Genomic DNA, 139,330 nt, shown 5'->3' with positions numbered 1-139,330 from the left:
GGACAACTTTGGTGTGGGGTCCATCCTTCGATATAAGGATTTTTTGCAGTGAGGTCCCTGCCCAAAGCCCGGGGCCCCTGGGCACATCCTTTTTCGATTTTCCCTGGGAAAGAAAACTCAGCAGTCCAGGTTCCTGATGTCAGTTTTAGGGCTCCCTTGGGTCTATCAGGGCAGCACAAGTTTGAGGTGGGGACAGCTTCGGTGTGGGGTGCATCCTTCGATATAAGGATTTTTTGCAGTCAGGGCCAGGGTACTCCGAGCACACCCTTTTTCCATTTTCCCTGGGAAAGAAAACTCAGCAGTCCAGGTTCCTGATGTCAGTTTGTAGGGCTCCCTTGGGTCTATCAGGGCAGCACAAGTTTGAGGTGGGGACAACTTCGGTGTGGGGTCCATCCTTCGATATAAGGATTTTTTGCAGTCAGGGCCAGGGGCCCAGGGACAGTGGCCCCTGGGCACATCCTTTTTCGATTTTCCCTGGGAAAGAAAACTCAGCAGTCCAGGTTCCTGATGTCAGTTTGTAGGGCTGCCTTGGGTCTATCAGGGCAGCACAAGTTTGAGGTGGGGACAACTTCGGTGTGGGGTCCATCCTTCGATATCAGGATTTTTTGCAGTCAGTTCCCAGCCCAGGGCCAGGGGCCCCTGGGCACATCCTTTTTCCATTTTCCCTGGGAAAGAAAACTCAGCAGTCCAGGTTCCTGATGTCAGTTTCTAGGGCTCCCTTGGGTCTATCAGGGCAGCAAAAGTTTGAGGTGGGGACAACTTCGGTCTGGGGTCCATCCTTCGATATAAGGATTTTTTACAATCAGGGCCAGGGGCCCCTGGTCACATCCTTTGGCCATTTTCCCTGGGAAAGAAAACTCAGCAGTCCAGGTTCCTGATGTCAGTTTGTAGGGCTGCCTTGGGTGTATCAGGGCAGCACAAGTTTGAGGTGGAGACAGCTTCGGTGTGGGGTGCATCCTTTGATATAAGGATTTTTTGCAGTCAGGGCCAGGGGACTCCGAGCACACCCTTTTTCCATTTTCCCTGGGAAAGAAAACTCAGCAGTCCAGGTTCCTGATGTCAGTTTGTAGGGCTGCCTTGGGTCTATCAGGGCAGCACAAGTTTGAGGTGGGGACCACTTCGGTGTGGGGTCCATCCTTCGATATAAGGATTTTTTGCAGTCAGGGCCAGGGGCCCCTGGGCACATCCTTTTTCCATTTTCCCTGGGAAAGAAAACTCAGCAGTCCAGGTTCCTGATGTCAGTTTGTAGGGCTGCCTTGGGTCTATCAGGGCAGCACAAGTTTGAGGTGGGGACAACTTCGGTGTGGGGTCCATCCTTCGATATAAGGATTTTTTCCAGTCAGGGCCAGGGGCCCAGGGCCAGGGGCCCCTGGGCACATCCTTTTTCCATTTTCCCTGGGAAAGAAAACTCAGCAGTCCAGGTTCCTGATGTCAGTTTTAGGGCTCCCTTGGGTCTATCAGGGCAGCACAAGTTTGAGGTGGGGACAGCTTCGGTGTGGGGTGCATCCTTCGATATAAGGATTTTTTGCAGTCAGGGCCAGGGGACTCCGAGCACATCCTTTTTCCATTTTCCCTGGGAAAGAAAACTCAGCAGTCCAGGTTCCTGATGTCAGTTTGTAGGGCTGCCTTGGGTCTATCAGGGCAGCACAAGTTTGAGGTGGGGACATCTTCGGTGTGGGGTCCATCCTTCGATATAAGGATTTTTTGCAGTCAGGGCCAGGGGCCCCCGGGTACACCCTTTGGCCATTTTCCCTGGGAAAGAAAACTCAGCAGTCCAGGTTCCTGATGTCAGTTTGTAGGGCTCCCTTGGGTCTATCAGGGCAGCACAAGTTTGAGGTGGGGACAACTTCGGTGTGGGGTCCATCCTTCGATATAAGGATTTTTTGCAGTCAGGGCCAGGGGCCCAGGGCCAGGGGCCCCTGGGCACATCCTTTTTCCATTTTCCCTGGGAAAGAAAACTCAGCAGTCCAGGTTCCTGATGTCAGTTTCTAGGGCTCCCTTGGGTCTATCAGGTCAGCAAAAGTTTGAGGTGGGGACAACTTCGGTGTGGGGTCCATCCTTCGATATAAGGATTTTTTACAATCAGGGCCAGGGGCCCCTGGGCACATCCTTTGGCCATTTTCCCTGGGAAAGAAAACTCAGCAGTCCAGGTTCCTGATGTCAGTTTGTAGGGCTGCCTTGGGTGTATCAGGGCAGCACAAGTTTGAGGTGGGGACAGCTTCGGTGTGGGGTGCATCCTTTGATATAAGGATTTTTTGCAGTCAGGGCCAGGGGACTCCGAGCACACCCTTTTTCCATTTTCCCTGGGAAAGAAAACTCAGCAGTCCAGGTTCCTGATGTCAGTTTGTAGGGCTGCCTTGGGTCTATCAGGGCAGCACAAGTTTGAGGTGGGGACAACTTCGGTGTGGGGTCCATCCTTCGATATAAGGATTTTTTGCAGTCAGGGCCAGGGGCCCCCGGGCATATCCATTGGCCATTTTCCCTGGGAAAGAAAACTCAGCAGTCCAGGTTCCTGATGTCAGTTTGTAGGGCTGCCTTGGGTCTATCAGGGCAGCACAAGTTTGAGGTGGGGACAACTTCGGTGTGGGGTCCATCCTTCGATATAAGGATTTTTTCCAGTCAGGGCCAGGGGCCCAGGGCCAGGGGCCCCTGGGCACATCCTTTTTCCATTTTCCCTGGGAAAGAAAACTCAGCAGTCCAGGTTCCTGATGTCAGTTTTAGGGCTCCCTTGGGTCTATCAGGGCAGCACAAGTTTGAGGTGGGGACAGCTTCGGTGTGGGGTGCATCCTTCGATATAAGGATTTTTTGCAGTCAGGGCCAGGGGACTCCGAGCACACCCTTTTTCCATTTTCCCTGGGAAAGAAAACTCAGCAGTCCAGGTTCCTGATGTCAGTTTGTAGGGCTGCCTTGGGTCTATCAGGGCAGCACAAGTTTGAGGTGGGGACATCTTCGGTGTGGGGTCCATCCTTCGATATAAGGATTTTTTGCAGTCAGGGCCAGGGGCCCCTGGGCACATCCTTTTTCCATTTTCCCTGGGAAAGAAAACTCAGCAGTCCAGGTTCCTGATGTCAGTTTGTAGGGCTCCCTTGGGTCTATCAGGGCAGCACAAGTTTGAGGTGGGGACGACCTCGGTGTGGGGTCCATCCATCGATATAAGGATTTTTTGCAGTCAGGGCCAGGGTCCCCTGGGCACATACTTTTTCCATTTTCCCTGGGAAAGAAAACTCAGCAGTCCAGGTTCCTGATGTCAGTTTGTAGGGCTCCCTTGGGTCTATCAGGGCAGCACAAGTTTGAGGTGGGGACAGCTTCGGTGTGGGGTCCATCCTTCGATATAAGGATTTTTTGCAGTCAGGGCCAGGGGCCTCCAGGCACATACATTTTCCATTTTCCCTGGGAAAGAAAACTCAGCAGTCCAGGTTCCTGATGTCAGTTTGTAGGGCTCCCTTGGGTCTATCAGGGCAGCACAAGTTTGAGGTGGGGACAACTTCGGTGTGGAATCCATCCTTCGATATAAGGATTTTTTGCAGTGAGGTCCCTGCCCAGGGCCAGGGGCCCCTGGGCACATCCTTTGGCCATTTTCCCTGGGAAAGAAAACTCAGCAGTCCAGGTTGCTGATGTCAGTTTGTAGGGCTCCCTTGGGTCTATCAGGGCAGCACAAGTTTGAGGTGGGGACAACTTCGGTGTGGGGTCCATCCTTCGATATAAGGATTTTTTGCAGTGAGGTCCCTGCCCAAAGCCCGGGGCCCCTGGGCACATCCTTTTTCGATTTTCCCTCGGAAAGAAAACACAGCAGTCCAGGTTCCTGATGTCAGTTTGTAGGGCTGCCTTGGGTCTTTCAGGGCAGCACAAGTTTGAGGTGGGGACAACTTCGGTGTGGAATCCATTCTTCAATATAAGGATTTTTTGCAGTGATGTCCCTGCCAGGGCTAGGGGCCCCCGGGCACATCCTTTGGCCATTTTCCCTGGGAAAGAAAACTCAGCAGTCCAGGTTCCTGATGTCAGTTTGTAGGGCTGCCTTGGGTGTATCAGGGCAGCACAAGTTTGAGGTGAGAACAGCTTCGGTGTGGCGTGCATCCTTTGATATAAGGATTTTTTGCAGTCAGGGCCAGGGGACTCCGGGCACATCCTTTTTCCATTTTCCCTGGGAAAGAAAACTCAGCAGTCCAGGTTCCTGATGTCAGTTTGTAGGGCTGCCTTGGGTCTATCAGGGCAGCACAAGTTTGAGGTGGGGACAACTTTGGTGTGGGGTCCATCCTTCGATATAAGGATTTTTTGCAGTCAGGGCCAGGGGCCCAGGGCCAGGGGCCCCTGGGCACATCCTTTTTCCATTTTCCCTGGGAAAGAAAACTCAGCAGTCCAGGTTCCTGATGTCAGTTTGTAGGGCTCCCTTGGGTCTATCAGGGCAGGACAAGTTCGAGGTGGGGACAACTTCGGTGTGGGGTGCATCCTTCGATATAAGGATTTTTTGCAGTCAGGGCCAGGGGCCCCCGGGCATATCCATTGGCCATTTTCCCTGGGAAAGAAAACTCAGCAGTCCAGGTTCCTGATGTCAGTTTCTAGGGCTCCCTTGGGTCTATCAGGGCAGCACAAGTTTGAGGTGGGGACGACCTCGGTGTGGGGTCCATCCATCGATATAAGGATTTTTTGCAGTCAGGGCCAGGGGCCCCTGGGGACATCCTTTTTCCATTTTCCCTGGGAAAGAAAACTCAGCAGTCCAGGTTCCTGATGTCAGTTTGTAGGGCTCCCTTGAGTCTATCAGGGCAGCACAAGTTTGAGGTGGGGACAACTTCGGTGTGGGGTCCATCCTTCGATATAAGGATTTTTGCAGTCAGGGCCAGGGGCCCAGGGCCAGGGGCCCCTGGGCACATCCTTTTTCCATTTTCCCTGGGAAAGAAAACTCAGCAGTCCAGGTTCCTGATGTCAGTTTGTAGGGCTCCCTTGGGTCTATCAGGGCAGCACAAGTTTGAGGTGGGGACAACTTTGGTGTGGGGTCCATCCTTCGATATAAGGATTTTTTGCAGTCAGGGCCAGGGGCCCCTAGGCACAACCTTTTTCCATTTTCCCTGGGAAAGAAAACTCAGCAGTCCAGGTTCCTGATGTCAGTTTGTAGGGCTCCCTTGGGTCTATCAGGGCAGCACAAGTTTGAGGTGGGGACAACTTTGGTGTGGGGTCCATCCTTCGATATAAGGATTTTTGCAGTCAGGGCCAGGGGCCCAGGGCCAGGGGCCCCTGGGCACATCCTTTTTCCATTTTCCCTGGGAAAGAAAACTCAGCAGTCCAGGTTCCTGATGTCAGTTTGTAGGGCTCCCTTGGGTGTATCAGGGCAGCACAAGTTTGAGGTGGGGACAACTTTGGTGTGGGGTCCATCCTTCGATATAAGGATTTTTTGCAGTCAGGGCCAGGGGCTCCCGGGCACATCCTTTTTCCATTTTCGCTGGGAAAGAAAACTCAGCAGTCCAGGTTCCTGATGTCAGTTTGTAGGGCTCCCTTGGGTCTATCAGGGCAGCACAAGTTTGAGGTGGGGACAACTTTGGTGTGGGGTCCATCCTTCGATATAAGGATTTTTTGCAGTCAGGGCCAGGGACCCAGGGCCAGGGGCCCCTGGGCACACCCTTTTTCCATTTTCCCTGGGAAAGAAAACTCAGCAGTCCAGGTTCCTGATGTCAGTTTGTAGGGCTCCCTTGGGTCTATCAGGGCAGCACAAGTTTGAGGTGGGGACAACTTTGGTGTGGGGTCCATCCTTCGATATAAGGATTTTTTGCAGTCAGGGCCAGGGGCCCCCAGGCACATCCTTTTTCCATTTTCGCTTGGAAAGAAAACTCAGCAGTCCAGGTTCCTGATGTCAGTTTGTAGGGCTCCCTTGGGTCTATCAGGGCAGCACAAGTTTGAGGTGGGGACAACTTCGGTGTGGGGTCCATCCTTCGATATAAGGATTTTTTGCAGTCAGGGCCAGGGGCCCCTGGGCACATCCTTTTTCCATTTTCCCTGGGAAAGAAAACTCAGCAGTCCAGGTTCCTGATGTCAGTTTGTAGGGCTCCCTTGGGTCTATCAGGGCAGCACAAGTTTGAGGTGGGGACAACTTTGGTGTGGGGTCCATCCTTCGATATAAGGATTTTTTGCAGTCAGGGCCAGGGGCCCAGGGCCAGGGGCCCCTGGGCACATCCTTTTTCCATTTTCCCTGGGAAAGAAAACTCAGCAGTCCAGGTTCCTGATGTCAGTTTGTAGGGCTCCCTTGGGTCTATCAGGGCAGCACAAGTTTGAGGTGGGGACAACTTCGGTGTGGGGTCCATCCTTCGATATAAGGATTTTTTGCAGTCAGGGCCAGGGGCCCCCGGGCACATCCTTTTTCCATTTTCGCTGGGAAAGAAAACTCAGCAGTCCAGGTTCCTGATGTCAGTTTGTAGGGCTCCCTTGGGTCTATCAGGGCAGCACAAGTTTGAGGTGGGGACAACTTCGGTGTGGGGTCCATCCTTCGATATAAGGATTTTTTGCAGTCAGGGCCAGGGGCCCCTGGGCACAACCTTTTTCCATTTTCCCTGGGAAAGAAAACTCAGCAGTCCAGGTTACTGATGTCAGTTTGTAGGGCTCCCTTGAGTCTATCAGGGCAGCACAAGTTTGAGGTGGGGACAACTCCGGTGTGGGGTCCATCCTTCGATATAAGGATTTTTGCAGTCAGGGCCAGGGGCCCAGGGCCAGGGGCCCCTGGGCACATCCTTTTTCCATTTTCCCTGGGAAAGAAAACTCAGCAGTCCAGGTTCCTGATGTCAGTTTGTAGGGCTCCCTTGGGTCTATCAGGGCAGCACAAGTTTGAGGTGGGGACAACTTCGGTGTGGGGTCCATCCTTCGATATAAGGATTTTTTGCAGTCAGGGCCAGGGGCCCCTGGGCACATCCTTTTTCCATTTTCCCTGGGAAAGAAAACTCAGCAGTCCAGGTTCCTGATGTCAGTTTGTAGGGCTCCCTTGGGTCTATCAGGGCAGCACAAGTTTGAGGTGGGGACAACTTCGGTGTGGGGTCCATCCTTCGATATAAGGATTTTTGCAGTCAGGGCCAGGGGCCCAGGCCCAGGGGCCCCTGGGCACATCCTTTTTCCATTTTCCCTGGGAAAGAAAACTCAGCAGTCCAGGTTCCTGATGTCAGTTTGTAGGGCTCCCTTGGGTCTATCAGGGCAGCACAAGTTTGAGGTGGGGACAACTTCGGTGTGGGGTCCATCCTTCGATATAAGGATTTTTTGCAGTCAGGGCCAGGGGCCCCTGGGCACATCCTTTTTCCATTTTCCCTGGGAAAGAAAACTCAGCAGTCCAGGTTCCTGATGTCAGTTTGTAGGGCTCCCTTGGGTCTATCAGGGCAGCACAAGTTTGAGGTGGGGACAACTTTGGTGTGGGGTCCATCCATCGATATAAGGATTTTTGCAGTCAGGGCCAGGGGCCCAGGGCCAGGGGCCCCTGGGCACATCCTTTTTCCATTTTCCCTGGGAAAGAAAACTCAGCAGTCCAGGTTCCTGATGTCAGTTTGTAGGGATCCCTTGGGTCTATCAGGGCAGCACAAGTTTGAGGTGGGGACAACTTCGGTGTGGGGTCCATCCTTCGATATAAGGATTTTTTGCAGTCAGGGCCAGAGACCCAGGGCCAGGGGCCCCTGGGCACATCCTTTTTCCATTTTCCCTGGGAAAGAAAACTCAGCAGTCCAGGTTCCTGATGTCAGTTTGTAGGGCTCCCTTGGGTCTATCAGGGCAGCACAAGTTTGAGGTGGGGACAACTTTGTTGTGGGGTCCATCCTTCGATATAAGGATTTTTTGCAGTCAGGGCCAGGTGCCCCCGGGCACATCCTTTTTCCATTTTCCCTGGGAAAGAAAACTCAGCAGTCCAGGTTCCTGATGTCAGTTTGTAGGGCTCCCTTGGGTCTATCAGGGCAGCACAAGTTTGAGGTGGGGACAACTTCGGTGTGGGGTCCATCCTTCGATATAAGGATTTTTTGCAGTCAGGGCCAGGGGCGCCTAGGGACATCCTTTTTCCATTTTCCCTGGGAAAGAAAACTCAGCAGTCCAGGTTCCTGATGTCAGTTTGTAGGGCTCCCTTGGGTCTATCAGGGCAGCACAAGTTTGAGGTGGGGACAACTTTGGTGTGGGGTCCATCCTTCGATATAAGGATTTTTTGCAGTCAGGGCCAGGGGCCCCCGGGCACATCCTTTTTCCATTTTCCCTTGGAAAGAAAACTCAGCAGTCCAGGTTCCTGATGTCAGTTTGTAGGGCTCCCTTGGGTCTATCAGGGCAGCACAAGTTTGAGGTGGGGACAGCTTTGGTGTGGGGTCCATCCTTCGATATAAGGATTTTTTGCAGTCAGGGCCAGGGGCCCCTGGGCACATCCTTTTTCCATTTTCCCTGGGAAAGAAAACTCAGCAGTCCAGGTTCCTGATGTCAGTTTGTAGGGCTGCCTTGGGTCTATCAGGGCAGCACAAGTTTGAGGTGGGGACAACTTCGGTGTGGGGTCCATCCTTCGATATAAGGATTTTTTCCAGTCAGGGCCAGGGGCCCCTGGGCACAACCTTTTTCCATTTTCCCTGGGAAAGAAAACTCAGCAGTCCAGGTTACTGATGTCAGTTTGTAGGGCTCCCTTGAGTCTATCAGGGCAGCACAAGTTTGAGGTGGGGACAACTCCGGTGTGGGGTCCATCCTTCGATATAAGGATTTTTGCAGTCAGGGCCAGGGGCCCAGGGCCAGGGGCCCCTGGGCACATCCTTTTTCCATTTTCCCTGGGAAAGAAAACTCAGCCGTCCAGGTTCCTGATGTCAGTTTGTAGGGCTCCCTTGGGTCTATCAGGGCAGCACAAGTTTGAGGTGGGGACAACTTCGGTGTGGGGTCCATCCTTCGATATAAGGATTTTTTGCAGTCAGGGCCAGGGGCCCCTGGGCACATCCTTTTTCCATTTTCCCTGGGAAAGAAAACTCAGCAGTCCAGGTTCCTGATGTCAGTTTGTAGGGCTCCCTTGGGTCTATCAGGGCAGCACAAGTTTGAGGTGGGGACAACTTTGGTGTGGGGTCCATCCTTCGATATAAGGATTTTTGCAGTCAGGGCCAGGGGCCCAGGCCCAGGGGCCCCTGGGCACATCCTTTTTCCATTTTCCCTGGGAAAGAAAACTCAGCAGTCCAGGTTCCTGATGTCAGTTTGTAGGGCTCCCTTGGGTCTATCAGGGCAGCACAAGTTTGAGGTGGGGACAACTTTGGTGTGGGGTCCATCCTTCGATATAAGGATTTTTTGCAGTCAGGGCCAGGGGCCCAGGGCCAGGGGCCCCTGGGCACATCCTTTTTCCATTTTCCCTGGGAAAGAAAACTCAGCAGTCCAGGTTCCTGATGTCAGTTTGTAGGGCTCCCTTGGGTCTATCAGGGCAGCACAAGTTTGAGGTGGGGACAACTTCGGTGTGGGGTCCATCCTTCGATATAAGGATTTTTTGCAGTCAGGGCCAGGGGCCCCCGGGCACATCCTTTTTCCATTTTCGCTGGGAAAGAAAACTCAGCAGTCCAGGTTCCTGATGTCAGTTTGTAGGGCTCCCTTGGGTCTATCAGGGCAGCACAAGTTTGAGGTGGGGACAACTTCGGTGTGGGGTCCATCCTTCGATATAAGGATTTTTTGCAGTCAGGGCCAGGGGCCCCTGGGCACAACCTTTTTCCATTTTCCCTGGGAAAGAAAACTCAGCAGTCCAGGTTACTGATGTCAGTTTGTAGGGCTCCCTTGAGTCTATCAGGGCAGCACAAGTTTGAGGTGGGGACAACTCCGGTGTGGGGTCCATCCTTCGATATAAGGATTTTTGCAGTCAGGGCCAGGGGCCCAGGGCCAGGGGCCCCTGGGCACATCCTTTTTCCATTTTCCCTGGGAAAGAAAACTCAGCAGTCCAGGTTCCTGATGTCAGTTTGTAGGGCTCCCTTGGGTCTATCAGGGCAGCACAAGTTTGAGGTGGGGACAACTTCGGTGTGGGGTCCATCCTTCGATATAAGGATTTTTTGCAGTCAGGGCCAGGGGCCCCTGGGCACATCCTTTTTCCATTTTCCCTGGGAAAGAAAACTCAGCAGTCCAGGTTCCTGATGTCAGTTTGTAGGGCTCCCTTGGGTCTATCAGGGCAGCACAAGTTTGAGGTGGGGACAACTTCGGTGTGGGGTCCATCCTTCGATATAAGGATTTTTGCAGTCAGGGCCAGGGGCCCAGGCCCAGGGGCCCCTGGGCACATCCTTTTTCCATTTTCCCTGGGAAAGAAAACTCAGCAGTCCAGGTTCCTGATGTCAGTTTGTAGGGCTCCCTTGGGTCTATCAGGGCAGCACAAGTTTGAGGTGGGGACAACTTCGGTGTGGGGTCCATCCTTCGATATAAGGATTTTTTGCAGTCAGGGCCAGGGGCCCCTGGGCACATCCTTTTTCCATTTTCCCTGGGAAAGAAAACTCAGCAGTCCAGGTTCCTGATGTCAGTTTGTAGGGCTCCCTTGGGTCTATCAGGGCAGCACAAGTTTGAGGTGGGGACAACTTTGGTGTGGGGTCCATCCATCGATATAAGGATTTTTGCAGTCAGGGCCAGGGGCCCAGGGCCAGGGGCCCCTGGGCACATCCTTTTTCCATTTTCCCTGGGAAAGAAAACTCAGCAGTCCAGGTTCCTGATGTCAGTTTGTAGGGCTCCCTTGGGTCTATCAGGGCAGCACAAGTTTGAGGTGGGGACAACTTTGGTGTGGGGTCCATCCTTCGATATAAGGATTTTTTGCAGTCAGGGCCAGGGGCCCCCAGGCACATCCTTTTTCCATTTTCGCTTGGAAAGAAAACTCAGCAGTCCAGGTTCCTGATGTCAGTTTGTAGGGCTCCCTTGGGTCTATCAGGGCAGCACAAGTTTGAGGTGGGGACAACTTCGGTGTGGGGTCCATCCTTCGATATAAGGATTTTTTGCAGTCAGGGCCAGGGGCCCCTGGGCACATCCTTTTTCCATTTTCCCTGGGAAAGAAAACTCAGCAGTCCAGGTTCCTGATGTCAGTTTGTAGGGCTCCCTTGGGTCTATCAGGGCAGCACAAGTTTGAGGTGGGGACAACTTTGGTGTGGGGTCCATCCTTCGATATAAGGATTTTTTGCAGTCAGGGCCAGGGGCCCAGGGCCAGGGGCCCCTGGGCACATCCTTTTTCCATTTTCCCTGGGAAAGAAAACTCAGCAGTCCAGGTTCCTGATGTCAGTTTGTAGGGCTCCCTTGGGTCTATCAGGGCAGCACAAGTTTGAGGTGGGGACAACTTCGGTGTGGGGTCCATCCTTCGATATAAGGATTTTTGCAGTCAGGGCCAGGGGCCCAGGGCCAGGGGCCCCTGGGCACATCCTTTTTCCATTTTCCCTGGGAAAGAAAACTCAGCAGTCCAGGTTCCTGATGTCAGTTTGTAGGGCTCCCTTGGGTCTATCAGGGCAGCACAAGTTTGAGGTGGGGACAACTTTGGTGTGGGGTCCATCCTTCGATATAAGGATTTTTTGCAGTCAGGGCCAGGGGCCCCTAGGCACAACCTTTTTCCATTTTCCCTGGGAAAGAAAACTCAGCAGTCCAGGTTCCTGATGTCAGTTTGTAGGGCTCCCTTGGGTCTATCAGGGCAGCACAAGTTTGAGGTGGGGACAACTTTGGTGTGGGGTCCATCCTTCGATATAAGGATTTTTGCAGTCAGGGCCAGGGGCCCAGGGCCAGGGGCCCCTGGGCACATCCTTTTTCCATTTTCCCTGGGAAAGAAAACTCAGCAGTCCAGGTTCCTGATGTCAGTTTGTAGGGCTCCCTTGGGTGTATCAGGGCAGCACAAGTTTGAGGTGGGGACAACTTTGGTGTGGGGTCCATCCTTCGATATAAGGATTTTTTGCAGTCAGGGCCAGGGGCTCCCGGGCACATCCTTTTTCCATTTTCGCTGGGAAAGAAAACTCAGCAGTCCAGGTTCCTGATGTCAGTTTGTAGGGCTCCCTTGGGTCTATCAGGGCAGCACAAGTTTGAGGTGGGGACAACTTTGGTGTGGGGTCCATCCTTCGATATAAGGATTTTTTGCAGTCAGGGCCAGGGACCCAGGGCCAGGGGCCCCTGGGCACACCCTTTTTCCATTTTCCCTGGGAAAGAAAACTCAGCAGTCCAGGTTCCTGATGTCAGTTTGTAGGGCTCCCTTGGGTCTATCAGGGCAGCACAAGTTTGAGGTGGGGACAACTTTGGTGTGGGGTCCATCCTTCGATATAAGGATTTTTTGCAGTCAGGGCCAGGGGCCCCCAGGCACATCCTTTTTCCATTTTCGCTTGGAAAGAAAACTCAGCAGTCCAGGTTCCTGATGTCAGTTTGTAGGGCTCCCTTGGGTCTATCAGGGCAGCACAAGTTTGAGGTGGGGACAACTTCGGTGTGGGGTCCATCCTTCGATATAAGGATTTTTTGCAGTCAGGGCCAGGGGCCCCTGGGCACATCCTTTTTCCATTTTCCCTGGGAAAGAAAACTCAGCAGTCCAGGTTCCTGATGTCAGTTTGTAGGGCTCCCTTGGGTCTATCAGGGCAGCACAAGTTTGAGGTGGGGACAACTTTGGTGTGGGGTCCATCCTTCGATATAAGGATTTTTTGCAGTCAGGGCCAGGGGCCCAGGGCCAGGGGCCCCTGGGCACATCCTTTTTCCATTTTCCCTGGGAAAGAAAACTCAGCAGTCCAGGTTCCTGATGTCAGTTTGTAGGGCTCCCTTGGGTCTATCAGGGCAGCACAAGTTTGAGGTGGGGACAACTTCGGTGTGGGGTCCATCCTTCGATATAAGGATTTTTTGCAGTCAGGGCCAGGGTCCCCCGGGCACATCCTTTTTCCATTTTCGCTGGGAAAGAAAACTCAGCAGTCCAGGTTCCTGATGTCAGTTTGTAGGGCTCCCTTGGGTCTATCAGGGCAGCACAAGTTTGAGGTGGGGACAACTTCGGTGTGGGGTCCATCCTTCGATATAAGGATTTTTTGCAGTCAGGGCCAGGGGCCCCTGGGCACAACCTTTTTCCATTTTCCCTGGGAAAGAAAACTCAGCAGTCCAGGTTACTGATGTCAGTTTGTAGGGCTCCCTTGAGTCTATCAGGGCAGCACAAGTTTGAGGTGGGGACAACTCCGGTGTGGGGTCCATCCTTCGATATAAGGATTTTTGCAGTCAGGGCCAGGGGCCCAGGGCCAGGGGCCCCTGGGCACATCCTTTTTCCATTTTCCCTGGGAAAGAAAACTCAGCAGTCCAGGTTCCTGATGTCAGTTTGTAGGGCTCCCTTGGGTCTATCAGGGCAGCACAAGTTTGAGGTGGGGACAACTTCGGTGTGGGGTCCATCCTTCGATATAAGGATTTTTTGCAGTCAGGGCCAGGGGCCCCTGGGCACATCCTTTTTCCATTTTCCCTGGGAAAGAAAACTCAGCAGTCCAGGTTCCTGATGTCAGTTTGTAGGGCTCCCTTGGGTCTATCAGGGCAGCACAAGTTTGAGGTGGGGACAACTTCGGTGTGGGGTCCATCCTTCGATATAAGGATTTTTGCAGTCAGGGCCAGGGGCCCAGGCCCAGGGGCCCCTGGGCACATCCTTTTTCCATTTTCCCTGGGAAAGAAAACTCAGCAGTCCAGGTTCCTGATGTCAGTTTGTAGGGCTCCCTTGGGTCTATCAGGGCAGCACAAGTTTGAGGTGGGGACAACTTCGGTGTGGGGTCCATCCTTCGATATAAGGATTTTTTGCAGTCAGGGCCAGGGGCCCCTGGGCACATCCTTTTTCCATTTTCCCTGGGAAAGAAAACTCAGCAGTCCAGGTTCCTGATGTCAGTTTGTAGGGCTCCCTTGGGTCTATCAGGGCAGCACAAGTTTGAGGTGGGGACAACTCCGGTGTGGGGTCCATCCATCGATATAAGGATTTTTGCAGTCAGGGCCAGGGGCCCAGGGCCAGGGGCCCCTGGGCACATCCTTTTTCCATTTTCCCTGGGAAAGAAAACTCAGCAGTCCAGGTTCCTGATGTCAGTTTGTAGGGATCCCTTGGGTCTATCAGGGCAGCACAAGTTTGAGGTGGGGACAACTTCGGTGTGGGGTCCATCCTTCGATATAAGGATTTTTTGCAGTCAGGGCCAGAGACCCAGGGCCAGGGGCCCCTGGGCACATCCTTTTTCCATTTTCCCTGGGAAAGAAAACTCAGCAGTCCAGGTTCCTGATGTCAGTTTGTAGGGCTCCCTTGGGTCTATCAGGGCAGCACAAGTTTGAGGTGGGGACAACTTTGTTGTGGGGTCCATCCTTCGATATAAGGATTTTTTGCAGTCAGGGCCAGGTGCCCCCGGGCACATCCTTTTTCCATTTTCCCTGGGAAAGAAAACTCAGCAGTCCAGGTTCCTGATGTCAGTTTGTAGGGCTCCCTTGGGTCTATCAGGGCAGCACAAGTTTGAGGTGGGGACAACTTCGGTGTGGGGTCCATCCTTCGATATAAGGATTTTTTGCAGTCAGGGCCAGGGGCGCCTAGGCACATCCTTTTTCCATTTTCCCTGGGAAAGAAAACTCAGCAGTCCAGGTTCCTGATGTCAGTTTGTAGGGCTCCCTTGGGTCTATCAGGGCAGCACAAGTTTGAGGTGGGGACAACTTTGGTGTGGGGTCCATCCTTCGATATAAGGATTTTTTGCAGTCAGGGCCAGGGGCCCCCGGGCACATCCTTTTTCCATTTTCCCTTGGAAAGAAAACTCAGCAGTCCAGGTTCCTGATGTCAGTTTGTAGGGCTCCCTTGGGTCTATCAGGGCAGCACAAGTTTGAGGTGGGGACAGCTTTGGTGTGGGGTCCATCCTTCGATATAAGGATTTTTTGCAGTCAGGGCCAGGGGCCCCTGGGCACATCCTTTTTCCATTTTCCCTGGGAAAGAAAACTCAGCAGTCCAGGTTCCTGATGTCAGTTTGTAGGGCTGCCTTGGGTCTATCAGGGCAGCACAAGTTTGAGGTGGGGACAACTTCGGTGTGGGGTCCATCCTTCGATATAAGGATTTTTTCCAGTCAGGGCCAGGGGCCCCTGGGCACAACCTTTTTCCATTTTCCCTGGGAAAGAAAACTCAGCAGTCCAGGTTACTGATGTCAGTTTGTAGGGCTCCCTTGAGTCTATCAGGGCAGCACAAGTTTGAGGTGGGGACAACTCCGGTGTGGGGTCCATCCTTCGATATAAGGATTTTTGCAGTCAGGGCCAGGGGCCCAGGGCCAGGGGCCCCTGGGCACATCCTTTTTCCATTTTCCCTGGGAAAGAAAACTCAGCCGTCCAGGTTCCTGATGTCAGTTTGTAGGGCTCCCTTGGGTCTATCAGGGCAGCACAAGTTTGAGGTGGGGACAACTTCGGTGTGGGGTCCATCCTTCGATATAAGGATTTTTTGCAGTCAGGGCCAGGGGCCCCTGGGCACATCCTTTTTCCATTTTCCCTGGGAAAGAAAACTCAGCAGTCCAGGTTCCTGATGTCAGTTTGTAGGGCTCCCTTGGGTCTATCAGGGCAGCACAAGTTTGAGGTGGGGACAACTTTGGTGTGGGGTCCATCCTTCGATATAAGGATTTTTGCAGTCAGGGCCAGGGGCCCAGGCCCAGGGGCCCCTGGGCACATCCTTTTTCCATTTTCCCTGGGAAAGAAAACTCAGCAGTCCAGGTTCCTGATGTCAGTTTGTAGGGCTCCCTTGGGTCTATCAGGGCAGCACAAGTTTGAGGTGGGGACAACTTTGGTGTGGGGTCCATCCTTCGATATAAGGATTTTTTGCAGTCAGGGCCAGGGGCCCAGGGCCAGGGGCCCCTGGGCACATCCTTTTTCCATTTTCCCTGGGAAAGAAAACTCAGCAGTCCAGGTTCCTGATGTCAGTTTGTAGGGCTCCCTTGGGTCTATCAGGGCAGCACAAGTTTGAGGTGGGGACAACTTCGGTGTGGGGTCCATCCTTCGATATAAGGATTTTTTGCAGTCAGGGCCAGGGGCCCCCGGGCACATCCTTTTTCCATTTTCGCTGGGAAAGAAAACTCAGCAGTCCAGGTTCCTGATGTCAGTTTGTAGGGCTCCCTTGGGTCTATCAGGGCAGCACAAGTTTGAGGTGGGGACAACTTCGGTGTGGGGTCCATCCTTCGATATAAGGATTTTTTGCAGTCAGGGCCAGGGGCCCCTGGGCACAACCTTTTTCCATTTTCCCTGGGAAAGAAAACTCAGCAGTCCAGGTTACTGATGTCAGTTTGTAGGGCTCCCTTGAGTCTATCAGGGCAGCACAAGTTTGAGGTGGGGACAACTCCGGTGTGGGGTCCATCCTTCGATATAAGGATTTTTGCAGTCAGGGCCAGGGGCCCAGGGCCAGGGGCCCCTGGGCACATCCTTTTTCCATTTTCCCTGGGAAAGAAAACTCAGCAGTCCAGGTTCCTGATGTCAGTTTGTAGGGCTCCCTTGGGTCTATCAGGGCAGCACAAGTTTGAGGTGGGGACAACTTCGGTGTGGGGTCCATCCTTCGATATAAGGATTTTTTGCAGTCAGGGCCAGGGGCCCCTGGGCACATCCTTTTTCCATTTTCCCTGGGAAAGAAAACTCAGCAGTCCAGGTTCCTGATGTCAGTTTGTAGGGCTCCCTTGGGTCTATCAGGGCAGCACAAGTTTGAGGTGGGGACAACTTCGGTGTGGGGTCCATCCTTCGATATAAGGATTTTTGCAGTCAGGGCCAGGGGCCCAGGCCCAGGGGCCCCTGGGCACATCCTTTTTCCATTTTCCCTGGGAAAGAAAACTCAGCAGTCCAGGTTCCTGATGTCAGTTTGTAGGGCTCCCTTGGGTCTATCAGGGCAGCACAAGTTTGAGGTGGGGACAACTTCGGTGTGGGGTCCATCCTTCGATATAAGGATTTTTTGCAGTCAGGGCCAGGGGCCCCTGGGCACATCCTTTTTCCATTTTCCCTGGGAAAGAAAACTCAGCAGTCCAGGTTCCTGATGTCAGTTTGTAGGGCTCCCTTGGGTCTATCAGGGCAGCACAAGTTTGAGGTGGGGACAACTTTGGTGTGGGGTCCATCCATCGATATAAGGATTTTTGCAGTCAGGGCCAGGGGCCCAGGGCCAGGGGCCCCTGGGCACATCCTTTTTCCATTTTCCCTGGGAAAGAAAACTCAGCAGTCCAGGTTCCTGATGTCAGTTTGTAGGGCTCCCTTGGGTCTATCAGGGCAGCACAAGTTTGAGGTGGGGACAACTTTGGTGTGGGGTCCATCCTTCGATATAAGGATTTTTTGCAGTCAGGGCCAGGGGCCCCCAGGCACATCCTTTTTCCATTTTCGCTTGGAAAGAAAACTCAGCAGTCCAGGTTCCTGATGTCAGTTTGTAGGGCTCCCTTGGGTCTATCAGGGCAGCACAAGTTTGAGGTGGGGACAACTTCGGTGTGGGGTCCATCCTTCGATATAAGGATTTTTTGCAGTCAGGGCCAGGGGCCCCTGGGCACATCCTTTTTCCATTTTCCCTGGGAAAGAAAACTCAGCAGTCCAGGTTCCTGATGTCAGTTTGTAGGGCTCCCTTGGGTCTATCAGGGCAGCACAAGTTTGAGGTGGGGACAACTTTGGTGTGGGGTCCATCCTTCGATATAAGGATTTTTTGCAGTCAGGGCCAGGGGCCCAGGGCCAGGGGCCCCTGGGCACATCCTTTTTCCATTTTCCCTGGGAAAGAAAACTCAGCAGTCCAGGTTCCTGATGTCAGTTTGTAGGGCTCCCTTGGGTCTATCAGGGCAGCACAAGTTTGAGGTGGGGACAACTTCGGTGTGGGGTCCATCCTTCGATATAAGGATTTTTTGCAGTCAGGGCCAGGGGCCCCCGGGCACATCCTTTTTCCATTTTCGCTGGGAAAGAAAACTCAGCAGTCCAGGTTCCTGATGTCAGTTTGTAGGGCTCCCTTGGGTCTATCAGGGCAGCACAAGTTTGAGGTGGGGACAACTTCGGTGTGGGGTCCATCCTTCGATATAAGGATTTTTTGCAGTCAGGGCCAGGGGCCCCTGGGCACAACCTTTTTCCATTTTCCCTGGGAAAGAAAACTCAGCAGTCCAGGTTACTGATGTCAGTTTGTAGGGCTCCCTTGAGTCTATCAGGGCAGCACAAGTTTGAGGTGGGGACAACTCCGGTGTGGGGTCCATCCTTCGATATAAGGATTTTTGCAGTCAGGGCCAGGGGCCCAGGGCCAGGGGCCCCTGGGCACATCCTTTTTCCATTTTCCCTGGGAAAGAAAACTCAGCAGTCCAGGTTCCTGATGTCAGTTTGTAGGGCTCCCTTGGGTCTATCAGGGCAGCACAAGTTTGAGGTGGGGACAACTTCGGTGTGGGGTCCATCCTTCGATATAAGGATTTTTTGCAGTCAGGGCCAGGGGCCCCTGGGCACATCCTTTTTCCATTTTCCCTGGGAAAGAAAACTCAGCAGTCCAGGTTCCTGATGTCAGTTTGTAGGGCTCCCTTGGGTCTATCAGGGCAGCACAAGTTTGAGGTGGGGACAACTTCGGTGTGGGGTCCATCCTTCGATATAAGGATTTTTGCAGTCAGGGCCAGGGGCCCAGGCCCAGGGGCCCCTGGGCACATCCTTTTTCCATTTTCCCTGGGAAAGAAAACTCAGCAGTCCAGGTTCCTGATGTCAGTTTGTAGGGCTCCCTTGGGTCTATCAGGGCAGCACAAGTTTGAGGTGGGGACAACTTCGGTGTGGGGTCCATCCTTCGATATAAGGATTTTTTGCAGTCAGGGCCAGGGGCCCCTGGGCACATCCTTTTTCCATTTTCCCTGGGAAAGAAAACTCAGCAGTCCAGGTTCCTGATGTCAGTTTGTAGGGCTCCCTTGGGTCTATCAGGGCAGCACAAGTTTGAGGTGGGGACAACTTTGGTGTGGGGTCCATCCATCGATATAAGGATTTTTGCAGTCAGGGCCAGGGGCCCAGGGCCAGGGGCCCCTGGGCACATCCTTTTTCCATTTTCCCTGGGAAAGAAAACTCAGCAGTCCAGGTTCCTGATGTCAGTTTGTAGGGCTCCCTTGGGTCTATCAGGGCAGCACAAGTTTGAGGTGGGGACAACTTTGGTGTGGGGTCCATCCTTCGATATAAGGATTTTTTGCAGTCAGGGCCAGGGGCCCCCAGGCACATCCTTTTTCCATTTTCGCTTGGAAAGAAAACTCAGCAGTCCAGGTTCCTGATGTCAGTTTGTAGGGCTCCCTTGGGTCTATCAGGGCAGCACAAGTTTGAGGTGGGGACAACTTCGGTGTGGGGTCCATCCTTCGATATAAGGATTTTTTGCAGTCAGGGCCAGGGGCCCCTGGGCACATCCTTTTTCCATTTTCCCTGGGAAAGAAAACTCAGCAGTCCAGGTTCCTGATGTCAGTTTGTAGGGCTCCCTTGGGTCTATCAGGGCAGCACAAGTTTGAGGTGGGGACAACTTTGGTGTGGGGTCCATCCTTCGATATAAGGATTTTTTGCAGTCAGGGCCAGGGGCCCAGGGCCAGGGGCCCCTGGGCACATCCTTTTTCCATTTTCCCTGGGAAAGAAAACTCAGCAGTCCAGGTTCCTGATGTCAGTTTGTAGGGCTCCCTTGGGTCTATCAGGGCAGCACAAGTTTGAGGTGGGGACAACTTCGGTGTGGGGTCCATCCTTCGATATAAGGATTTTTTGCAGTCAGGGCCAGGGGCCCCCGGGCACATCCTTTTTCCATTTTCGCTGGGAAAGAAAACTCAGCAGTCCAGGTTCCTGATGTCAGTTTGTAGGGCTCCCTTGGGTCTATCAGGGCAGCACAAGTTTGAGGTGGGGACAACTTCGGTGTGGGGTCCATCCTTCGATATAAGGATTTTTTGCAGTCAGGGCCAGGGGCCCCTGGGCACAACCTTTTTCCATTTTCCCTGGGAAAGAAAACTCAGCAGTCCAGGTTACTGATGTCAGTTTGTAGGGCTCCCTTGAGTCTATCAGGGCAGCACAAGTTTGAGGTGGGGACAACTCCGGTGTGGGGTCCATCCTTCGATATAAGGATTTTTGCAGTCAGGGCCAGGGGCCCAGGGCCAGGGGCCCCTGGGCACATCCTTTTTCCATTTTCCCTGGGAAAGAAAACTCAGCAGTCCAGGTTCCTGATGTCAGTTTGTAGGGCTCCCTTGGGTCTATCAGGGCAGCACAAGTTTGAGGTGGGGACAACTTCGGTGTGGGGTCCATCCTTCGATATAAGGATTTTTTGCAGTCAGGGCCAGGGGCCCCTGGGCACATCCTTTTTCCATTTTCCCTGGGAAAGAAAACTCAGCAGTCCAGGTTCCTGATGTCAGTTTGTAGGGCTCCCTTGGGTCTATCAGGGCAGCACAAGTTTGAGGTGGGGACAACTTCGGTGTGGGGTCCATCCTTCGATATAAGGATTTTTGCAGTCAGGGCCAGGGGCCCAGGCCCAGGGGCCCCTGGGCACATCCTTTTTCCATTTTCCCTGGGAAAGAAAACTCAGCAGTCCAGGTTCCTGATGTCAGTTTGTAGGGCTCCCTTGGGTCTATCAGGGCAGCACAAGTTTGAGGTGGGGACAACTTCGGTGTGGGGTCCATCCTTCGATATAAGGATTTTTTGCAGTCAGGGCCAGGGGCCCCTGGGCACATCCTTTTTCCATTTTCCCTGGGAAAGAAAACTCAGCAGTCCAGGTTCCTGATGTCAGTTTGTAGGGCTCCCTTGGGTCTATCAGGGCAGCACAAGTTTGAGGTGGGGACAACTTTGGTGTGGGGTCCATCCATCGATATAAGGATTTTTGCAGTCAGGGCCAGGGGCCCAGGGCCAGGGGCCCCTGGGCACATCCTTTTTCCATTTTCCCTGGGAAAGAAAACTCAGCAGTCCAGGTTCCTGATGTCAGTTTGTAGGGATCCCTTGGGTCTATCAGGGCAGCACAAGTTTGAGGTGGGGACAACTTCGGTGTGGGGTCCATCCTTCGATATAAGGATTTTTTGCAGTCAGGGCCAGAGACCCAGGGCCAGGGGCCCCTGGGCACATCCTTTTTCCATTTTCCCTGGGAAAGAAAACTCAGCAGTCCAGGTTCCTGATGTCAGTTTGTAGGGCTCCCTTGGGTCTATCAGGGCAGCACAAGTTTGAGGTGGGGACAACTTTGTTGTGGGGTCCATCCTTCGATATAAGGATTTTTTGCAGTCAGGGCCAGGTGCCCCCGGGCACATCCTTTTTCCATTTTCCCTGGGAAAGAAAACTCAGCAGTCCAGGTTCCTGATGTCAGTTTGTAGGGCTCCCTTGGGTCTATCAGGGCAGCACAAGTTTGAGGTGGGGACAACTTCGGTGTGGGGTCCATCCTTCGATATAAGGATTTTTTGCAGTCAGGGCCAGGGGCGCCTAGGCACATCCTTTTTCCATTTTCCCTGGGAAAGAAAACTCAGCAGTCCAGGTTCCTGATGTCAGTTTGTAGGGCTCCCTTGGGTCTATCAGGGCAGCACAAGTTTGAGGTGGGGACAACTTTGGTGTGGGGTCCATCCTTCGATATAAGGATTTTTTGCAGTCAGGGCCAGGGGCCCCCGGGCACATCCTTTTTCCATTTTCCCTTGGAAAGAAAACTCAGCAGTCCAGGTTCCTGATGTCAGTTTGTAGGGCTCCCTTGGGTCTATCAGGGCAGCACAAGTTTGAGGTGGGGACAGCTTTGGTGTGGGGTCCATCCTTCGATATAAGGATTTTTTGCAGTCAGGGCCAGGGGCCCCTGGGCACATCCTTTTTCCATTTTCCCTGGGAAAGAAAACTCAGCAGTCCAGGTTCCTGATGTCAGTTTGTAGGGCTGCCTTGGGTCTATCAGGGCAGCACAAGTTTGAGGTGGGGACAACTTCGGTGTGGGGTCCATCCTTCGATATAAGGATTTTTTCCACTCAGGGCCAGGGGCCCCTGGGCACAACCTTTTTCCATTTTCCCTGGGAAAGAAAACTCAGCAGTCCAGGTTACTGATGTCAGTTTGTAGGGCTCCCTTGAGTCTATCAGGGCAGCACAAGTTTGAGGTGGGGACAACTCCGGTGTGGGGTCCATCCTTCGATATAAGGATTTTTGCAGTCAGGGCCAGGGGCCCAGGGCCAGGGGCCCCTGGGCACATCCTTTTTCCATTTTCCCTGGGAAAGAAAACTCAGCCGTCCAGGTTCCTGATGTCAGTTTGTAGGGCTCCCTTGGGTCTATCAGGGCAGCACAAGTTTGAGGTGGGGACAACTTCGGTGTGGGGTCCATCCTTCGATATAAGGATTTTTTGCAGTCAGGGCCAGGGGCCCCTGGGCACATCCTTTTTCCATTTTCCCTGGGAAAGAAAACTCAGCAGTCCAGGTTCCTGATGTCAGTTTGTAGGGCTCCCTTGGGTCTATCAGGGCAGCACAAGTTTGAGGTGGGGACAACTTCGGTGTGGGGTCCATCCTTCGATATAAGGATTTTTGCAGTCAGGGCCAGGGGCCCAGGCCCAGGGGCCCCTGGGCACATCCTTTTTCCATTTTCCCTGGGAAAGAAAACTCAGCAGTCCAGGTTCCTGATGTCAGTTTGTAGGGCTCCCTTGGGTCTATCAGGGCAGCACAAGTTTGAGGTGGGGACAACTTTGGTGTGGGGTCCATCCTTCGATATAAGGATTTTTTGCAGTCAGGGCCAGGGGCCCAGGGCCAGGGGCCCCTGGGCACATCCTTTTTCCATTTTCCCTGGGAAAGAAAACTCAGCAGTCCAGGTTCCTGATGTCAGTTTGTAGGGCTCCCTTGGGTCTATCAGGGCAGCACAAGTTTGAGGTGGGGACAACTTCGGTGTGGGGTCCATCCTTCGATATAAGGATTTTTTGCAGTCAGGGCCAGGGGCCCCCGGGCACATCCTTTTTCCATTTTCGCTGGGAAAGAAAACTCAGCAGTCCAGGTTCCTGATGTCAGTTTGTAGGGCTCCCTTGGGTCTATCAGGGCAGCACAAGTTTGAGGTGGGGACAACTTCGGTGTGGGGTCCATCCTTCGATATAAGGATTTTTTGCAGTCAGGGCCAGGGGCCCCTGGGCACAACCTTTTTCCATTTTCCCTGGGAAAGAAAACTCAGCAGTCCAGGTTACTGATGTCAGTTTGTAGGGCTCCCTTGAGTCTATCAGGGCAGCACAAGTTTGAGGTGGGGACAACTCCGGTGTGGGGTCCATCCTTCGATATAAGGATTTTTGCAGTCAGGGCCAGGGGCCCAGGGCCAGGGGCCCCTGGGCACATCCTTTTTCCATTTTCCCTGGGAAAGAAAACTCAGCAGTCCAGGTTCCTGATGTCAGTTTGTAGGGCTCCCTTGGGTCTATCAGGGCAGCACAAGTTTGAGGTGGGGACAACTTCGGTGTGGGGTCCATCCTTCGATATAAGGATTTTTTGCAGTCAGGGCCAGGGGCCCCTGGGCACATCCTTTTTCCATTTTCCCTGGGAAAGAAAACTCAGCAGTCCAGGTTCCTGATGTCAGTTTGTAGGGCTCCCTTGGGTCTATCAGGGCAGCACAAGTTTGAGGTGGGGACAACTTCGGTGTGGGGTCCATCCTTCGATATAAGGATTTTTGCAGTCAGGGCCAGGGGCCCAGGCCCAGGGGCCCCTGGGCACATCCTTTTTCCATTTTCCCTGGGAAAGAAAACTCAGCAGTCCAGGTTCCTGATGTCAGTTTGTAGGGCTCCCTTGGGTCTATCAGGGCAGCACAAGTTTGAGGTGGGGACAACTTCGGTGTGGGGTCCATCCTTCGATATAAGGATTTTTTGCAGTCAGGGCCAGGGGCCCCTGGGCACATCCTTTTTCCATTTTCCCTGGGAAAGAAAACTCAGCAGTCCAGGTTCCTGATGTCAGTTTGTAGGGCTCCCTTGGGTCTATCAGGGCAGCACAAGTTTGAGGTGGGGACAACTTTGGTGTGGGGTCCATCCATCGATATAAGGATTTTTGCAGTCAGGGCCAGGGGCCCAGGGCCAGGGGCCCCTGGGCACATCCTTTTTCCATTTTCCCTGGGAAAGAAAACTCAGCAGTCCAGGTTCCTGATGTCAGTTTGTAGGGATCCCTTGGGTCTATCAGGGCAGCACAAGTTTGAGGTGGGGACAACTTCGGTGTGGGGTCCATCCTTCGATATAAGGATTTTTTGCAGTCAGGGCCAGAGACCCAGGGCCAGGGGCCCCTGGGCACATCCTTTTTCCATTTTCCCTGGGAAAGAAAACTCAGCAGTCCAGGTTCCTGATGTCAGTTTGTAGGGCTCCCTTGGGTCTATCAGGGCAGCACAAGTTTGAGGTGGGGACAACTTTGTTGTGGGGTCCATCCTTCGATATAAGGATTTTTTGCAGTCAGGGCCAGGTGCCCCCGGGCACATCCTTTTTCCATTTTCCCTGGGAAAGAAAACTCAGCAGTCCAGGTTCCTGATGTCAGTTTGTAGGGCTCCCTTGGGTCTATCAGGGCAGCACAAGTTTGAGGTGGGGACAACTTCGGTGTGGGGTCCATCCTTCGATATAAGGATTTTTTGCAGTCAGGGCCAGGGGCGCCTAGGCACATCCTTTTTCCATTTTCCCTGGGAAAGAAAACTCAGCAGTCCAGGTTCCTGATGTCAGTTTGTAGGGCTCCCTTGGGTCTATCAGGGCAGCACAAGTTTGAGGTGGGGACAACTTTGGTGTGGGGTCCATCCTTCGATATAAGGATTTTTTGCAGTCAGGGCCAGGGGCCCCTGGGCACATCCTTTTTCCATTTTCCCTGGGAAAGAAAACTCAGCAGTCCAGGTTACTGATGTCAGTTTGTAGGGCTCCCTTGAGTCTATCAGGGCAGCACAAGTTTGAGGTGGGGACAACTCCGGTGTGGGGTCCATCCTTCGATATAAGGATTTTTGCAGTCAGGGCCAGGGGCCCAGGGCCAGGGGCCCCTGGGCACATCCTTTTTCCATTTTCCCTGGGAAAGAAAACTCAGCAGTCCAGGTTCCTGATGTCAGTTTGTAGGGCTCCCTTGGGTCTATCAGGGCAGCACAAGTTTGAGGTGGGGACAACTTCGGTGTGGGGTCCATCCTTCGATATAAGGATTTTTTGCAGTCAGGGCCAGGGGCCCCTGGGCACATCCTTTTTCCATTTTCCCTGGGAAAGAAAACTCAGCAGTCCAGGTTCCTGATGTCAGTTTGTAGGGCTCCCTTGGGTCTATCAGGGCAGCACAAGTTTGAGGTGGGGACAACTTCGGTGTGGGGTCCATCCTTCGATATAAGGATTTTTGCAGTCAGGGCCAGGGGCCCAGGCCCAGGGGCCCCTGGGCACATCCTTTTTCCATTTTCCCTGGGAAAGAAAACTCAGCAGTCCAGGTTCCTGATGTCAGTTTGTAGGGCTCCCTTGGGTCTATCAGGGCAGCACAAGTTTGAGGTGGGGACAACTTCGGTGTGGGGTCCATCCTTCGATATAAGGATTTTTTGCAGTCAGGGCCAGGGGCGCCTAGGCACATCCTTTTTCCATTTTCCCTGGGAAAGAAAACTCAGCAGTCCAGGTTCCTGATGTCAGTTTGTAGGGCTCCCTTGGGTCTATCAGGGCAGGACAAGTTTGAGGTGGGGACAACTTTGGTGTGGGGTCCATCCATCGATATAAGGATTTTTGCAGTCAGGGCCAGGGGCCCAGGGCCAGGGGCCCCTGGGCACATCCTTTTTCCATTTTCCCTGGGAAAGAAAACTCAGCAGTCCAGGTTCCTGATGTCAGTTTGTAGGGATCCCTTGGGTCTATCAGGGCAGCACAAGTTTGAGGTGGGGACAACTTCGGTGTGGGGTCCATCCTTCGATATAAGGATTTTTTGCAGTCAGGGCCAGAGACCCAGGGCCAGGGGCCCCTGGGCACATCCTTTTTCCATTTTCCCTGGGAAAGAAAACTCAGCAGTCCAGGTTCCTGATGTCAGTTTGTAGGGATCCCTTGGGTCTATCAGGGCAGCACAAGTTTGAGGTGGGGACAACTTCGGTGTGGGGTCCATCCTTCGATATAAGGATTTTTTTGCAGTCAGGGCCAGAGACCCAGGGCCAGGGGCCCCTGGGCACATCCTTTTTCCATTTTCCCTGGGAAAGAAAACTCAGCAGTCCAGGTTCCTGATGTCAGTTTGTAGGGCTCCCTTGGGTCTATCAGGGCAGCACAAGTTTGAGGTGGGGACAACTTTGTTGTGGGGTCCATCCTTCGATATAAGGATTTTTTGCAGTCAGGGCCAGGTGCCCCCGGGCACATCCTTTTTCCATTTTCCCTGGGAAAGAAAACTCAGCAGTCCAGGTTCCTGATGTCAGTTTGTAGGGCTCCCTTGGGTCTATCAGGGCAGCACAAGTTTGAGGTGGGGACAACTTTGTTGTGGGGTCCATCCTTCGATATAAGGATTTTTTGCAGTCAGGGCCAGGTGCCCCTGGGCACATCCTTTTTCCATTTTCCCTGGGAAAGAAAACTCAGCAGTCCAGGTTCCTGATGTCAGTTTGTAGGGCTCCCTTGGGTCTATCAGGGCAGCACAAGTTTGAGGTGGGGACAACTTTGGTGTGGGGTCCATCCATCGATATAAGGATTTTTGCAGTCAGGGCCAGGGGCCCAGGGCCAGGGGCCCCTGGGCACATCCTTTTTCCATTTTCCCTGGGAAAGAAAACTCAGCAGTCCAGGTTCCTGATGTCAGTTTGTAGGGATCCCTTGGGTCTATCAGGGCAGCACAAGTTTGAGGTGGGGACAACTTCGGTGTGGGGTCCATCCTTCGATATAAGGATTTTTTGCAGTCAGGGCCAGAGACCCAGGGCCAGGGGCCCCTGGGCACATCCTTTTTCCATTTTCCCTGGGAAAGAAAACTCAGCAGTCCAGGTTCCTGATGTCAGTTTGTAGGGCTCCCTTGGGTCTATCAGGGCAGCACAAGTTTGAGGTGGGGACAACTTTGTTGTGGGGTCCATCCTTCGATATAAGGATTTTTTGCAGTCAGGGCCAGGTGCCCCCGGGCACATCCTTTTTCCATTTTCCCTGGGAAAGAAAACTCAGCAGTCCAGGTTCCTGATGTCAGTTTGTAGGGCTCCCTTGGGTCTATCAGGGCAGCACAAGTTTGAGGTGGGGACAACTTTGTTGTGGGGTCCATCCTTCGATATAAGGATTTTTTGCAGTCAGGGCCAGGTGCCCCCGGGCACATCCTTTTTCCATTTTCCCTGGGAAAGAAAACTCAGCAGTCCAGGTTCCTGATGTCAGTTTGTAGGGCTCCCTTGGGTCTATCAGGGCAGCACAAGTTTGAGGTGGGGACAACTTTGGTGTGGGGTCCATCCATCGATATAAGGATTTTTGCAGTCAGGGCCAGGGGCCCAGGGCCAGGGGCCCCTGGGCACATCCTTTTTCCATTTTCCCTGGGAAAGAAAACTCAGCAGTCCAGGTTCCTGATGTCAGTTTGTAGGGCTCCCTTGGGTCTATCAGGGCAGCACAAGTTTGAGGTGGGGACAACTTCGGTGTGGGGTCCATCCTTCGATATAAGGATTTTTTGCAGTCAGGGCCAGGGGCCCCCGGGCACATCCTTTTTCCATTTTCGCTGGGAAAGAAAACTCAGCAGTCCAGGTTCCTGATGTCAGTTTGTAGGGCTCCCTTGGGTCTATCAGGGCAGCACAAGTTTGAGGTGGGGACAACTTCGGTGTGGGGTCCATCCTTCGATATAAGGATTTTTTGCAGTCAGGGCCAGGGGCCCCTGGGCACAACCTTTTTCCATTTTCCCTGGGAAAGAAAACTCAGCAGTCCAGGTTACTGATGTCAGTTTGTAGGGCTCCCTTGAGTCTATCAGGGCAGCACAAGTTTGAGGTGGGGACAACTCCGGTGTGGGGTCCATCCTTCGATATAAGGATTTTTGCAGTCAGGGCCAGGGGCCCAGGGCCAGGGGCCCCTGGGCACATCCTTTTTCCATTTTCCCTGGGAAAGAAAACTCAGCAGTCCAGGTTCCTGATGTCAGTTTGTAGGGCTCCCTTGGGTCTATCAGGGCAGCACAAGTTTGAGGTGGGGACAACTTCGGTGTGGGGTCCATCCTTCGATATAAGGATTTTTTGCAGTCAGGGCCAGGGGCCCCTGGGCACATCCTTTTTCCATTTTCCCTGGGAAAGAAAACTCAGCAGTCCAGGTTCCTGATGTCAGTTTGTAGGGCTCCCTTGGGTCTATCAGGGCAGCACAAGTTTGAGGTGGGGACAACTTCGGTGTGGGGTCCATCCTTCGATATAAGGATTTTTGCAGTCAGGGCCAGGGGCCCAGGCCCAGGGGCCCCTGGGCACATCCTTTTTCCATTTTCCCTGGGAAAGAAAACTCAGCAGTCCAGGTTCCTGATGTCAGTTTGTAGGGCTCCCTTGGGTCTATCAGGGCAGCACAAGTTTGAGGTGGGGACAACTTCGGTGTGGGGTCCATCCTTCGATATAAGGATTTTTTGCAGTCAGGGCCAGGGGCCCCTGGGCACATCCTTTTTCCATTTTCCCTGGGAAAGAAAACTCAGCAGTCCAGGTTCCTGATGTCAGTTTGTAGGGCTCCCTTGGGTCTATCAGGGCAGCACAAGTTTGAGGTGGGGACAACTTTGGTGTGGGGTCCATCCATCGATATAAGGATTTTTGCAGTCAGGGCCAGGGGCCCAGGGCCAGGGGCCCCTGGGCACATCCTTTTTCCATTTTCCCTGGGAAAGAAAACTCAGCAGTCCAGGTTCCTGATGTCAGTTTGTAGGGATCCCTTGGGTCTATCAGGGCAGCACAAGTTTGAGGTGGGGACAACTTCGGTGTGGGGTCCATCCTTCGATATAAGGATTTTTTGCAGTCAGGGCCAGAGACCCAGGGCCAGGGGCCCCTGGGCACATCCTTTTTCCATTTTCCCTGGGAAAGAAAACTCAGCAGTCCAGGTTCCTGATGTCAGTTTGTAGGGCTCCCTTGGGTCTATCAGGGCAGCACAAGTTTGAGGTGGGGACAACTTTGTTGTGGGGTCCATCCTTCGATATAAGGATTTTTTGCAGTCAGGGCCAGGTGCCCCCGGGCACATCCTTTTTCCATTTTCCCTGGGAAAGAAAACTCAGCAGTCCAGGTTCCTGATGTCAGTTTGTAGGGCTCCCTTGGGTCTATCAGGGCAGCACAAGTTTGAGGTGGGGACAACTTCGGTGTGGGGTCCATCCTTCGATATAAGGATTTTTTGCAGTCAGGGCCAGGGGCGCCTAGGCACATCCTTTTTCCATTTTCCCTGGGAAAGAAAACTCAGCAGTCCAGGTTCCTGATGTCAGTTTGTAGGGCTCCCTTGGGTCTATCAGGGCAGCACAAGTTTGAGGTGGGGACAACTTTGGTGTGGGGTCCATCCTTCGATATAAGGATTTTTTGCAGTCAGGGCCAGGGGCCCCCGGGCACATCCTTTTTCCATTTTCCCTTGGAAAGAAAACTCAGCAGTCCAGGTTCCTGATGTCAGTTTGTAGGGCTCCCTTGGGTCTATCAGGGCAGCACAAGTTTGAGGTGGGGACAACTTCGGTGTGGGGTCCATCCTTCGATATAAGGATTTTTTGCAGTCAGGGCCAGGGGCCCCTGGGCACATCCTTTTTCCATTTTCCCTGGGAAAGAAAACTCAGCAGTCCAGGTTCCTGATGTCAGTTTGTAGGGCTCCCTTGGGTCTATCAGGGCAGCACAAGTTTGAGGTGGGGACAACTTCGGTGTGGGGTCCATCCTTCGATATAAGGATTTTTGCAGTCAGGGCCAGGGGCCCAGGCCCAGGGGCCCCTGGGCACATCCTTTTTCCATTTTCCCTGGGAAAGAAAACTCAGCAGTCCAGGTTCCTGATGTCAGTTTGTAGGGCTCCCTTGGGTCTATCAGGGCAGCACAAGTTTGAGGTGGGGACAACTTCGGTGTGGGGTCCATCCTTCAATATAAGGATTTTTTGCAGTCAGGGCCAGGGGCCCCTGGGCACATCCTTTTTCCATTTTCCCTGGGAAAGAAAACTCAGCAGTCCAGGTTCCTGATGTCAGTTTGTAGGGCTCCCTTGGGTCTATCAGGGCAGCACAAGTTTGAGGTGGGGACAACTTTGGTGTGGGGTCCATCCATCGATATAAGGATTTTTGCAGTCAGGGCCAGGGGCCCAGGGCCAGGGGCCCCTGGGCACATCCTTTTTCCATTTTCCCTGGGAAAGAAAACTCAGCAGTCCAGGTTCCTGATGTCAGTTTGTAGGGATCCCTTGGGTCTATCAGGGCAGCACAAGTTTGAGGTGGGGACAACTTCGGTGTGGGGTCCATCCTTCGATATAAGGATTTTTTGCAGTCAGGGCCAGAGACCCAGGGCCAGGGGCCCCTGGGCACATCCTTTTTCCATTTACCCTGGGAAAGAAAACTCAGCAGTCCAGGTTCCTGATGTCAGTTTGTAGGGCTCCCTTGGGTCTATCAGGGCAGCACAAGTTTGAGGTGGGGACAACTTTGTTGTGGGGTCCATCCTTCGATATAAGGATTTTTTGCAGTCAGGGCCAGATGCCCCCGGGCACATACTTTTTGTCATTTTCCCTGGGAAAGAAAACTCAGCAGTCCAGGTTCCTGATGTCAGTTTGTAGGGCTCCCTTGGGTCTATCAGGGCAGCACAAGTTTGAGGTGGGGACAACTTCGGTGTGGGGTCCATCCTTCGATATAAGGATTTTTTGCAGTCAGGGCCAGGGGCGCCTAGGCACATCCTTTTTCCATTTTCCCTGGGAAAGAAAACTCAGCAGTCCAGGTTCCTGATGTCAGTTTGTAGGGCTCCCTTGGGTCTATCAGGGCAGCACAAGTTTGAGGTGGGGACAACTTCGGTGTGGGGTCCATCCTTCGATATAAGGATTTTTTGCAGTCAGGGCCAGGTGCCCCCGGGCACATCCTTTTTCCATTTTCCCTGGGAAAGAAAACTCAGCAGTCCAGGTTCCTGATGTCAGTTTGTAGGGCTCCCTTGGGTCTATCAGGGCAGCACAAGTTTGAGGTGGGGACAACTTCGGTGTGGGGTCCATCCTTCGATATAAGGATTTTTTGCAGTCAGGGCCAGGGGCCCCTGGGCACATCCTTTTTCCATTTTCCCTGGGAAAGAAAACTCAGCAGTCCAGGTTCCTGATGTCAGTTTGTAGGGCTCCCTTGGGTCTATCAGGGCAGCACAAGTTTGAGGTGGGGACAGCTTTGGTGTGGGGTCCATCCTTCGATATAAGGATTTTTTGCAGTCAGGGCCAGGGGCCCCTGGGCACATCCTTTTTCCATTTTCCCTGGGAAAGAAAACTCAGCAGTCCAGGTTCCTGATGTCAGTTTTTAGGGCTCCCTTGGGTCTATCAGGGCAGCACAAGTTTGAGGTGGGGACAACTTCGGTGTGGGGTCCATCCTTCGATATAAGGATTTTTTGCAGTCAGGGCCAGGGGCCCAGGGCCAGGGGCCCCTGGGCACATCCTTTTTCCATTTTCGCTGGGAAAGAAAACTCAGCAGTCCAGGTTCCTGATGTCAGTTTGTAGGGCTCCCTTGGGTCTATCAGGGCAGCACAAGTTTGAGGTGGGGACAACTTTGGTGTGGGGTCCATCCTTCGATATAAGGATTTTTTGCAGTCAGGGCCAGGTGCCCCCGGGCACATCCTTTTTCCATTTTCCCTGGGAAAGAAAACTCAGCAGTCCAGGTTCCTGATGTCAGTTTGTAGGGCTCCCTTGGGTCTATCAGGGCAGCACAAGTTTGAGGTGGGGACAACTTCGGTGTGGGGTCCATCCTTCGATATAAGGATTTTTTGCAGTCAGGGCCAGGGGCCCCTGGGCACATCCTTTTTCCATTTTCCCTGGGAAAGAAAACTCAGCAGTCCAGGTTCCTGATGTCAGTTTGTAGGGCTCCCTTGAGTCTATCAGGGCAGCACAAGTTTGAGGTGGGGACAACTTCGGTGTGGGGTCCATCCTTCGATATAAGGATTTTTGCAGTCAGGGCCAGGGGCCCAGGGCCAGGGGCCCCTGGGCACATCCTTTTTCCATTTTCCCTGGGAAAGAAAACTCAGCAGTCCAGGTTCCTGATGTCAGTTTGTAGGGCTCCCTTGGGTCTATCAGGGCAGCACAAGTTTGAGGTGGGGACAACTTCGGTGTGGGGTCCATCCTTCGATATAAGGATTTTTTGCAGTCAGGGCCAGGGGCCCCTAGGCACAACCTTTTTCCATTTTCCCTGGGAAAGAAAACTCAGCAGTCCAGGTTCCTGATGTCAGTTTGTAGGGCTCCCTTGGGTCTATCAGGGCAGCACAAGTTTGAGGTGGGGACAACTTTGGTGTGGGGTCCATCCTTCGATATAAGGATTTTTTGCAGTCAGGGCCAGGGGCTCCCGGTCACATCCTTTTTCCATTTTCGCTTGGAAAGAAAACTCAGCAGTCCAGGTTCCTGATGTCAGTTTGTAGGGCTCCCTTGGGTCTATCAGGGCAGCACAAGTTTGAGGTGGGGACAACTTTGGTGTGGGGTCCATCCTTCGATATAAGGATTTTTTGCAGTCAGGGCCAGGGACCCAGGGCCAGGGGCCCCTGGGCACACCCTTTTTCCATTTTCCCTGGGAAAGAAAACTCAGCAGTCCAGGTTCCTGATGTCAGTTTGTAGGGCTCCCTTGGGTCTATCAGGGCAGCACAAGTTTGAGGTGGGGACAACTTTGGTGTGGGGTCCATCCTTCGATATAAGGATTTTTTGCAGTCAGGGCCAGGGGCCCCCAGGCACATCCTTTTTCCATTTTCGCTTGGAAAGAAAACTCAGCAGTCCAGGTTCCTGATGTCAGTTTGTAGGGCTCCCTTGGGTCTATCAGGGCAGCACAAGTTTGAGGTGGGGACAACTTCGGTGTGGGGTCCATCCTTCGATATAAGGATTTTTTGCAGTCAGGGCCAGGGGCCCCTGGGCACAACCTTTTTCCATTTTCCCTGGGAAAGAAAACTCAGCAGTCCAGGTTACTGATGTCAGTTTGTAGGGCTCCCTTGAGTCTATCAGGGCAGCACAAGTTTGAGGTGGGGACAATTTCGGTGTGGGGTCCATCCTTCGATATAAGGATTTTTGCAGTCAGGGCCAGGGGCCCAGGTCCAGGGGCCCCTGGGCACATCCTTTTTCCATTTTCCCTGGGAAAGAAAACTCAGCAGTCCAGGTTCCTGATGTCAGTTTGTAGGGCTCCCTTGGGTCTATCAGGGCAGCACAAGTTTGAGGTGGGGACAACTTCGGTGTGGGGTCCATCCTTCGATATAAGGATTTTTTGCAGTCAGGGCCAGGGGCCCCTGGGCACATCCTTTTTCCATTTTCCCTGGGAAAGAAAACTCAGCAGTCCAGGTTCCTGATGTCAGTTTGTAGGGCTGCCTTGGGTCTATCAGGGCAGCACAAGTTTGAGGTGGGGACAACTTCGGTGTGGGGTCCATCCTTCGATATAAGGATTTTTTGCAGTCAGGGCCAGGGACCCAGGGCCAGTGGCCCCCGGGCACATCCTTTTTCCATTTTCCCTGGGAAAGAAAACTCAGCAGTCCAGGTTCCTGATGTCAGTTTGTAGGGCTCCCTTGGGTCTATCAGGGCAGCACAAGTTTGAGGTGGGGACAACTTCGGTGTGGGGTCCATCCTTCGATATAAGGATTTTTTGCAGTCAGGGCCAGGGGCGCCTAGGCACATCCTTTTTCCATTTTCCCTGGGAAAGAAAACTCAGCAGTCCAGGTTCCTGATGTCAGTTTGTAGGGCTCCCTTGGGTCTATCAGGGCAGCACAAGTTTGAGGTGGGGACAACTTCGGTGTGGGGTCCATCCTTCGATATAAGGATTTTTTGCAGTCAGGGCCAGGGGCCCCCGGGCACATCCTTTTTCCATTTTCCCTTGGAAAGAAAACTCAGCAGTCCAGGTTCCTGATGTCAGTTTGTAGGGCTCCCTTGGGTCTATCAGGGCAGCACAAGTTTGAGGTGGGGACAGCTTTGGTGTGGGGTCCATCCTTCGATATAAGGATTTTTTGCAGTCAGGGCCAGGGGCCCCTGGGCACATCCTTTTTCCATTTTCCCTGGGAAAGAAAACTCAGCAGTCCAGGTTCCTGATGTCAGTTTGTAGGGCTGCCTTGGGTCTATCAGGGCAGCACAAGTTTGAGGTGGGGACAACTTCGGTGTGGGGTCCATCCTTCGATATAAGGATTTTTTGCAGTCAGGGCCAGGGGCCCCTGGGCACAACCTTTTTCCATTTTCCCTGGGAAAGAAAACTCAGCCGTCCAGGTTACTGATGTCAGTTTGTAGGGCTCCCTTGAGTCTATCAGGGCAGCACAAGTTTGAGGTGGGGACAACTCCGGTGTGGGGTCCATCCTTCGATATAAGGATTTTTTGCAGTCAGGGCCAGGGGCCCCTGGGCACATCCTTTTTCCATTTTCCCTGGGAAAGAAAACTCAGCAGTCCAGGTTCCTGATGTCAGTTTGTAGGGCTCCCTTGGGTCTATCAGGGCAGCACATGTTTGAGGTGGGGACAACTTCGGTGTGGGGTCCATCCTTCGATATAAGGATTTTTGCAGTCAGGGCCAGGGGCCCAGGCCCAGGGGCCCCTGGGCACATCCTTTTTCCATTTTCCCTGGGAAAGAAAACTCAGCAGTCCAGGTTCCTGATGTCAGTTTGTAGGGCTCCCTTGGGTCTATCAGGGCAGCACAAGTTTGAGGTGGGGACAACTTCGGTGTGGGGTCCATCCTTCAATATAAGGATTTTTTGCAGTCAGGGCCAGGGGCCCCTGGGCACATCCTTTTTCCATTTTCCCTGGGAAAGAAAACTCAGCAGTCCAGGTTCCTGATGTCAGTTTGTAGGGCTCCCTTGGGTCTATCAGGGCAGCACAAGTTTGAGGTGGGGACAACTTTGGTGTGGGGTCCATCCATCGATATAAGGATTTTTGCAGTCAGGGCCAGGGGCCCAGGGCCAGGGGCCCCTGGGCACATCCTTTTTCCATTTTCCCTGGGAAAGAAAACTCAGCAGTCCAGGTTCCTGATGTCAGTTTGTAGGGATCCCTTGGGTCTATCAGGGCAGCACAAGTTTGAGGTGGGGACAACTTCGGTGTGGGGTCCATCCTTCGATATAAGGATTTTTTGCAGTCAGGGCCAGAGACCCAGGGCCAGGGGCCCCTGGGCACATCCTTTTTCCATTTTCGCTGGGAAAGAAAACTCAGCAGTCCAGGTTCCTGATGTCAGTTTGTAGGGCTCCCTTGGGTCTATCAGGGCAGCACAAGTTTGAGGTGGGGACAACTTTGTTGTGGGGTCCATCCTTCGATATAAGGATTTTTTGCAGTCAGGGCCAGATGCCCCCGGGCACATCCTTTTTGTCATTTTCCCTGGGAAAGAAAACTCAGCAGTCCAGGTTCCTGATGTCAGTTTGTAGGGCTCCCTTGGGTCTATCAGGGCAGCACAAGTTTGAGGTGGGGACAACTTCGGTGTGGGGTCCATCCTTCGATATAAGGATTTTTTGCAGTCAGGGCCAGGGGCGCCTAGGCACATCCTTTTTCCATTTTCCCTGGGAAAGAAAACTCAGCAGTCCAGGTTCCTGATGTCAGTTTGTAGGGCTCCCTTGGGTCTATCAGGGCAGCACAAGTTTGAGGTGGGGACAACTTTGGTGTGGGGTCCATCCTTCGATATAAGGATTTTTTGCAGTCAGGGCCAGGGGCCCCCGGGCACATCCTTTTTCCATTTTTCCTTGGAAAGAAAACTCAGCAGTCCAGGTTCCTGATGTCAGTTTGTAGGGCTCCCTTGGGTCTATCAGGGCAGCACAAGTTTGAGGTGGGGACAGCTTTGGTGTGGGGTCCATCCTTCGATATAAGGATTTTTTGCAGTCAGGGCCAGGGGCCCCTGGGCACATCCTTTTTCCATTTTCCCTGGGAAAGAAAACTCAGCAGTCCAGGTTCCTGATGTCAGTTTGTAGGGCTCCCTTGGGTCTATCAGGGCAGCACAAGTTTGAGGTGGGGACAACTTCGGTGTGGGGTCCATCCTTCGATATAAGGATTTTTTGCAGTCAGGGCCAGGGGCCCAGGGCCAGGGGCCCCTGGGCACATCCTTTTTCCATTTTCCCTGGGAAAGAAAACTCAGCAGTCCAGGTTCCTGATGTCAGTTTGTAGGGCTCCCTTGGGTCTATCAGGGCAGCACAAGTTTGAGGTGGGGACAACTTTGGTGTGGGGTCCATCCTTCGATATAAGGATTTTTTGCAGTCAGGGCCAGGTGCCCCCGGGCACATCCTTTTTCCATTTTCCCTGGGAAAGAAAACTCAGCAGTCCAGGTTCCTGATGTCAGTTTGTAGGGCTCCCTTGGGTCTATCAGGGCAGCACAAGTTTGAGGTGGGGACAACTTCGGTGTGGGGTCCATCCTTCGATATAAGGATTTTTTGCAGTCAGGGCCAGGGGCCCCTGGGCACATCCTTTTTCCATTTTCCCTGGGAAAGAAAACTCAGCAGTCCAGGTTCCTGATGTCAGTTTGTAGGGCTCCCTTGGGTCTATCAGGGCAGCACAAGTTTGAGGTGGGGACAACTTCGGTGTGGGGTCCATCCTTCGATATAAGGATTTTTTGCAGTCAGGGCCAGGGGCCCAGGGCCAGGGGCCCCTGGGCACATCCTTTTTCCATTTTCGCTGGGAAAGAAAACTCAGCAGTCCAGGTTCCTGATGTCAGTTTGTAGGGCTCCCTTGGGTCTATCAGGGCAGCACAAGTTTGAGGTGGGGACAACTTCGGTGTGGGGTACATCCTTCGATATAAGGATTTTTTGCAGTCAGGGCCAGGGGCCCCTAGGCACAACCTTTTTCCATTTTCCCTGGGAAAGAAAACTCAGCAGTCCAGGTTCCTGATGTCAGTTTGTAGGGCTCCCTTGGGTCTATCAGGGCAGCACAAGTTTGAGGTGGGGACAACTTCGGTGTGGGGTCCATCCTTCGATATAAGGATTTTTTGCAGTCAGGGCCAGGGGCCCCTGGGCACAACCTTTTTCCATTTTCCCTGGGAAAGAAAACTCAGCAGTCCAGGTTACTGATGTCAGTTTGTAGGGCTCCCTTGAGTCTATCAGGGCAGCACAAGTTTGAGGTGGGGACAATTTCGGTGTGGGGTCCATCCTTCGATATAAGGATTTTTGCAGTCAGGGCCAGGGGCCCAGGTCCAGGGGCCCCTGGGCACATCCTTTTTCCATTTTCCCTGGGAAAGAAAACTCAGCAGTCCAGGTTCCTGATGTCAGTTTGTAGGGCTCCCTTGGGTCTATCAGGGCAGCACAAGTTTGAGGTGGGGACAACTTCGGTGTGGGGTCCATCCTTCGATATAAGGATTTTTTGCAGTCAGGGCCAGGGGCCCCTGGGCACATCCTTTTTCCATTTTCCCTGGGAAAGAAAACTCAGCAGTCCAGGTTCCTGATGTCAGTTTGTAGGGCTGCCTTGGGTCTATCAGGGCAGCACAAGTTTGAGGTGGGGACAACTTCGGTGTGGGGTCCATCCTTCGATATAAGGATTTTTTGCAGTCAGGGCCAGGGACCCAGGGCCAGGGGCCCCTGGGCACATCCTTTTTCCATTTTCCCTGGGAAAGAAAACTCAGCAGTCCAGGTTCCTGATGTCAGTTTGTAGGGCTCCCTTGAGTCTATCAGGGCAGCACAAGTTTGAGGTGGGGACAACTTCGGTGTGGGGTCCATCCTTCGATATAAGGATTTTTTGCAGTCAGGGCCAGGGGCCCCTGGGCACATCCTTTTTCCATTTTCCCTGGGAAAGAAAACTCAGCAGTCCAGGTTCCTGATGTCAGTTTGTAGGGCTGCCTTGGGTCTATCAGGGCAGCACAAGTTTGAGGTGGGGACAAATTTGGTGTGGGGTCCATCCTTCGATATAAGGATTTTTTGCAGTCAGGGCCAGGGACCCAGGGCCAGGGGCCCCTGGGCACATCCTTTTTCCATTTTCCCTGGGAAAGAAAACTCACCAGTCCAGGTTCCTGATGTCAGTTTGTAGGGCTCCCTTGGGTGTATCAGGGCAGCACAAGTTTGAGGTGGGGACAACTTCGGTGTGGGGTCCATCCTTCGATATAAGGATTTTTTGCAGTCAGGGCCAGGGGCCCCTGGGCACATCCTTTGGCCATTTTCCCTGGGAAAGAAAACTCAGCAGTCCAGGTTCCTGATGTCAGTTTGTAGGGCTCCCTTGAGTCTATCAGGGCAGCACAAGTTTGAGGTGGGGACAACTTTGGTGTGGGGTCCATCCTTCGATATAAGGATTTTTTGCAGTCAGGGCCAGGGGCCCCCGGGCACATCCTTTTTCCATTTTCGCTTGGAAAGAAAACTCAGCAGTCCAGGTTCCTGATGTCACTTTGTAGGGCTCCCTTGGGTCTATCAGGGCAGCACAAGTTTGAGGTGGGGACAGCTTTGGTGTGGGGTCCATCCTTCGATATAAGGATTTTTTGCAGTCAGGGCCAGGGGCCCCTGGGCACAACCTTTTTCCATTTTCCCTGGGAAAGAAAACTCAGCAGTCCAGGTTCCTGATGTCAGTTTGTAGGGCTCCCTTGGGTCTTTCAGGGCAGCACAAGTTTGAGGTGGGGACAACTTCGGTGTGGGGTCCATCCTTCGATATAAGGATTTTATGCAGTCAGGGCCAGGTGCCCCCGGGCACATCCTTTTTCCATTTTCGCTTGGAAAGAAAACTCAGCAGTCCAGGTTCCTGATGTCAGTTTGTAGGGCTCCCTTGGGTCTATCAGGGCAGCACAAGTTTGAGGTGGGGACAACTTTGGTGTGGGGTCCATCCTTCGATATAATGATTTTTTGCAGTCAGGGCCAGGGACCCAGGGCCAGGGGCCCCTGGGCACATCCTTTTTCCATTTTCCCTGGGAAAGAAAACTCACCAGTCCAGGTTCCTGATGTCAGTTTGTAGGGCTCCCTTGGGTCTATCAGGGCAGCACAAGTTTGAGGTGGGGACAACTTTGGTGTGGGGTCCATCCTTCGATATAAGGATTTTTTGCAGTCAGGGCCAGGGGCCCCTGGGCACATCCTTTGGGCATTTTCCCTGGGAAAGAAAACTCAGCAGTCCAGGTTCCTGATGTCAGTTTGTAGGGCTGCCTTGGGTCTATCAGGGCAGCACAAGTTTGAGGTGGGGACAACTTTGGTGTGGGGTCCATCCTTCGATATAAGGATTTTTTGCAGTCAGGGCCAGGGACCCATGGGCACATCCTTTGGCCATTTTCCCTGGGAAAGAAAACTCAGCAGTCCAGGTTCCTGATGTAAGTTTGTAGGGCTCCCTTGGGTCTATCAGGGCAGCACAAGTTTGAGGTGGGGACAACTTTGGTGTGGGGTCCATCCTTCGATATAAGGATTTTTTGCAGTCAGGGCCAGGGGCCCCCGGGCACATCCTTTTTCCATTTTTGCTTGGAAAGAAAACTCAGTAGTCCAGGTTCCTGATGTCAGTTTGTAGGGCTCCCTTGGGTCTATCAGGGCAGCACAAGTTTGAGGTGGGGACAACTTTGGTGTGGGGTCCATCCTTCGATATAAGGATTTTTGCAGTCAGGGCCAGGGGCCCAGGGCCAGGGGCCCCTGGGCACATCCTTTTTCCATTTTCCCTGGGAAAGAAAACTCAGCAGTCCAGGTTCCTGATGTCAGTTTGTAGGGCTCCCTTGGGTCTATCAGGGCAGCACAAGTTTGAGGTGTGGACAACTTCGGTGTGGGGTCCATCCTTCGATATATGGATTTTTGCAGTCAGGGCCAGGGGCCCCTGGGCACATCCTTTGGCCATTTTCGCTGGGAAAGAAAACTCAGCAGTCCAGGTTCCTGATGTCAGTTTGTAGGGCTCCCTTGGGTCTATCAGGGCAGCACAAGTTTGAGGTGGGGACAACTTTGGTGTGGGGTCCATCCTTCGATATAAGGATTTTTTGCAGTCAGGGCCAGGGGCCCAGGGCCAGGGGCCCCTGGGCACATCCTTTTTCCATTTTCCCTGGGAAATAAAACTCACCAGTCCAGGTTCCTGATGTCAGTTTGTAGGGCTCCCTTGGGTCTATCAGGGCAGCACAAGTTTGAGGTGGGGACAACTTTGGTGTGGGGTCCATCCTTCGATATAAGGATTTTTTGCAGTCAGGGCCAGGGGCCCCCGGGCACATCCTTTTTCTATTTTCGCTTGGAAAGAAAACTCAGCAGTCCAGGTTACAGATGTCAGTTTGTAGGGCTCCCTTGATCCTATCAGGGCAGCACAAGTTTGAGGTGGGGACAACTTCGGTGTGGGGTCCATCCTTTGATATAAGGATTTTTTGCAGTCAGGGCCAGGGGCCCCTAGGCACATCCTTTTTCCATTTTCCCTGGGAAAGAAAACTCAGCAGTCCAGGTTCCTGATGTCAGTTTGTAGGGCTCCCTTGGGTCTATCAGGGCAGCACAAGTTTGAGGTGGGGACAACTTCGGTGTGGGGTCCATCCTTCGATATAAGGATTTTTTGCAGTCAGGGCCAGGGGCCCCTGGGCACATCCTTTTTCCATTTTCCCTGGGAAAGAAAACTCAGCAGTCCAGGTTCCTGATGTCAGTTTGTAGGGCTCCCTTGGGTCTATCAGGGCAGCACAAGTTTGAGGTGGGGACAACTTCGGTGTGGGGTCCATCCTTCGATATAAGGATTTTTGCAGTCAGGGCCAGGGGCCCAGGCCCAGGGGCCCCTGGGCACATCCTTTTTCCATTTTCCCTGGGAAAGAAAACTCAGCAGTCCAGGTTCCTGATGTCAGTTTGTAGGGCTCCCTTGGGTCTATCAGGGCAGCACAAGTTTGAGGTGGGGACAACTTCGGTGTGGGGTCCATCCTTCGATATAAGGATTTTTTGCAGTCAGGGCCAGGGGCCCCTGGGCACATCCTTTTTCCATTTTCCCTGGGAAAGAAAACTCAGCAGTCCAGGTTCCTGATGTCAGTTTGTAGGGATCCCTTGGGTCTATCAGGGCAGCACAAGTTTGAGGTGGGGACAACTTTGGTGTGGGGTCCATCCTTCGATATAAGGATTTTTGCAGTCAGGGCCAGGGGCCCAGGGCCAGGGGCCCCTGGGCACATCCTTTTTCCATTTTCCCTGGGAAAGAAAACTCAGCAGTCCAGGTTCCTGATGTCAGTTTGTAGGGCTCCCTTGGGTCTATCAGGGCAGCACAAGTTTGAGGTGGGGACAACTTTGGTGTGGGGTCCATCCTTCGATATAAGGATTTTTTGCAGTCAGGGCCAGCGGCCCCTGGGCACATCCTTTTTCCATTTTCCCTGGGAAAGAAAACTCAGCAGTCCAGGTTCCTGATGTCAGTTTGTAGGGCTGCCTTGGGTCTATCAGGGCAGCACAAGTTTGAGGTGGGGACAACTTCGGTGTGGGGTCCATCCTTCGATATAAGGATTCTTTGCAGTCAGGGCCAGGGGCCCCTGGGCACATTCTTTTTCCATTTTCGCTGGGAAAGAAAACTCAGCAGTCCAGGTTCCTGATGTCAGTTTGTAGGGCTCCCTTGAGTCTATCAGGGCAGCACAAGTTTGAGGTGGGGACAACTGCGGTGTGGGGTCCATCCTTCGATATAAGGATTTTTGCAGTCAGGGCCAGGGGCCCAGGGCCAGGGGCCCCTGGGCACATCCTTTTTCCATTTTCCCTGGGAAAGAAAACTCAGCAGTCCAGGTTCCTGATGTCACTTTGTAGGGCTCCCTTGGGTCTATCAGGGCAGCACAAGTTTGAGGTGGGGACAACTTCGGTGTGGGGTCCATCCTTCGATATAAGGATTTTTTGCAGTCAGGGCCAGGGGCCCCTAGGCACAACCTTTTTCCATTTTCCCTGGGAAAGAAAACTCAGCAGTCCAGGTTCCTGATGTCAGTTTGTAGGGCTCCCTTGGGTCTATCAGGGCAGCACAAGTTTGAGGTGGGGACAACTTTGGTGTGGGGTCCATCCTTCGATATAAGGATTTTTGCAGTCAGGGCCAGGGGCCCAGGGCCAGGGGCCCCTGGGCACATCCTTTTTCCATTTTCCCTGGGAAAGAAAACTCAGCAGTCCAGGTTCCTGATGTCAGTTTGTAGGGCTCCCTTGGGTGTATCAGGGCAGCACAAGTTTGAGGTGGGGACAACTTTGGTGTGGGGTGCATCCTTCGATATAAGGATTTTTTGCAGTCAGGGCCAGGGGCTCCCGGTCACATCCTTTTTCCATTTTCGCTGGGAAAGAAAACTCAGCAGTCCAGGTTCCTGATGTCAGTTTGTAGGGCTCCCTTGGGTCTATCAGGGCAGCACAAGTTTGAGGTGGGGACAACTTCGGTGTGGGGTCCATCCTTCGATATAAGGATTTTTTGCAGTCAGGGCCAGGGGCCCCTGGGCACATCCTTTTTCCATTTTCCCTGGGAAAGAAAACTCAGCAGTCCAGGTTCCTGATGTCAGTTTGTAGGGCTCCCTTGGGTCTATCAGGGCAGCACAAGTTTGAGGTGGGGACAACTTCGGTGTGGGGTCCATCCTTCGATATAAGGATTTTTGCAGTCAGGGCCAGGGGCCCAGGCCCAGGGGCCCCTGGGCACATCCTTTTTCCATTTTCCCTGGGAAAGAAAACTCAGCAGTCCAGGTTCCTGATGTCAGTTTGTAGGGCTCCCTTGGGTCTATCAGGGCAGCACAAGTTTGAGGTGGGGACAACTTCGGTGTGGGGTCCATCCTTCGATATAAGGATTTTTTGCAGTCAGGGCCAGGGGCCCCTGGGCACATCCTTTTTCCATTTTCCCTGGGAAAGAAAACTCAGCAGTCCAGGTTCCTGATGTCAGTTTGTAGGGCTCCCTTGGGTCTATCAGGGCAGCACAAGTTTGAGGTGGGGACAACTTTGGTGTGGGGTCCATCCATCGATATAAGGATTTTTGCAGTCAGGGCCAGGGGCCCAGGGCCAGGGGCCCCTGGGCACATCCTTTTTCCATTTTCCCTGGGAAAGAAAACTCAGCAGTCCAGGTTCCTGATGTCAGTTTGTAGGGATCCCTTGGGTCTATCAGGGCAGCACAAGTTTGAGGTGGGGACAACTTCGGTGTGGGGTCCATCCTTCGATATAAGGATTTTTTGCAGTCAGGGCCAGAGACCCAGGGCCAGGGGCCCCTGGGCACATCCTTTTTCCATTTTCCCTGGGAAAGAAAACTCAGCAGTCCAGGTTCCTGATGTCAGTTTGTAGGGCTCCCTTGGGTCTATCAGGGCAGCACAAGTTTGAGGTGGGGACAACTTTGTTGTGGGCTCCATCCTTCGATATAAGGATTTTTTGCAGTCAGGGCCAGGTGCCCCCGGGCACATCCTTTTTCCATTTTCCCTGGGAAAGAAAACTCAGCAGTCCAGGTTCCTGATGTCAGTTTGTAGGGCTCCCTTGGGTCTATCAGGGCAGCACAAGTTTGAGGTGGGGACAACTTCGGTGTGGGGTCCATCCTTCGATATAAGGATTTTTTGCAGTCAGGGCCAGGGGCGCCTAGGCACATCCTTTTTCCATTTTCCCTGGGAAAGAAAACTCAGCAGTCCAGGTTCCTGATGTCAGTTTGTAGGGCTCCCTTGGGTCTATCAGGGCAGCACAAGTTTGAGGTGGGGACAACTTTGGTGTGGGGTCCATCCTTCGATATAAGGATTTTTTGCAGTCAGGGCCAGGGGCCCCTGGGCACATCCTTTTTCCATTTTCCCTGGGAAAGAAAACTCAGCAGTCCAGGTTACTGATGTCAGTTTGTAGGGCTCCCTTGAGTCTATCAGGGCAGCACAAGTTTGAGGTGGGGACAACTCCGGTGTGGGGTCCATCCTTCGATATAAGGATTTTTGCAGTCAGGGCCAGGGGCCCAGGGCCAGGGGCCCCTGGGCACATCCTTTTTCCATTTTCCCTGGGAAAGAAAACTCAGCAGTCCAGGTTCCTGATGTCAGTTTGTAGGGCTCCCTTGGGTCTATCAGGGCAGCACAAGTTTGAGGTGGGGACAACTTCGGTGTGGGGTCCATCCTTCGATATAAGGATTTTTTGCAGTCAGGGCCAGGGGCCCCTGGGCACATCCTTTTTCCATTTTCCCTGGGAAAGAAAACTCAGCAGTCCAGGTTCCTGATGTCAGTTTGTAGGGCTCCCTTGGGTCTATCAGGGCAGCACAAGTTTGAGGTGGGGACAACTTCGGTGTGGGGTCCATCCTTCGATATAAGGATTTTTGCAGTCAGGGCCAGGGGCCCAGGCCCAGGGGCCCCTGGGCACATCCTTTTTCCATTTTCCCTGGGAAAGAAAACTCAGCAGTCCAGGTTCCTGATGTCAGTTTGTAGGGCTCCCTTGGGTCTATCAGGGCAGCACAAGTTTGAGGTGGGGACAACTTCGGTGTGGGGTCCATCCTTCGATATAAGGATTTTTTGCAGTCAGGGCCAGGGGCGCCTAGGCACATCCTTTTTCCATTTTCCCTGGGAAAGAAAACTCAGCAGTCCAGGTTCCTGATGTCAGTTTGTAGGGCTCCCTTGGGTCTATCAGGGCAGCACAAGTTTGAGGTGGGGACAACTTTGGTGTGGGGTCCATCCATCGATATAAGGATTTTTGCAGTCAGGGCCAGGGGCCCAGGGCCAGGGGCCCCTGGGCACATCCTTTTTCCATTTTCCCTGGGAAAGAAAACTCAGCAGTCCAGGTTCCTGATGTCAGTTTGTAGGGATCCCTTGGGTCTATCAGGGCAGCACAAGTTTGAGGTGGGGACAACTTCGGTGTGGGGTCCATCCTTCGATATAAGGATTTTTTGCAGTCAGGGCCAGAGACCCAGGGCCAGGGGCCCCTGGGCACATCCTTTTTCCATTTTCCCTGGGAAAGAAAACTCAGCAGTCCAGGTTCCTGATGTCAGTTTGTAGGGCTCCCTTGGGTCTATCAGGGCAGCACAAGTTTGAGGTGGGGACAACTTTGTTGTGGGGTCCATCCTTCGATATAAGGATTTTTTGCAGTCAGGGCCAGGTGCCCCCGGGCACATCCTTTTTCCATTTTCCCTGGGAAAGAAAACTCAGCAGTCCAGGTTCCTGATGTCAGTTTGTAGGGCTCCCTTGGGTCTATCAGGGCAGCACAAGTTTGAGGTGGGGACAACTTTGTTGTGGGGTCCATCCTTCGATATAAGGATTTTTTGCAGTCAGGGCCAGGTGCCCCCGGGCACATCCTTTTTCCATTTTCCCTGGGAAAGAAAACTCAGCAGTCCAGGTTCCTGATGTCAGTTTGTAGGGCTCCCTTGGGTCTATCAGGGCAGCACAAGTTTGAGGTGGGGACAACTTTGGTGTGGGGTCCATCCATCGATATAAGGATTTTTGCAGTCAGGGCCAGGGGCCCAGGCCCAGGGGCCCCTGGGCACATCCTTTTTCCATTTTCCCTGGGAAAGAAAACTCAGCAGTCCAGGTTCCTGATGTCAGTTTGTAGGGCTCCCTTGGGTCTATCAGGGCAGCACAAGTTTGAGGTGGGGACAACTTCGGTGTGGGGTCCATCCTTCGATATAAGGATTTTTTGCAGTCAGGGCCAGGGGCGCCTAGGCACATCCTTTTTCCATTTTCCCTGGGAAAGAAAACTCAGCAGTCCAGGTTCCTGATGTCAGTTTGTAGGGCTCCCTTGGGTCTATCAGGGCAGGACAAGTTTGAGGTGGGGACAACTTTGGTGTGGGGTCCATCCATCGATATAAGGATTTTTGCAGTCAGGGCCAGGGGCCCAGGGCCAGGGGCCCCTGGGCACATCCTTTTTCCATTTTCCCTGGGAAAGAAAACTCAGCAGTCCAGGTTCCTGATGTCAGTTTGTAGGGATCCCTTGGGTCTATCAGGGCAGCACAAGTTTGAGGTGGGGACAACTTCGGTGTGGGGTCCATCCTTCGATATAAGGATTTTTTGCAGTCAGGGCCAGAGACCCAGGGCCAGGGGCCCCTGGGCACATCCTTTTTCCATTTTCCCTGGGAAAGAAAACTCAGCAGTCCAGGTTCCTGATGTCAGTTTGTAGGGATCCCTTGGGTCTATCAGGGCAGCACAAGTTTGAGGTGGGGACAACTTCGGTGTGGGGTCCATCCTTCGATATAAGGATTTTTTTGCAGTCAGGGCCAGAGACCCAGGGCCAGGGGCCCCTGGGCACATCCTTTTTCCATTTTCCCTGGGAAAGAAAACTCAGCAGTCCAGGTTCCTGATGTCAGTTTGTAGGGCTCCCTTGGGTCTATCAGGGCAGCACAAGTTTGAGGTGGGGACAACTTTGTTGTGGGGTCCATCCTTCGATATAAGGATTTTTTGCAGTCAGGGCCAGGTGCCCCCGGGCACATCCTTTTTCCATTTTCCCTGGGAAAGAAAACTCAGCAGTCCAGGTTCCTGATGTCAGTTTGTAGGGCTCCCTTGGGTCTATCAGGGCAGCACAAGTTTGAGGTGGGGACAACTTTGTTGTGGGGTCCATCCTTCGATATAAGGATTTTTTGCAGTCAGGGCCAGGTGCCCCTGGGCACATCCTTTTTCCATTTTCCCTGGGAAAGAAAACTCAGCAGTCCAGGTTCCTGATGTCAGTTTGTAGGGCTCCCTTGGGTCTATCAGGGCAGCACAAGTTTGAGGTGGGGACAACTTTGGTGTGGGGTCCATCCATCGATATAAGGATTTTTGCAGTCAGGGCCAGGGGCCCAGGGCCAGGGGCCCCTGGGCACATCCTTTTTCCATTTTCCCTGGGAAAGAAAACTCAGCAGTCCAGGTTCCTGATGTCAGTTTGTAGGGATCCCTTGGGTCTATCAGGGCAGCACAAGTTTGAGGTGGGGACAACTTCGGTGTGGGGTCCATCCTTCGATATAAGGATTTTTTGCAGTCAGGGCCAGAGACCCAGGGCCAGGGGCCCCTGGGCACATCCTTTTTCCATTTTCCCTGGGAAAGAAAACTCAGCAGTCCAGGTTCCTGATGTCAGTTTGTAGGGCTCCCTTGGGTCTATCAGGGCAGCACAAGTTTGAGGTGGGGACAACTTTGTTGTGGGGTCCATCCTTCGATATAAGGATTTTTTGCAGTCAGGGCCAGGTGCCCCCGGGCACATCCTTTTTCCATTTTCCCTGGGAAAGAAAACTCAGCAGTCCAGGTTCCTGATGTCAGTTTGTAGGGCTCCCTTGGGTCTATCAGGGCAGCACAAGTTTGAGGTGGGGACAACTTTGTTGTGGGGTCCATCCTTCGATATAAGGATTTTTTGCAGTCAGGGCCAGGTGCCCCCGGGCACATCCTTTTTCCATTTTCCCTGGGAAAGAAAACTCAGCAGTCCAGGTTCCTGATGTCAGTTTGTAGGGCTCCCTTGGGTCTATCAGGGCAGCACAAGTTTGAGGTGGGGACAACTTTGGTGTGGGGTCCATCCATCGATATAAGGATTTTTGCAGTCAGGGCCAGGGGCCCAGGGCCAGGGGCCCCTGGGCACATCCTTTTTCCATTTTCCCTGGGAAAGAAAACTCAGCAGTCCAGGTTCCTGATGTCAGTTTGTAGGGCTCCCTTGGGTCTATCAGGGCAGCACAAGTTTGAGGTGGGGACAACTTCGGTGTGGGGTCCATCCTTCGATATAAGGATTTTTTGCAGTCAGGGCCAGGGGCCCCCGGGCACATCCTTTTTCCATTTTCGCTGGGAAAGAAAACTCAGCAGTCCAGGTTCCTGATGTCAGTTTGTAGGGCTCCCTTGGGTCTATCAGGGCAGCACAAGTTTGAGGTGGGGACAACTTCGGTGTGGGGTCCATCCTTCGATATAAGGATTTTTTGCAGTCAGGGCCAGGGGCCCCTGGGCACAACCTTTTTCCATTTTCCCTGGGAAAGAAAACTCAGCAGTCCAGGTTACTGATGTCAGTTTGTAGGGCTCCCTTGAGTCTATCAGGGCAGCACAAGTTTGAGGTGGGGACAACTCCGGTGTGGGGTCCATCCTTCGATATAAGGATTTTTGCAGTCAGGGCCAGGGGCCCAGGGCCAGGGGCCCCTGGGCACATCCTTTTTCCATTTTCCCTGGGAAAGAAAACTCAGCAGTCCAGGTTCCTGATGTCAGTTTGTAGGGCTCCCTTGGGTCTATCAGGGCAGCACAAGTTTGAGGTGGGGACAACTTCGGTGTGGGGTCCATCCTTCGATATAAGGATTTTTTGCAGTCAGGGCCAGGGGCCCCTGGGCACATCCTTTTTCCATTTTCCCTGGGAAAGAAAACTCAGCAGTCCAGGTTCCTGATGTCAGTTTGTAGGGCTCCCTTGGGTCTATCAGGGCAGCACAAGTTTGAGGTGGGGACAACTTCGGTGTGGGGTCCATCCTTCGATATAAGGATTTTTGCAGTCAGGGCCAGGGGCCCAGGCCCAGGGGCCCCTGGGCACAACCTTTTTCCATTTTCCCTGGGAAAGAAAACTCAGCAGTCCAGGTTCCTGATGTCAGTTTGTAGGGCTCCCTTGGGTCTATCAGGGCAGCACAAGTTTGAGGTGGGGACAACTTCGGTGTGGGGTCCATCCTTCGATATAAGGATTTTTTGCAGTCAGGGCCAGGGGCCCCTGGGCACATCCTTTTTCCATTTTCCCTGGGAAAGAAAACTCAGCAGTCCAGGTTCCTGATGTCAGTTTGTAGGGCTCCCTTGGGTCTATCAGGGCAGCACAAGTTTGAGGTGGGGACAACTTTGGTGTGGGGTCCATCCATCGATATAAGGATTTTTGCAGTCAGGGCCAGGGGCCCAGGGCCAGGGGCCCCTGGGCACATCCTTTTTCCATTTTCCCTGGGAAAGAAAACTCAGCAGTCCAGGTTCCTGATGTCAGTTTGTAGGGATCCCTTGGGTCTATCAGGGCAGCACAAGTTTGAGGTGGGGACAACTTCGGTGTGGGGTCCATCCTTCGATATAAGGATTTTTTGCAGTCAGGGCCAGAGACCCAGGGCCAGGGGCCCCTGGGCACATCCTTTTTCCATTTTCGCTTGGAAAGAAAACTCAGCAGTCCAGGTTCCTGATGTCAGTTTGTAGGGCTCCCTTGGGTCTATCAGGGCAGCACAAGTTTGAGGTGGGGACAACTTTGTTGTGGGGTCCATCCTTCGATATAAGGATTTTTTGCAGTCAGGGCCAGGTGCCCCCGGGCACATCCTTTTTCCATTTTCCCTGGGAAAGAAAACTCAGCAGTCCAGGTTCCTGATGTCAGTTTGTAGGGCTCCCTTGGGTCTATCAGGGCAGCACAAGTTTGAGGTGGGGACAACTTCGGTGTGGGGTCCATCCTTCGATATAAGGATTTTTTGCAGTCAGGGCCAGGGGCGCCTAGGCACATCCTTTTTCCATTTTCCCTGGGAAAGAAAACTCAGCAGTCCAGGTTCCTGATGTCAGTTTGTAGGGCTCCCTTGGGTCTATCAGGGCAGCACAAGTTTGAGGTGGGGACAACTTTGGTGTGGGGTCCATCCTTCGATATAAGGATTTTTTGCAGTCAGGGCCAGGGGCCCCCGGGCACATCCTTTTTCCATTTTCCCTTGGAAAGAAAACTCAGCAGTCCAGGTTCCTGATGTCAGTTTGTAGGGCTCCCTTGGGTCTATCAGGGCAGCACAAGTTTGAGGTGGGGACAACTTCGGTGTGGGGTCCATCCTTCGATATAAGGATTTTTTGCAGTCAGGGCCAGGGGCCCCTGGGCACATCCTTTTTCCATTTTCCCTGGGAAAGAAAACTCAGCAGTCCAGGTTCCTGATGTCAGTTTGTAGGGCTCCCTTGGGTCTATCAGGGCAGCACAAGTTTGAGGTGGGGACAACTTCGGTGTGGGGTCCATCCTTCGATATAAGGATTTTTGCAGTCAGGGCCAGGGGCCCAGGCCCAGGGGCCCCTGGGCACATCCTTTTTCCATTTTCCCTGGGAAAGAAAACTCAGCAGTCCAGGTTCCTGATGTCAGTTTGTAGGGCTCCCTTGGGTCTATCAGGGCAGCACAAGTTTGAGGTGGGGACAACTTCGGTGTGGGGTCCATCCTTCAATATAAGGATTTTTTGCAGTCAGGGCCAGGGGCCCCTGGGCACATCCTTTTTCCATTTTCCCTGGGAAAGAAAACTCAGCAGTCCAGGTTCCTGATGTCAGTTTGTAGGGCTCCCTTGGGTCTATCAGGGCAGCACAAGTTTGAGGTGGGGACAACTTTGGTGTGGGGTCCATCCATCGATATAAGGATTTTTGCAGTCAGGGCCAGGGGCCCAGGGCCAGGGGCCCCTGGGCACATCCTTTTTCCATTTTCCCTGGGAAAGAAAACTCAGCAGTCCAGGTTCCTGATGTCAGTTTGTAGGGATCCCTTGGGTCTATCAGGGCAGCACAAGTTTGAGGTGGGGACAACTTCGGTGTGGGGTCCATCCTTCGATATAAGGATTTTTTGCAGTCAGGGCCAGAGACCCAGGGCCAGGGGCCCCTGGGCACATCCTTTTTCCATTTACCCTGGGAAAGAAAACTCAGCAGTCCAGGTTCCTGATGTCAGTTTGTAGGGCTCCCTTGGGTCTATCAGGGCAGCACAAGTTTGAGGTGGGGACAACTTTGTTGTGGGGTCCATCCTTCGATATAAGGATTTTTTGCAGTCAGGGCCAGATGCCCCCGGGCACATACTTTTTGTCATTTTCCCTGGGAAAGAAAACTCAGCAGTCCAGGTTCCTGATGTCAGTTTGTAGGGCTCCCTTGGGTCTATCAGGGCAGCACAAGTTTGAGGTGGGGACAACTTCGGTGTGGGGTCCATCCTTCGATATAAGGATTTTTTGCAGTCAGGGCCAGGGGCGCCTAGGCACATCCTTTTTCCATTTTCCCTGGGAAAGAAAACTCAGCAGTCCAGGTTCCTGATGTCAGTTTGTAGGGCTCCCTTGGGTCTATCAGGGCAGCACAAGTTTGAGGTGGGGACAACTTCGGTGTGGGGTCCATCCTTCGATATAAGGATTTTTTGCAGTCAGGGCCAGGTGCCCCCGGGCACATCCTTTTTCCATTTTCCCTGGGAAAGAAAACTCAGCAGTCCAGGTTCCTGATGTCAGTTTGTAGGGCTCCCTTGGGTCTATCAGGGCAGCACAAGTTTGAGGTGGGGACAACTTCGGTGTGGGGTCCATCCTTCGATATAAGGATTTTTTGCAGTCAGGGCCAGGGGCCCCTGGGCACATCCTTTTTCCATTTTCCCTGGGAAAGAAAACTCAGCAGTCCAGGTTCCTGATGTCAGTTTGTAGGGCTCCCTTGGGTCTATCAGGGCAGCACAAGTTTGAGGTGGGGACAGCTTTGGTGTGGGGTCCATCCTTCGATATAAGGATTTTTTGCAGTCAGGGCCAGGGGCCCCTGGGCACATCCTTTTTCCATTTTCCCTGGGAAAGAAAACTCAGCAGTCCAGGTTCCTGATGTCAGTTTTTAGGGCTCCCTTGGGTCTATCAGGGCAGCACAAGTTTGAGGTGGGGACAACTTCGGTGTGGGGTCCATCCTTCGATATAAGGATTTTTTGCAGTCAGGGCCAGGGGCCCAGGGCCAGGGGCCCCTGGGCACATCCTTTTTCCATTTTCGCTGGGAAAGAAAACTCAGCAGTCCAGGTTCCTGATGTCAGTTTGTAGGGCTCCCTTGGGTCTATCAGGGCAGCACAAGTTTGAGGTGGGGACAACTTTGGTGTGGGGTCCATCCTTCGATATAAGGATTTTTTGCAGTCAGGGCCAGGTGCCCCCGGGCACATCCTTTTTCCATTTTCCCTGGGAAAGAAAACTCAGCAGTCCAGGTTCCTGATGTCAGTTTGTAGGGCTCCCTTGGGTCTATCAGGGCAGCACAAGTTTGAGGTGGGGACAACTTCGGTGTGGGGTCCATCCTTCGATATAAGGATTTTTTGCAGTCAGGGCCAGGGGCCCCTGGGCACATCCTTTTTCCATTTTCCCTGGGAAAGAAAACTCAGCAGTCCAGGTTCCTGATGTCAGTTTGTAGGGCTCCCTTGAGTCTATCAGGGCAGCACAAGTTTGAGGTGGGGACAACTTCGGTGTGGGGTCCATCCTTCGATATAAGGATTTTTGCAGTCAGGGCCAGGGGCCCAGGGCCAGGGGCCCCTGGGCACATCCTTTTTCCATTTTCCCTGGGAAAGAAAACTCAGCAGTCCAGGTTCCTGATGTCAGTTTGTAGGGCTCCCTTGGGTCTATCAGGGCAGCACAAGTTTGAGGTGGGGACAACTTCGGTGTGGGGTCCATCCTTCGATATAAGGATTTTTTGCAGTCAGGGCCAGGGGCCCCTAGGCACAACCTTTTTCCATTTTCCCTGGGAAAGAAAACTCAGCAGTCCAGGTTCCTGATGTCAGTTTGTAGGGCTCCCTTGGGTCTATCAGGGCAGCACAAGTTTGAGGTGGGGACAACTTTGGTGTGGGGTCCATCCTTCGATATAAGGATTTTTTGCAGTCAGGGCCAGGGGCTCCCGGTCACATCCTTTTTCCATTTTCGCTTGGAAAGAAAACTCAGCAGTCCAGGTTCCTGATGTCAGTTTGTAGGGCTCCCTTGGGTCTATCAGGGCAGCACAAGTTTGAGGTGGGGACAACTTTGGTGTGGGGTCCATCCTTCGATATAAGGATTTTTTGCAGTCAGGGCCAGGGACCCAGGGCCAGGGGCCCCTGGGCACACCCTTTTTCCATTTTCCCTGGGAAAGAAAACTCAGCAGTCCAGGTTCCTGATGTCAGTTTGTAGGGCTCCCTTGGGTCTATCAGGGCAGCACAAGTTTGAGGTGGGGACAACTTTGGTGTGGGGTCCATCCTTCGATATAAGGATTTTTTGCAGTCAGGGCCAGGGGCCCCCAGGCACATCCTTTTTCCATTTTCGCTTGGAAAGAAAACTCAGCAGTCCAGGTTCCTGATGTCAGTTTGTAGGGCTCCCTTGGGTCTATCAGGGCAGCACAAGTTTGAGGTGGGGACAACTTCGGTGTGGGGTCCATCCTTCGATATAAGGATTTTTTGCAGTCAGGGCCAGGGGCCCCTGGGCACAACCTTTTTCCATTTTCCCTGGGAAAGAAAACTCAGCAGTCCAGGTTACTGATGTCAGTTTGTAGGGCTCCCTTGAGTCTATCAGGGCAGCACAAGTTTGAGGTGGGGACAATTTCGGTGTGGGGTCCATCCTTCGATATAAGGATTTTTGCAGTCAGGGCCAGGGGCCCAGGGCCAGGGGCCCCTGGGCACATCCTTTTTCCATTTTCCCTGGGAAAGAAAACTCAGCAGTCCAGGTTCCTGATGTCAGTTTGTAGGGCTCCCTTGGGTCTATCAGGGCAGCACAAGTTTGAGGTGGGGACAACTTCGGTGTGGGGTCCATCCTTCGATATAAGGATTTTTTGCAGTCAGGGCCAGGGGCCCCTGGGCACATCCTTTTTCCATTTTCCCTGGGAAAGAAAACTCAGCAGTCCAGGTTCCTGATGTCAGTTTGTAGGGCTGCCTTGGGTCTATCAGGGCAGCACAAGTTTGAGGTGGGGACAACTTCGGTGTGGGGTCCATCCTTCGATATAAGGATTTTTTGCAGTCAGGGCCAGGGACCCAGGGCCAGTGGCCCCCGGGCACATCCTTTTTCCATTTTCCCTGGGAAAGAAAACTCAGCAGTCCAGGTTCCTGATGTCAGTTTGTAGGGCTCCCTTGGGTCTATCAGGGCAGCACAAGTTTGAGGTGGGGACAACTTCGGTGTGGGGTCCATCCTTCGATATAAGGATTTTTTGCAGTCAGGGCCAGGGGCGCCTAGGCACATCCTTTTTCCATTTTCCCTGGGAAAGAAAACTCAGCAGTCCAGGTTCCTGATGTCAGTTTGTAGGGCTCCCTTGGGTCTATCAGGGCAGCACAAGTTTGAGGTGGGGACAACTTCGGTGTGGGGTCCATCCTTCGATATAAGGATTTTTTGCAGTCAGGGCCAGGGGCCCCCGGGCACATCCTTTTTCCATTTTCCCTTGGAAAGAAAACTCAGCAGTCCAGGTTCCTGATGTCAGTTTGTAGGGCTCCCTTGGGTCTATCAGGGCAGCACAAGTTTGAGGTGGGGACAGCTTTGGTGTGGGGTCCATCCTTCGATATAAGGATTTTTTGCAGTCAGGGCCAGGGGCCCCTGGGCACATCCTTTTTCCATTTTCCCTGGGAAAGAAAACTCAGCAGTCCAGGTTCCTGATGTCAGTTTGTAGGGCTGCCTTGGGTCTATCAGGGCAGCACAAGTTTGAGGTGGGGACAACTTCGGTGTGGGGTCCATCCTTCGATATAAGGATTTTTTGCAGTCAGGGCCAGGGGCCCCTGGGCACAACCTTTTTCCATTTTCCCTGGGAAAGAAAACTCAGCAGTCCAGGTTACTGATGTCAGTTTGTAGGGCTCCCTTGAGTCTATCAGGGCAGCACAAGTTTGAGGTGGGGACAACTCCGGTGTGGGGTCCATCCTTCGATATAAGGATTTTTGCAGTCAGGGCCAGGGGCCCAGGGCCAGGGGCCCCTGGGCACATCCTTTTTCCATTTTCCCTGGGAAAGAAAACTCAGCCGTCCAGGTTCCTGATGTCAGTTTGTAGGGCTCCCTTGGGTCTATCAGGGCAGCACAAGTTTGAGGTGGGGACAACTTCGGTGTGGGGTCCATCCTTCGATATAAGGATTTTTTGCAGTCAGGGCCAGGGGCCCCTGGGCACATCCTTTTTCCATTTTCCCTGGGAAAGAAAACTCAGCAGTCCAGGTTCCTGATGTCAGTTTGTAGGGCTCCCTTGGGTCTATCAGGGCAGCACATGTTTGAGGTGGGGACAACTTCGGTGTGGGGTCCATCCTTCGATATAAGGATTTTTGCAGTCAGGGCCAGGGGCCCAGGCCCAGGGGCCCCTGGGCACATCCTTTTTCCATTTTCCCTGGGAAAGAAAACTCAGCAGTCCAGGTTCCTGATGTCAGTTTGTAGGGCTCCCTTGGGTCTATCAGGGCAGCACAAGTTTGAGGTGGGGACAACTTCGGTGTGGGGTCCATCCTTCAATATAAGGATTTTTTGCAGTCAGGGCCAGGGGCCCCTGGGCACATCCTTTTTCCATTTTCCCTGGGAAAGAAAACTCAGCAGTCCAGGTTCCTGATGTCAGTTTGTAGGGCTCCCTTGGGTCTATCAGGGCAGCACAAGTTTGAGGTGGGGACAACTTTGGTGTGGGGTCCATCCATCGATATAAGGATTTTTGCAGTCAGGGCCAGGGGCCCAGGGCCAGGGGCCCCTGGGCACATCCTTTTTCCATTTTCCCTGGGAAAGAAAACTCAGCAGTCCAGGTTCCTGATGTCAGTTTGTAGGGATCCCTTGGGTCTATCAGGGCAGCACAAGTTTGAGGTGGGGACAACTTCGGTGTGGGGTCCATCCTTCGATATAAGGATTTTTTGCAGTCAGGGCCAGAGACCCAGGGCCAGGGGCCCCTGGGCACATCCTTTTTCCATTTTCGCTGGGAAAGAAAACTCAGCAGTCCAGGTTCCTGATGTCAGTTTGTAGGGCTCCCTTGGGTCTATCAGGGCAGCACAAGTTTGAGGTGGGGACAACTTTGTTGTGGGGTCCATCCTTCGATATAAGGATTTTTTGCAGTCAGGGCCAGATGCCCCCGGGCACATCCTTTTTGTCATTTTCCCTGGGAAAGAAAACTCAGCAGTCCAGGTTCCTGATGTCAGTTTGTAGGGCTCCCTTGGGTCTATCAGGGCAGCACAAGTTTGAGGTGGGGACAACTTCGGTGTGGGGTCCATCCTTCGATATAAGGATTTTTTGCAGTCAGGGCCAGGGGCGCCTAGGCACATCCTTTTTCCATTTTCCCTGGGAAAGAAAACTCAGCAGTCCAGGTTCCTGATGTCAGTTTGTAGGGCTCCCTTGGGTCTATCAGGGCAGCACAAGTTTGAGGTGGGGACAACTTTGGTGTGGGGTCCATCCTTCGATATAAGGATTTTTTGCAGTCAGGGCCAGGGGCCCCCGGGCACATCCTTTTTCCATTTTTCCTTGGAAAGAAAACTCAGCAGTCCAGGTTCCTGATGTCAGTTTGTAGGGCTCCCTTGGGTCTATCAGGGCAGCACAAGTTTGAGGTGGGGACAGCTTTGGTGTGGGGTCCATCCTTCGATATAAGGATTTTTTGCAGTCAGGGCCAGGGGCCCCTGGGCACATCCTTTTTCCATTTTCCCTGGGAAAGAAAACTCAGCAGTCCAGGTTCCTGATGTCAGTTTGTAGGGCTCCCTTGGGTCTATCAGGGCAGCACAAGTTTGAGGTGGGGACAACTTCGGTGTGGGGTCCATCCTTCGATATAAGGATTTTTTGCAGTCAGGGCCAGGGGCCCAGGGCCAGGGGCCCCTGGGCACATCCTTTTTCCATTTTCCCTGGGAAAGAAAACTCAGCAGTCCAGGTTCCTGATGTCAGTTTGTAGGGCTCCCTTGGGTCTATCAGGGCAGCACAAGTTTGAGGTGGGGACAACTTTGGTGTGGGGTCCATCCTTCGATATAAGGATTTTTTGCAGTCAGGGCCAGGTGCCCCCGGGCACATCCTTTTTCCATTTTCCCTGGGAAAGAAAACTCAGCAGTCCAGGTTCCTGATGTCAGTTTGTAGGGCTCCCTTGGGTCTATCAGGGCAGCACAAGTTTGAGGTGGGGACAACTTCGGTGTGGGGTCCATCCTTCGATATAAGGATTTTTTGCAGTCAGGGCCAGGGGCCCCTGGGCACATCCTTTTTCCATTTTCCCTGGGAAAGAAAACTCAGCAGTCCAGGTTCCTGATGTCAGTTTGTAGGGCTCCCTTGGGTCTATCAGGGCAGCACAAGTTTGAGGTGGGGACAACTTCGGTGTGGGGTCCATCCTTCGATATAAGGATTTTTTGCAGTCAGGGCCAGGGGCCCAGGGCCAGGGGCCCCTGGGCACATCCTTTTTCCATTTTCGCTGGGAAAGAAAACTCAGCAGTCCAGGTTCCTGATGTCAGTTTGTAGGGCTCCCTTGGGTCTATCAGGGCAGCACAAGTTTGAGGTGGGGACAACTTCGGTGTGGGGTACATCCTTCGATATAAGGATTTTTTGCAGTCAGGGCCAGGGGCCCCTAGGCACAACCTTTTTCCATTTTCCCTGGGAAAGAAAACTCAGCAGTCCAGGTTCCTGATGTCAGTTTGTAGGGCTCCCTTGGGTCTATCAGGGCAGCACAAGTTTGAGGTGGGGACAACTTCGGTGTGGGGTCCATCCTTCGATATAAGGATTTTTTGCAGTCAGGGCCAGGGGCCCCTGGGCACAACCTTTTTCCATTTTCCCTGGGAAAGAAAACTCAGCAGTCCAGGTTACTGATGTCAGTTTGTAGGGCTCCCTTGAGTCTATCAGGGCAGCACAAGTTTGAGGTGGGGACAATTTCGGTGTGGGGTCCATCCTTCGATATAAGGATTTTTGCAGTCAGGGCCAGGGGCCCAGGTCCAGGGGCCCCTGGGCACATCCTTTTTCCATTTTCCCTGGGAAAGAAAACTCAGCAGTCCAGGTTCCTGATGTCAGTTTGTAGGGCTCCCTTGGGTCTATCAGGGCAGCACAAGTTTGAGGTGGGGACAACTTCGGTGTGGGGTCCATCCTTCGATATAAGGATTTTTTGCAGTCAGGGCCAGGGGCCCCTGGGCACATCCTTTTTCCATTTTCCCTGGGAAAGAAAACTCAGCAGTCCAGGTTCCTGATGTCAGTTTGTAGGGCTGCCTTGGGTCTATCAGGGCAGCACAAGTTTGAGGTGGGGACAACTTCGGTGTGGGGTCCATCCTTCGATATAAGGATTTTTTGCAGTCAGGGCCAGGGACCCAGGGCCAGGGGCCCCTGGGCACATCCTTTTTCCATTTTCCCTGGGAAAGAAAACTCAGCAGTCCAGGTTCCTGATGTCAGTTTGTAGGGCTCCCTTGAGTCTATCAGGGCAGCACAAGTTTGAGGTGGGGACAACTTCGGTGTGGGGTCCATCCTTCGATATAAGGATTTTTTGCAGTCAGGGCCAGGGGCCCCTGGGCACATCCTTTTTCCATTTTCCCTGGGAAAGAAAACTCAGCAGTCCAGGTTCCTGATGTCAGTTTGTAGGGCTGCCTTGGGTCTATCAGGGCAGCACAAGTTTGAGGTGGGGACAAATTTGGTGTGAGGTCCATCCTTCGATATAAGGATTTTTTGCAGTCAGGGCCAGGGACCCAGGGCCAGGGGCCCCTGGGCACATCCTTTTTCCATTTTCCCTGGGAAAGAAAACTCACCAGTCCAGGTTCCTGATGTCAGTTTGTAGGGCTCCCTTGGGTGTATCAGGGCAGCACAAGTTTGAGGTGGGGACAACTTCGGTGTGGGGTCCATCCTTCGATATAAGGATTTTTTGCAGTCAGGGCCAGGGGCCCCTGGGCACATCCTTTGGCCATTTTCCCTGGGAAAGAAAACTCAGCAGTCCAGGTTCCTGATGTCAGTTTGTAGGGCTCCCTTGAGTCTATCAGGGCAGCACAAGTTTGAGGTGGGGACAACTTTGGTGTGGGGTCCATCCTTCGATATAAGGATTTTTTGCAGTCAGGGCCAGGGGCCCCCGGGCACATCCTTTTTCCATTTTCGCTTGGAAAGAAAACTCAGCAGTCCAGGTTCCTGATGTCACTTTGTAGGGCTCCCTTGGGTCTATCAGGGCAGCACAAGTTTGAGGTGGGGACAGCTTTGGTGTGGGGTCCATCCTTCGATATAAGGATTTTTTGCAGTCAGGGCCAGGGGCCCCTGGGCACAACCTTTTTCCATTTTCCCTGGGAAAGAAAACTCAGCAGTCCAGGTTCCTGATGTCAGTTTGTAGGGCTCCCTTGGGTCTTTCAGGGCAGCACAAGTTTGAGGTGGGGACAACTTCGGTGTGGGGTCCATCCTTCGATATAAGGATTTTATGCAGTCAGGGCCAGGTGCCCCCGGGCACATCCTTTTTCCATTTTCGCTTGGAAAGAAAACTCAGCAGTCCAGGTTCCTGATGTCAGTTTGTAGGGCTCCCTTGGGTCTATCAGGGCAGCACAAGTTTGAGGTGGGGACAACTTTGGTGTGGGGTCCATCCTTCGATATAATGATTTTTTGCAGTCAGGGCCAGGGACCCAGGGCCAGGGGCCCCTGGGCACATCCTTTTTCCATTTTCCCTGGGAAAGAAAACTCACCAGTCCAGGTTCCTGATGTCAGTTTGTAGGGCTCCCTTGGGTGTATCAGGGCAGCACAAGTTTGAGGTGGGGACAACTTTGGTGTGGGGTCCATCCTTCGATATAAGGATTTTTTGCAGTCAGGGCCAGGGGCCCCTGGGCACATCCTTTGGGCATTTTCCCTGGGAAAGAAAACTCAGCAGTCCAGGTTCCTGATGTCAGTTTGTAGGGCTGCCTTGGGTCTATCAGGGCAGCACAAGTTTGAGGTGGGGACAACTTTGGTGTGGGGTCCATCCTTCGATATAAGGATTTTTTGCAGTCAGGGCCAGGGACCCATGGGCACATCCTTTGGCCATTTTCCCTGGGAAAGAAAACTCAGCAGTCCAGGTTCCTGATGTAAGTTTGTAGGGCTCCCTTGGGTCTATCAGGGCAGCACAAGTTTGAGGTGGGGACAACTTTGGTGTGGGGTCCATCCTTCGATATAAGGATTTTTTGCAGTCAGGGCCAGGGGCCCCCGGGCACATCCTTTTTCCATTTTTGCTTGGAAAGAAAACTCAGTAGTCCAGGTTCCTGATGTCAGTTTGTAGGGCTCCCTTGGGTCTATCAGGGCAGCACAAGTTTGAGGTGGGGACAACTTTGGTGTGGGGTCCATCCTTCGATATAAGGATTTTTGCAGTCAGGGCCAGGGGCCCAGGGCCAGGGGCCCCTGGGCACATCCTTTTTCCATTTTCCCTGGGAAAGAAAACTCAGCAGTCCAGGTTCCTGATGTCAGTTTGTAGGGCTCCCTTGGGTCTATCAGGGCAGCACAAGTTTGAGGTGTGGACAACTTCGGTGTGGGGTCCATCCTTCGATATATGGATTTTTGCAGTCAGGGCCAGGGGCCCCTGGGCACATCCTTTGGCCATTTTCGCTGGGAAAGAAAACTCAGCAGTCCAGGTTCCTGATGTCAGTTTGTAGGGCTCCCTTGGGTCTATCAGGGCAGCACAAGTTTGAGGTGGGGACAACTTTGGTGTGGGGTCCATCCTTCGATATAAGGATTTTTTGCAGTCAGGGCCAGGGGCCCAGGGCCAGGGGCCCCTGGGCACATCCTTTTTCCATTTTCCCTGGGAAATAAAACTCACCAGTCCAGGTTCCTGATGTCAGTTTGTAGGGCTCCCTTGGGTCTATCAGGGCAGCACAAGTTTGAGGTGGGGACAACTTTGGTGTGGGGTCCATCCTTCGATATAAGGATTTTTTGCAGTCAGGGCCAGGGGCCCCCGGGCACATCCTTTTTCCATTTTCCCTGGGAAAGAAAACTCAGCAGTCCAGGTTACAGATGTCAGTTTGTAGGGCTCCCTTGATCCTATCAGGGCAGCACAAGTTTGAGGTGGGGACAACTTCGGTGTGGGGTCCATCCTTTGATATAAGGATTCTTTGCAGTCAGGGCCAGGGGCCCCTAGGCACATCCTTTTTCCATTTTCCCTGGGAAAGAAAACTCAGCAGTCCAGGTTCCTGATGTCAGTTTGTAGGGCTCCCTTGGGTCTATCAGGGCAGCACAAGTTTGAGGTGGGGACAACTTCGGTGTGGGGTCCATCCTTCGATATAAGGATTTTTTGCAGTCAGGGCCAGGGGCCCCTGGGCACATCCTTTTTCCATTTTCCCTGGGAAAGAAAACTCAGCAGTCCAGGTTCCTGATGTCAGTTTGTAGGGCTCCCTTGGGTCTATCAGGGCAGCACAAGTTTGAGGTGGGGACAATTTCGGTGTGGGGTCCATCCTTCGATATAAGGATTTTTGCAGTCAGGGCCAGGGGCCCAGGCCCAGGGGCCCCTGGGCACATCCTTTTTCCATTTTCCCTGGGAAAGAAAACTCAGCAGTCCAGGTTCCTGATGTCAGTTTGTAGGGCTCCCTTGGGTCTATCAGGGCAGCACAAGTTTGAGGTGGGGACAACTTCGGTGTGGGGTCCATCCTTCGATATAAGGATTTTTTGCAGTCAGGGCCAGGGGCCCCTGGGCACATCCTTTTTCCATTTTCCCTGGGAAAGAAAACTCAGCAGTCCAGGTTCCTGATGTCAGTTTGTAGGGATCCCTTGGGTCTATCAGGGCAGCACAAGTTTGAGGTGGGGACAACTTTGGTGTGGGGTCCATCCTTCGATATAAGGATTTTTGCAGTCAGGGCCAGGGGCCCAGGGCCAGGGGCCCCTGGGCACATCCTTTTTCCATTTTCCCTGGGAAAGAAAACTCAGCAGTCCAGGTTCCTGATGTCAGTTTGTAGGGCTCCCTTGGGTCTATCAGGGCAGCACAAGTTTGAGGTGGGGACAACTTTGGTGTGGGGTCCATCCTTCGATATAAGGATTTTTTGCAGTCAGGGCCAGCGGCCCCTGGGCACATCCTTTTTCCATTTTCCCTGGGAAAGAAAACTCAGCAGTCCAGGTTCCTGATGTCAGTTTGTAGGGCTGCCTTGGGTCTATCAGGGCAGCACAAGTTTGAGGTGGGGACAACTTCGGTGTGGGGTCCATCCTTCGATATAAGGATTCTTTGCAGTCAGGGCCAGGGGCCCCTGGGCACATTCTTTTTCCATTTTCGCTGGGAAAGAAAACTCAGCAGTCCAGGTTCCTGATGTCAGTTTGTAGGGCTCCCTTGAGTCTATCAGGGCAGCACAAGTTTGAGGTGGGGACAACTGCGGTGTGGGGTCCATCCTTCGATATAAGGATTTTTGCAGTCAGGGCCAGGGGCCCAGGGCCAGGGGCCCCTGGGCACATCCTTTTTCCATTTTCCCTGGGAAAGAAAACTCAGCAGTCCAGGTTCCTGATGTCACTTTGTAGGGCTCCCTTGGGTCTATCAGGGCAGCACAAGTTTGAGGTGGGGACAACTTCGGTGTGGGGTCCATCCTTCGATATAAGGATTTTTTGCAGTCAGGGCCAGGGGCCCCTAGGCACAACCTTTTTCCATTTTCCCTGGGAAAGAAAACTCAGCAGTCCAGGTTCCTGATGTCAGTTTGTAGGGCTCCCTTGGGTCTATCAGGGCAGCACAAGTTTGAGGTGGGGACAACTTTGGTGTGGGGTCCATCCTTCGATATAAGGATTTTTGCAGTCAGGGCCAGGGGCCCAGGGCCAGGGGCCCCTGGGCACATCCTTTTTCCATTTTCCCTGGGAAAGAAAACTCAGCAGTCCAGGTTCCTGATGTCAGTTTGTAGGGCTCCCTTGGGTGTATCAGGGCAGCACAAGTTTGAGGTGGGGACAACTTTGGTGTGGGGTGCATCCTTCGATATAAGGATTTTTTGCAGTCAGGGCCAGGGGCTCCCGGTCACATCCTTTTTCCATTTTCGCTGGGAAAGAAAACTCAGCAGTCCAGGTTCCTGATGTCAGTTTGTAGGGCTCCCTTGGGTCTATCAGGGCAGCACAAGTTTGAGGTGGGGACAACTTTGGTGTGGGGTCCATCCTTCGATATAAGGATTTTTTGCAGTCAGGGCCAGGGGCCCAGGGCCAGGGGCCCCTGGGCACATCCTTTTTCCATTTTCCCTGGGAAAGAAAACTCAGCAGTCCAGGTTCCTGATGTCAGTTTGTAGGGATCCCTTGGGTCTATCAGGGCAGCACAAGTTTGAGGTGGGGACAACTTTGGTGTGGGGTCCATCCTTCGATATAAGGATTTTTTGCAGTCAGGGCCAGCGGCCCCTGGGCACATCCTTTTTCCATTTTCCCTGGGAAAGAAAACTCAGCAGTCCAGGTTCCTGATGTCAGTTTGTAGGGCTCCCTTGGGTCTATCAGGGCAGCACAAGTTTGAGGTGGGGACAACTTCGGTGTGGGGTCCATCCTTCGATATAAGGATTTTTTGCAGTCAGGGCCAGGGGCCCCTAGGCACAACCTTTTTCCATTTTCCCTGGGAAAGAAAACTCAGCAGTCCAGGTTCCTGATGTCAGTTTGTAGGGCTCCCTTGGGTCTATCAGGGCAGCACAAGTTTGAGGTGGGGACAACTTTGGTGTGGGGTCCATCCTTCGATATAAGGATTTTTGCAGTCAGGGCCAGGGGCCCAGGGCCAGGGGCCCCTGGGCACATCCTTTTTCCATTTTCCCTGGGAAAGAAAACTCAGCAGTCCAGGTTCCTGATGTCAGTTTGTAGGGCTCCCTTGGGTGTATCAGGGCAGCACAAGTTTGAGGTGGGGACAACTTTGGTGTGGGGTCCATCCTTCGATATAAGGATTTTTTGCAGTCAGGGCCAGGGGCTCCCGGTCACATCCTTTTTCCATTTTCGCTGGGAAAGAAAACTCAGCAGTCCAGGTTCCTGATGTCAGTTTGTAGGGCTCCCTTGGGTCTATCAGGGCAGCACAAGTTTGAGGTGGGGACAACTTTGGTGTGGGGTCCATCCTTCGATATAAGGATTTTTTGCAGTCAGGGCCAGGGACCCAGGGCCAGGGGCCCCTGGGCACACCCTTTTTCCATTTTCCCTGGGAAAGAAAACTCAGCAGTCCAGGTTCCTGATGTCAGTTTGTAGGGCTCCCTTGGGTCTATCAGGGCAGCACAAGTTTGAGGTGGGGACAACTTTGGTGTGGGGTCCATCCTTCGATATAAGGATTTTTTGCAGTCAGGGCCAGGGGCCCCCAGGCACATCCTTTTTCCATTTTCGCTTGGAAAGAAAACTCAGCAGTCCAGGTTCCTGATGTCAGTTTGTAGGGCTCCCTTGGGTCTATCAGGGCAGCACAAGTTTGAGGTGGGGACAACTTCGGTGTGGGGTCCATCCTTCGATATAAGGATTTTTTGCAGTCAGGGCCAGGGGCCCCTGGGCACAACCTTTTTCCATTTTCCCTGGGAAAGAAAACTCAGCAGTCCAGGTTCCTGATGTCAGTTTGTAGGGCTCCCTTGAGTCTATCAGGGCAGCACAAGTTTGAGGTGGGGACAATTTCGGTGTGGGGTCCATCCTTCGATATAAGGATTTTTGCAGTCAGGGCCAGGGGCCCAGGTCCAGGGGCCCCTGGGCACATCCTTTTTCCATTTTCCCTGGGAAAGAAAACTCAGCAGTCCAGGTTCCTGATGTCAGTTTGTAGGGCTCCCTTGGGTCTATCAGGGCAGCACAAGTTTGAGGTGGGGACAACTTCGGTGTGGGGTCCATCCTTCGATATAAGGATTTTTTGCAGTCAGGGCCAGGGGCCCCTGGGCACATCCTTTTTCCATTTTCCCTGGGAAAGAAAACTCAGCAGTCCAGGTTCCTGATGTCAGTTTGTAGGGCTGCCTTGGGTCTATCAGGGCAGCACAAGTTTGAGGTGGGGACAAATTCGGTGTGGGGTCCATCCTTCGATATAAGGATTTTTTGCAGTCAGGGCCAGGGACCCAGGGCCAGGGGCCCCTGGGCACATCCTTTTTCCATTTTCCCTGGGAAAGAAAACTCACCAGTCCAGGTTCCTGATGTCAGTTTGTAGGGCTCCCTTGGGTCTATCAGGGCAGCACAAGTTTGAGGTGGGGACAACTTCGGTGTGGGGTCCATCCTTCATTATAAGGATTTTTTGCAGTCAGGGCCAGGGGCCCCTGGGCACATCCTTTGGCCATTTTCCCTGGGAAAGAAAATTCAGCAGTCCAGGTTCCTGATGTCAGTTTGTAGGGCTCCCTTGGGTCTATCAGGGCAGCACAAGTTTGAGGTGGGGACAACTTTGGTGTGGGGTCCATCCTTCGATATAAGGATTTTTTGCAGTCAGGGCCAGGGGCCCCCGGGCACATCCTTTTTCCGTTTTCGCTTGGAAAGAAAACTCAGCAGTCCAGGTTCCTGATGTCAGTTTGTAGGGCTCCCTTGGGTCTATCAGGGCAGCACAAGTTTGAGGTGGGGACAGCTTTGGTGTGGGGTCCATCCTTCGATATAAGGATTTTTTGCAGTCAGGGCCAGGGGCCCCTGGGCACATCCTTTTTCCATTTTCCCTGGGAAAGAAAACTCAGCAGTCCAGGTTCCTGATGTCAGTTTGTAGGGCTCCCTTGGGTCTATCAGGGCAGCACAAGTTTGAGGTGGGGACAACTTCAGTGTGGGGTCCATCCTTCGATATAAGGATTTTTTGCAGTCAGGGCCAGGGGCCCCTGGGCACATCCTTTTTCCATTTTCCCTGGGAAAGAAAACTCAGCAGTCCAGGTTCCTGATGTCAGTTTGTAGGGCTCCCTTGGGTCTATCAGGGCAGCACAAGTTTGAGGTGGGGACAACTTCGGTGTGGGGTCCATCCTTCGATATAAGGATTTTTTGCAGTCAGGGCCAGGGACCCAGGACCAGGGGCCCCTGGGCACATCCTTTTTCCATTTTCCCTGGGAAAGAAAACTCACCAGTCCAGGTTCCTGATGTCAGTTTGTAGGGCTCCCTTGGGTGTATCAGGGCAGCACAAGTTTGAGGTGGGGACAACTTCGGTGTGGGGTCCATCCTTCGATATAAGGATTTTTTGCAGTCAGGGCCAGGGGCCCCTGGGCACATCCTTTGGCCATTTTCCCTGGGAAAGAAAACTCAGCAGTCCAGGTTCCTGATGTCAGTTTGTAGGGCTGCCTTGGGTCTATCAGGGCAGCACAAGTTTGAGGTGGGGACAACTTTGGTGTGGGGTCCATCCTTCGATATAAGGATTTTTTGCAGTCAGGGCCAGGGACCCATGGGCACGTCCTTTGGCCATTTTCCCTGGGAAAGAAAACTCAGCAGTCCAGGTTCCTGATGTAAGTTTGTAGGGCTCCCTTGGGTCTATCAGGGCAGCACAAGTTTGAGGTGGGGACAACTTTGGTGTGGGGTCCATCCTTCGATATAAGGATTTTTTGCAGTCAGGGCCAGGGGCCCCCGGGCACATCCTTTTTCCATTTTCCCTGGGAAAGAAAACTCAGTAGTCCAGGTTCCTGATGTCAGTTTGTAGGGCTCCCTTGGGTCTATCAGGGCAGCACAAGTTTGAGGTGGGGACAACTTTGGTGTGGGGTCCATCCTTCGATATAAGGATTTTTGCAGTCAGGGCCAGGGGCCCAGGGCCAGGGGCCCCTGGGCACATCCTTTTTCCATTTTCCCTGGGAAAGAAAACTCAGCAGTCCAGGTTCCTGATGTCAGTTTGTAGGGCTCCCTTGGGTCTATCAGGGCAGCACAAGTTTGAGGTGTGGACAACTTCGGTGTGGGGTCCATCCTTCGATATAAGGATTTTTGCAGTCAGGGCCAGGGGCCCCTGGGCACAGCCTTTGGCCATTTTCGCTGGGAAAGAAAACTCAGCAGTCCAGGTTCCTGATGTCAGTTTGTAGGGCTCCCTTGGGTCTATCAGGGCAGCACAAGTTTGAGGTGGGGACAACTTTGGTGTGGGGTCCATCCTTCGATATAAGGATTTTTTGCAGTCAGGGCCAGGGGCCCAGGGCCAGGGGCCCCTGGGCACATCCTATTTCCATTTTCCCTGGGAAATAAAACTCACCAGTCCAGGTTCCTGATGTCAGTTTGTAGGGCTCCCTTGGGTCTATCAGGGCAGCACAAGTTTGAGGTGGGGACAACTTTGGTGTGGGGTCCATCCTTCGATATAAGGATTTTTTGCAGTCAGGGCCAGGGGCCCCCGGGCACATCCTTTTTCCATTTTCGCTTGGAAAGAAAACTCAGCAGTCCAGGTTACAGATGTCAGTTTGTAGGGCTCCCTTGAGCCTATCAGGGCAGCACAAGTTTGAGGTGGGGACAACTTCGGTGTGGGGTCCATCCTTCGATATAAGGATTTTTTGCAGTCAGGGCCAGGGGCTCCCGGTCACATCCTTTTTCCATTTTCGCTGGGAAAGAAAACTCAGCAGTCCAGGTTCCTGATGTCAGTTTGTAGGGCTCCCTTGGGTCTATCAGGGCAGCACAAGTTTGAGGTGGGGACAACTTTGGTGTGGGGTCCATCCTTCGATATAAGGATTTTTTGCAGTCAGGGCCAGGGACCCAGGGCCAGGGGCCCCTGGGCACACCCTTTTTCCATTTTCCCTGGGAAAGAAAACTCAGCAGTCCAGGTTCCTGATGTCAGTTTGTAGGGCTCCCTTGGGTCTATCAGGGCAGCACAAGTTTGAGGTGGGGACAACTTTGGTGTGGGGTCCATCCTTCGATATAAGGATTTTTTGCAGTCAGGGCCAGGGGCCCCCAGGCACATCCTTTTTCCATTTTCGCTTGGAAAGAAAACTCAGCAGTCCAGGTTCCTGATGTCAGTTTGTAGGGCTCCCTTGGGTCTATCAGGGCAGCACAAGTTTGAGGTGGGGACAACTTCGGTGTGGGGTCCATCCTTCGATATAAGGATTTTTTGCAGTCAGGGCCAGGGGCCCCTGGGCACAACCTTTTTCCATTTTCCCTGGGAAAGAAAACTCAGCAGTCCAGGTTCCTGATGTCAGTTTGTAGGGCTCCCTTGAGTCTATCAGGGCAGCACAAGTTTGAGGTGGGGACAATTTCGGTGTGGGGTCCATCCTTCGATATAAGGATTTTTGCAGTCAGGGCCAGGGGCCCAGGTCCAGGGGCCCCTGGGCACATCCTTTTTCCATTTTCCCTGGGAAAGAAAACTCAGCAGTCCAGGTTCCTGATGTCAGTTTGTAGGGCTCCCTTGGGTCTATCAGGGCAGCACAAGTTTGAGGTGGGGACAACTTCGGTGTGGGGTCCATCCTTCGATATAAGGATTTTTTGCAGTCAGGCCCAGGGGCCCCTGGGCACATCCTTTTTCCATTTTCCCTGGGAAAGAAAACTCAGCAGTCCAGGTTCCTGATGTCAGTTTGTAGGGCTGCCTTGGGTCTATCAGGGCAGCACAAGTTTGAGGTGGGGACAAATTCGGTGTGGGGTCCATCCTTCGATATAAGGATTTTTTGCAGTCAGGGCCAGGGACCCAGGGCCAGGGGCCCCTGGGCACATCCTTTTTCCATTTTCCCTGGGAAAGAAAACTCACCAGTCCAGGTTCCTGATGTCAGTTTGTAGGGCTCCCTTGGGTCTATCAGGGCAGCACAAGTTTGAGGTGGGGACAACTTCGGTGTGGGGTCCATCCTTCATTATAAGGATTTTTTGCAGTCAGGGCCAGGGGCCCCTGGGCACATCCTTTGGCCATTTTCCCTGGGAAAGAAAATTCAGCAGTCCAGGTTCCTGATGTCAGTTTGTAGGGCTCCCTTGGGTCTATCAGGGCAGCACAAGTTTGAGGTGGGGACAACTTTGGTGTGGGGTCCATCCTTCGATATAAGGATTTTTTGCAGTCAGGGCCAGGGGCCCCCGGGCACATCCTTTTTCCGTTTTCGCTTGGAAAGAAAACTCAGCAGTCCAGGTTCCTGATGTCAGTTTGTAGGGCTCCCTTGGGTCTATCAGGGCAGCACAAGTTTGAGGTGGGGACAGCTTTGGTGTGGGGTCCATCCTTCGATATAAGGATTTTTTGCAGTCAGGGCCAGGGGCCCCTGGGCACATCCTTTTTCCATTTTCCCTGGGAAAGAAAACTCAGCAGTCCAGGTTCCTGATGTCAGTTTGTAGGGCTCCCTTGGGTCTATCAGGGCAGCACAAGTTTGAGGTGGGGACAACTTCAGTGTGGGGTCCATCCTTCGATATAAGGATTTTTTGCAGTCAGGGCCAGGGGCCCCTGGGCACATCCTTTGGCCATTTTCCCTGGGAAAGAAAACTCAGCAGTCCAGGTTCCTGATGTCAGTTTGTAGGGCTCCCTTGAGTCTATCAGGGCAGCACAAGTTTGAGGTGGGGACAACTTCGGTGTGGGGTCCATCCTTCGATATAAGGATTTTTTGCAGTCAGGGCCAGGGGCCCCTGGGCACATCCTTTTTCCATTTTCCCTGGGAAAGAAAACTCAGCAGTCCAGGTTCCTGATGTCAGTTTGTAGGGCTGCCTTGGGTCTATCAGCGCAGCACAAGTTTGAGGTGGGGACAAATTTGGTGTGGGGTCCATCCTTCGATATAAGGATTTTTTGCAGTCAGGGCCAGGGACCCAGGGCCAGGGGCCCCTGGGCACATCCTTTTTCCATTTTCCCTGGGAAAGAAAACTCACCAGTCCAGGTTCCTGATGTCAGTTTGTAGGGCTCCCTTGGGTCTATCAGGGCAGCACAAGTTTGAGGTGGGGACAACTTCGGTGTGGGGTCCATCCTTCGATATAAGGATTTTTTGCAGTCAGGGCCAGGGGCCCCTGGGCACATCCTTTGGCCATTTTCCCTGGGAAAGAAAACTCAGCAGTCCAGGTTCCTGATGTCAGTTTGTAGGGCTCCCTTGAGTCTATCAGGGCAGCACAAGTTTGAGGTGGGGACAACTTTGGTGTGGGGTCCATCCTTCGATATAAGGATTTTATGCAGTCAGGGCCAGGGGCCCCCGGGCACATCCTTTTTCCATTTTCGCTTGGAAAGAAAACTCAGCAGTCCAGGTTCCTGATGTCACTTTGTAGGGCTCCCTTGGGTCTATCAGGGCAGCACAAGTTTGAGGTGGGGACAGCTTTGGTGTGGGGTCCATCCTTCGATATAAGGATTTTTTGCAGTCAGGGCCAGGGGCCCCTGGGCACATCCTTTTTCCATTTTCCCTGGGAAAGAAAACTCAGCAGTCCAGGTTCCTGATGTCAGTTTGTAGGGCTCCCTTGGGTCTATCAGGGCAGCACAAGTTTGAGGTGGGGACAACTTCGGTGTGGGGTCCATCCTTCGATATAAGGATTTTATGCAGTCAGGGCCAGGTGCCCCCGGGCACATCCTTTTTCCATTTTCGCTTGGAAAGAAAACTCAGCAGTCCAGGTTCCTGATGTCAGTTTGTAGGGCTCCCTTGGGTCTATCAGGGCAGCACAAGTTTGAGGTGGGGACAACTTTGGTGTGGGGTCCATCCTTCGATATAATGATTTTTTGCAGTCAGGGCCAGGGACCCAGGACCAGGGGCCCCTGGGCACATCCTTTTTCCATTTTCCCTGGGAAAGAAAACTCACCAGTCCAGGTTCCTGATGTCAGTTTGTAGGGCTCCCTTGGGTGTATCAGGGCAGCACAAGTTTGAGGTGGGGACAACTTTGGTGTGGGGTCCATCCTTCGATATAAGGATTTTTTGCAGTCCGGGCCAGGGGCCCCTGGGCACATCCTTTGGCCATTTTCCCTGGGAAAGAAAACTCAGCAGTCCAGGTTCCTGATGTCAGTTTGTAGGGCTGCCTTGGGTCTATCAGGGCAGCACAAGTTTGAGGTGGGGACAACTTTGGTGTGGGGTCCATCCTTCGATATAAGGATTTTTTGCAGTCAGGGCCAGGGGCCCATGGGCACATCCTTTGGCCATTTTCCCTGGGAAAGAAAACTCAGCAGTCCAGGTTCCTGATGTAAGTTTGTAGGGCTCCCTTGGGTCTATCAGGGCAGCACAAGTTTGAGGTGGGGACAACTTTGGTGTGGGGTCCATCCTTCGATATAAGGATTTTTTGCAGTCAGGGCCAGGGGCCCCCGGGCACATCCTTTTTCCATTTTTGCTTGGAAAGAAAACTCAGTAGTCCAGGTTCCTGATGTCAGTTTGTAGGGCTCCCTTGGGTCTATCAGGGCAGCACAAGTTTGAGGTGGGGACAACTTTGGTGTGGGGTCCATCCTTCGATATAAGGATTTTTGCAGTCAGGGCCAGGGGCCCAGGGCCAGGGGCCCCTGGGCACATCCTTTTTCCATTTTCCCTGGGAAAGAAAACTCAGCAGTCCAGGTTCCTGATGTCAGTTTGTAGGGCTCCCTTGGGTCTATCAGGGCAGCACAAGTTTGAGGTGTGGACAACTTCGGTGTGGGGTCCATCCTTCGATATAAGGATTTTTGCAGTCAGGGCCAGGGGCCCCTGGGCACAGCCTTTGGCCATTTTCGCTGGGAAAGAAAACTCAGCAGTCCAGGTTCCTGATGTCAGTTTGTAGGGCTCCCTTGGGTCTATCAGGGCAGCACAAGTTTGAGGTGGGGACAACTTTGGTGTGGGGTCCATCCTTCGATATAAGGATTTTTTGCAGTCAGGGCCAGGGGCCCAGGGCCAGGGGCCCCTGGGCACATCCTTTTTTCATTTTCCCTGGGAAATAAAACTCACCAGTCCAGGTTCCTGATGTCAGTTTGTAGGGCTCCCTTGGGTCTATCAGGGCAGCACAAGTTTGAGGTGGGGACAACTTTGGTGTGGGGTCCATCCTTCGATATAAGGATTTTTTGCAGTCAGGGCCAGGGGCCCCCGGGCACATCCTTTTTCCATTTTCGCTTGGAAAGAAAACTCAGCAGTCCAGGTTACAGATGTCAGTTTGTAGGGCTCCCTTGAGCCTATCAGGGCAGCACAAGTTTGAGGTGGGGACAACTTCGGTGTGGGGTCCATCCTTCGATATAAGGATTTTTGCAGTCAGGGCCAGGGGCCCAGGGCCAGGGGCCCCTGGGCACATCCTTTTTCCATTTTCCCTGGGAAAGAAAACTCAGCAGTCCAGGTTCCTGATGTCAGTTTGTAGGGCTCCCTTGGGTCTATCAGGGCAGCACAAGTTTGAGGTGGGGACAACTTTGGTGTGGGGTCCATCCTTCGATATAAGGATTCTTTGCAGTCAGGGCCAGGGGCCCCTGGGCACATCCTTTTTCCATTTTCGCTGGGAAAGAAAACTCAGCAGTCCAGGTTCCTGATGTCAGTTTGTAGGGCTGCCTTGGGTCTATCAGGGCAGCACAAGTTTGAGGTGGGGACAACTTTGGTGTGGGGTCCATCCTTCGATATAAGGATTTTTTGCAGTCAGGGCCAGGGACCCAGGGCCAGGGGCCCCTGGGCACATCCTTTTTCCATTTTCCCTGGGAAAGAAAACTCACCAGTCCAGGTTCCAGATGTCAGTTTGTAGGGCTCCCTTGGGTGTATCAGGGCAGCACAAGTTTGAGGTGGGGACAACTTCGGTGTGGGGTCCATCCTTCGATATAAGGATTTTTTGCAGTCAGGGCCAGGGGCCCCTGGGCACATCCTTTGGCCATTTTCCCTGGGAAAGAAAACTCAGCAGTCCAGGTTCCTGATGTCAGTTTGTAGGGCTCCCTTGGGTCTATCAGGGCAGCACAAGTTTGAGGTGGGGACAACTTTGGTGTGGGGTCCATCCTTCGATATAAGGATTTTTTGCAGTCAGGGCCAGGGACCCCTGGGCACATCCTTTGGCCATTTTCCCTGGGAAAGAAAACTCAGCAGTCCAGGTTCCTGATGTCAGTTTGTAGGGCTCCCTTGGGTCTATCAGGGCAGCACAAGTTTGAGGTGGGGACAACTTTGGTGTGGGGTCCATCCTTCGATATAAGGATTTTTTGCAGTCAGGGCCAGGGGCCCCCGGGCACATCCTTTTTCCATTTTTGCTTGGAAAGAAAACTCAGCAGTCCAGGTTCCTGATGTCAGTTTGTAGGGCTCCCTTGGGTCTATCAGGGCAGCACAAGTTTGAGGTGGGGACAACTTCGGTGTGGGGTTCATCCTTTGATATAAGGATTTTTTGCAGTCAGGGCCAGGGGCCCCTAGGCACATCCTTTTTCCATTTTCCCTGGGAAAGAAAACTCAGCAGTCCAGGTTCCTGATGTCAGTTTGTAGGGCTCCCTTGGGTCTATCAGGGCAGCACAAGTTTGAGGTGGGGACAACTTCGGTGTGGGGTCCATCCTTCGATATAAGGATTTTTTGCAGTCAGGGCCAGGGGCCCCTGGGCACATCCTTTTTCCATTTTCCCTGGGAAAGAAAACTCAGCAGTCCAGGTTCCTGATGTCAGTTTGTAGGGCTCCCTTGGGTCTATCAGGGCAGCACAAGTTTGAGGTGGGGACAACTTCGGTGTGGGGTCCATCCTTCGATATAAGGATTTTTGCAGTCAGGGCCAGGGGCCCAGGCCCAGGGGCCCCTGGGCACATCCTTTTTCCATTTTCCCTGGGAAAGAAAACTCAGCAGTCCAGGTTCCTGATGTCAGTTTGTAGGGCTCCCTTGGGTCTATCAGGGCAGCACAAGTTTGAGGTGGGGACAACTTCGGTGTGGGGTCCATCCTTCGATATAAGGATTTTTTGCAGTCAGGGCCAGGGGCCCCTGGGCACATCCTTTTTCCATTTTCCCTGGGAAAGAAAACTCAGCAGTCCAGGTTCCTGATGTCAGTTTGTAGGGCTCCCTTCGGTCTATCAGGGCAGCACAAGTTTGAGGTGGGGACAACTTTGGTGTGGGGTCCATCCATCGATATAAGGATTTTTGCAGTCAGGGCCAGGGGCCCAGGGCCAGGGGCCCCTGGGCACATCCTTTTTCCATTTTCCCTGGGAAAGAAAACTCAGCAGTCCAGGTTCCTGATGTCAGTTTGTAGGGATCCCTTGGGTCTATCAGGGCAGCACAAGTTTGAGGTGGGGACAACTTTGGTGTGGGGTCCATCCTTCGATATAAGGATTTTTGCAGTCAGGGCCAGGGGCCCAGGGCCAGGGGCCCCTGGGCACATCCTTTTTCCATTTTCCCTGGGAAAGAAAACTCAGCAGTCCAGGTTCCTGATGTCAGTTTGTAGGGCTCCCTTGGGTCTATCAGGGCAGCACAAGTTTGAGGTGGGGACAACTTTGGTGTGGGGTCCATCCTTCGATATAAGGATTTTTTGCAGTCAGGGCCAGCGGCCCCTGGGCACATCCTTTTTCCATTTTCCCTGGGAAAGAAAACTCAGCAGTCCAGGTTCCTGATGTCAGTTTGTAGGGCTCCCTTGGGTCTATCAGGGCAGCACAAGTTTGAGGTGGGGACAACTTTGGTGTGGGGTCCATCCTTCGATATAAGGATTTTTTGCAGTCAGGGCCAGGGACCCAGGGCCAGGGGCCCCTGGGCACATCCTTTTTCCATTTTCCCTGGGAAAGAAAACTCACCAGTCCAGGTTCCTGATGTCAGTTTGTAGGGCTCCCTTGGGTGTATCAGGGCAGCACAAGTTTGAGGTGGGGATAACTTCGGTGTGGGGTCCATCCTTCGATATAAGGATTTTTTGCAGTCAGGGCCAGGGGCCCCTGGGCACATCCTTTGGCCATTTTCCCTGGGAAAGAAAACTCAGCAGTCCAGGTTCCTGATGTCAGTTTGTAGGGCTCCCTTGGGTCTATCAGGGCAGCACAAGTTTGAGGTGGGGACAACTTTGGTGTGGGGTCCATCCTTCGATATAAGGATTTTTTGCAGTCAGGGCCAGGGACCCCTGGGCACATCCTTTGGCCATTTTCCCTGGGAAAGAAAACTCAGCAGTCCAGGTTCCTGATGTCAGTTTGTAGGGCTCCCTTGGGTCTATCAGGGCAGCACAAGTTTGAGGTGGGGACAACTTTGGTGTGGGGTCCATCCTTCGATATAAGGATTTTTTGCAGTCAGGGCCAGGGGCCCCCGGGCACATCCTTTTTCCATTTTTGCTTGGAAAGAAAACTCAGCAGTCCAGGTTCCTGATGTCAGTTTGTAGGGCTCCCTTGGGTCTATCAGGGCAGCACAAGTTTGAGGTGGGGACAACTTCGGTGTGGGTCCATCCTTTGATATAAGGATTTTTTGCAGTCAGGGCCAGGGGCCCCTGGGCACATCCTTTTTCCATTTTCCCTGGGAAAGAAAACTCAGCAGTCCAGGTTCCTGATGTCAGTTTGTAGGGCTCCCTTGGGTCTATCAGGGCAGCACAAGTTTGAGGTGGGGACAACTTCGGTGTGGGGTCCATCCTTCGATATAAGGATTTTTTGCAGTCAGGGCCAGGGGCCCCTGGGCACATCCTTTTTCCATTTTCCCTGGGAAAGAAAACTCAGCAGTCCAGGTTCCTGATGTCAGTTTGTAGGGCTCCCTTGGGTCTATCAGGGCAGCACAAGTTTGAGGTGGGGACAACTTCGGTGTGGGGTCCATCCTTCGATATAAGGATTTTTGCAGTCAGGGCCAGGGGCCCAGGCCCAGGGGCCCCTGGGCACATCCTTTTTCCATTTTCCCTGGGAAAGAAAACTCAGCAGTCCAGGTTCCTGATGTCAGTTTGTAGGGCTCCCTTGGGTCTATCAGGGCAGCACAAGTTTGAGGTGGGGACAACTTTGGTGTGGGGTCCATCCTTCGATATAAGGATTTTTTGCAGTCAGGGCCAGGGGCCCCTGGGCACATCCTTTTTCCATTTTCCCTGGGAAAGAAAACTCAGCAGTCCAGGTTCCTGATGTCAGTTTGTAGGGCTCCCTTGGGTCTATCCGGGCAGCACAAGTTTGAGGTGGGGACAACTTTGGTGTGGGGTCCATCCATCGATATAAGGATTTTTGCAGTCAGGGCCAGGGGCCCAGGGCCAGGGGCCCCTGGGCACATCCTTTTTCCATTTTCCCTGGGAAAGAAAACTCAGCAGTCCAGGTTCCTGATGTCAGTTTGTAGGGATCCCTTGGGTCTATCAGGGCAGCACAAGTTTGAGGTGGGGACAACTTTGGTGTGGGGTCCATCCTTCGATATAAGGATTTTTTGCAGTCAGGGCCAGGGGCCCAGGGCCAGGGGCCCCTGGGCACATCCTTTTTCCATTTTCCCTGGGAAAGAAAACTCAGCAGTCCAGGTTCCTGATGTCAGTTTGTAGGGCTCCCTTGGGTCTATCAGGGCAGCACAAGTTTGAGGTGGGGACAACTTTGGTGTGGGGTCCATCCTTCAATATAAGGATTTTTTGCAGTCAGGGCCAGGGGCCCCTGGGCACATCCTTTGGCCATTTTCCCTGGGAAAGAAAACTCAGCAGTCCAGGTTCCTGATGTCAGTTTGTAGGGCTCCCTTGGGTCTATCAGGGCAGCACAAGTTTGAGGTGGGGACAACTTCGGTGTGGGGTCAATCCTTCGATATAAGGATTCTTTGCAGTCAGGGCCAGGGACCAAGGGCCAGGGGCCCCTGGGCACATCCTTTTTCCATTTTCCCTGGGAAAGAAAACTCAGCAGTCCAGGTTCCTGATGTCAGTTTGTAGGGCTCCCTTGGGTCTATCAGGGCAGCACAAGTTTGAGGTGGGGACAACTTCGGTGTGGGGTCCATCCTTCGATATAAGGATTTTTTGCAGTCAGGGCCAGGGCCCCCTGGGCACAACCTTTTTCCATTTTCCCTGGGAAAGAAAACTCAGCAGTCCAGGTTACTGATGTCAGTTTGTAGGGCTCCCTTGAGTCTATCAGGGCAGCACAAGTTTGAGGTGGGGACAACTTCGGTGTGGGGTCCATCCTTCGATATAAGGATTTTTGCAGTCAGGGCCAGGGGCCCAGGTCCAGGGGCCCCTGGGCACATCCTTTTTCCATTTTCCCTGGGAAAGAAAACTCAGCAGTCCATGTTCCTGATGTCAGTTTGTAGGGCTCCCTTGGGTCTATCAGGGCAGCACAAGTTTGAGGTGGGGACAACTTTGGTGTGGGGTCCATCCTTCGATATAAGGATTTTTGCAGTCAGGGCCAGGGGCCCACGCCCAGGGGCCCCTGGGCACATCCTTTTTCCATTTTCCCTGGGAAAGAAAACTCAGCAGTCCAGGTTCCTGATGTCAGTTTGTAGGGCTCCCTTGGGTCTATCAGGGCAGCACAAGTTTGAGGTGGGGACAACTTCGGTGTGGGGTCCATCCTTCGATATAAGGATTTTTTGCAGTCAGGGCCAGGGGCCCCTGGGCACATCCTTTTTCCATTTTCCCTGGGAAAGAAAACTCAGCAGTCCAGGTTCCTGATGTCAGTTTGTAGGGCTCCCTTGGGTCTATCAGGGCAGCACAAGTTTGAGGTGGGGACAACTTAGGTGTGGGGTCCATCCATCGATATAAGGATTTTTGCAGTCAGGGCCAGGGGCCCAGGTCCAGGGGCCCCTGGGCACATCCTTTTTCCATTTTCCCTGGGAAAGAAAACTCAGCAGTCCAGGTTCCTGATGTCAGTTTGTAGGGCTCCCTTGGGTGTATCAGGGCAGCACAAGTTTGAGGTGGGGACAACTTCGGTGTGGGGTCCATCCTTCGATATAAGGATTTTTTGCAGTCAGGGCCAGGGGCCCCTGGGCACATCCTTTGGCCATTTTCCCTGGGAAAGAAAACTCAGCAGTCCAGGTTCCTGATGTCAGTTTGTAGGGCTCCCTTGAGTCTATCAGGGCAGCACAAGTTTGAGGTGGGGACAACTTTGGTGTGGGGTCCATCCTTCGATATAAGGATTTTTTGCAGTCAGGGCCAGGGGCCCCCGGGCACATCCTTTTTCCATTTTCGCTTGGAAAGAAAACTCATCAGTCCAGGTTCCTGATGTCAGTTTGTAGGGCTGCCTTGGGTCTATCAGGGCAGCACAAGTTTGAGGTGGGGACAACTTTGGTGTGGGGTCCATCCTTCGATATAAGGATTTTTTGCAGTCAGGGGCAGGGGCCCCTGGGCACATCCTTTTTCCATTTTCCCTGGGAAAGAAAACTCAGCAGTCCAGGTTCCTGATGTCAGTTTGTAGGGCTCCCTTGGGTCTATCAGGGCAGCACAAGTTTGAGGTGGGGACAACTTCGGTGTGGGGTCCATCCTTCGATATAAGGATTTTTTGCAGTCAGGGCCAGGGGCCCCTGGGCACATCCTTTTTCCATTTTCCCTGGGAAAGAAAACTCAGCAGTCCAGGTTCCTGATGTCAGTTTGTAGGGCTCCCTTGGGTCTATCAGGGCAGCACAAGTTTGAGGTGGGGACAACTTCGGTGTGGGGTCCATCCTTCGATATAAGGATTTTATGCAGTCAGGGCCAGGTGCCCCCGGGCACATCCTTTTTCCATTTTCGCTTGGAAAGAAAATTCAGCAGTCCAGGTTCCTGATGTCAGTTTGTAGGGCTCCCTTGGGTCTATCAGGGCAGCACAAGTTTGAGGTGGGGACAACTTTGGTGTGGGGTCCATCCTTCGATATAATGATTTTTTGCAGTCAGGGCCAGGGACCCAGGACCAGGGGCCCCTGGGCACATCCTTTTTCCATTTTCCCTGGGAAAGAAAACTCACCAGTCCAGGTTCCTGATGTCAGTTTGTAGGGCTCCCTTGGGTCTATCAGGGCAGCACAAGTTTGAGGTGGGGACAACTTTGGTGTGGGGTCCATCCTTCGATATAAGGATTTTTTGCAGTCAGGGCCAGGGGCCCCTGGGCACATCCTTTGGCCATTTTCCCTGGGAAAGAAAACTCAGCAGTCCAGGTTCCTGATGTCAGTTTGTAGGGCTGCCTTGGGTCTATCAGGGCAGCACAAGTTTGAGGTGGGGACAACTTTGGTGTGGGGTCCATCCTTCGATATAAGGATTTTTTGCAGTCAGGGCCAGGGACCCCTGGGCACATCCTTTGGCCATTTTCGCTGGGAAAGAAAACTCAGCAGTCCAGGTTCCTGATGTCAGTTTGTAGGGCTCCCTTGGGTCTATCAGGGCAGCACAAGTTTGAGGTGGGGACAACTTTGGTGTGGGGTCCATCCTTCGATATAAGGATTTTTTGCAGTCAGGGCCAGGGGCCCCCGGGCACAACCTTTTTCCATTTTTGCTTGGAAAGAAAACTCAGCAGTCCAGGTTCCTGATGTCAGTTTGTAGGGCTCCCTTGGGTCTATCAGGGCAGCACAAGTTTGAGGTGGGGACAACTTCGGTGTGGGGTCCATCCTTTGATATATGGATTTTTTGCAGTCAGGGCCAGGGGCCCCCGGGCACATCCTTTTTCCATTTTCGCTTGGAAAGAAAACTCAGCAGTCCAGGTTCCTGATGTCAGTTTGTAGGGCTGCCTTGGGTCTATCAGGGCAGCACAAGTTTGAGGTGGGGACAAATTCGGTGTGGGGTCCATCCTTCGATATAAGGATTTTTTGCAGTCAGGGCCAGGGACCCAGGGCCCGGGGCCCCTGGGCACATCCTTTTTCCATTTTCCCTGGGAAAGAAAACTCACCAGTCCAGGTTCCTGATGTCAGTTTGTAGGGCTCCCTTGGGTCTATCAGGGCAGCACAAGTTTGAGGTGGGGACAACTTCGGTGTGGGGTCCATCCTTCGATATAAGGATTTTTTGCAGTCAGGGCCAGGGGCCCCTGGGCACATCCTTTGGCCATTTTCCCTGGGAAAGAAAATTCAGCAGTCCAGGTTCCTGATGTCAGTTTGTAGGGCTCCCTTGGGTCTATCAGGGCAGCACAAGTTTGAGGTGGGGACAACTTTGGTGTGGGGTCCATCCTTCGATATAAGGATTTTTTGCAGTCAGGGCCAGGGGCCCCCGGGCACATCCTTTTTCCATTTTCGCTTGGAAAGAAAACTCAGCAGTCCAGGTTCCTGATGTCAGTTTGTAGGGCTCCCTTGGGTCTATCAGGGCAGCACAAGTTTGAGGTGGGGACAGCTTTGGTGTGGGGTCCATCCTTCGATATAAGGATTTTTTGCAGTCAGGGCCAGGGGCCCCTGGGCACATCCTTTTTCCATTTTCCCTGGGAAAGAAAACTCAGCAGTCCAGGTTCCTGATGTCAGTTTGTAGGGCTCCCTTGGGTCTATCAGGGCAGCACAAGTTTGAGGTGGGGACAACTTTGGTGTGGGGTCCATCCTTCGATATAAGGATTTTTTGCAGTCAGGGCCAGGGACCCAGGGCCAGGGGCCCCTGGGCACACCCTTTTTCCATTTTCCCTGGGAAAGAAAACTCAGCAGTCCAGGTTCCTGATGTCAGTTTGTAGGGCTCCCTTGGGTCTATCAGGGCAGCACAAGTTTGAGGTGGGGACAACTTTGGTGTGGGGTCCATCCTTCGATATAAGGATTTTTTGCAGTCAGGGCCAGGGGCCCCCAGGCACATCCTTTTTCCATTTTCGCTTGGAAAGAAAACTCAGCAGTCCAGGTTCCTGATGTCAGTTTGTAGGGCTCCCTTGGGTCTATCAGGGCAGCACAAGTTTGAGGTGGGGACAACTTCGGTGTGGGGTCCATCCTTCGATATAAGGATTTTTTGCAGTCAGGGCCAGGGGCCCCTGGGCACAACCTTTTTCCATTTTCCCTGGGAAAGAAAACTCAGCAGTCCAGGTTCCTGATGTCAGTTTGTAGGGCTCCCTTGAGTCTATCAGGGCAGCACAAGTTTGAGGTGGGGACAATTTCGGTGTGGGGTCCATCCTTCGATATAAGGATTTTTGCAGTCAGGGCCAGGGGCCCAGGTCCAGGGGCCCCTGGGCACATCCTTTTTCCATTTTCCCTGGGAAAGAAAACTCAGCAGTCCAGGTTCCTGATGTCAGTTTGTAGGGCTCCCTTGGGTCTATCAGGGCAGCACAAGTTTGAGGTGGGGACAACTTCGGTGTGGGGTCCATCCTTCGATATAAGGATTTTTTGCAGTCAGGGCCAGGGGCCCCTGGGCACATCCTTTTTCCATTTTCCCTGGGAAAGAAAACTCAGCAGTCCAGGTTCCTGATGTCAGTTTGTAGGGCTGCCTTGGGTCTATCAGGGCAGCACAAGTTTGAGGTGGGGACAAATTCGGTGTGGGGTCCATCCTTCGATATAAGGATTTTTTGCAGTCAGGGCCAGGGACCCAGGGCCAGGGGCCCCTGGGCACATCCTTTTTCCATTTTCCCTGGGAAAGAAAACTCACCAGTCCAGGTTCCTGATGTCAGTTTGTAGGGCTCCCTTGGGTCTATCAGGGCAGCACAAGTTTGAGGTGGGGACAACTTCGGTGTGGGGTCCATCCTTCATTATAACGATTTTTTGCAGTCAGGGCCAGGGGCCCCTGGGCACATCCTTTGGCCATTTTCCCTGGGAAAGAAAATTCAGCAGTCCAGGTTCCTGATGTCAGTTTGTAGGGCTCCCTTGGGTCTATCAGGGCAGCACAAGTTTGAGGTGGGGACAACTTTGGTGTGGGGTCCATCCTTCGATATAAGGATTTTTTGCAGTCAGGGCCAGGGGCCCCCGGGCACATCCTTTTTCCGTTTTCGCTTGGAAAGAAAACTCAGCAGTCCAGGTTCCTGATGTCAGTTTGTAGGGCTCCCTTGGGTCTATCAGGGCAGCACAAGTTTGAGGTGGGGACAGCTTTGGTGTGGGGTCCATCCTTCGATATAAGGATTTTTTGCAGTCAGGGCCAGGGGCCCCTGGGCACATCCTTTTTCCATTTTCCCTGGGAAAGAAAACTCAGCAGTCCAGGTTCCTGATGTCAGTTTGTAGGGCTCCCTTGGGTCTATCAGGGCAGCACAAGTTTGAGGTGGGGACAACTTCAGTGTGGGGTCCATCCTTCGATATAAGGATTTTTTGCAGTCAGGGCCAGGGGCCCCTGGGCACATCCTTTTTCCATTTTCCCTGGGAAAGAAAACTCAGCAGTCCAGGTTCCTGATGTCAGTTTGTAGGGCTCCCTTGGGTCTATCAGGGCAGCACAAGTTTGAGGTGGGGACAACTTCGGTGTGGGGTCCATCCTTCGATATAAGGATTTTTTGCAGTCAGGGCCAGGGGCCCCTGGGCACATCCTTTGGCCATTTTCCCTGGGAAAGAAAACTCAGCAGTCCAGGTTCCTGATGTCAGTTTGTAGGGCTCCCTTGAGTCTATCAGGGCAGCACAAGTTTGAGGTGGGGACAACTTTGGTGTGGGGTCCATCCTTCGATATAAGGATTTTATGCAGTCAGGGCCAGGGGCCCCCGGGCACATCCTTTTTCCATTTTCGCTTGGAAAGAAAACTCAGCAGTCCAGGTTCCTGATGTCACTTTGTAGGGCTCCCTTGGGTCTATCAGGGCAGCACAAGTTTGAGGTGGGGACAGCTTTGGTGTGGGGTCCATCCTTCGATATAAGGATTTTTTGCAGTCAGGGCCAGGGGCCCCTGGGCACATCCTTTTTCCATTTTCCCTGGGAAAGAAAACTCAGCAGTCCAGGTTCCTGATGTCAGTTTGTAGGGCTCCCTTGGGTCTATCAGGGCAGCACAAGTTTGAGGTGGGGACAACTTCGGTGTGGGGTCCATCCTTCGATATAAGGATTTTATGCAGTCAGGGCCAGGTGCCCCCGGGCACATCCTTTTTCCATTTTCGCTTGGAAAGAAAACTCAGCAGTCCAGGTTCCTGATGTCAGTTTGTAGGGCTCCCTTGGGTCTATCAGGGCAGCACAAGTTTGAGGTGGGGACAACTTTGGTGTGGGGTCCATCCTTCGATATAATGATTTTTTGCAATCAGGGCCAGGGACCCAGGACCAGGGGCCCCTGGGCACATCCTTTTTCCATTTTCCCTGGGAAAGAAAACTCAGCAGTCCAGGTTCCTGATGTCAGTTTGTAGGGCTCCCTTGGGTCTATCAGGGCAGCACAAGTTTGAGGTGGGGACAACTTTGGTGTGGGGTCCATCCTTCGATATAAGGATTTTTTGCAGTCAGGGCCAGGGGCCCCTGGGCACATCCTTTGGCCATTTTCCCTGGGAAAGAAAACTCAGCAGTCCAGGTTCCTGATGTCAGTTTGTAGGGCTGCCTTGGGTCTATCAGGGCAGCACAAGTTTGAGGTGGGGACAACTTTGGTGTGGGGTCCATCCTTCGATATAAGGATTTTTTGCAGTCAGGGCCAGGGACCCATGGGCACATCCTTTGGCCATTTTCCCTGGGAAAGAAAACTCAGCAGTCCAGGTTCCTGATGTAAGTTTGTAGGGCTCCCTTGGGTCTATCAGGGCAGCACAAGTTTGAGGTGGGGACAACTTTGGTGTGGGGTCCATCCTTCGATATAAGGATTTTTTGCAGTCAGGGCCAGGGGCCCCCGGGCACATCCTTTTTCCATTTTTGCTTGGAAAGAAAACTCAGTAGTCCAGGTTCCTGATGTCAGTTTGTAGGGCTCCCTTGGGTCTATCAGGGCAGCACAAGTTTGAGGTGGGGACAACTTCGGTGTGGGGTCCATCCTTCGATATAAGGATTTTTGCAGTCAGGGCCAGGGGCCCAGGGCCAGGGGCCCCTGGGCACATCCTTTTTCCATTTTCCCTGGGAAAGAAAACTCAGCAGTCCAGGTTCCTGATGTCAGTTTGTAGGGCTCCCTTGGGTCTATCAGGGCAGCACAAGTTTGAGGTGGGGACAACTTCGGTGTGGGGTCCATCCTTCGATATAAGGATTCTTTGCAGTCAGGGCCAGGGGCCCCTGGGCACATCCTTTTTCCATTTTCGCTGGGAAAGAAAACTCAGCAGTCCAGGTTCCTGATGTCAGTTTGTAGGGCTGCCTTGGGTCTATCAGGGCAGCACAAGTTTGAGGTGGGGACAACTTTGGTGTGGGGTCCATCCTTCGATATAAGGATTTTTTGCAGTCAGGGCCAGGGACCCAGGGCCAGGGGCCCCTGGGCACATCCTTTTTCCATTTTCCCTGGGAAAGAAAACTCAGCAGTCCAGGTTCCTGATGTCAGTTTGTAGGGCTCCCTTGGGTGTATCAGGGCAGCACAAGTTTGAGGTGGGGACAACTTCGGTGTGGGGTCCATCCTTCGATATAAGGATTTTTTGCAGTCAGGGCCAGGGGCCCCTGGGCACATCCTTTGGCCATTTTCCCTGGGAAAGAAAACTCAGCAGTCCAGGTTCCTGATGTCAGTTTGTAGGGCTCCCTTGGGTCTATCAGGGCAGCACAAGTTTGAGGTGGGGACAACTTTGGTGTGGGGTCCATCCTTCGATATAAGGATTTTTTGCAGTCAGGGCCAGGGACCCCTGGGCACATCCTTTGGCCATTTTCCCTGGGAAAGAAAACTCAGCAGTCCAGGTTCCTGATGTCAGTTTGTAGGGCTCCCTTGGGTCTATCAGGGCAGCACAAGTTTGAGGTGGGGACAACTTTGGTGTGGGGTCCATCCTTCGATATAAGGATTTTTTGCAGTCAGGGCCAGGGGCCCCCGGGCACATCCTTTTTCCATTTTTGCTTGGAAAGAAAACTCAGCAGTCCAGGTTCCTGATGTCAGTTTGTAGGGCTCCCTTGGGTCTATCAGGGCAGCACAAGTTTGAGGTGGGGACAACTTCGGTGTGGGGTCCATCCTTTGATATAAGGATTTTTTGCAGTCAGGGCAAGGGGCCCCTAGGCACATCCTTTTTCCATTTTCCCTGGGAAAGAAAACTCAGCAGTCCAGGTTCCTGATGTCAGTTTGTAGGGCTCCCTTGGGTCTATCAGGGCAGCACAAGTTTGAGGTGGGGACAACTTCGGTGTGGGGTCCATCCTTCGATATAAGGATTTTTTGCAGTCAGGGCCAGGGGCCCCTGGGCACATCCTTTTTCCATTTTCCCTGGGAAAGAAAACTCAGCAGTCCAGGTTCCTGATGTCAGTTTGTAGGGCTCCCTTGGGTCTATCAGGGCAGCACAAGTTTGAGGTGGGGACAACTTCGGTGTGGGGTCCATCCTTCGATATAAGGATTTTTGCAGTCAGGGCCAGGGGCCCAGGCCCAGGGGCCCCTGGGCACATCCTTTTTCCATTTTCCCTGGGAAAGAAAACTCAGCAGTCCAGCTTCCTGATGTCAGTTTGTAGGGCTCCCTTGGGTCTATCAGGGCAGCACAAGTTTGAGGTGGGGACAACTTCGGTGTGGGGTCCATCCTTCGATATAAGGATTTTTTGCAGTCAGGGCCAGGGGCCCCTGGGCACATCCTTTTTCCATTTTCCCTGGGAAAGAAAACTCAGCAGTCCAGGTTCCTGATGTCAGTTTGTAGGGCTCCCTTCGGTCTATCAGGGCAGCACAAGTTTGAGGTGGGGACAACTTTGGTGTGGGGTCCATCCATCGATATAAAGATTTTTGCAGTCAGGGCCAGGGGCCCAGGGCCAGGGGCCCCTGGGCACATCCTTTTTCCATTTTCCCTGGGAAAGAAAACTCAGCAGTCCAGGTTCCTGATGTCAGTTTGTAGGGATCCCTTGGGTCTATCAGGGCAGCACAAGTTTGAGGTGGGGACAACTTCGGTGTGGGGTCCATCCTTCGATATAAGGATTTTTTGCAGTCAGGGCCAGGGGCCCCTGGGCACATCCTTTTTCCATTTTCCCTGGGAAAGAAAACTCAGCAGTCCAGGTTCCTGATGTCAGTTTGTAGGGCTCCCTTGGGTCTATCAGGGCAGCACAAGTTTGAGGTGGGGACAACTTTGGTGTGGGGTCCATCCTTCGATATAAGGATTTTTTGCAGTCAGGGCCAGGGGCCCCCGGGCACATCCTTTTTCCATTTTTGCTTGGAAAGAAAACTCAGCAGTCCAGGTTCCTGATGTCAGTTTGTAGGGCTCCCTTGGGTCTATCAGGGCAGCACAAGTTTGAGGTGGGGACAACTTCGGTGTGGGGTCCATCCTTTGATATAAGGATTTTTTGCAGTCAGGGCAAGGGGCCCCTAGGCACATCCTTTTTCCATTTTCCCTGGGAAAGAAAACTCAGCAGTCCAGGTTCCTGATGTCAGTTTGTAGGGCTCCCTTGGGTCTATCAGGGCAGCACAAGTTTGAGGTGGGGACAACTTCGGTGTGGGGTCCATCCTTCGATATAAGGATTTTTTGCAGTCAGGGCCAGGGGCCCCTGGGCACATCCTTTTTCCATTTTCCCTGGGAAAGAAAACTCAGCAGTCCAGGTTCCTGATGTCAGTTTGTAGGGCTCCCTTGGGTCTATCAGGGCAGCACAAGTTTGAGGTGGGGACAACTTCGGTGTGGGGTCCATCCTTCGATATAAGGATTTTTGCAGTCAGGGCCAGGGGCCCAGGCCCAGGGGCCCCTGGGCACATCCTTTTTCCATTTTCCCTGGGAAAGAAAACTCAGCAGTCCAGGTTCCTGATGTCAGTTTGTAGGGCTCCCTTGGGTCTATCAGGGCAGCACAAGTTTGAGGTGGGGACAACTTCGGTGTGGGGTCCATCCTTCGATATAAGGATTTTTTGCAGTCAGGGCCAGGGGCCCCTGGGCACATCCTTTTTCCATTTTCCCTGGGAAAGAAAACTCAGCAGTCCAGGTTCCTGATGTCAGTTTGTAGGGCTCCCTTCTGTCTATCAGGGCAGCACAAGTTTGAGGTGGGGACAACTTTGGTGTGGGGTCCATCCATCGATATAAGGATTTTTGCAGTCAGGGCCAGGGGCCCAGGGCCAGGGGCCCCTGGGCACATCCTTTTTCCATTTTCCCTGGGAAAGAAAACTCAGCAGTCCAGGTTCCTGATGTCAGTTTGTAGGGATCCCTTGGGTCTATCAGGGCAGCACAAGTTTGAGGTGGGGACAACTTCGGTGTGGGGTCCATCCTTCGATATAAGGATTTTTTGCAGTCAGGGCCAGCGGCCCCTGGGCACATCCTTTTTCCATTTTCGCTGGGAAAGAAAACTCAGCAGTCCAGGTTCCTGATGTCAGTTTGTAGGGCTCCCTTGGGTCTATCAGGGCAGCACAAGTTTGAGGTGGGGACAACTTTGGTGTGGGGTCCATCCTTCGATATAAGGATTTTTTGCAGTCAGGGCCAGGGACCCAGGGCCAGGGGCCCCTGGGCACATCCTTTTTCCATTTTCCCTGGGAAAGAAAACTCACCAGTCCAGGTTCCTGATGTCAGTTTGTAGGGCTCCCTTGGGTGTATCAGGGCAGCACAAGTTTGAGGTGGGGATAACTTCGGTGTGGGGTCCATCCTTCGATATAAGGATTTTTTGCAGTCAGGGCCAGGGGCCCCTGGGCACATCCTTTGGCCATTTTCCCTGGGAAAGAAAACTCAGCAGTCCAGGTTCCTGATGTCAGTTTGTAGGGCTCCCTTGGGTCTATCAGGGCAGCACAAGTTTGAGGTGGGGACAACTTTGGTGTGGGGTCCATCCTTCGATATAAGGATTTTTTGCAGTCAGGGCCAGGGACCCCTGGGCACATCCTTTGGCCATTTTCCCTGGGAAAGAAAACTCAGCAGTCCAGGTTCCTGATGTCAGTTTGTAGGGCTCCCTTGGGTCTATCAGGGCAGCACAAGTTTGAGGTGGGGACAACTTTGGTGTGGGGTCCATCCTTCGATATAAGGATTTTTTGCAGTCAGGGCCAGGGGCCCCCGGGCACATCCTTTTTCCATTTTTGCTTGGAAAGAAAACTCAGCAGTCCAGGTTCCTGATGTCAGTTTGTAGGGCTCCCTTGGGTCTATCAGGGCAGCACAAGTTTGAGGTGGGGACAACTTCGGTGTGGGTCCATCCTTTGATATAAGGATTTTTTGCAGTCAGGGCCAGGGGCCCCTGGGCACATCCTTTTTCCATTTTCCCTGGGAAAGAAAACTCAGCAGTCCAGGTTCCTGATGTCAGTTTGTAGGGCTCCCTTGGGTCTATCAGGGCAGCACAAGTTTGAGGTGGGGACAACTTCGGTGTGGGGTCCATCCTTCGATATAAGGATTTTTTGCAGTCAGGGCCAGGGGCCCCTGGGCACATCCTTTTTCCATTTTCCCTGGGAAAGAAAACTCAGCAGTCCAGGTTCCTGATGTCAGTTTGTAGGGCTCCCTTGGGTCTATCAGGGCAGCACAAGTTTGAGGTGGGGACAACTTCGGTGTGGGGTCCATCCTTCGATATAAGGATTTTTGCAGTCAGGGCCAGGGGCCCAGGCCCAGGGGCCCCTGGGCACATCCTTTTTCCATTTTCCCTGGGAAAGAAAACTCAGCAGTCCAGGTTCCTGATGTCAGTTTGTAGGGCTCCCTTGGGTCTATCAGGGCAGCACAAGTTTGAGGTGGGGACAACTTTGGTGTGGGGTCCATCCTTCGATATAAGGATTTTTTGCAGTCAGGGCCAGGGGCCCCTGGGCACATCCTTTTTCCATTTTCCCTGGGAAAGAAAACTCAGCAGTCCAGGTTCCTGATGTCAGTTTGTAGGGCTCCCTTGGGTCTATCCGGGCAGCACAAGTTTGAGGTGGGGACAACTTTGGTGTGGGGTCCATCCATCGATATAAGGATTTTTGCAGTCAGGGCCAGGGGCCCTGGGCCAGGGGCCCCTGGGCACATCCTTTTTCCATTTTCCCTGGGAAAGAAAACTCAGCAGTCCAGGTTCCTGATGTCAGTTTGTAGGGATCCCTTGGGTCTATCAGGGCAGCACAAGTTTGAGGTGGGGACAACTTTGGTGTGGGGTCCATCCTTCGATATAAGGATTTTTTGCAGTCAGGGCCAGGGGCCCAGGGCCAGGGGCCCCTGGGCACATCCTTTTTCCATTTTCCCTGGGAAAGAAAACTCAGCAGTCCAGGTTCCTGATGTCAGTTTGTAGGGCTCCCTTGGGTCTATCAGGGCAGCACAAGTTTGAGGTGGGGACAACTTTGGTGTGGGGTCCATCCTTCGATATAAGGATTTTTTGCAGTCAGGGCCAGGGGCCCCTGGGCACATCCTTTGGCCATTTTCCCTGGGAAAGAAAACTCAGCAGTCCAGGTTCCTGATGTCAGTTTGTAGGGCTCCCTTGGGTCTATCAGGGCAGCACAAGTTTGAGGTGGGGACAACTTCAATATGGGGTCAATCCTTCGATATAAGGATTCTTTGCAGTCAGGGCCAGGGACCAAGGGCCAGGGGCCCCTGGGCACATCCTTTTTCCATTTTCCCTGGGAAAGAAAACTCAGCAGTCCAGGTTCCTGATGTCAGTTTGTAGGGCTCCCTTGGGTCTATCAGGGCAGCACAAGTTTGAGGTGGGGACAACTTCGGTGTGGGGTCCATCCTTCGATATAAGGATTTTTTGCAGTCAGGGCCAGGGCCCCCTGGGCACAACCTTTTTCCATTTTCCCTGGGAAAGAAAACTCAGCAGTCCAGGTTACTGATGTCAGTTTGTAGGGCTCCCTTGAGTCTATCAGGGCAGCACAAGTTTGAGGTGGGGACAACTTCGGTGTGGGGTCCATCCTTCGATATAAGGATTTTTGCAGTCAGGGCCAGGGGCCCAGGTCCAGGGGCCCCTGGGCACATCCTTTTTCCATTTTCCCTGGGAAAGAAAACTCAGCAGTCCATGTTCCTGATGTCAGTTTGTAGGGCTCCCTTGGGTCTATCAGGGCAGCACAAGTTTGAGGTGGGGACAACTTTGGTGTGGGGTCCATCCTTCGATATAAGGATTTTTGCAGTCAGGGCCAGGGGCCCACGCCCAGGGGCCCCTGGGCACATCCTTTTTCCATTTTCCCTGGGAAAGAAAACTCAGCAGTCCAGGTTCCTGATGTCAGTTTGTAGGGCTCCCTTGGGTCTATCAGGGCAGCACAAGTTTGAGGTGGGGACAACTTCGGTGTGGGGTCCATCCTTCGATATAAGGATTTTTTGCAGTCAGGGCCAGGGGCCCCTGGGCACATCCTTTTTCCATTTTCCCTGGGAAAGAAAACTCAGCAGTCCAGGTTCCTGATGTCAGTTTGTAGGGCTCCCTTGGGTCTATCAGGGCAGCACAAGTTTGAGGTGGGGACAACTTAGGTGTGGGGTCCATCCATCGATATAAGGATTTTTGCAGTCAGGGCCAGGGGCCCAGGGCCAGGGGCCCCTGGGCACATCCTTTTTCCATTTTCCCTGGGAAAGAAAACTCAGCAGTCCAGGTTCCTGATGTCAGTTTGTAGGGCTCCCTTGGGTCTATCAGGGCAGCACAAGTTTGAGGTGGGGACAACTTCGGTGTGGGGTCCATCCTTCGATATAAGGATTTTTTGCAGTCAGGGCCAGGGGCCCCTGGGCACATCCTTTGGCCATTTTCCCTGGGAAAGAAAACTCAGCAGTCCAGGTTCCTGATGTCAGTTTGTAGGGCTCCCTTGAGTCTATCAGGGCAGCACAAGTTTGAGGTGGGGACAACTTTGGTGTGGGGTCCATCCTTCGATATAAGGATTTTTTGCAGTCAGGGCCAGGGGCCCCCGGGCACATCCTTTTTCCATTTTCGCTTGGAAAGAAAACTCATCAGTCCAGGTTCCTGATGTCAGTTTGTAGGGCCGCCTTGGGTCTATCAGGGCAGCACAAGTTTGAGGTGGGGACAACTTTGGTGTGGGGTCCATCCTTCGATATAAGGATTTTTTGCAGTCAGGGGCAGGGGCCCCTGGGCACATCCTTTTTCCATTTTCCCTGGGAAAGAAAACTCAGCAGTCCAGGTTCCTGATGTCAGTTTGTAGGGCTCCCTTGGGTCTATCAGGGCAGCACAAGTTTGAGGTGGGGACAACTTCGGTGTGGGGTCCATCCTTCGATATAAGGATTTTTTGCAGTCAGGGCCAGGGGCCCCTGGGCACATCCTTTTTCCATTTTCCCTGGGAAAGAAAACTCACCAGTCCAGGTTCCTGATGTCAGTTTGTAGGGCTCCCTTGGGTCTATCAGGGCAGCACAAGTTTGAGGTGGGGACAACTTCGGTGTGGGGTCCATCCTTCGATATAAGGATTTTATGCAGTCAGGGCCAGGTGCCCCCGGGCACATCCTTTTTCCATTTTCGCTTGGAAAGAAAATTCAGCAGTCCAGGTTCCTGATGTCAGTTTGTAGGGCTCCCTTGGGTCTATCAGGGCAGCACAAGTTTGAGGTGGGGACAACTTTGGTGTGGGGTCCATCCTTCGATATAAGGATTTTTTGCAGTCAGGGCCAGGGGCCCCTGGGCACATCCTTTGGCCATTTTCCCTGGGAAAGAAAACTCAGCAGTCCAGGTTCCTGATGTCAGTTTGTAGGGCTGCCTTGGGTCTATCAGGGCAGCACAAGTTTGAGGTGGGGACAACTTTGGTGTGGGGTCCATCCTTCGATATAAGGATTTTTTGCAGTCAGGGCCAGGGACCCCTGGGCACATCCTTTGGCCATTTTCCCTGGGAAAGAAAACTCAGCAGTCCAGGTTCCTGATGTCAGTTTGTAGGGCTCCCTTGGGTCTATCAGGGCAGCACAAGTTTGAGGTGGGGACAACTTTGGTGTGGGGTCCATCCTTCGATATAAGGATTTTTTGCAGTCAGGGCCAGGGGCCCCCGGGCACATCCTTTTTCCATTTTTGCTTGGAAAGAAAACTCAGCAGTCCAGGTTCCTGATGTCAGTTTGTAGGGCTCCCTTGGGTCTATCAGGGCAGCACAAGTTTGAGGTGGGGACAACTTCGGTGTGGGGTCCATCCTTTGATATATGGATTTTTTGCAGTCAGGGCCAGGGGCCCCCGGGCACATCCTTTTTCCATTTTCGCTTGGAAAGAAAACTCAGCAGTCCAGGTTCCTGATGTCAGTTTGTAGGGCTGCCTTGGGTCTATCAGGGCAGCACAAGTTTGAGGTGGGGACAAATTCGGTGTGGGGTCCATCCTTCGATATAAGGATTTTTTGCAGTCAGGGCCAGGGACCCAGGGCCCGGGGCCCCTGGGCACATCCTTTTTCCATTTTCCCTGGGAAAGAAAACTCACCAGTCCAGGTTCCTGATGTCAGTTTGTAGGGCTCCCTTGGGTCTATCAGGGCAGCACAAGTTTGAGGTGGGGACAACTTCGGTGTGGGGTCCATCCTTCGATATAAGGATTTTTTGCAGTCAGGGCCAGGGGCCCCTGGGCACATCCTTTGGCCATTTTCCCTGGGAAAGAAAATTCAGCAGTCCAGGTTCCTGATGTCAGTTTGTAGGGCTCCCTTGGGTCTATCAGGGCAGCACAAGTTTGAGGTGGGGACAACTTTGGTGTGGGGTCCATCCTTCGATATAAGGATTTTTTGCAGTCAGGGCCAGGGGCCCCCGGGCACATCCTTTTTCCATTTTCGCTTGGAAAGAAAACTCAGCAGTCCAGGTTCCTGATGTCAGTTTGTAGGGCTCCCTTGGGTCTATCAGGGCAGCACAAGTTTGAGGTGGGGACAGCTTTGGTGTGGGGTCCATCCTTCGATATAAGGATTTTTTGCAGTCAGGGCCAGGGGCCCCTGGGCACATCCTTTTTCCATTTTCCCTGGGAAAGAAAACTCAGCAGTCCAGGTTCCTGATGTCAGTTTGTAGGGCTCCCTTGGGTCTATCAGGGCAGCACAAGTTTGAGGTGGGGACAACTTCGGTGTGGGGTCCATCCTTCGATATAAGGATTTTTTGCAGTCAGGGCCAGGGGCCCCTGGGCACATCCTTTTTCCATTTTCCCTGGGAAAGAAAACTCAGCAGTCCAGGTTCCTGATGTCAGTTTGTAGGGCTCCCTTGAGTCTATCAGGGCAGCACAAGTTTGAGGTGGGGACAACTTCGGTGTGGGGTCCATCCTTCGATATAAGGATTTTTTGCAGTCAGGGCCAGGGGCCCCTGGGCACATCCTTTTTCCATTTTCCCTGGGAAAGAAAACTCAGCAGTCCAGGTTCCTGATGTCAGTTTGTAGGGCTGCCTTGGGTCTATCAGGGCAGCACAAGTTTGAGGTGGGGACAAATTTGGTGTGGGGTCCATCCTTCGATATAAGGATTTTTTGCAGTCAGGGCCAGGGACCCAGGGCCAGGGGCCCCTGGGCACATCCTTTTTCCATTTTCCCTGGGAAAGAAAACTCACCAGTCCAGGTTCCTGATGTCAGTTTGTAGGGCTCCCTTGGGTCTATCAGGGCAGCACAAGTTTGAGGTGGGGACAACTTCGGTGTGGGGTCCATCCTTCGATATAAGGATTTTTTGCAGTCAGGGCCAGGGGCCCCTGGGCACATCCTTTGGCCATTTTCCCTGGGAAAGAAAACTCAGCAGTCCAGGTTCCTGATGTCAGTTTGTAGGGCTCCCTTGAGTCTATCAGGGCAGCACAAGTTTGAGGTGGGGACAACTTTGGTGTGGGGTCCATCCTTCGATATAAGGATTTTTTGCAGTCAGGGCCAGGGGCCCCCGGGCACATCCTTTTTCCATTTTCGCTTGGAAAGAAAACTCAGCAGTCCAGGTTCCTGATGTCAGTTTGTAGGGCTCCCTTGGGTCTATCAGGGCAGCACAAGTTTGAGGTGGGGACAGCTTTGGTGTGGGGTCCATCCTTCGATATAAGGATTTTTTGCAGTCAGGGCCAGGGGCCCCTGGGCACATCCTTTTTCCATTTTCCCTGGGAAAGAAAACTCAGCAGTCCAGGTTCCTGATGTCAGTTTGTAGGGCTCCCATGGGTCTATCAGGGCAGCACAAGTTTGAGGTGGGGACAACTTCGGTGTGGGGTCCATCCTTCGATATAAGGATTTTTTGCAGTCAGGGCCAGGGGCCCCTGGGCACATCCTTTTTCCATTTTCCCTGGGAAAGAAAACTCAGCAGTCCAGGTTCTTGATGTCAGTTTGTAGGGCTCCCTTGGGTCTATCAGGGCAGCACAAGTTTGAGGTGGGGACAACTTCGGTGTGGGGTCCATCCTTCGATATAAGGATTTTATGCAGTCAGGGCCAGGTGCCCCCGGGCACATCCTTTTTCCATTTTCGCTTGGAAAGAAAACTCAGCAGTCCAGGTTCCTGATGTCAGTTTGTAGGGCTCCCTTGGGTCTATCAGGGCAGCACAAGTTTGAGGTGGGGACAACTTTGGTGTGGGGTCCATCCTTCGATATAAGGATTTTTTGCAGTCAGGGCCAGGGACCCAGGGCCAGGGGCCCCTGGGCACATCCTTTTTCCATTTTCCCTGGGAAAGAAAACTCACCAGTCCAGGTTCCTGATGTCAGTTTGTAGGGCTCCCTTGGGTGTATCAGGGCAGCACAAGTTTGAGGTGGGGACAACTTTGGTGTGGGGTCCATCCTTCGATATAAGGATTTTTTGCAGTCAGGGCCAGGGGCCCCTGGGCACATCCTTTGGCCATTTTCCCTGGGAAAGAAAACTCAGCAGTCCAGGTTCCTGATGTCAGTTTGTAGGGCTGCCTTGGGTCTATCAGGGCAGCACAAGTTTGAGGTGGGGACAACTTTGGTGTGGGGTCCATCCTTCGATATAAGGATTTTTTGCAGTCAGGGCCAGGGACCCCTGGGCACATCCTTTGGCCATTTTCCCTGGGAAAGAAAACTCAGCAGTCCAGGTTCCTGATGTAAGTTTGTAGGGCTCCCTTGGGTCTATCAGGGCAGCACAAGTTTGAGGTGGGGACAACTTTGGTGTGGGGTCCATCCTTCGATATAAGGATTTTTTGCAGTCAGGGCCAGGGGCCCCCGGGCACATCCTTTTTCCATTTTCGCTTGGAAAGAAAACTCAGCAGTCCAGGTTACAGATGTCAGTTTGTAGGGCTCCCTTGAGCCTATCAGGGCAGCACAAGTTTGAGGTGGGGACAACTTCGGTGTGGGGTCCATCCTTCGATATAAGGATTTTTGCAGTCAGGGCCAGGGGCCCAGGGCCAGGGGCCCCTGGGCACATCCTTTTTCCATTTTCCCTGGGAAAGAAAACTCAGCAGTCCAGGTTCCTGATGTCAGTTTGTAGGGCTCCCTTGGGTCTATCAGGGCAGCACAAGTTTGAGGTGGGGACAACTTCGGTGTGGGGTCCATCCTTCGATATAAGGATTCTTTGCAGTCAGGGCCAGGGGCCCCTGGGCACATCCTTTTTCCATTTTCGCTGGGAAAGAAAACTCAGCAGTCCAGGTTCCTGATGTCAGTTTGTAGGGCTGCCTTGGGTCTATCAGGGCAGCACAAGTTTGAGGTGGGGACAACTTTGGTGTGGGGTCCATCCTTCGATATAAGGATTTTTTGCAGTCAGGGCCAGGGGCCCAGGGCCAGGGGCCCCTGGGCACATCCTTTTTCCATTTTCCCTGGGAAAGAAAACTCACCAGTCCAGGTTCCTGATGTCAGTTTGTAGGGCTCCCTTGGGTGTATCAGGGCAGCACAAGTTTGAGGTGGGGACAACTTCGGTGTGGGGTCCATCCTTCGATATAAGGATTTTTTGCAGTCAGGGCCAGGGGCCCCTGGGCACATCCTTTGGCCATTTTCCCTGGGAAAGAAAACTCAGCAGTCCAGGTTCCTGATGTCAGTTTGTAGGGCTCCCTTGGGTCTATCAGGGCAGCACAAGTTTGAGGTGGGGACAACTTTGGTGTGGGGTCCATCCTTCGATATAAGGATTTTTTGCAGTCAGGGCCAGGGACCCCTGGGCACATCCTTTGGCCATTTTCCCTGGGAAAGAAAACTCAGCAGTCCAGGTTCCTGATGTCAGTTTGTAGGGCTCCCTTGGGTCTATCAGGGCAGCACAAGTTTGAGGTGGGGACAACTTTGGTGTGGGGTCCATCCTTCGATATAAGGATTTTTTGCAGTCAGGGCCAGGGGCCCCCGGGCACATCCTTTTTCCATTTTTGCTTGGAAAGAAAACTCAGCAGTCCAGGTTCCTGATGTCAGTTTGTAGGGCTCCCTTGGGTCTATCAGGGCAGCACAAGTTTGAGGTGGGGACAACTTCGGTGTGGGGTCCATCCTTTGATATAAGGATTTTTTGCAGTCAGGGCCAGGGGCCCCTAGGCACATCCTTTTTCCATTTTCCCTGGGAAAGAAAACTCAGCAGTCCAGGTTCCTGATGTCAGTTTGTAGGGCTCCCTTGGGTCTATCAGGGCAGCACAAGTTTGAGGTGGGGACAACTTCGGTGTGGGGTCCATCCTTCGATATAAGGATTTTTTGCAGTCAGGGCCAGGGGCCCCTGGGCACATCCTTTTTCCATTTTCCCTGGGAAAGAAAACTCAGCAGTCCAGGTTCCTGATGTCAGTTTGTAGGGCTCCCTTGGGTCTATCAGGGCAGCACAAGTTTGAGGTGGGGACAACTTCGGTGTGGGGTCCATCCTTCGATATAAGGATTTTTGCAGTCAGGGCCAGGGGCCCAGGCCCAGGGGCCCCTGGGCACATCCTTTTTCCATTTTCCCTGGGAAAGAAAACTCAGCAGTCCAGGTTCCTGATGTCAGTTTGTAGGGCTCCCTTGGGTCTATCAGGGCAGCACAAGTTTGAGGTGGGGACAACTTTGGTGTGGGGTCCATCCTTCGATATAAGGATTTTTGCAGTCAGGGCCAGGGGCCCAGGGCCAGGGGCCCCTGGGCACATCCTTTTTCCATTTCCCCTGGGAAAGAAAACTCAGCAGTCCAGGTTCCTGATGTCAGTTTGTAGGGCTCCCTTGGGTCTATCAGGGCGGCACAAGTTTGAGGTGGGGACAACTTTGGTGTGGGGTCCATCCTTCGATATAAGGATTTTTTGCAGTCAGGGCCAGCGGCCCCTGGGCACATCCTTTGGCCATTTTCCCTGGGAAAGAAAACTCAGCAGTCCAGGTTCCTGATGTCAGTTTGTAGGGCTCCCTTGGGTCTATCAGGGCAGCACAAGTTTGAGGTGGGGACAACTTTGGTGTGGGGTCCATCCTTCGATATAAGGATTTTTTGCAGTCAGGGCCAGGGACCCAGGGCCAGGGGCCCCTGGGCACATCCTTTTTCCATTTTCCCTGGGAAAGAAAACTCACCAGTCCAGGTTCCTGATGTCAGTTTGTAGGGCTCCCTTGGGTGTATCAGGGCAGCACAAGTTTGAGGTGGGGATAACTTCGGTGTGGGGTCCATCCTTCGATATAAGGATTTTTTGCAGTCAGGGCCAGGGGCCCCTGGGCACATCCTTTGGCCATTTTCCCTGGGAAAGAAAACTCAGCAGTCCAGGTTCCTGATGTCAGTTTGTAGGGCTCCCTTGGGTCTATCAGGGCAGCACAAGTTTGAGGTGGGGACAACTTTGGTGTGGGGTCCATCCTTCGATATAAGGATTTTTTGCAGTCAGGGCCAGGGACCCCTGGGCACATCCTTTGGCCATTTTCCCTGGGAAAGAAAACTCAGCAGTCCAGGTTCCTGATGTCAGTTTGTAGGGCTCCCTTGGGTCTATCAGGGCAGCACAAGTTTGAGGTGGGGACAACTTTGGTGTGGGGTCCATCCTTCGATATAAGGATTTTTTGCAGTCAGGGCCAGGGGCCCCCGGGCACATCCTTTTTCCATTTTTGCTTGGAAAGAAAACTCAGCAGTCCAGGTTCCTGATGTCAGTTTGTAGGGCTCCCTTGGGTCTATCAGGGCAGCACAAGTTTGAGGTGGGGACAACTTCGGTGTGGGTCCATCCTTTGATATAAGGATTTTTTGCAGTCAGGGCCAGGGGCCCCTGGGCACATCCTTTTTCCATTTTCCCTGGGAAAGAAAACTCAGCAGTCCAGGTTCCTGATGTCAGTTTGTAGGGCTCCCTTGGGTCTATCAGGGCAGCACAAGTTTGAGGTGGGGACAACTTCGGTGTGGGGTCCATCCTTCGATATAAGGATTTTTTGCAGTCAGGGCCAGGGGCCCCTGGGCACATCCTTTTTCCATTTTCCCTGGGAAAGAAAACTCAGCAGTCCAGGTTCCTGATGTCAGTTTGTAGGGCTCCCTTGGGTCTATCAGGGCAGCACAAGTTTGAGGTGGGGACAACTTCGGTGTGGGGTCCATCCTTCGATATAAGGATTTTTGCAGTCAGGGCCAGGGGCCCAGGCCCAGGGGCCCCTGGGCACATCCTTTTTCCATTTTCCCTGGGAAAGAAAACTCAGCAGTCCAGGTTCCTGATGTCAGTTTGTAGGGCTCCCTTGGGTCTATCAGGGCAGCACAAGTTTGAGGTGGGGACAACTTTGGTGTGGGGTCCATCCTTCGATATAAGGATTTTTTGCAGTCAGGGCCAGGGGCCCCTGGGCACATCCTTTTTCCATTTTCCCTGGGAAAGAAAACTCAGCAGTCCAGGTTCCTGATGTCAGTTTGTAGGGCTCCCTTGGGTCTATCCGGGCAGCACAAGTTTGAGGTGGGGACAACTTTGGTGTGGGGTCCATCCATCGATATAAGGATTTTTGCAGTCAGGGCCAGGGGCCCAGGGCCAGGGGCCCCTGGGCACATCCTTTTTCCATTTTCCCTGGGAAAGAAAACTCAGCAGTTCAGGTTCCTGATGTCAGTTTGTAGGGATCCCTTGGGTCTATCAGGGCAGCACAAGTTTGAGGTGGGGACAACTTTGGTGTGGGGTCCATCCTTCGATATAAGGATTTTTTGCAGTCAGGGCCAGGGGCCCAGGGCCAGGGGCCCCTGGGCACATCCTTTTTCCATTTTCCCTGGGAAAGAAAACTCAGCAGTCCAGGTTCCTGATGTCAGTTTGTAGGGCTCCCTTGGGTCTATCAGGGCAGCACAAGTTTGAGGTGGGGACAACTTTGGTGTGGGGTCCATCCTTCGATATAAGGATTTTTTGCAGTCAGGGCCAGGGGCCCCTGGGCACATCCTTTGGCCATTTTCCCTGGGAAAGAAAACTCAGCAGTCCAGGTTCCTGATGTCAGTTTGTAGGGCTCCCTTGGGTCTATCAGGGCAGCACAAGTTTGAGGTGGGGACAACTTTGGTGTGGGGTCCATCCTTCGATATAAGGATTCTTTGCAGTCAGGGCCAGGGACCAAGGGCCAGGGGCCCCTGGGCACATCCTTTTTCCATTTTCCCTGGGAAAGAAAACTCAGCAGTCCAGGTTCCTGATGTCAGTTTGTAGGGCTCCCTTGGGTCTATCCGGGCAGCACAAGTTTGAGGTGGGGACAACTTCGGTGTGGGGTCCATCCTTCGATATAAGGATTTTTTGCAGTCAGGGCCAGGGCCCCCTGGGCACAACCTTTTTCCATTTTCCCTGGGAAAGAAAACTCAGCAGTCCAGGTTACTGATGTCAGTTTGTAGGGCTCCCTTGAGTCTATCAGGGCAGCACAAGTTTGAGGTGGGGACAACTTCGGTGTGGGGTCCATCCTTCGATATAAGGATTTTTGCAGTCAGGGCCAGGGGCCCAGGGCCAGGGGCCCCTGGGCACATCCTTTTTCCATTTTCCCTGGGAAAGAAAACTCAGCAGTCCATGTTCCTGATGTCAGTTTGTAGGGCTCCCTTGGGTCTATCAGGGCAGCACAAGTTTGAGGTGGGGACAACTTTGGTGTGGGGTCCATCCTTCGATATAAGGATTTTTGCAGTCAGGGCCAGGGGCCCACGCCCAGGGGCCCCTGGGCACATCCTTTTTCCATTTTCCCTGGGAAAGAAAACTCAGCAGTCCAGGTTCCTGATGTCAGTTTGTAGGGCTCCCTTGGGTCTATCAGGGCAGCACAAGTTTGAGGTGGGGACAACTTCGGTGTGGGGTCCATCCTTCGATATAAGGATTTTTTGCAGTCAGGGCCAGGGGCCCCTGGGCACATCCTTTTTCCATTTTCCCTGGGAAAGAAAACTCAGCAGTCCAGGTTCCTGATGTCAGTTTGTAGGGCTCCCTTGGGTCTATCAGGGCAGCACAAGTTTGAGGTGGGGACAACTTAGGTGTGGGGTCCATCCATCGATATAAGGATTTTTGCAGTCAGGGCCAGGGGCCCAGGGCCAGGGGCCCCTGGGCACATCCTTTTTCCATTTTCCCTGGGAAAGAAAACTCAGCAGTCCAGGTTCCTGATGTCAGTTTGTAGGGCTCCCTTGGGTGTATCAGGGCAGCACAAGTTTGAGGTGGGGACAACTTCGGTGTGGGGTCCATCCTTCGATATAAGGATTTTTTGCAGTCAGGGCCAGGGGCCCCTGGGCACATCCTTTGGCCATTTTCCCTGGGAAAGAAAACTCAGCAGTCCAGGTTCCTGATGTCAGTTTGTAGGGCTCCCTTGAGTCTATCAGGGCAGCACAAGTTTGAGGTGGGGACAACTTTGGTGTGGGGTCCATCCTTCGATATAAGGATTTTTTGCAGTCAGGGCCAGGGGCCCCCGGGCACATCCTTTTTCCATTTTCGCTTGGAAAGAAAACTCATCAGTCCAGGTTCCTGATGTCAGTTTGTAGGGCTGCCTTGGGTCTATCAGGGCAGCACAAGTTTGAGGTGGGGACAACTTTGGTGTGGGGTCCATCCTTCGATATAAGGATTTTTTGCAGTCAGGGGCAGGGGCCCCTGGGCACATCCTTTTTCCATTTTCCCTGGGAAAGAAAACTCAGCAGTCCAGGTTCCTGATGTCAGTTTGTAGGGCTCCCTTGGGTCTATCAGGGCAGCACAAGTTTGAGGTGGGGACAACTTCGGTGTGGGGTCCATCCTTCGATATAAGGATTTTTTGCAGTCAGGGCCAGGGGCCCCTGGGCACATCCTTTTTCCATTTTCCCTGGGAAAGAAAACTCACCAGTCCAGGTTCCTGATGTCAGTTTGTAGGGCTCCCTTGGGTCTATCAGGGCAGCACAAGTTTGAGGTGGGGACAACTTCGGTGTGGGGTCCATCCTTCGATATAAGGATTTTTGCAGTCAGGGCCAGGGGCCCAGGCCCAGGGGCCCCTGGGCACATCCTTTTTCCATTTTCCCTGGGAAAGAAAACTCAGCAGTCCAGGTTCCTGATGTCAGTTTGTAGGGCTCCCTTGGGTCTATCAGGGCAGCACAAGTTTGAGGTGGGGACAACTTTGGTGTGGGGTCCATCCTTCGATATAAGGATTTTTGCAGTCAGGGCCAGGGGCCCAGGGCCAGGGGCCCCTGGGCACATCCTTTTTCCATTTCCCCTGGGAAAGAAAACTCAGCAGTCCAGGTTCCTGATGTCAGTTTGTAGGGCTCCCTTGGGTCTATCAGGGCGGCACAAGTTTGAGGTGGGGACAACTTTGGTGTGGGGTCCATCCTTCGATATAAGGATTTTTTGCAGTCAGGGCCAGCGGCCCCTGGGCACATCCTTTTTCCATTTTCGCTGGGAAAGAAAACTCAGCAGTCCAGGTTCCTGATGTCAGTTTGTAGGGCTCCCTTGGGTCTATCAGGGCAGCACAAGTTTGAGGTGGGGACAACTTTGGTGTGGGGTCCATCCTTCGATATAAGGATTTTTTGCAGTCAGGGCCAGGGACCCAGGGCCAGGGGCCCCTGGGCACATCCTTTTTCCATTTTCCCTGGGAAAGAAAACTCACCAGTCCAGGTTCCTGATGTCAGTTTGTAGGGCTCCCTTGGGTGTATCAGGGCAGCACAAGTTTGAGGTGGGGATAACTTCGGTGTGGGGTCCATCCTTCGATATAAGGATTTTTTGCAGTCAGGGCCAGGGGCCCCTGGGCACATCCTTTGGCCATTTTCCCTGGGAAAGAAAACTCAGCAGTCCAGGTTCCTGATGTCAGTTTGTAGGGCTCCCTTGGGTCTATCAGGGCAGCACAAGTTTGAGGTGGGGACAACTTTGGTGTGGGGTCCATCCTTCGATATAAGGATTTTTTGCAGTCAGGGCCAGGGACCCCTGGGCACATCCTTTGGCCATTTTCCCTGGGAAAGAAAACTCAGCAGTCCAGGTTCCTGATGTCAGTTTGTAGGGCTCCCTTGGGTCTATCAGGGCAGCACAAGTTTGAGGTGGGGACAACTTTGGTGTGGGGTCCATCCTTCGATATAAGGATTTTTTGCAGTCAGGGCCAGGGGCCCCCGGGCACATCCTTTTTCCATTTTTGCTTGGAAAGAAAACTCAGCAGTCCAGGTTCCTGATGTCAGTTTGTAGGGCTCCCTTGGGTCTATCAGGGCAGCACAAGTTTGAGGTGGGGACAACTTCGGTGTGGGTCCATCCTTTGATATAAGGATTTTTTGCAGTCAGGGCCAGGGGCCCCTGGGCACATCCTTTTTCCATTTTCCCTGGGAAAGAAAACTCAGCAGTCCAGGTTCCTGATGTCAGTTTGTAGGGCTCCCTTGGGTCTATCAGGGCAGCACAAGTTTGAGGTGGGGACAACTTCGGTGTGGGGTCCATCCTTCGATATAAGGATTTTTTGCAGTCAGGGCCAGGGGCCCCTGGGCACATCCTTTTTCCATTTTCCCTGGGAAAGAAAACTCAGCAGTCCAGGTTCCTGATGTCAGTTTGTAGGGCTCCCTTGGGTCTATCAGGGCAGCACAAGTTTGAGGTGGGGACAACTTCGGTGTGGGGTCCATCCTTCGATATAAGGATTTTTGCAGTCAGGGCCAGGGGCCCAGGCCCAGGGGCCCCTGGGCACATCCTTTTTCCATTTTCCCTGGGAAAGAAAACTCAGCAGTCCAGGTTCCTGATGTCAGTTTGTAGGGCTCCCTTGGGTCTATCAGGGCAGCACAAGTTTGAGGTGGGGACAACTTTGGTGTGGGGTCCATCCTTCGATATAAGGATTTTTTGCAGTCAGGGCCAGGGGCCCCTGGGCACATCCTTTTTCCATTTTCCCTGGGAAAGAAAACTCAGCAGTCCAGGTTCCTGATGTCAGTTTGTAGGGCTCCCTTGGGTCTATCCGGGCAGCACAAGTTTGAGGTGGGGACAACTTTGGTGTGGGGTCCATCCATCGATATAAGGATTTTTGCAGTCAGGGCCAGGGGCCCAGGGCCAGGGGCCCCTGGGCACATCCTTTTTCCATTTTCCCTGGGAAAGAAAACTCAGCAGTCCAGGTTCCTGATGTCAGTTTGTAGGGATCCCTTGGGTCTATCAGGGCAGCACAAGTTTGAGGTGGGGACAACTTTGGTGTGGGGTCCATCCTTCGATATAAGGATTTTTTGCAGTCAGGGCCAGGGGCCCAGGGCCAGGGGCCCCTGGGCACATCCTTTTTCCATTTTCCCTGGGAAAGAAAACTCAGCAGTCCAGGTTCCTGATGTCAGTTTGTAGGGCTCCCTTGGGTCTATCAGGGCAGCACAAGTTTGAGGTGGGGACAACTTTGGTGTGGGGTCCATCCTTCGATATAAGGATTTTTTGCAGTCAGGGCCAGGGGCCCCTGGGCACGTCCTTTGGCCATTTTCCCTGGGAAAGAAAACTCAGCAGTCCAGGTTCCTGATGTCAGTTTGTAGGGCTCCCTTGGGTCTATCAGGGCAGCACAAGTTTGAGGTGGGGACAACTTTGGTGTGGGGTCCATCCTTCGATATAAGGATTCTTTGCAGTCAGGGCCAGGGACCAAGGGCCAGGGGCCCCTGGGCACATCCTTTTTCCATTTTCCCTGGGAAAGAAAACTCAGCAGTCCAGGTTCCTGATGTCAGTTTGTAGGGCTCCCTTGGGTCTATCCGGGCAGCACAAGTTTGAGGTGGGGACAACTTCGGTGTGGGGTCCATCCTTCGATATAAGGATTTTTTGCAGTCAGGGCCAGGGCCCCCTGGGCACAACCTTTTTCCATTTTCCCTGGGAAAGAAAACTCAGCAGTCCAGGTTACTGATGTCAGTTTGTAGGGCTCCCTTGAGTCTATCAGGGCAGCACAAGTTTGAGGTGGGGACAACTTCGGTGTGGGGTCCATCCTTCGATATAAGGATTTTTGCAGTCAGGGCCAGGGGCCCAGGGCCAGGGGCCCCTGGGCACATCCTTTTTCCATTTTCCCTGGGAAAGAAAACTCAGCAGTCCATGTTCCTGATGTCAGTTTGTAGGGCTCCCTTGGGTCTATCAGGGCAGCACAAGTTTGAGGTGGGGACAACTTTGGTGTGGGGTCCATCCTTCGATATAAGGATTTTTGCAGTCAGGGCCAGGGGCCCACGCCCAGGGGCCCCTGGGCACATCCTTTTTCCATTTTCCCTGGGAAAGAAAACTCAGCAGTCCAGGTTCCTGATGTCAGTTTGTAGGGCTCCCTTGGGTCTATCAGGGCAGCACAAGTTTGAGGTGGGGACAACTTCGGTGTGGGGTCCATCCTTCGATATAAGGATTTTTTGCAGTCAGGGCCAGGGGCCCCTGGGCACATCCTTTTTCCATTTTCCCTGGGAAAGAAAACTCAGCAGTCCAGGTTCCTGATGTCAGTTTGTAGGGCTCCCTTGGGTCTATCAGGGCAGCACAAGTTTGAGGTGGGGACAACTTAGGTGTGGGGTCCATCCATCGATATAAGGATTTTTGCAGTCAGGGCCAGGGGCCCAGGGCCAGGGGCCCCTGGGCACATCCTTTTTCCATTTTCCCTGGGAAAGAAAACTCAGCAGTCCAGGTTCCTGATGTCAGTTTGTAGGGCTCCCTTGGGTGTATCAGGGCAGCACAAGTTTGAGGTGGGGACAACTTCGGTGTGGGGTCCATCCTTCGATATAAGGATTTTTTGCAGTCAGGGCCAGGGGCCCCTGGGCACATCCTTTGGCCATTTTCCCTGGGAAAGAAAACTCAGCAGTCCAGGTTCCTGATGTCAGTTTGTAGGGCTCCCTTGAGTCTATCAGGGCAGCACAAGTTTGAGGTGGGGACAACTTTGGTGTGGGGTCCATCCTTCGATATAAGGATTTTTTGCAGTCAGGGCCAGGGGCCCCCGGGCACATCCTTTTTCCATTTTCGCTTGGAAAGAAAACTCATCAGTCCAGGTTCCTGATGTCAGTTTGTAGGGCTGCCTTGGGTCTATCAGGGCAGCACAAGTTTGAGGTGGGGACAACTTTGGTGTGGGGTCCATCCTTCGATATAAGGATTTTTTGCAGTCAGGGGCAGGGGCCCCTGGGCACATCCTTTTTCCATTTTCCCTGGGAAAGAAAACTCAGCAGTCCAGGTTCCTGATGTCAGTTTGTAGGGCTCCCTTGGGTCTATCAGGGCAGCACAAGTTTGAGGTGGGGACAACTTCGGTGTGGGGTCCATCCTTCGATATAAGGATTTTTTGCAGTCAGGGCCAGGGGCCCCTGGGCACATCCTTTTTCCATTTTCCCTGGGAAAGAAAACTCACCAGTCCAGGTTCCTGATGTCAGTTTGTAGGGCTGCCTTGGGTCTATCAGGGCAGCACAAGTTTGAGGTGGGGACAACTTTGGTGTGGGGTCCATCCTTCGATATAAGGATTTTTTGCAGTCAGGGCCAGGGGCCCCCGGGCACATCCTTTTTCCATTTTTGCTTGGAAAGAAAACTCAGCAGTCCAGGTTCCTGATGTCAGTTTGTAGGGCTCCCTTGGGTCTATCAGGGCAGCACAAGTTTGAGGTGGGGACAACTTCGGTGTGGGGTCCATCCTTTGATATATGGATTTTTTGCAGTCAGGGCCAGGGGCCCCCGGGCACATCCTTTTTCCATTTTCGCTTGGAAAGAAAACTCAGCAGTCCAGGTTCCTGATGTCAGTTTGTAGGGCTGCCTTGGGTCTATCAGGGCAGCACAAGTTTGAGGTGGGGACAAATTCGGTGTGGGGTCCATCCTTCGATATAAGGATTTTTTGCAGTCAGGGCCAGGGACCCAGGGCCAGGGGCCCCTGGGCACATCCTTTTTCCATTTTCCCTGGGAAAGAAAACTCACCAGTCCAGGTTCCTGATGTCAGTTTGTAGGGCTCCCTTGGGTCTATCAGGGCAGCACAAGTTTGAGGTGGGGACAACTTCGGTGTGGGGTCCATCCTTCGATATAAGGATTTTTTGCAGTCAGGGCCAGGGGCCCCTGGGCACATCCTTTGGCCATTTTCCCTGGGAAAGAAAATTCAGCAGTCCAGGTTCCTGATGTCAGTTTGTAGGGCTCCCTTGGGTCTATCAGGGCAGCACAAGTTTGAGGTGGGGACAACTTTGGTGTGGGGTCCATCCTTCGATATAAGGATTTTTTGCAGTCAGGGCCAGGGGCCCCCGGGCACATCCTTTTTCCATTTTCGCTTGGAAAGAAAACTCAGCAGTCCAGGTTCCTGATGTCAGTTTGTAGGGCTCCCTTGGGTCTATCAGGGCAGCACAAGTTTGAGGTGGGGACAGCTTTGGTGTGGGGTCCATCCTTCGATATAAGGATTTTTTGCAGTCAGGGCCAGGGGCCCCTGGGCACATCCTTTTTCCATTTTCCCTGGGAAAGAAAACTCAGCAGTCCAGGTTCCTGATGTCAGTTTGTAGGGCTCCCTTGGGTCTATCAGGGCAGCACAAGTTTGAGGTGGGGACAACTTCGGTGTGGGGTCCATCCTTCGATATAAGGATTTTTTGCAGTCAGGGCCAGGGGCCCCTGGGCACATCCTTTTTCCATTTTCCCTGGGAAAGAAAACTCAGCAGTCCAGGTTCCTGATGTCAGTTTGTAGGGCTCCCTTGAGTCTATCAGGGCAGCACAAGTTTGAGGTGGGGACAACTTCGGTGTGGGGTCCATCCTTCGATATAAGGATTTTTTGCAGTCAGGGCCAGGGGCCCCTGGGCACATCCTTTTTCCATTTTCCCTGGGAAAGAAAACTCAGCAGTCCAGGTTCCTGATGTCAGTTTGTAGGGCTCCCTTGGGTCTATCAGGGCAGCACAAGTTTGAGGTGGGGACAACTTAGGTGTGGGGTCCATCCATCGATATAAGGATTTTTGCAGTCAGGGCCAGGGGCCCAGGGCCAGGGGCCCCTGGGCACATCCTTTTTCCATTTTCCCTGGGAAAGAAAACTCAGCAGTCCAGGTTCCTGATGTCAGTTTGTAGGGCTCCCTTGGGTGTATCAGGGCAGCACAAGTTTGAGGTGGGGACAACTTCGGTGTGGGGTCCATCCTTCGATATAAGGATTTTTTGCAGTCAGGGCCAGGGGCCCCTGGGCACATCCTTTGGCCATTTTCCCTGGGAAAGAAAACTCAGCAGTCCAGGTTCCTGATGTCAGTTTGTAGGGCTCCCTTGAGTCTATCAGGGCAGCACAAGTTTGAGGTGGGGACAACTTTGGTGTGGGGTCCATCCTTCGATATAAGGATTTTTTGCAGTCAGGGCCAGGGGCCCCCGGGCACATCCTTTTTCCATTTTCGCTTGGAAAGAAAACTCATCAGTCCAGGTTCCTGATGTCAGTTTGTAGGGCTGCCTTGGGTCTATCAGGGCAGCACAAGTTTGAGGTGGGGACAACTTTGGTGTGGGGTCCATCCTTCGATATAAGGATTTTTTGCAGTCAGGGGCAGGGGCCCCTGGGCACATCCTTTTTCCATTTTCCCTGGGAAAGAAAACTCAGCAGTCCAGGTTCCTGATGTCAGTTTGTAGGGCTCCCTTGGGTCTATCAGGGCAGCACAAGTTTGAGGTGGGGACAACTTCGGTGTGGGGTCCATCCTTCGATATAAGGATTTTTTGCAGTCAGGGCCAGGGGCCCCTGGGCACATCCTTTTTCCATTTTCCCTGGGAAAGAAAACTCACCAGTCCAGGTTCCTGATGTCAGTTTGTAGGGCTCCCTTGGGTCTATCAGGGCAGCACAAGTTTGAGGTGGGGACAACTTTGGTGTGGGGTCCATCCTTCGATATAAGGATTTTTTGCAGTCAGGGCCAGGGGCCCCCGGGCACATCCTTTTTCCATTTTTGCTTGGAAAGAAAACTCAGCAGTCCAGGTTCCTGATGTCAGTTTGTAGGGCTCCCTTGGGTCTATCAGGGCAGCACAAGTTTGAGGTGGGGACAACTTCGGTGTGGGGTCCATCCTTTGATATATGGATTTTTTGCAGTCAGGGCCAGGGGCCCCCGGGCACATCCTTTTTCCATTTTCGCTTGGAAAGAAAACTCAGCAGTCCAGGTTCCTGATGTCAGTTTGTAGGGCTGCCTTGGGTCTATCAGGGCAGCACAAGTTTGAGGTGGGGACAAATTCGGTGTGGGGTCCATCCTTCGATATAAGGATTTTTTGCAGTCAGGGCCAGGGACCCAGGGCCAGGGGCCCCTGGGCACATCCTTTTTCCATTTTCCCTGGGAAAGAAAACTCACCAGTCCAGGTTCCTGATGTCAGTTTGTAGGGCTCCCTTGGGTCTATCAGGGCAGCACAAGTTTGAGGTGGGGACAACTTCGGTGTGGGGTCCATCCTTCGATATAAGGATTTTTTGCAGTCAGGGCCAGGGGCCCCTGGGCACATCCTTTGGCCATTTTCCCTGGGAAAGAAAATTCAGCAGTCCAGGTTCCTGATGTCAGTTTGTAGGGCTCCCTTGGGTCTATCAGGGCAGCACAAGTTTGAGGTGGGGACAACTTTGGTGTGGGGTCCATCCTTCGATATAAGGATTTTTTGCAGTCAGGGCCAGGGGCCCCCGGGCACATCCTTTTTCCATTTTCGCTTGGAAAGAAAACTCAGCAGTCCAGGTTCCTGATGTCAGTTTGTAGGGCTCCCTTGGGTCTATCAGGGCAGCACAAGTTTGAGGTGGGGACAGCTTTGGTGTGGGGTCCATCCTTCGATATAAGGATTTTTTGCAGTCAGGGCCAGGGGCCCCTGGGCACATCCTTTTTCCATTTTCCCTGGGAAAGAAAACTCAGCAGTCCAGGTTCCTGATGTCAGTTTGTAGGGCTCCCTTGGGTCTATCAGGGCAGCACAAGTTTGAGGTGGGGACAACTTCGGTGTGGGGTCCATCCTTCGATATAAGGATTTTTTGCAGTCAGGGCCAGGGGCCCCTGGGCACATCCTTTTTCCATTTTCCCTGGGAAAGAAAACTCAGCAGTCCAGGTTCCTGATGTCAGTTTGTAGGGCTCCCTTGAGTCTATCAGGGCAGCACAAGTTTGAGGTGGGGACAACTTCGGTGTGGGGTCCATCCTTCGATATAAGGATTTTTTGCAGTCAGGGCCAGGGGCCCCTGGGCACATCCTTTTTCCATTTTCCCTGGGAAAGAAAACTCAGCAGTCCAGGTTCCTGATGTCAGTTTGTAGGGCTGCCTTGGGTCTATCAGGGCAGCACAAGTTTGAGGTGGGGACAAATTTGGTGTGGGGTCCATCCTTCGATATAAGGATTTTTTGCAGTCAGGGCCAGGGACCCAGGGCCAGGGGCCCCTGGGCACATCCTTTTTCCATTTTCCCTGGGAAAGAAAACTCACCAGTCCAGGTTCCTGATGTCAGTTTGTAGGGCTCCCTTGGGTCTATCAGGGCAGCACAAGTTTGAGGTGGGGACAACTTCGGTGTGGGGTCCATCCTTCGATATAAGGATTTTTTGCAGTCAGGGCCAGGGGCCCCTGGGCACATCCTTTGGCCATTTTCCCTGGGAAAGAAAACTCAGCAGTCCAGGTTCCTGATGTCAGTTTGTAGGGCTCCCTTGAGTCTATCAGGGCAGCACAAGTTTGAGGTGGGGACAACTTTGGTGTGGGGTCCATCCTTCGATATAAGGATTTTTTGCAGTCAGGGCCAGGGGCCCCCGGGCACATCCTTTTTCCATTTTTGCTTGGAAAGAAAACTCAGCAGTCCAGGTTCCTGATGTCACTTTGTAGGGCTCCCTTGGGTCTATCAGGGCAGCACAAGTTTGAGGTGGGGACAGCTTTGGTGTGGGGTCCATCCTTCGATATAAGGATTTTTTGCAGTCAGGGCCAGGGGCCCCTGGGCACATCCTTTTTCCATTTTCCCTGGGAAAGAAAACTCAGCAGTCCAGGTTCCTGATGTCAGTTTGTAGGGCTCCCTTGGGTCTATCAGGGCAGCACAAGTTTGAGGTGGGGACAACTTCGGTGTGGGGTCCATCCTTCGATATAAGGATTTTTTGCAGTCAGGGCCAGGGGCCCCTGGGCACATCCTTTTTCCATTTTCCCTGGGAAAGAAAACTCAGCAGTCCAGGTTCTTGATGTCAGTTTGTAGGGCTCCCTTGGGTCTATCAGGGCAGCACAAGTTTGAGGTGGGGACAACTTCGGTGTGGGGTCCATCCTTCGATATAAGGATTTTATGCAGTCAGGGCCAGGTGCCCCCGGGCACATCCTTTTTCCATTTTCGCTTGGAAAGAAAACTCAGCAGTCCAGGTTCCTGATGTCAGTTTGTAGGGCTCCCTTGGGTCTATCAGGGCAGCACAAGTTTGAGGTGGGGACAACTTTGGTGTGGGGTCCATCCTTCGATATAAGGATTTTTTGCAGTCAGGGCCAGGGACCCAGGGCCAGGGGCCCCTGGGCACATCCTTTTTCCATTTTCCCTGGGAAAGAAAACTCACCAGTCCAGGTTCCTGATGTCAGTTTGTAGGGCTCCCTTGGGTGTATCAGGGCAGCACAAGTTTGAGGTGGGGACAACTTTGGTGTGGGGTCCATCCTTCGATATAAGGATTTTTTGCAGTCAGGGCCAGGGGCCCCTGGGCACATCCTTTTTCCATTTTCCCTGGGAAAGAAAACTCAGCAGTCCAGGTTCCTGATGTCAGTTTGTAGGGCTCCCTTGGGTCTATCAGGGCAGCACAAGTTTGAGGTGGGGACAACTTCGGTGTGGGGTCCATCCTTCGATATAAGGATTTTTTGCAGTCAGGGCCAGGGACCCCTGGGCACATCCTTTGGCCATTTTCCCTGGGAAAGAAAACTCAGCAGTCCAGGTTCCTGATGTAAGTTTGTAGGGCTCCCTTGGGTCTATCAGGGCAGCACAAGTTTGAGGTGGGGACAACTTCGGTGTGGGGTCCATCCTTCGATATAAGGATTTTTTGCAGTCAGGGCCAGGGGCCCCCGGGCACATCCTTTTTCCATTTTTGCTTGGAAAGAAAACTCAGCAGTCCAGGTTCCTGATGTCAGTTTGTAGGGCTCCCTTGGGTCTATCAGGGCAGCACAAGTTTGAGGTGGGGACAACTTCGGTGTGGGGTCCATCCTTTGATATATGGATTTTTTGCAGTCAGGGCCAGGGTCCCCTGGGCACATCCTTTTTCCATTTTCCCTGGGAAAGAAAACTCAGCAGTCCAGGTTCCTGATGTCAGTTTGTAGGGCTCCCTTGGGTCTATCAGGGCAGCACAAGTTTGAGGTGGGGACAACTTCGGTGTGGGGTCCATACTTCGATATAAGGATTTTCTGCAGTCAGGGCCAGGGGCCCCTGGGCACATCCTTTTTCCATTTTCCCTGGGAAAGAAAACTCAGCAGTCCAGGTTCCTGATGTCAGTTTGTAGGGCTCCCTTGGGTCTATCAGGGCAGCACAAGTTTGAGGTGGGGACAACTTCGGTGTGGGGTCCATCCTTCGATATAAGGATTCTTTGCAGTCAGGGCCAGGGACCAAGGGCCAGGGGCCCCTGGGCACATCCTTTTTCCATTTTCCCTGGGAAAGAAAACTCAGCAGTCCAGGTTCCTGATGTCAGTTTGTAGGGCTCCCTTGGGTCTATCAGGGCAGCACAAGTTTGAGGTGGGGACAACTTCGGTGTGGGGTCCATCCTTCGATATAAGGATTTTTTGCAGTCAGGGCCAGGGCCCCCTGGGCACAACCTTTTTCCATTTTCCCTGGGAAAGAAAACTCAGCAGTCCAGGTTCCTGATGTCAGTTTGTAGGGCTCCCTTGAGTCTATCAGGGCAGCACAAGTTTGAGGTGGGGACAACTTCGGTGTGGGGTCCATCCTTCGATATAAGGATTTTTGCAGTCAGGGCCAGGGGCCCAGGTCCAGGGGCCCCTGGGCACATCCTTTTTCCATTTTCCCTGGGAAAGAAAACTCAGCAGTCCAGGTTCCTGATGTCAGTTTGTAGGGCTCCCTTGGGTCTATCAGGGCAGCACAAGTTTGAGGTGGGGACAACTTTGGTGTGGGGTCCATCCTTCGATATAAGGATTTTTTGCAGTCAGGGCCAGGGGCCCCCGGGCACATCCTTTTTCCATTTTCGCTTGGAAAGAAAACTCATCAGTCCAGGTTCCTGATGTCAGTTTGTAGGGCTGCCTTGGGTCTATCAGGGCAGCACAAGTTTGAGGTGGGGACAACTTTGGTGTGGGGTCCATCCTTCGATATAAGGATTTTTTGCAGTCAGGGGCAGGGGCCCCTGGGCACATCCTTTTTCCATTTTCCCTGGGAAAGAAAACTCAGCAGTCCAGGTTCCTGATGTCAGTTTGTAGGGCTCCCTTGGGTCTATCAGGGCAGCACAAGTTTGAGGTGGGGACAACTTCGGTGTGGGGTCCATCCTTCGATATAAGGATTTTTTGCAGTCAGGGCCAGGGGCCCCTGGGCACATCCTTTTTCCATTTTCCCTGGGAAAGAAAACTCAGCAGTCCAGGTTCCTGATGTCAGTTTGTAGGGCTCCCTTGGGTCTATCAGGGCAGCACAAGTTTGAGGTGGGGACAACTTCGGTGTGGGGTCCATCCTTCGATATAAGGATTTTATGCAGTCAGGGCCAGGTGCCCCCGGGCACATCCTTTTTCCATTTTCGCTTGGAAAGAAAATTCAGCAGTCCAGGTTCCTGATGTCAGTTTGTAGGGCTGCCTTGGGTCTATCAGGGCAGCACAAGTTTGAGGTGGGGACAACTTTGGTGTGGGGTCCATCCTTCGATATAAGGATTTTTTGCAGTCAGGGCCAGGGACCCAGGGCCAGGGGCCCCTGGGCACATCCTTTTTCCATTTTCCCTGGGAAAGAAAACTCACCAGTCCAGGTTCCTGATGTCAGTTTGTAGGGCTCCCTTGGGTCTATCAGGGCAGCACAAGTTTGAGGTGGGGACAACTTTGGTGTGGGGTCCATCCTTCGATATAAGGATTTTTTGCAGTCAGGGCCAGGGGCCCCTGGGCACATCCTTTGGCCATTTTCCCTGGGAAAGAAAACTCAGCAGTCCAGGTTCCTGATGTCAGTTTGTAGGGCTGCCTTGGGTCTATCAGGGCAGCACAAGTTTGAGGTGGGGACAACTTCGGTGTGGGGTCCATCCTTCGATATAAGGATTTTTTGCAGTCAGGGCCAGGGACCCCTGGGCACATCCTTTGGCCATTTTCCCTGGGAAAGAAAACTCAGCAGTCCAGGTTCCTGATGTCAGTTTGTAGGGCTCCCTTGGGTCTATCAGGGCAGCACAAGTTTGAGGTGGGGACAACTTTGGTGTGGGGTCCATCCTTCGATATAAGGATTTTTTGCAGTCAGGGCCAGGGGCCCCCGGGCACATCCTTTTTCCATTTTTGCTTGGAAAGAAAACTCAGCAGTCCAGGTTCCTGATGTCAGTTTGTAGGGCTCCCTTGGGTCTATCAGGGCAGCACAAGTTTGAGGTGGGGACAACTTCGGTGTGGGGTCCATCCTTTGATATATGGATTTTTTGCAGTCAGGGCCAGGGGCCCCCGGGCACATCCTTTTTCCATTTTCGCTTGGAAAGAAAACTCAGCAGTCCAGGTTCCTGATGTCAGTTTGTAGGGCTGCCTTGGGTCTATCAGGGCAGCACAAGTTTGAGGTGGGGACAAATTCGGTGTGGGGTCCATCCTTCGATATAAGGATTTTTTGCAGTCAGGGCCAGGGACCCAGGGCCCGAGGCCCCTGGGCACATCCTTTTTCCATTTTCCCTGGGAAAGAAAACTCACCAGTCCAGGTTCCTGATGTCAGTTTGTAGGGCTCCCTTGGGTCTATCAGGGCAGCACAAGTTTGAGGTGGGGACAACTTCGGTGTGGGGTCCATCCTTCGATATAAGGATTTTTTCCAGTCAGGGCCAGGGGCCCCTGGGCACATCCTTTGGCCATTTTCCCTGGGAAAGAAAATTCAGCAGTCCAGGTTCCTGATGTCAGTTTGTAGGGCTCCCTTGGGTCTATCAGGGCAGCACAAGTTTGAGGTGGGGACAACTTTGGTGTGGGGTCCATCCTTCGATATATGGATTTTTTGCAGTCAGGGCCAGGGGCCCCCGGGCACATCCTTTTTCCATTTTCGCTTGGAAAGAAAACTCAGCAGTCCAGGTTCCTGATGTCAGTTTGTAGGGCTCCCTTGGGTCTATCAGGGCAGCACAAGTTTGAGGTGGGGACAGCTTTGGTGTGGGGTCCATCCTTCGATATAAGGATTTTTTGCAGTCAGGGCCAGGGGCCCCTGGGCACATCCTTTTTCCATTTTCCCTGGGAAAGAAAACTCAGCAGTCCAGGTTCCTGATGTCAGTTTGTAGGGCTCCCTTGGGTCTATCAGGGCAGCACAAGTTTCAGGTGGGGACAACTTCGGTGTGGGGTCCATCCTTCGATATAAGGATTTTTTGCAGTCAGGGCCAGGGGCCCCTGGGCACATCCTTTTTCCATTTTCCCTGGGAAAGAAAACTCAGCAGTCCAGGTTCCTGATGTCAGTTTGTAGGGCTCCCTTGAGTCTATCAGGGCAGCACAAGTTTGAGGTGGGGACAACTTCGGTGTGGGGTCCATCCTTCGATATAAGGATTTTTTGCAGTCAGGGCCAGGGGCCCCTGGGCACATCCTTTTTCCATTTTCCCTGGGAAAGAAAACTCAGCAGTCCAGGTTCCTGATGTCAGTTTGTAGGGCTGCCTTGGGTCTATCAGGGCAGCACAAGTTTGAGGTGGGGACAAATTTGGTGTGGGGTCCATCCTTCGATATAAGGATTTTTTGCAGTCTGGGCCAGGGACCCAGGGCCAGGGGCCCCTGGGCACATCCTTTTTCCATTTTCCCTGGGAAAGAAAACTCACCAGTCCAGGTTCCTGATGTCAGTTTGTAGGGCTCCCTTGGGTCTATCAGGGCAGCACAAGTTTGAGGTGGGGACAACTTTGGTGTGGGGTCCATCCTTCGATATAAGGATTTTTTGCAGTCAGGGCCAGGGGCCCCTGGGCACATCCTTTGACCATTTTCCCTGGGAAAGAAAACTCAGCAGTCCAGGTTCCTGATGTCAGTTTGTAGGGCTGCCTTGGGTCTATCAGGGCAGCACAAGTTTGAGGTGGGGACAACTTTGGTGTGGGGTCCATCCTTCGATATAAGGATTTTTTGCAGTCAGGGCCAGGGACCCCTGGGCACATCCTTTGGCCATTTTCCCTGGGAAAGAAAACTCAGCAGTCCAGGTTCCTGATGTAAGTTTGTAGGGCTCCCTTGGGTCTATCAGGGCAGCACAAGTTTGAGGTGGGGACAACTTTGGTGTGGGGTCCATCCTTCGATATAAGGATTTTTTGCAGTCAGGGCCAGGGGCCCCCGGGCACATCCTTTTTCCATTTTTGCTTGGAAAGAAAACTCAGCAGTCCAGGTTCCTGATGTCAGTTTGTAGGGCTCCCTTGGGTCTATCAGGGCAGCACAAGTTTGAGGTGGGGACAACTTCGGTGTGGGGTCCATCCTTTGATATATGGATTTTTTGCAGTCAGGGCCAGGGTCCCCTGGGCACATCCTTTTTCCATTTTCCCTGGGAAAGAAAACTCAGCAGTCCAGGTTCCTGATGTCAGTTTGTAGGGCTCCCTTGGGTCTATCAGGGCAGCACAAGTTTGAGGTGGGGACAACTTCGGTGTGGGGTCCATACTTCGATATAAGGATTTTCTGCAGTCAGGGCCAGGGGCCCCTGGGCACATCCTTTTTCCATTTTCCCTGGGAAAGAAAACTCAGCAGTCCAGGTTCCTGATGTCAGTTTGTAGGGCTCCCTTGGGTCTATCAGGGCAGCACAAGTTTGAGGTGGGGACAACTTCGGTGTGGGGTCCATCCTTCGATATAAGGATTTTTGCAATCAGGGCCAGGGGCCCAGGGCCAGGGGCCCCTGGGCACATCCTTTTTCCATTTTCCCTGGGAAAGAAAACTCAGCAGTCCAGGTTCCTGATGTCAGTTTGTAGGGCTCCCTTGGGTCTATCAGGGCAGCACAAGTTTGAGGTGGGGACAACTTCGGTGTGGGGTCCATCCTTCGATATAAGGATTTTTTGCAGTCAGGGCCAGGGGCCCCTGGGCACATCCTTTTTCCATTTTCCCTGGGAAAGAAAACTCAGCAGTCCAGGTTCCTGATGTCAGTTTGTAGGGCTCCCTTGGGTCTATCAGGGCAGCACAAGTTTGAGGTGGGGACAACTTTGGTGTGGGGTCCATCCTTCGATATAAGGATTTTTGCAGTCAGGGCCAAGGGCCCAGGGCCAGGGGCCCCTGGGCACATCCTTTTTCCATTTTCCCTGGGAAAGAAAACTCAGCAGTCCAGGTTCCTGATGTCAGTTTGTAGGGCTCCCTTGGGTCTATCAGGGCAGCACAAGTTTGAGGTGTGGACAACTTCGGTGTGGGGTCCATCCTTCGATATAAGGATTTTTGCAGTCAGGGCCAGGGGCCCCTGGGCACATCCTTTTTCCATTTTCGCTGGGAAAGAAAACTCAGCAGTCCAGGTTCCTGATGTCAGTTTGTAGGGCTCCCTTGGGTCTATCAGGGCAGCACAAGTTTGAGGTGGGGACAACTTTGGTGTGGGGTCCATCCTTCGATATAAGGATTTTTTGCAGTCAGGGCCAGGGGCCCAGGGCCAGGGGCCCCTGGGCACATCCTTTTTCCATTTTCCCTGGGAAATAAAACTCACCAGTCCAGGTTCCTGATGTCAGTTTGTAGGGCTCCCTTGGGTCTATCAGGGCAGCACAAGTTTGAGGTGGGGACAACTTTGGTGTGGGGTCCATCCTTCGATATAAGGATTTTTTGCAGTCAGGGCCAGGGGCCCCCGGGCACATCCTTTTTCCATTTTCGCTTGGAAAGAAAACCAGCAGTCCAGGTTCCTGATGTCAGTTTGTAGGGCTCCCTTGGGTCTATCAGGGCAGCACAAGTTTGAGGTGGGGACAAATTCGGTGTGGGGTCCATCCTTCGATATAAGGATTTTTTGCAGTCAGGGCCAGGGGCCCCTGGGCACAACCTTTTTCCATTTTCCCTGGGAAAGAAAACTCAGCAGTCCAGGTTCCTGATGTAAGTTTGTAGGGCTCCCTTGAGTCTATCAGGGCAGCACAAGTTTGAGGTGGGGACAACTTCGGTGTGGGGTCCATCCTTCGATATAAGGATTTTTGCAGTCAGGGCCAGGGGCCCAGGGCCAGGGGCCCCTGGGCACATCCTTTTTCCATTTTCCCTGGGAAAGAAAACTCAGCAGTCCAGGTTCCTGATGTCAGTTTGTAGGGCTCCCTTGGGTCTATCAGGGCAGCACAAGTTTGAGGTGGGGACAACTTCGGTGTGGGGTCCATCCTTCGATATAAGGATTTTTTGCAGTCAGGGCCAGGGGCCCCTGGGCACATCCTTTGGCCATTTTCCCTGGGAAAGAAAACTCAGCAGTCCAGGTTCCTGATGTCAGTTTGTAGGGCTCCCTTGGGTCTATCAGGGCAGCACAAGTTTGAGGTGGGGACAACTTTGGTGTGGGGTCCATCCTTCGATATAAGGATTTTTTGCAGTCAGGGCCAGGGACCCCTGGGCACATCCTTTGGCCATTTTCCCTGGGAAAGAAAACTCAGCAGTCCAGGTTCCTGATGTCAGTTTGTAGGGCTCCCTTGGGTCTATCAGGGCAGCACAAGTTTGAGGTGGGGACAACTTTGGTGTGGGGTCCATCCTTCGATATAAGGATTTTTTGCAGTCAGGGCCAGGGGCACCTGGGCACATCCTTTTTCCATTTTTGCTTGGAAAGAAAACTCAGCAGTCCAGGTTCCTGATGTCAGTTTGTAGGGCTCCCTTGGGTCTATCAGGGCAGCACAAGTTTGAGGTGGGGACAACTTCGGTGTGGGGTCCATCCTTTGATATAAGGATTTTTTGCAGTCAGGGCCAGGGGCCCCTGGGCACATCCTTTTTCCATTTTCCCTGGGAAAGAAAACTCAGCAGTCCAGGTTCCTGATGTCAGTTTGTAGGGCTCCCTTGGGTCTATCAGGGCAGCACAAGTTTGAGGTGGGGACAACTTCGGTGTGGGGTCCATCCTTCGATATAAGGATTTTTGCAGTCAGGGACAGGGGACCAGGCCCAGGGGCCCCTGGGCACATCCTTTGGCCATTTTCCCTGGGAAAGAAAATTCAGCAGTCCAGGTTCCTGATGTCAGTTTGTAGGGCTCCCTTGGGTCTATCAGGGCAGCACAAGTTTGAGGTGGGGACAGCTTTGGTGTGGGGTCCATCCTTCAATATAAGGATTTTTTGCAGTCAGGGCCAGGGGCCCCTGGGCACATCCTTTTTCCATTTTCCCTGGGAAAGAAAACTCAGCAGTCCAGGTTCCTGATGTCAGTTTGTAGGGCTCCCTTGGGTCTATCAGGGCAGCACAAGTTTGAGGTGGGGACAACTTCGCTGTGGGGTCCATCCTTCGATATAAGGATTTTTTGCAGTCAGGGCCAGGGGCCCAGGGCCAGGGGCCCCTGGGCACATCCTTTTTCCATTTTCGCTGGGAAAGAAAACTCAGCAGTCCAGGTTCCTGATGTCAGTTTGTAGGGCTCCCTTGGGTCTATCAGGGCAGCACAAGTTTGAGGTGGGGACAACTTTGGTGTGGGGTCCATCCTTCGATATAAGGATTTTTTGCAGTCAGGGCCAGGTGCCCCCGGGCACATCCTTTTTCCATTTTCCCTGGGAAAGAAAACTCAGCAGTCCAGGTTCCTGATGTCAGTTTGTAGGGCTCCCTTGGGTCTATCAGGGCAGCACAAGTTTGAGGTGGGGACAACTTCGGTGTGGGGTCCATCCTTCGATATAAGGATTTTTTGCAGTCAGGGCCAGGGGCCCCTGGGCACATCCTTTTTCCATTTTCCCTGGGAAAGAAAACTCAGCAGTCCAGGTTCCTGATGTCAGTTTGTAGGGCTCCCTTGAGTCTATCAGGGCAGCACAAGTTTGAGGTGGGGACAACTTCGGTGTGGGGTCCATCCTTCGATATAAGGATTTTTGCAGTCAGGGCCAGGGGCCCAGGGCCAGGGGCCCCTGGGCACATCCTTTTTCCATTTTCCCTGGGAAAGAAAACTCAGCAGTCCAGGTTCCTGATGTCAGTTTGTAGGGCTCCCTTGGGTCTATCAGGGCAGCACAAGTTTGAGGTGGGGACAACTTCGGTGTGGGGTCCATCCTTCGATATAAGGATTTTTTGCAGTCAGGGCCAGGGGCCCCTAGGCACAACCTTTTTCCATTTTCCCTGGGAAAGAAAACTCAGCAGTCCAGGTTCCTGATGTCAGTTTGTAGGGCTCCCTTGGGTCTATCAGGGCAGCACAAGTTTGAGGTGGGGACAACTTTGGTGTGGGGTCCATCCTTCGATATAAGGATTTTTGCAGTCAGGGCCAGGGGCCCAGGGCCAGGGGCCCCTGGGCACATCCTTTTTCCATTTTCCCTGGGAAAGAAAACTCAGCAGTCCAGGTTCCTGATGTCAGTTTGTAGGGCTCCCTTGGGTCTATCAGGGCAGCACAAGTTTGAGGTGGGGACAACTTTGGTGTGGGGTCCATCCTTCGATATAAGGATTTTTTGCAGTCAGGGCCAGGGGCTCCCGGGCACATCCTTTTTCCATTTTCGCTGGGAAAGAAAACTCAGCAGTCCAGGTTCCTGATGTCAGTTTGTAGGGCTCCCTTGGGTCTATCAGGGCAGCACAAGTTTGAGGTGGGGACAACTTTGGTGTGGGGTCCATCCTTCGATATAAGGATTTTTTGCAGTCAGGGCCAGGGACCCAGGGCCAGGGGCCCCTGGGCACACCCTTTTTCCATTTTCCCTGGGAAAGAAAACTCAGCAGTCCAGGTTCCTGATGTCAGTTTGTAGGGCTCCCTTGGGTCTATCAGGGCAGCACAAGTTTGAGGTGGGGACAACTTTGGTGTGGGGTCCATCCTTCGATATAAGGATTTTTTGCAGTCAGGGCCAGGGGCCCCCAGGCACAACCTTTTTCCATTTTCGCTTGGAAAGAAAACTCAGCAGTCCAGGTTCCTGATGTCAGTTTGTAGGGCTCCCTTGGGTCTATCAGGGCAGCACAAGTTTGAGGTGGGGACAACTTCGGTGTGGGGTCCATCCTTCGATATAAGGATTTTTTGCAGTCAGGGCCAGGGGCCCCTTGGCACATCCTTTTTCCATTTTCCCTGGGAAAGAAAACTCAGCAGTCCAGGTTCCTGATGTCAGTTTGTAGGGCTCCCTTGGGTCTATCAGGGCAGCACAAGTTTGAGGTGGGGACAACTTCGGTGTGGGGTCCATCCTTCGATATAAGGATTTTTTGCAGTCAGGGCCAGGGGCCCCTGGGCACATCCTTTTTCCATTTTCCCTGGGAAAGAAAACTCAGCAGTCCAGGTTCCTGATGTCAGTTTGTAGGGCTGCCTTGGGTCTATCAGGGCAGCACAAGTTTGAGGTGGGGACAACTTCGGTGTGGGGTCCATCCTTCGATATAAGGATTTTTTGCAGTCAGGGCCAGGGACCCAGGGCCAGGGGCCCCTGTGCACATCCTTTTTCCATTTTCCCTGGGAAAGAAAACTCACCAGTCCAGGTTCCTGATGTCAGTTTGTAGGGCTCCCTTGGGTCTATCAGGGCAGCACAAGTTTGAGGTGGGGACAACTTCGGTGTGGGGTCCATCCTTCATTATAAGGATTTTTTGCAGTCAGGGCCAGGGGCCCCTGGGCACATCCTTTGGCCATTTTCCCTGGGAAAGAAAATTCAGCAGTCCAGGTTCCTGATGTCAGTTTGTAGGGCTCCCTTGAGTCTATCAGGGCAGCACAAGTTTGAGGTGGGGACAACTTTGGTGTGGGGTCCATCCTTCGATATAAGGATTTTTTGCAGTCAGGGCCAGGGGCCCCCGGGCACATCCTTTTTCCATTTTCGCTTGGAAAGAAAACTCAGCAGTCCAGGTTCCTGATGTCAGTTTGTAGGGCTCCCTTGGGTCTATCAGGGCAGCACAAGTTTGAGGTGGGGACAGCTTTGGTGTGGGGTCCATCCTTCGATATAAGGATTTTTTGCAGTCAGGGCCAGGGGCCCCTGGGCACATCCTTTTTCCATTTTCCCTGGGAAAGAAAACTCAGCAGTCCAGGTTCCTGATGTCAGTTTGTAGGGCTCCCTTGGGTCTATCAGGGCAGCACAAGTTTGAGGTGGGGACAACTTCGGTGTGGGGTCCATCCTTCGATATAAGGATTTTTTGCAGTCAGGGCCAGGGGCCCCTGGGCACATCCTTTTTCCATTTTCCCTGGGAAAGAAAACTCAGCAGTCCAGGTTCCTGATGTCAGTTTGTAGGGCTCCCTTGAGTCTATCAGGGCAGCACAAGTTTGAGGTGGGGACAACTTCGGTGTGGGGTCCATCCTTCGATATAAGGATTTTTTGCAGTCAGGGCCAGGGGCCCCTGGGCACATCCTTTTTCCATTTTCCCTGGGAAAGAAAACTCAGCAGTCCAGGTTCCTGATGTCAGTTTGTAGGGCTGCCTTGGGTCTATCAGGGCAGCACAAGTTTGAGGTGGGGACAAATTTGGTGTGGGGTCCATCCTTCGATATAAGGATTTTTTGCAGTCAGGGCCAGGGACCCAGGGCCAGGGGCCCCTGGGCACATCCTTTTTCCATTTTCCCTGGGAAAGAAAACTCAGCAGTCCAGGTTCCTGATGTCAGTTTGTAGGGCTCCCTTGAGTCTATCAGGGCAGCACAAGTTTGAGGTGGGGACAACTTTGGTGTGGGGTCCATCCTTCGATATAAGGATTTTTTGCAGTCAGGGCCAGGGGCCCCCGGGCACATCCTTTTTCCATTTTCGCTTGGAAAGAAAACTCAGCAGTCCAGGTTCCTGATGTCACTTTGTAGGGCTCCCTTGGGTCTATCAGGGCAGCACAAGTTTGAGGTGGGGACAGCTTTGGTGTGGGGTCCATCCTTCGATATAAGGATTTTTTGCAGTCAGGGCCAGGGGCCCCTGGGCACATCCTTTTTCCATTTTCCCTGGGAAAGAAAACTCAGCAGTCCAGGTTCCTGATGTCAGTTTGTAGGGCTCCCTTGGGTCTATCAGGGCAGCACAAGTTTGAGGTGGGGACAACTTCGGTGTGGGGTCCATCCTTCGATATAAGGATTTTTTGCAGTCAGGGCCAGGGGCCCCTGGGCACATCCTTTTTCCATTTTCCCTGGGAAAGAAAACTCAGCAGTCCAGGTTCCTGATGTCAGTTTGTAGGGCTCCCTTGGGTCTATCAGGGCAGCACAAGTTTGAGGTGGGGACAACTTCGGTGTGGGGTCCATCCTTCGATATAAGGATTTTATGCAGTCAGGGCCAGGTGCCCCCGGGCACATCCTTTTTCCATTTTCGCTTGGAAAGAAAACTCAGCAGTCCAGGTTCCTGATGTCAGTTTGTAGGGCTCCCTTGGGTCTATCAGGGCAGCACAAGTTTGAGGTGGGGACAACTTTGGTGTGGGGTCCATCCTTCGATATAATGATTTTTTGCAGTCAGGGCCAGGGACCCATGGGCACATCCTTTGGCCATTTTCCCTGGGAAAGAAAACTCAGCAGTCCAGGTTCCTGATGTAAGTTTGTAGGGCTCCCTTGGGTCTATCAGGGCAGCACAAGTTTGAGTTGGGGACAACTTTGGTGTGGGGTCCATCCTTCGATATAAGGATTTTTTGCAGTCAGGGCCAGGGGCCCCCGGGCACATCCTTTTTCCATTTTTGCTTGGAAAGAAAACTCAGCAGTCCAGGTTCCTGATGTCAGTTTGTAGGGCTCCCTTGGGTCTATCAGGGCAGCACAAGTTTGAGGTGGGGACAACTTCGGTGTGGGGTCCATCCTTTGATATATGGATTTTTTGCAGTCAGGGCCAGGGTCCCCTGGGCACATCCTTTTTCCATTTTCCCTGGGAAAGAAAACTCAGCAGTCCAGGTTCCTGATGTCAGTTTGTAGGGCTCCCTTGGGTCTATCAGGGCAGCACAAGTTTGAGGTGGGGACAACTTCGCTGTGGGGTCCATACTTCGATATAAGGATTTTCTGCAGTCAGGGCCAGGGGCCCCTGGGCACATCCTTTTTCCATTTTCGCTTGGAAAGAAAACTCATCAGTCCAGGTTCCTGATGTCAGTTTGTAGGGCTGCCTTGGGTCTATCAGGGCAGCACAAGTTTGAGGTGGGGACAACTTTGGTGTGGGGTCCATCCTTCGATATAAGGATTTTTGCAATCAGGGCCAGGGGCCCAGGGCCAGGGGCCCCTGGGCACATCCTTTTTCCATTTTCCCTGGGAAAGAAAACTCAGCAGTCCAGGTTCCTGATGTCAGTTTGTAGGGCTCCCTTGGGTCTATCAGGGCAGCACAAGTTTGAGGTGGGGACAACTTTGGTGTGGGGTCCATCCTTCGATATAAGGATTTTTGCAGTCAGGGCCAGGGGCCCAGGGCCAGGGGCCCCTGGGCACATCCTTTTTCCATTTTCCCTGGGAAAGAAAACTCAGCAGTCCAGGTTCCTGATGTCAGTTTGTAGGGCTCCCTTGGGTCTATCAGGGCAGCACAAGTTTGAGGTGTGGACAACTTCGGTGTGGGGTCCATCATTCGATATAAGGATTTTTGCAGTCAGGGCCAGGGGCCCCTGGGCACAGCCTTTTTCCATTTTCGCTGGGAAAGAAAACTCAGCAGTCCAGGTTCCTGATGTCAGTTTGTAGGGCTCCCTTGGGTCTATCAGGGCAGCACAAGTTTGAGGTGGGGACAACTTTGGTGTGGGGTCCATCCTTCGATATAAGGATTTTTTGCAGTCAGGGCCAGGGGCCCAGGGCCAGGGGCCCCTGGGCACATCCTTTTTCCATTTTCCCTGGGAAATAAAACTCACCAGTCCAGGTTCCTGATGTCAGTTTGTAGGGCTCCCTTGGGTCTATCAGGGCAGCACAAGTTTGAGGTGGGGACAACTTCGGTGTGGGGTCCATCCTTCGATATAAGGATTTTTTGCAGTCAGGGCCAGGGGCCCCTGGGCACAACCTTTTTCCATTTTCCCTGGGAAAGAAAACTCAGCAGTCCAGGTTCCTGATGTCAGTTTGTAGGGCTCCCTTGGGTCTATCAGGGCAGCACAAGTTTGAGGTGGGGACAACTTTGGTGTGGGGTCCATCCTTCGATATAAGGATTTTTGCAGTCAGGGCCAGGGGCCCAGGGCCAGGGGCCCCTGGGCACATCCTTTTTCCATTTTCCCTGGGAAAGAAAACTCAGCAGTCCAGGTTCCTGATGTCAGTTTGTAGGGCTCCCTTGGGTCTATCAGGGCAGCACAAGTTTGAGGTGGGGACAACTTCGGTGTGGGGTCCATCCTTCGATATAAGGATTTTTTGCAGTCAGGGCCAGGGGCTCCCGGGCACATCCTTTTTCCATTTTCGCTGGGAAAGAAAACTCAGCAGTCCAGGTTCCTGATGTCAGTTTGTAGGGCTCCCTTGGGTCTATCAGGGCAGCACAAGTTTGAGGTGGGGACAACTTTGGTGTGGGGTCCATCCTTCGATATAAGGATTTTTTGCAGTCAGGGCCAGGGACCCAGGGCCAGGGGCCCCTGGGCACACCCTTTTTCCATTTTCCCTGGGAAAGAAAACTCAGCAGTCCAGGTTCCTGATGTCAGTTTGTAGGGCTCCCTTGGGTCTATCAGGGCAGCACAAGTTTGAGGTGGGGACAACTTTGGTGTGGGGTCCATCCTTCGATATAAGGATTTTTTGCAGTCAGGGCCAGGGGTCCCCAGGCACATCCTTTTTCCATTTTCGCTTGGAAAGAAAACTCAGCAGTCCAGGTTCCTGATGTCAGTTTGTAGGGCTCCCTTGGGTCTATCAGGGCAGCACAAGTTTGAGGTGGGGACAACTTCGGTGTGGGGTCCATCCTTCGATATAAGGATTTTTTGCAGTCAGGGCCAGGGGCCCCTTGGCACATCCTTTTTCCATTTTCCCTGGGAAAGAAAACTCAGCAGTCCAGGTTCCTGATGTCAGTTTGTAGGGCTCCCTTGGGTCTATCAGGGCAGCACAAGTTTGAGGTGGGGACAACTTCGGTGTGGGGTCCATCCTTCGATATAAGGATTTTTTGCAGTCAGGGCCAGGGGCCCCTGGGCACATCCCTTTTTCCATTTTCCCTGGGAAAGAAAACTCAGCAGTCCAGGTTCCTGATGTCAGTTTGTAGGGCTCCCTTGAGTCTATCAGGGCAGCACAAGTTTGAGGTGGGGACAACTTTGGTGTGGGGTCCATCCTTCGATATAAGGATTTTTTGCAGTCAGGGCCAGGGGCCCCCGGGCACATCCTTTTTCCATTTTCGCTTGGAAAGAAAACTCAGCAGTCCAGGTTCCTGATGTCAGTTTGTAGGGCTCCCTTGGGTCTATCAGGGCAGCACAAGTTTGAGGTGGGGACAGCTTTGGTGTGGGGTCCATCCTTCGATATAAGGATTTTTTGCAGTCAGGGCCAGGGCCCCTGGGCACATCCTTTTTCCATTTTCCCTGGGAAAGAAAACTCAGCAGTCCAGGTTCCTGATGTCAGTTTGTAGGGCTCCCTTGGGTCTATCAGGGCAGCACAAGTTTGAGGTGGGGACAACTTCGGTGTGGGGTCCATCCTTCGATATAAGGATTTTTTGCAGTCAGGGCCAGGGGCCCCTGGGCACATCCTTTTTCCATTTTCCCTGGGAAAGAAAACTCAGCAGTCCAGGTTCCTGATGTCAGTTTGTAGGGCTCCCTTGAGTCTATCAGGGCAGCACAAGTTTGAGGTGGGGACAACTTCGGTGTGGGGTCCATCCTTCGATATAAGGATTTTTTGCAGTCAGGGCCAGGGGCCCCTGGGCACATCCTTTTTCCATTTTCGCTGGGAAAGAAAACTCAGCAGTCCAGGTTCCTGATGTCAGTTTGTAGGGCTGCCTTGGGTCTATCAGGGCAGCACAAGTTTGAGGTGGGGACAACTTTGGTGTGGGGTCCATCCTTCGATATAAGGATTTTTTGCAGTCAGGGCCAGGGACCCAGGGCCAGGGGCCCCTGGGCACATCCTTTTTCCATTTTCCCTGAGAAAGAAAACTCACCAGTCCAGGTTCCTGATGTCAGTTTGTAGGGCTCCCTTGGGTGTATCAGGGCAGCACAAGTTTGAGGTGGGGACAACTTCGGTGTGGGGTCCATCCTTCGATATAAGGATTTTTTGCAGTCAGGGCCAGGGGCCCCTGGGCACATCCTTTGGCCATTTTCCCTGGGAAAGAAAACTCAGCAGTCCAGGTTCCTGATGTCAGTTTGTAGGGCTCCCTTGAGTCTATCAGGGCAGCACAAGTTTGAGGTGGGGACAACTTTGGTGTGGGGTCCATCCTTCGATATAAGGATTTTTTGCAGTCAGGGCCAGGGGCCCCCGGGCACATCCTTTTTCCATTTTCGCTTGGAAAGAAAACTCAGCAGTCCAGGTTCCTGATGTCACTTTGTAGGGCTCCCTTGGGTCTATCAGGGCAGCACAAGTTTGAGGTGGGGACAGCTTTGGTGTGGGGTCCATCCTTCGATATAAGGATTTTTTGCAGTCAGGGCCAGGGGCCCCTGGGCACATCCTTTTTCCATTTTCCCTGGGAAATAAAACTCAGCAGTCCAGGTTCCTGATGTCAGTTTGTAGGGCTCCCTTGGGTCTATCAGGGCAGCACAAGTTTGAGGTGGGGACAACTTCGGTGTGGGGTCCATCCTTCGATATAAGGATTTTTTGCAGTCAGGGCCAGGGGCCCCTGGGCACATCCTTTTTCCATTTTCCCTGGGAAAGAAAACTCAGCAGTCCAGGTTCCTGATGTCAGTTTGTAGGGCTCTCTTGGGTCTATCAGGGCAGCACAAGTTTGAGGTGGGGACAACTTCGGTGTGGGGTCCATCCTTCGATATAAGGATTTTATGCAGTCAGGGCCAGGGGCCCCCGGGCACATCCTTTTTCCATTTTCGCTTGGAAAGAAAACTCAGCAGTCCAGGTTCCTGATGTCAGTTTGTAGGGCTCCCTTGGGTCTATCAGGGCAGCACAAGTTTGAGGTGGGGACAACTTTGGTGTGGGGTCCATCCTTCGATATAATGATTTTTTGCAGTCAGGGCCAGGGACCCAGGGCCAGGGGCCCCTGGGCACATCCTTTTTCCATTTTCCCTGGGAAAGAAAACTCACCAGTCCAGGTTCCTGATGTCAGTTTGTAGGGCTCCCTTGGGTGTATCAGGGCAGCACAAGTTTGAGGTGGGTACAACATTGGTGTGGGGTCCATCCTTCGATATAAGGATTTTTTGCAGTCAGGGCCAGGGGCCCCTGGGCACATCCTTTGGCCATTTTCCCTGGGAAAGAAAACTCAGCAGTCCAGGTTCCTGATGTCAGTTTGTAGGGCTGCCTTGGGTCTATCAGGGCAGCACAAGTTTGAGGTGGGGACAACTTTGGTGTGGGGTCCATCCTTCGATATAAGGATTTTTTGCAGTCAGGGCCAGGGACCCATGGGCACATCCTTTGGCCATTTTCCCTGGGAAAGAAAACTCAGCAGTCCAGGTTCCTGATGTAAGTTTGTAGGGCTCCCTTGGGTCTATCAGGGCAGCACAAGTTTGAGGTGGGGACAACTTTGGTGTGGGGTCCATCCTTCGATATAAGGATTTTTTGCAGTCAGGGCCAGGGGCCCCCGGGCACATCCTTTTTCCATTTTTGCTTGGAAAGAAAACTCAGCAGTCCAGGTTCCTGATGTCAGTTTGTAGGGCTCCCTTGGCTCTATCAGGGCAGCACAAGTTTGAGGTGGGGACAACTTCGGTGTGGGGTCCATCCTTCGATATAAGGATTTTTTGCAGTCAGGGCCAGGGGCCCCTGGGCACATCCTTTTTCCATTTTCCCTGGGAAAGAAAACTCAGCAGTCCAGGTTCCTGATGTCAGTTTGTAGGGCTGCCTTGGGTCTATCAGGGCAGCACAAGTTTGAGGTGGGGACAAATTTGGTGTGGGGTCCATCCTTCGATATAAGGATTTTTTGCAGTCAGGGCCAGGGACCCAGGGCCAGGGGCCCCTGGGCACATCCTTTTTCCATTTTCCCTGGGAAAGAAAACTCACCAGTCCAGGTTCCTGATGTCAGTTTGTAGGGCTCCCTTGGGTGTATCAGGGCAGCACAAGTTTGAGGTGGGGACAACATTGGTGTGGGGTCCATCCTTCGATATAAGGATTTTTTGCAGTCAGGGCCAGGGGCCCCTGGGCACATCCTTTGGCCATTTTCCCTGGGAAAGAAAACTCAGCAGTCCAGGTTCCTGATGTCAGTTTGTAGGGCTGCCTTGGGTCTATCAGGGCAGCACAAGTTTGAGGTGGGGACAACTTTGGTGTGGGGTCCATCCTTCGATATAAGGATTTTTTGCAGTCAGGGCCAGGGACCCATGGGCACATCCTTTGGCCATTTTCCCTGGGAAAGAAAACTCAGCAGTCCAGGTTCCTGATGTAAGTTTGTAGGGCTCCCTTGGGTCTATCAGGGCAGCACAAGTTTGAGGTGGGGACAACTTTGGTGTGGGGTCCATCCTTCGATATAAGGATTTTTTGCAGTCAGGGCCAGGGGCCCCCGGGCACATCCTTTTTCCATTTTTGCTTGGAAAGAAAACTCAGCAGTCCAGGTTCCTGATGTCAGTTTGTAGGGCTCCCTTGGCTCTATCAGGGCAGCACAAGTTTGAGGTGGGGACAACTTCGGTGTGGGGTCCATCCTTCGATATAAGGATTTTTTGCAGTCAGGGCCAGGGGCCCCTGGGCACATCCTTTTTCCATTTTCCCTGGGAAAGAAAACTCAGCAGTCCAGGTTCCTGATGTCAGTTTGTAGGGCTGCCTTGGGTCTATCAGGGCAGCACAAGTTTGAGGTGGGGACAAATTTGGTGTGGGGTCCATCCTTCGATATAAGGATTTTTTGCAGTCAGGGCCAGGGACCCAGGGCCAGGGGCCCCTGGGCACATCCTTTTTCCATTTTCCCTGGGAAAGAAAACTCACCAGTCCAGGTTCCTGATGTCAGTTTGTAGGGCTGCCTTGGGTCTATCCGGGCAGCACAAGTTTGAGGTGGGGACAACTTTGGTGTGGGGTCCATCCTTCGATATAAGGATTTTTTGCAGTCAGGGCCAGGGACCCATGGGCACATCCTTTGGCCATTTTCCCTGGGAAAGAAAACTCAGCAGTCCAGGTTCCTGATGTAAGTTTGTAGGGCTCCCTTGGGTCTATCAGGGCAGCACAAGTTTGAGGTGGGGACAACTTTGGTGTGGGGTCCATCCTTCGATATAAGGATTTTTTGCAGTCAGGGCCAGGGGCCCCCGGGCACATCCTTTTTCCATTTTTGCTTGGAAAGAAAACTCAGCAGTCCAGGTTCCTGATGTCAGTTTGTAGGGCTCCCTTGGCTCTATCAGGGCAGCACAAGTTTGAGGTGGGGACAACTTCGGTGTGGGGTCCATCCTTCGATATAAGGATTTTTTGCAGTCAGGGCCAGGGGCCCCTGGGCACATCCTTTTTCCATTTTCCCTGGGAAAGAAAACTCAGCAGTCCAGGTTCCTGATGTCAGTTTGTAGGGCTGCCTTGGGTCTATCAGGGCAGCACAAGTTTGAGGTGGGGACAAATTTGGTGTGGGGTCCATCCTTCGATATAAGGATTTTTTGCAGTCAGGGCCAGGGACCCAGGGCCAGGGGCCCCTGGGCACATCCTTTTTCCATTTTCCCTGGGAAAGAAAACTCAGCAGTCCAGGTTCCTGATGTCAGTTTGTAGGGCTCCCTTGGGTCTATCAGGGCAGCACAAGTTTGAGGTGGGGACAACTTCGGTGTGGGGTCCATCCTTCGATATAAGGATTTTTTGCAGTCAGGGCCAGGGGCCCCTGGGCACATCCTTTGGCCATTTTCCCTGGGAAAGAAAACTCAGCAGTCCAGGTTCCTGATGTCAGTTTGTAGGGCTCCCTTGAGTCTATCAGGGCAGCACAAGTTTGAGGTGGGGACAACTTTGGTGTGGGGTCCATCCTTCGATATAAGGATTTTTTGCAGTCAGGGCCAGGGGCCCCCGGGCACATCCTTTTTCCATTTTCGCTTGGAAAGAAAACTCAGCAGTCCAGGTTCCTGATGTCACTTTGTAGGGCTCCCTTGGGTCTATCAGGGCAGCACAAGTTTGAGGTGGGGACAGCTTTGGTGTGGGGTCCATCCTTCGATATAAGGATTTTTTGCAGTCAGGGCCAGGGGCCCCTGGGCACATCCTTTTTCCATTTTCCCTGGGAAAGAAAACTCAGCAGTCCAGGTTCCTGATGTCAGTTTGTAGGGCTCCCTTGGGTCTATCAGGGCAGCACAAGTTTGAGGTGGGGACAACTTCGGTGTGGGGTCCATCCTTCGATATAAGGATTTTTTGCAGTCAGGGCCAGGGGCCCCTGGGCACATCCTTTTTCCATTTTCCCTGGGAAAGAAAACTCAGCAGTCCAGGTTCCTGATGTCAGTTTGTAGGGCTCCCTTGGGTCTATCAGGGCAGCACAAGTTTGAGGTGGGGACAACTTCGGTGTGGGGTCCATCCTTCGATATAAGGATTTTATGCAGTCAGGGCCAGGTGCCCCCGGGCACATCCTTTTTCCATTTTCGCTTGGAAAGAAAACTCAGCAGTCCAGGTTCCTGATGTCAGTTTGTAGGGCTCCCTTGGGTCTATCAGGGCAGCACAAGTTTGAGGTGGGGACAACTTTGGTGTGGGGTCCATCCTTCGATATAAGGATTTTTTGCAGTCAGGGCCAGGGGCCCCTGGGCACATCCTTTGGCCATTTTCCCTGGGAAAGAAAACTCAGCAGTCCAGGTTCCTGATGTCAGTTTGTAGGGCTGCCTTGGGTCTATCAGGGCAGCACAAGTTTGAGGTGGGGACAACTTTGGTGTGGGGTCCATCCTTCGATATAAGGATTTTTTGCAGTCAGGGCCAGGGACCCCTGGGCACATCCTTTGGCCATTTTCCCTGGGAAAGAAAACTCAGCAGTCCAGGTTCCTGATGTAAGTTTGTAGGGCTCCCTTGGGTCTATCAGGGCAGCACAAGTTTGAGGTGGGGACAACTTTGGTGTGGGGTCCATCCTTCGATATAAGGATTTTTTGCAGTCAGGGCCAGGGGCCCCCGGGCACATCCTTTTTCCATTTTTGCTTGGAAAGAAAACTCAGCAGTCCAGGTTCCTGATGTCAGTTTGTAGGGCTCCCTTGGGTCTATCAGGGCAGCACAAGTTTGAGGTGGGGACAACTTCGGTGTGGGGTCCATCCTTTGATATATGGATTTTTTGCAGTCAGGGCCAGGGTCCCCTGGGCACATCCTTTTTCCATTTTCCCTGGGAAAGAAAACTCAGCAGTCCAGGTTCCTGATGTCAGTTTGTAGGGCTCCCTTGGGTCTATCAGGGCAGCACAAGTTTGAGGTGGGGACAACTTCGGTGTGGGGTCCATACTTCGATATAAGGATTTTCTGCAGTCAGGGCCAGGGGCCCCTGGGCACATCCTTTTTCCATTTTCCCTGGGAAAGAAAACTCAGCAGTCCAGGTTCCTGATGTCAGTTTGTAGGGCTCCCTTGGGTCTATCAGGGCAGCACAAGTTTGAGGTGGGGACAACTTCGGTGTGGGGTCCATCCTTCGATATAAGGATTTTTGCAATCAGGGCCAGGGGCCCAGGGCCAGGGGCCCCTGGGCACATCCTTTTTCCATTTTCCCTGGGAAAGAAAACTCAGCAGTCCAGGTTCCTGATGTCAGTTTGTAGGGCTCCCTTGGGTCTATCAGGGCAGCACAAGTTTGAGGTGGGGACAACTTCGGTGTGGGGTCCATCCTTCGATATAAGGATTTTTTGCAGTCAGGGCCAGGGGCCCCTGGGCACATCCTTTTTCCATTTTCCCTGGGAAAGAAAACTCAGCAGTCCAGGTTCCTGATGTCAGTTTGTAGGGCTCCCTTGGGTCTATCAGGGCAGCACAAGTTTGAGGTGGGGACAACTTTGGTGTGGGGTCCATCCTTCGATATAAGGATTTTTGCAGTCAGGGCCAGGGGCCCAGTGCCAGGTGCCCCTGGGCACATCCTTTTTCCATTTTCCCTGGGAAAGAAAACTCAGCAGTCCAGGTTCCTGATGTCAGTTTGTAGGGCTCCCTTGGGTCTATCAGGGCAGCACAAGTTTGAGGTGTGGACAACTTCGGTGTGGGGTCCATCCTTCGATATAAGGATTTTTGCAGTCAGGGCCAGGGGCCCCTGGGCACATCCTTTTTCCATTTTCGCTGGGAAAGAAAACTCAGCAGTCCAGGTTCCTGATGTCAGTTTGTAGGGCTCCCTTGGGTCTATCAGGGCAGCACAAGTTTGAGGTGGGGACAACTTTGGTGTGGGGTCCATCCTTCGATATAAGGATTTTTTGCAGTCAGGGCCAGGGGCCCAGGGCCAGGGGCCCCTGGGCACATCCTTTTTCCATTTTCCCTGGGAAATAAAACTCACCAGTCCAGGTTCCTGATGTCAGTTTGTAGGGCTCCCTTGGGTCTATCAGGGTAGCACAAGTTTGAGGTGGGGACAACTTTGGTGTGGGGTCCATCCTTCGATATAAGGATTTTTTGCAGTCAGGGCCAGGGGCCCCCGGGCACATCCTTTTTCCATTTTCGCTTGGAAAGAAAACCAGCAGTCCAGGTTCCTGATGTCAGTTTGTAGGGCTCCCTTGGGTCTATCAGGGCAGCACAAGTTTGAGGTGGGGACAACTTCGGTGTGGGGTCCATCCTTCGATATAAGGATTTTTTGCAGTCAGGGCCAGGGGCCCCTGGGCACAACCTTTTTCCATTTTCCCTGGGAAAGAAAACTCAGCAGTCCAGGTTCCTGATGTAAGTTTGTAGGGCTCCCTTGAGTCTATCAGGGCAGCACAAGTTTGAGGTGGGGACAACTTCGGTGTGGGGTCCATCCTTCGATATAAGGATTTTTGCAGTCAGGGCCAGGGGCCCAGGGCCAGGGGCCCCTGGGCACATCCTTTTTCCATTTTCCCTGGGAAAGAAAACTCAGCAGTCCAGGTTCCTGATGTCAGTTTGTAGGGCTCCCTTGGGTCTATCAGGGCAGCACAAGTTTGAGGTGGGGACAACTTCGGTGTGGGGTCCATCCTTCGATATAAGGACTCTTTGCAGTCAGGGCCAGGGGCCCCTGGGCACATCCTTTTTCCATTTTCGCTGGGAAAGAAAACTCAGCAGTCCAGGTTCCTGATGTCAGTTTGTAGGGCTGCCTTGGGTCTATCAGGGCAGCACAAGTTTGAGGTGGGGACAACTTTGGTGTGGGGTCCATCCTTCGATATAAGGATTTTTTGCAGTCAGGGCCAGGGACCCAGGGCCAGGGGCCCCTGGGCACATCCTTTTTCCATTTTCCCTGGGAAAGAAAACTCACCAGTCCAGGTTCCTGATGTCAGTTTGTAGGGCTCCCTTGGGTGTATCAGGGCAGCACAAGTTTGAGGTGGGGACAACTTCGGTGTGGGGTCCATCCTTCGATATAAGGATTTTTTGCAGTCAGGGCCAGGGGCCCCTGGGCACATCCTTTGGCCATTTTCCCTGGGAAAGAAAACTCAGCAGTCCAGGTTCCTGATGTCAGTTTGTAGGGCTCCCTTGGGTCTATCAGGGCAGCACAAGTTTGAGGTGGGGACAACTTTGGTGTGGGGTCCATCCTTCGATATAAGGATTTTTTGCAGTCAGGGCCAGGGACCCCTGGGCACATCCTTTGGCCATTTTCCCTGGGAAAGAAAACTCAGCAGTCCAGGTTCCTGATGTCAGTTTGTAGGGCTCCCTTGGGTCTATCAGGGCAGCACAAGTTTGAGGTGGGGACAACTTCGGTGTGGGGTCCATCCTTTGATATAAGGATTTTTTGCAGTCAGGGCCAGGGGCCCCTGGGCACATCCTTTTTCCATTTTCCCTGGGAAAGAAAACTCAGCAGTCCAGGTTCCTGATGTCAGTTTGTAGGGCTCCCTTGGGTCTATCAGGGCAGCACAAGTTTGAGGTGGGGACAACTTCGGTGTGGGGTCCATCCTTCGATATAAGGATTTTTGCAGTCAGGGACAGGGGACCAGGCCCAGGGGCCCCTGGGCACATCCTTTGGCCATTTTCCCTGGGAAAGAAAATTCAGCAGTCCAGGTTCCTGATGTCAGTTTGTAGGGCTCCCTTGGGTCTATCAGGGCAGCACAAGTTTGAGGTGGGGACAGCTTTGGTGTGGGGTCCATCCTTCAATATAAGGATTTTTTGCAGTCAGGGACAGGGGCCCCTGGGCACATCCTTTTTCCATTTTCCCTGGGAAAGAAAACTCAGCAGTCCAGGTTCCTGATGTCAGTTTGTAGGGCTCCCTTGGGTCTATCAGGGCAGCACAAGTTTGAGGTGGGGACAACTTCGCTGTGGGGTCCATCCTTCGATATAAGGATTTTTTGCAGTCAGGGCCAGGGGCCCAGGGCCAGGGGCCCCTGGGCACATCCTTTTTCCATTTTCGCTGGGAAAGAAAACTCAGCAGTCCAGGTTCCTGATGTCAGTTTGTAGGGCTCCCTTGGGTCTATCAGGGCAGCACAAGTTTGAGGTGGGGACAACTTTGGTGTGGGGTCCATCCTTCGATATAAGGATTTTTTGCAGTCAGGGCCAGGTGCCCCCGGGCACATCCTTTTTCCATTTTCCCTGGGAAAGAAAACTCAGCAGTCCAGGTTCCTGATGTCAGTTTGTAGGGCTCCCTTGGGTCTATCAGGGCAGCAGAAGTTTGAGGTGGGGACAACTTCGGTGTGGGGTCCATCCTTCGATATAAGGATTTTTTGCAGTCAGGGCCAGGGGCCCCTGGGCACATCCTTTTTCCATTTTCCCTGGGAAAGAAAACTCAGCAGTCCAGGTTCCTGATGTCAGTTTGTAGGGCTCCCTTGAGTCTATCAGGGCAGCACAAGTTTGAGGTGGGGACAACTTCGGTGTGGGGTCCATCCTTCGATATAAGGATTTTTGCAGTCAGGGCCAGGGGCCCAGGGCCAGGGGCCCCTGGGCACATCCTTTTTCCATTTTCCCTGGGAAAGAAAACTCAGCAGTCCAGGTTCCTGATGTCAGTTTGTAGGGCTCCCTTGGGTCTATCAGGGCAGCACAAGTTTGAGGTGGGGACAACTTCGGTGTGGGGTCCATCCTTCGATATAAGGATTTTTTGCAGTCAGGGCCAGGGGCCCCTAGGCACAACCTTTTTCCATTTTCCCTGGGAAAGAAAACTCAGCAGTCCAGGTTCCTGATGTCAGTTTGTAGGGCTCCCTTGGGTCTATCAGGGCAGCACAAGTTTGAGGTGGGGACAACTTTGGTGTGGGGTCCATCCTTCGATATAAGGATTTTTGCAGTCAGGGCCAGGGGCCCAGGGCCAGGGGCCCCTGGGCACATCCTTTTTCCATTTTCCCTGGGAAAGAAAACTCAGCAGTCCAGGTTCCTGATGTCAGTTTGTAGGGCTCCCTTGGGTCTATCAGGGCAGCACAAGTTTGAGGTGGGGACAACTTTGGTGTGGGGTCCATCCTTCGATATAAGGATTTTTTGCAGTCAGGGCCAGGGACTCCCGGGCACATCCTTTTTCCATTTTCGCTGGGAAAGAAAACTCAGCAGTCCAGGTTCCTGATGTCAGTTTGTAGGGCTCCCTTGGGTCTATCAGGGCAGCACAAGTTTGAGGTGGGGACAACTTTGGTGTGGGGTCCATCCTTCGATATAAGGATTTTTTGCAGTCAGGGCCAGGGACCCAGGGCCAGGGGCCCCTGGGCACACGCTTTTTCCATTTTCCCTGGGAAAGAAAACTCAGCAGTCCAGGTTCCTGATGTCAGTTTGTAGGGCTCCCTTGGGTCTATCAGGGCAGCACAAGTTTGAGGTGGGGACAACTTTGGTGTGGGGTCCATCCTTCGATATAAGGATTTTTTGCAGTCAGGGCCAGGGGCCCCCAGGCACATCCTTTTTCCATTTTCGCTTGGAAAGAAAACTCAGCAGTCCAGGTTCCTGATGTCAGTTTGTAGGGCTCCCTTGGGTCTATCAGGGCAGCACAAGTTTGAGGTGGGGACAACTTCGGTGTGGGGTCCATCCTTCGATATAAGGATTTTTTGCAGTCAGGGCCAGGGGCCCCTTGGCACATCCTTTTTCCATTTTCCCTGGGAAAGAAAACTCAGCAGTCCAGGTTCCTGATGTCAGTTTGTAGGGCTCCCTTGGGTCTATCAGGGCAGCACAAGTTTGAGGTGGGGACAACTTCGGTGTGGGGTCCATCCTTCGATATAAGGATTTTTTGCAGTCAGGGCCAGGGGCCCCTGGGCACATCCTTTTTCCATTTTCCCTGGGAAAGAAAACTCAGCAGTCCAGGTTCCTGATGTCAGTTTGTAGGGCTGCCTTGGGTCTATCAGGGCAGCACAAGTTTGAGGTGGGTACAAATTCGGTGTGGGGTCCATCCTTCGATATAAGGATTTTTTGCAGTCAGGGCCAGGGACCCAGGGCCAGGGGTCCCTGTGCACATCCTTTTTCCATTTTCCCTGGGAAAGAAAACTCACCAGTCCAGGTTCCTGATGTCAGTTTGTAGGGCTCCCTTGGGTCTATCAGGGCAGCACAAGTTTGAGGTGGGGACAACTTCGGTGTGGGGTCCATCCTTCATTATAAGGATTTTTTGCAGTCAGGGCCAGGGGCCCCTGGGCACATCCTTTGGCCATTTTCCCTGGGAAAGAAAATTCAGCAGTCCAGGTTCCTGATGTCAGTTTGTAGGGCTCCCTTGAGTCTATCAGGGCAGCACAAGTTTGAGGTGGGGACAACTTTGGTGTGGGGTCCATCCTTCGATATAAGGATTTTTTGCAGTCAGGGCCAGGGGCCCCCGGGCACATCCTTTTTCCATTTTCGCTTGGAAAGAAAACTCAGCAGTCCAGGTTCCTGATGTCAGTTTGTAGGGCTCCCTTGGGTCTATCAGGGCAGCAAAAGTTTGAGGTGGGGACAAATTTGGTGTGGGGTCCATCCTTCGATATAAGGATTTTTTGCAGTCAGGGCCAGGGGCCCCTGGGCACATCCTTTTTCCATTTTCCCTGGGAAAGAAAACTCACCAGTCCAGGTTCCTGATGTCAGTTTGTAGGGCTCCCTTGGGTCTATCAGGGCAGCACAAGTTTGAGGTGGGGACAACTTCGGTGTGGGGTCCATCCTTCGATATAAGGATTTTTTGCAGTCAGGGCCAGGGACCCAGGGCCAGGGGCCCCTGGGCACATCCTTTTTCCATTTTCCCTGGGAAAGAAAACTCAGCAGTCCAGGTTCCTGATGTCAGTTTGTAGGGCTCCCTTGGGTCTATCAGGGCAGCACAAGTTTGAGGTGGGGACAACTTCGGTGTGGGGTCCATCCTTCGATATAAGGATTTTATGCAGTCAGGGCCAGGTGCCCCCGGGCACATCCTTTTTCCATTTTCGCTTGGAAAGAAAACTCAGCAGTCCAGGTTCCTGATGTCAGTTTGTAGGGCTCCCTTGGGTCTATCAGGGCAGCACAAGTTTGAGGTGGGGACAACTTTGGTGTGGGGTCCATCCTTCGATATAATGATTTTTTGCAGTCAGGGCCAGGGACCCAGGGCCAGGGGCCCCTGGGCACATCCTTTTTCCATTTTCCCTGGGAAAGAAAACTCAGCAGTCCAGGTTCCTGATGTCAGTTTGTAGGGCTCCCTTGGGTCTATCAGGGCAGCACAAGTTTGAGGTGGGGACAACTTTGGTGTGGGGTCCATCCTTCGATATAAGGATTTTATGCAGTCAGGGCCAGGTGCCCCCGGGCACATCCTTTTTCCATTTTCGCTTGGAAAGAAAACTCAGCAGTCCAGGTTCCTGATGTCAGTTTGTAGGGCTCCCTTGGGTCTATCAGGGCAGCACAAGTTTGAGGTGGGGACAACTTCGGTGTGGGGTCCATCCTTCGATATAAGGATTTTTTGCAGTCAGGGCCAGGGGCCCCTGGGCACATCCTTTTTCCATTTTCCCTGGGAAAGAAAACTCAGCAGTCCAGGTTCCTGATGTCAGTTTGTAGGGCTCCCTTGGGTCTATCAGGGCAGCACAAGTTTGAGGTGGGGACAAATTTGGTGTGGGGTCCATCCTTCGATATAAGGATTTTTTGCAGTCAGGGCCAGGGACCCAGGGCCAGGGGCCCCTGGGCACATCCTTTTTCCATTTTCCCTGGGAAAGAAAACTCAGCAGTCCAGGTTCCTGATGTCAGTTTGTAGGGCTCCCTTGGGTCTATCAGGGCAGCACAAGTTTGAGGTGGGGACAACTTCGGTGTGGGGTCCATCCTTCGATATAAGGATTTTATGCAGTCAGGGCCAGGTGCCCCCGGGCACATCCTTTTTCCATTTTCGCTTGGAAAGAAAACTCAGCAGTCCAGGTTCCTGATGTCAGTTTGTAGGGCTCCCTTGGGTCTATCAGGGCAGCACAAGTTTGAGGTGGGGACAACTTTGGTGTGGGGTCCATCCTTCGATATAATGATTTTTTGCAGTCAGGGCCAGGGACCCAGGGCCAGGGGCCCCTGGGAACATCCTTTTTCCATTTTCCCTGGGAAAGAAAACTCACCAGTCCAGGATCCTGATGTCAGTTTGTAGGGCTCCCTTGGGTGTATCAGGGCAGCACAAGTTTGAGGTGGGGACAACATTGGTGTGGGGTCCATCCTTCGATATAAGGATTTTTTGCAGTCAGGGCCAGGGGCCCCTGGGCACATCCTTTGGCCATTTTCCCTGGGAAAGAAAACTCAGCAGTCCAGGTTCCTGATGTCAGTTTGTAGGGCTGCCTTGGGTCTATCAGGGCAGCACAAGTTTGAGGTGGGGACAACTTTGGTGTGGGGTCCATCCTTCGATATAAGGATTTTTTGCAGTCAGGGCCAGGGACCCATGGGCACATCCTTTGGCCATTTTCCCTGGGAAAGAAAACTCAGCAGTCCAGGTTCCTGATGTAAGTTTGTAGGGCTCCCTTGGGTCTATCAGGGCAGCACAAGTTTGAGTTGGGGACAACTTTGGTGTGGGGTCCATCCTTCGATATAAGGATTTTTTGCAGTCAGGGCCAGGGGCCCCCGGGCACATCCTTTTTCCATTTTTGCTTGGAAAGAAAACTCAGCAGTCCAGGTTCCTGATGTCAGTTTGTAGGGCTCCCTTGGGTCTATCAGGGCAGCACAAGTTTGAGGTGGGGACAACTTCGGTGTGGGGTCCATCCTTTGATATATGGATTTTTTGCAGTCAGGGCCAGGGTCCCCTGGGCACATCCTTTTTCCATTTTCCCTGGGAAAGAAAACTCAGCAGTCCAGGTTCCTGATGTCAGTTTGTAGGGCTCCCTTGGGTCTATCAGGGCAGCACAAGTTTGAGGTGGGGACAACTTCGCTGTGGGGTCCATACTTCGATATAAGGATTTTCTGCAGTCAGGGCCAGGGGCCCCTGGGCACATCCTTTTTCCATTTTCCCTGGGAAAGAAAACTCAGCAGTCCAGGTTCCTGATGTCAGTTTGTAGGGCTCCCTTGGGTCTATCAGGGCAGCACAAGTTTGAGGTGGGGACAACTTTGGTGTGGGGTCCATCCTTCGATATAAGGATTTTTGCAATCAGGGCCAGGGGCCCAGGGCCAGGGGCCCCTGGGCACATCCTTTTTCCATTTTCCCTGGGAAAGAAAACTCAGCAGTCCAGGTTCCTGATGTCAGTTTGTAGGGCTCCCTTGGGTCTATCAGGGCAGCACAAGTTTGAGGTGGGGACAACTTTGGTGTGGGGTCCATCCTTCGATATAAGGATTTTTGCAGTCAGGGCCAGGGGCCCAGGGCCAGGGGCCCCTGGGCACATCCTTTTTCCATTTTCCCTGGGAAAGAAAACTCAGCAGTCCAGGTTCCTGATGTCAGTTTGTAGGGCTCCCTTGGGTCTATCAGGGCAGCACAAGTTTGAGGTGTGGACAACTTCGGTGTGGGGTCCATCATTCGATATATGGATTTTTGCAGTCAGGGCCAGGGGCCCCTGGGCACAGCCTTTGGCCATTTTCGCTGGGAAAGAAAACTCAGCAGTCCAGGTTCCTGATGTCAGTTTGTAGGGCTCCCTTGGGTCTATCAGGGCAGCACAAGTTTGAGGTGGGGACAACTTTGGTGTGGGGTCCATCCTTCAATATAAGGATTTTTTGCAGTCAGGGCCAGGGGCCCAGGGCCAGGGGCCCCTGGGCACATCCTTTTTCCATTTTCCCTGGGAAAGAAAACTCAGCAGTCCAGGTTCCTGATGTCAGTTTGTAGGGCTCCCTTGGGTCTATCAGGGCAGCACAAGTTTGAGGTGGGGACAACTTTGGTGTGGGGTCCATCCTTCGATATAAGGATTTTTTGCAGTCAGGGCCAGGGGCCCCTGGGCACAACCTTTTTCCATTTTCCCTGGGAAAGAAAACTCAGCAGTCCAGGTTCCTGATGTCAGTTTGTAGGGCTCCCTTGGGTCTATCAGGGCAGCACAAGTTTGAGGTGGGGACAACTTTGGTGTGGGGTCCATCCTTCGATATAAGGATTTTTGCAGTCAGGGCCAGGGGCCCAGGGCCAGGGGCCCCTGGGCACATCCTTTTTCCATTTTCCCTGGGAAAGAAAACTCAGCAGTCCAGGTTCCTGATGTCAGTTTGTAGGGCTCCCTTGGGTCTATCAGGGCAGCACAAGTTTGAGGTGGGGACAACTTCGGTGTGGGGTCCATCCTTCGATATAAGGATTTTTTGCAGTCAGGGCCAGGGGCTCCCGGGCACATCCTTTTTCCATTTTCGCTGGGAAAGAAAACTCAGCAGTCCAGGTTCCTGATGTCAGTTTGTAGGGCTCCCTTGGGTCTATCAGGGCAGCACAAGTTTGAGGTGGGGACAACTTTGGTGTGGGGTCCATCCTTCGATATAAGGATTTTTTGCAGTCAGGGCCAGGGGCCCCTTGGCACATCCTTTTTCCATTTTCCCTGGGAAAGAAAACTCAGCAGTCCAGGTTCCTGATGTCAGTTTGTAGGGCTCCCTTGGGTCTATCAGGGCAGCACAAGTTTGAGGTGGGGACAACTTCGGTGTGGGGTCCATCCTTCGATATAAGGATTTTTTGCAGTCAGGGCCAGGGGCCCCTGGGCACATCCTTTTTCCATTTTCCCTGGGAAAGAAAACTCAGCAGTCCAGGTTCCTGATGTCAGTTTGTAGGGCTCCCTTGAGTCTATCAGGGCAGCACAAGTTTGAGGTGGGGACAACTTTGGTGTGGGGTCCATCCTTCGATATAAGGATTTTTTGCAGTCAGGGCC

This window comes from Lonchura striata, chromosome 17, assembly GCF_050655825.1.
Source record: "Lonchura striata isolate lonStrDom1 chromosome 17, ASM5065582v1, whole genome shotgun sequence".
NCBI lineage: Eukaryota > Metazoa > Chordata > Aves > Passeriformes > Estrildidae > Lonchura > Lonchura striata.
This window is presented reverse-complemented; position numbering follows the sequence as displayed.